The sequence below is a fragment of the Haliotis cracherodii genome, unplaced genomic scaffold (assembly GCF_022045235.1).
Source record: "Haliotis cracherodii isolate W230 unplaced genomic scaffold, xgHalCrac1.p SCAF_7, whole genome shotgun sequence".
Taxonomy (NCBI): domain Eukaryota; kingdom Metazoa; phylum Mollusca; class Gastropoda; order Lepetellida; family Haliotidae; genus Haliotis; species Haliotis cracherodii.
The window spans coordinates 4,559,161-4,696,314 of NW_027266330.1; the positions used below are offsets into that span (position 1 = coordinate 4,559,161).

The following is a 137,154-nucleotide window of genomic DNA, read 5'->3' on the forward strand; positions in this document are numbered from 1 at the left end:
GTGTGATTCTGGTATGAATACCATGTGTCGTCACTGCTTACTGAGGAGAAAAGTATGACATACTGCTAAATCTGACTTAAGATGTGAAATCATCACCCATGTAACAACATGCATATCCCTTCGAATTCTGTTATTAATCTTATCAGCATCATCATATGGCCATTACTATAAGAGTTTTTTTTATGATGCGGTAGCGATGCATCGAGGCATTAGCTTAAACATTAAACTTAAAACTACATCGCACATTTGTATGTAACTGCAGTAAATGATACCACCATATGATAGATCCGTGTCATCTGTCACATAAATCACAAACCGGTTAAAACCATTCCTTCGCAGTTTTTTGTACAATTTCTGAAGACAAGAAACCTAGAGCCTCATTAATAATCCGTCTCCATTTCACATTTTCAACGTTTGATTACTCATCTAATTTGTGGTCATCTGATTACAAAAAGGTGATATTTGTCATTTTCATATTTTTATTCGACATAACACATGTCTAAATGGAATTAATACCTAAGTTGGGATACATTCTCAACAAAACTGAGTGATCTATTTGAATTGCCTGTACTTTTGTCAAGGTGAAAAGGTTGAAGTCAACATTATCTACCCTTTCATATAACAAAACCATAAACAATCTGAGTTGAATTCTACTCTTACCTTCCAAAAGTTCTTCGCCTGCCCCATCTGAGAATAAAAAAATAAATGATATGTAGTTAAGAACGAATTCTGGTAATTAATAGCTTCATAAAATTTGTAATAATATTTTGTGTGAAAGGTGCATGCCACGCGTTATCATGTCAGTTTAAATACACTGTACAGTTGGACACTCAGACCTGTCATCTAAACATTTTACATTAACTGCCACTAAATGTGCAAGAACTGCATATTTGTCAACGTTGATACTATGTTATGATTTCTCATGGTCATGAACGTGTTTTTCTTTTGCATGCGTCATTTTGCATCCTATTCTGCAGATGTGTGTGTTGGAAAATCGGGATAAATATATGCATCCTAGTATGGGATACTGTTTAGCCGATAAATCAGTAACGTAAAATATGTGATCATAATGCTGTTCATGCATCAATACCTGTCGTAAGGTTAGGTCACTTAAAGACAAAATACAAAAGACGGTTACTTTCATATACGATAGGTATGCTAACATTCCTTGTAGTTTAAACAAATTGGCTGACTCCAATCAACTTTGGCTTGAACATGGATGCCCTGAAGAAGGATCAACTATGAACAATTGAGTGAAGTATTTCAATTATGTATAAATCGATGTGTCTGCCTAATGTAGGAGCATAATGACTTCAGAACCACACAACATCACTTATATCTCTTCTACTGAAGCTGAAGCGGTGCTATTTACACTCAATACAACGGTTATTACTGCTTACAAGCAGAAAGTTTGTTTATTTGCTTGTTGTTTAAAGCCACACGCAGCAATATTCCTACTATGTGACGGCGGTCTGTAAATAATCGAGTCTCGACCAGACAATCTAGTGATTGACATCATGAGTATCGATCTACACAATTCAGACACGTTGACATGCATCAACAAGGTCAGCTAGCCTGACCACCCGATCCCGCTCGTCGGCTCTTACGACAAGCATGGGTTGATGAAGATCTTTTCTGACCGTAAACTTCACGGGAGAAATGGGGGCACGGGTGATCCAATCGTCTAAGGCGCCACGATTCGCTGTGCAGAGTTGCGTCCCTTGGGCACGCCAGAAACCTTTTATTGTGGGTTCGAATCCCGGTTCGCCCCGATTATGTTTCTAGGTTTGTCAGCAGCATACCCGCGCTCGTGGGTTTCACCGAAGTGGTAAACGTCCAAGACCTGCATCACTTCGGGCTTTCCTCCTACAAAAAGCTGACTCGCCGCGATATAACTGGAATACTGTTAAAAACGGCGTTAAACCCAAATCACTCACTCACTCACGGGTGAAAAGCAGAAAGTTGGAAGAATGAGTTTGGATGATAAATAGATTCTCCCATCTTTCGCTTTCAAGCTGAAACTTTTCTGACGGGTGGATTAGTAGCCCACAGCAGTGACAGCCAGAACAACTGATTATACACAATGAATAGATGGGATGGTGGGTAACCACAGCTACTTGTCAGTGAATTATACCCTTACCGTTATTTAGGATTTGATTTTCCGGTCCTGAGAACAAAGAGAACATGTGTAATGTGGTGCTTATGCTACAGACTTGTAGTAAATATTTCTTTTAACAGGATCACGTAACATTACACAAATCAGACCTGCCGAGTAATAATCTGGACCAGGCAAACCAGTGCTTAAAGGCACGAGTAAAGCTCCTCCCCCTCTCACTACAGCCCAACTACAACGAGGCACAAAGGACTAAAAAACTTATGTCTCGTCGAACTTGCCCGGTCACCAAACATTCCGTATGCATGCTTAGGTTAATAATAAGAGAATGGATTACATACAACATAATTATCGCTTACGTTTGTAATGACGCCGATGATAAAATAGTCCATTGAATTACGTAATCGAAGACAAAAAACAGAACTGTGTACAGTACGGCGTATAATTTCCCATCATTGTGCATAAGTCTAATATACATGTAAACGGCAAATGAATATAACGAGCAGGAACTTTCTATGTTAGAAGATCTATTCTTAACTTCAGAGTGTTTATTATGTTACTAAGTTTAACTCTTGTCAAAGTGCTCATGTAGTTGGTTAAAGATTTGTGAATTAAATTACGTAATTTATTTCTGAGCTAATCACATTGCTGGAAAGTGACAATTGAAATTAATTAAAAGTTATATCACCCCATCATTCCAATTTGAGTAATTAATATATTTTCACTCACATTACACTTTAGAAAAGGTATTCAAAGTATGTTATACTTACTGTTTTTGCATCGACTGAAAATAAAGAAACAATTCATAAAACAAATTAAATACATGTATAAGAAATCACTACATGTCACTGCGATCAAGTCCATCTATTGTATCCAGACACATCTACATACGTCAGCTGTAATGTCCCATGAATATTTGAGAAATCTTATCACAACGTTTTTAACTTCCGTAAATGTCATCTGACTTTCCGCTGATTGTCTAAAGTATGAATTAAGATAGAGACAATTAGCTGTCCTGTTCGTTGCTGTTGTACTTCTACCTATTGCTACTACTGCATAGTTTCTTATGCATAGTTCAGTGACATTGGTTAAATGGACGTGTACTCAATAACGACGCTATGGCTTTTCTAGTGATGGTTTGGGGCATGTATTTTATGTTTATTGGATAAGTAAGCGCTGGAACAGTTTCAGGTACGACTTACATTTTCTCACTAAACACACATTGAGTGATATGTTGGTCGGTGTGTGCTTACCTTACACCTGTTATAATCATGATGATAATCCCCGCAATAACAATAGTAGTAGCAATGGCGACAGCTAACTTCCACAGTGGTGACATGTTGTCCTTCGCCTTTATTGCTTGTTCATCCCCTGGAATTACATATATATATATATATATATATATATATATATATATAATTAGTTTGACATGCCCGCGAATGTCACCGATGGCTATTACCAGGTAGAAAGGAGGATTTGTTTTTTTTACATTGATTAAAGCATAGAGCTGTATGTTTCTGAACTCAATTTCCCCACTGCCATGGTTATTTCAAGAGTAACACTTGATACAAATGCACTTTCTCGGTGCATTAGTAGTATCGAGGTATAAGGTAAACATGTGCATCTAGGTACATCTATTTTACCCAAAAATCCATCATGTTGTAAGGTACAACGAAAAGAAAAAGACATCACACAATGTTTTGTAACTACGTTTCAGAACCTACGGTGAAACTTTATGCAGTTTGCTTCTTGATTGTCGTATACGAATAGAACTGCTTCATCAAAAAGGAACTTCAATATTCTGCATTCGGATCTCCAGAACGTCATTGTATCTCTCTATATATACTCTATTGTATACTCTTTAGGAAAAGAAATGCAAAGCCAGATTTGTGTGAGGTAGGAAAATACATTTATACGAGGAACCATGCAAGGTAGTGAGCCAAAATGTTGTGGAGACACTTGGTGATTGTAGTCATCTCAGTTATCGGTACATAGAAAAGGTCCAAGGTGATGGTCAGCTACCGCGAATGTCCCCCGTTGGAATCGATAGCGGCCTGACATCTCCTTCCCATGGAAGAGACTAGTATGCAAATCACATCTTGGGGAATGGTAGCCCACTGGGCCTGCAAGGGTAAAGCAACTGCTGCAACGTCTGGGGTTGTGGTTGACGTCGGCGTAGCCGTCTATCCAATTCTTTCCACAGGTGCATTATCGGGTTCAAATCCGGGGATCTGGAGGGCCAGGGGAGAACATCAACGATGTTGTTGTGTAGACAGGCTCATGTGATCCGTGCTGTTTGCGATCGAGCGTTGTTCTACTGGAATATACCGTTCCGTTGGCTGCAATTGGGAGGACGTGTGGTAGGAGAATTTCATCGATGTATCGTTGAGCCGTTAGATGGCCTGGATATGGACCAAACCTGTCCTGTCAAGTTGAGAGATAGCCGAACTCATCATAAGCTACCCCCACCAAACATGTCAACTTCCTGTTTCCGGCGTAACGTTCTCCCCGACGTCTGCAAACCCATGCTCTTCCATCCCCTCGACCGAGGAGAAATGGTGATTCGTCGCTGAGCCAGACATCGCAGTTGAGGCCATACACTGTGTTGACGACACCAATGCAGTCGTTGTTGACGACACCAATGCAGTCGTTGTTGACGATATTGTCGACTCAATATGACGCGTTGAACAGGATGTCTTGCTCTTAAACGGTTTCGTACGGTTTGGTCGGAGTTTCTGCGCAGTCCGGGTATTTGGGATGCGGTTGAGGTGGCTGTGGTCGTCCTTTCACGCAGGTTGCACAGTCGGATATAGCGATCTTGGGCAGGGGTGGTTACTCTTGGTCGTAACGACCTTGGCCGATCACGTGTTGACCCATGCTGTTGAAACCGATCCCAAAGCCTTTTGATGATGCTGGGCGCTACATTGAAAACCCTGGCTACAACTGATCGGGATTCCCCTGCCAGCAAGCCTCATATCACGTTGTTTCTTTGCACTTCTGTTTATCTTGGCATGTTGTTGAACTCTCACTGGTCGATTGACGCAGATGCCAGGCTCAGTGAGTTCAGTGCTAAAGTTCAGTACCAAACCAGTTGCGCCTCCTACCCCCCGTTCCACACAAAATGTCAAAAAGGAGGTTTGCCACAGTGTACCAGTAGATCATGATGCAGTCACCCCAACTGCTTTGTTCCCACTCTTTCATGACAAAGCTCACTCTGTGGCAATGAACCGCCATTCCATGAATGTTGTCTAGGAAGCAGTCATCCGTCTGAATCCACACCTGGATGTGTCTTTCGACCAGCCATTGCCAAACAAATACAATGGAACTGGCCAGACACAAACGGGGAAGAGCACTTAGTGATAATCTTAGGTGGTCTTCCCATCGAAATGGCGGCCATGAAGACTGCAGGAGACTGTCTGCAGGGCAGTGGGTGGAGACAGGCCCTGGTGCAGGCTGAGATAGCAACCACTGGTATGGCTGACTCCTTTCTGCGAGCAGCACATGTGACAGCTGCCACTATGCTGCCACTATGCATAACCTGCAACATAACGCGCATGACACGTACACTGAACGAGCCACTGCCGAGGAACAAGACGCACTGGCGTTTGACACCTGGTGTGATGAGAGAGCGGGGAACTGTCCACAGTTTCAGTACTGGTCAATCACTCTCCAGATTGAGCTCTGCATCGTCATGTTTGTGCGATCACTTGCGAAACAAACTTCTCACTGAACCTTGATGCTTTGGCAGAGCTCTGCGTTTGGTTATTTGCTCCTGACCATACCCAGTATGCCCGTCGCCCCTTCTCAGCAATTGCAATAGACCATGCACATGAACAAAATAATGAGTGTATCAGGGGAGATGGTGGTGCCGTTGGCCTCACAGAAAACCCCACAGCACTTCGCCGATGTCGATCGTCATATTTTGCCATGTCTTATACTGTTACAGAATTATATTTAGAATTATATTTAACGATACTATATTATGTTCAATTAATGTAGTTCCAAATACATTTCAAATGATACTTCGTTCTGTGAAACGTTTTGACCATAAGAGAAAAAAACAGATGATGATCGAAAACTGAACGAGTATAGTGCTACAATGCTCACTACTAAATCGTACTGTATAGTAGTTATTAACTGCACAGCGATGACGATGTGTGTCGTAATTAGTAACAAGGCCTTTTTTATATATCTATTCCCGTTTGGATTCCGGTTTAGACTAGGTCCCCAATAATCCATGTTTGAACGAAGAGATGCCTAAGGGGCGATAAAATGAAGGTTGATTGTGTGTCACTGTACTCCTTACGAGGTTGTGGGACGTGGGTCATAATATGAATCCATTATTTTCAGACCGGAGTATGGTATTGGAACCAAATTACTTTAGGTGTTTCTTATTAATGGGTATTGTGTCACTTAATATCTGTAGTAGGCTGAGAAAGTTCTGATCTGACGTTATACATGTGGAAATTTAATTTACCGTGTTTCCTAAATTTGAGGGAATTATACAATATATATATATTTTACAATAAACTGTAAATTTATGTTTATTGAATATATTCACTTCCAAAAAATACTATAAATCAGGATTGCAACTCGTTTTTTTTTATTTTTCGAGTTTAAATTTAATAAATATTGTAAATAGTGGAATGTATAGGTAACTTTTGCTGTACAATATGCACTTAACAAAAACAGGTGCAAAGACGTCCGGGGCATGAGAAAAGTCAGTAACGATTACAGCATCCTCGAGCTGCTATCTTCTCATGGCAGCGACTGACCATAGGCGCCATCAAAGTCTGAATAACAGCCCAGGCGATGTTCTGCCACTCCTGCCCTAGCGCCACAAACAGTTCCTGAAGTGTCTGTGGCGGTGGTTGACGTTGACGGACACGACGATCCACCACGTCCCACAGATGTTCAATTGGGGACAAGACTGGCGAACTGACTTGCCAGGGTAGCAAAAAGTCTGTGCAAACACGTGCGACGTGGTGTCTGGCGTTGTCCTGCTTAAAGATGCCGCCATTCACGTTGATGAAGGGGACAACGTGGCGCTCCAGGATCTCATGTCGGTAGCGTAGACCATTCAGAGCACCATCCACTCTCACACAACAATGACGCTTCCCCTTCCAAAACGATCCACTTGCCAAACGCAATTTGCAGCGAAACGGTCCATCAGCACGTCTCAGCAGACGTGAACAGAACCCGTTTCCATCTTGCTTGAGGGCGTGTGACTCTCTGACGACAACACTGCAGACGTTCCCGCAGGTGATGCGGCGTCAGGATGTTACGCTGCACGGGTGTCTCGGCTAGAATACCGGCTGCTCCCGACAGTCGACGCAGTCCCGGTATTTGTGAGGCCTTTGACGTCGCTGTGATGAAACAGTCCCGAAGGTGCCTTACCCGGATGTAAGCGATCATGGCTAGGCGTTGTAACGCGAGGTCGTCCTGACCATGGCCTGTCACGAACCTTGCCGGTGGTGTTGTAACGTCTCCACAAGTTAGAGATGGTCAACCTGGTCACACCCATCACCTGCGCCACATGCTGTTGTGTTTCACCCACTTGCAGTCGGCCGATGGCGTTGTTGCGTTTAGCTTCTGATAGACTTGGCACATAACGGCCCGTTTTCTAATTTTCTGATATGTGTGTCAGCAGTAATTGTTCTAGCCTTTTAAACCTTGCCGAGACAGGAATAGTCACGGCAGTTCAGAAAATTGCATGTTGTACGTATATGGCATTGCAGCTGCGATTGGGCGAATTGCTCCGTCGCGACGCCACAATATTACGTTTCGGGCAATCTGCATGTTTACTCTTATACTTAATGAAACTTAATGATTACTTGAGAAATAACATATAAATTTCTACCATACATAAACGATCGGGCCCGGTGTCATCAAAATTGTACATGTATAGTTGTTTTATTTAAGAGTTGAGTTCTAGTTTTGACTTTACTATAATGGGAAACATTGTTGTTTTTGCTGCAGCAAGGGTGAAAATGAGACACAGCATGAAAACAGGAATGTTGGATCATTGAGGAATACACCATATAAACCCGGGGCTTTGAATTATGTTAACGTAAGTACAGTTGTTAAATTCCATGGTCCATTTACATGATGGTGGTTTTGTGGCTTTAAATGAATCCTAAGAATGTATAAATGCATTTTGTTCTATGCTCGCACCATCTTGTGTATTCAACGTGATTCCTGAGAATTCTTTATCTGGATTTTTCTTTAGGCATTACATATTATTTCGGTCACAGATACAAAACCAAATGCATTGTTTCAATTAACTCTATGAGGCCGCAATCATATCATTTTGGTGGCAGCCATTTTCATTTGTTACAACAGTCTGAAGCATAATTATTTTTGCAAAAGAACCTTCGACAAAATCCCACAACGTAAAATACAACGTTCCCACAACGTAAAAATACAATGTTCCCACAACATAAAAATACAACCTATTACGTTGTCGCAACATTGTGACGACGTGAATATGACGTATGAAAACGTTAGCACACAACCTTGTGACAACATGAATGGGCGACCACGGATAACGTTGTATGGATGTAATGTCTTAACGTTACCACAACGTGGTCGCAACGTTGTCACAACGTTGTCACAACGTTGTCACAACGTGAAATTGTTAGCTGAGTATGTACATTTAGGTACTTGACTATTGTATTTCACCTAAAGTTTCTCATGTTGTAAGGTATATATGTGCATCTGTGTACATTACTACTCTATTTTACAAAAAGTCGCTCATGTTGTAAGATACAGACGTTTCCCTTGGTATATGACCACTGTATTGTACACAAATATCCATATGACAAGCTCCTATTAGCGTCCCGCGTAGTTGTAAACTTTCACCTGACTTTCAGCAGATGTATTTTAAAAAATTGACTTATCACTTTTAGTTTTAGTACACAATCAGTAAACACGCTATTGTGTCACTGGAGTGTCTGGTCTAGTATCACTGGGTTGTCTGATCAAGACGCGATTGTTTACAGGCTGCCGTATGGTTTCACGCACTTTGAAGGCGGACTCACTGATTCTGACAACAGATTTAAAGAGTCGTGTATATCATTATGTCTTTACTGAAATGCCTGTAAAAGAGGAAAACATCCTTTTGTAGGTGAGGGGACATGAGGTCGCGTTCAATGATAATGAACTTACATGGTGATTTGCATGCACGTATTTGTGTGAGTGCGTGTCATGTAACTGTGGTGTAAAACAAATGATCACCAGCCTACACATACGGATGCTGCTACATTATTCGATCACTAACATTGGTTTGGATTTGTGTTTAGAAGTGTCATGGAAAACTATCTTCATATATAGGGGGTTGACAACAGTAAACTTAATGTTGTCAATTGTGGCTTCACATGCAATTAAGAACGCATGCGCCCATTTGCTAAGAGTAGGTAACTTAATTCATACCTTCACAAAAGTTCCCCTTTTTGCCATATTTACACCCTCGTGTACACGCTCCATCGTGGAGATTACAGACGTTCTGCAAACAATTGGTGCTGCATGCTTTGTTGCATTCATCACCATACCAGCCTACAGTGCATCCTTCTGAACACGATCCACTTTGTACGTGACAGTGAACAGTGTTCGTGTGATCAGAAATACGACAGTGCTCAGAGCAGTCTTTATCACATTCATCCCCAAATGTGCCCCAGGGACACCATGTGTTCCCACAGACGCTCGATACTGCAACATAGAAGCAGAAACAAACGAGATCAGCAAATATGACTTGTGTTCTTTTGAAATACATTGTCTTTAACATAATTATATTTGAAAAATTATTGCAGAAGAAACGTGTACATTTCACAGCGGAGACCAATACAGCTTTTAATAGGGGTCTGGTATGTTTTTGGTTGGTTGTGTTCGTTATTGGACTAATATTCTACTATAGATATTCTATTTCATGGGATCAATAAAAGGTCACTTTGGAGTATGTAGTACGTACGTCAGAGCTTGTTGTAGACTGTCACTGTCAGTCTAGACACGGATCAATTCGATACTGCAATAGTTTGGATGTACATGTTTTCGTTTTGTTCACTAGGATGGGTCGTAGCGAGGATATTCGTGAACGATCATGACCGATCATGCAGTCGATCTATCTTGCGTTTGTCAATGTATCCTGAGTTCAAGATTAAAGGGTCTAATCATCAGAAACAACGCTTCTGTATTCTTGCTAGGGAATTCCCAGGGATTTCCCCAGGAAAGTGGAAGTAGTCCGTCAGTGTTTACGTCTTTTAAAAAAACGTCTCGTGAAAAACGTATGAACGTCAAAAGTTTGTCATTCATACACTTATGAACGGCAATTTCGCAGTCATGTGACCGACCTCTCGTCCAATGGAAAAGCTATATATCGTGTACACTTCACATTAAAATATTGTTTGACATCGAACGAGAAAAAAATATACTCACTTTCTGTGGTACCAAATATTACGACAAATGTGTATAACAGGAACATCTCGGGCTATGTTTCGCGGTCCCTCCTCTCTTGACCTAGGAAGAAAAAACGCCGATACTGTTAACATTAAGCATCATACAGGCAGGAACCAAGATGGCAGTACACAAAGCCTCATGTGTGTAAAGGGTCATGACCGGTTGTTTATATATAGATATTGAGCCTGTATGGAGATGTATCACAATGTAGGTATTATGTCAGGCCTCATGAATAACCAACACCACTACCGACTGCAAGGTATAGAACCCATACAAAGCAGTTGCAACACGACCGAAGTGCCAGAGGCAGCAGTTATTGTACAGAGTGTGGAAAAGACTAAAATGAAGAGGAGATGGTGAACGGTGTTGACAAATCTGATTCCAGGAGATTTAAAGTCCTCACAAACAGTTTCATAGACAATTCATCATTTCAGTATAGAATGCATTTATCATATTTAATGGTTCAAAGACTTGCTCAGCAGCAACCATTATATATATATCGTACCAAATAAAGTTTCAAGGCATCAGGACAACATGTGAGAAAGTCCTTAGCAATAATGATACCTCAGCACAATTGGGTTTTTTCGAAGCAGTCAGCACACAGGTGAAGATAAATGACAAACATGTTAAAGTGAACATTTTCATACATCGTAAGATTGATTTAAGCAGAGGTAGATTGTTAATATATGTAATCCATATCACACCCCTTATTATTTCTTTAACGTATTGATGCTTTTACATATATCAGTATCACTGACTGGAATATGTAATCTTATTGTCGTACTGTACGCCTCAAAGCAAGCTGACGATACCACTACTCACTTTCGTCAATCTGTCAAATTACTTTCCTTCATGTGATATCTGTGTCCCTCCATATTGATAGTAACTGGATATAATGTCACCTTTATTTGGATTGACGTTCTGCTGAACATATGTGGTGGATCCATCTAAGAATAAGATTCTTGAATTTCCTGACCTCAGTGCATGCACAGAAAGCTACACTGTCGCCAGCCCTACCTGCATTATTTTACGTCCACTTCTACTCAGAAGCGGTCGTAAAATGTTCAACTATTGTCGAAACAAACGTGTATGGCAGTGTAAAAGTATTATCAGTTGAACTCCTGTTTCATTTCTGAAGCGTTACAGCCAAGGCTGCGATTGCTAGAGATCAGCGTATACTACCATAATACCATTAATCACAATGTTATATTTGCAAAGTAGGAATTCCTGTGCAGCAGTTTACGCATAGATATGCTGCACTGACCAGCTTCTTTCAGAAATACAAAGCTGATTGTGTGGTCATGCATGCTCCAATACCATATAGGAGTGGTTGTGTTCACTGTCGTCGTAAAAGCCGTTTCGTCAATACGTTTCAGACATTGTTCAGTTACAGACATTAGGATTGAAAACATATCCTTACAATTCCAACTTGGCTCTACTCCAAGTCCTTTGTTTGTATGACTTTTACTTACTGCTGATTGTTTTTCAGGTTCTTAACTGCGTTGTGCCTACATGCCAATGCGGCATCAATAGTACATATAATTAAGACATTTATTCCATTATTCTGTAGAGTTTAATGTACTTATAAGATTGCCCCCCCCCCCCCCCCCCCCCCCCTCCGTGTTCACCATCAGTAAGTTATGTCATGAGTTCATCTTACATCATTTAATGTTCCTGAGGGAAGATGTTTCCGAATAAATGTATCTTAAATAATGCGTTACCATGTAAACAATTGAGAATTCAAGAACAGAAGCTGCTCGTCATCACATCTTGGAGACGCAAATGGGGGTTAGGATGCTTTTAAGGGTCGTGATTTGAATGAATGGCAATATATGTATCTTACCACAGACGATATTGCGCGCAGACGCAAACGTACCGAATGATATCCATACAAAGACATAATTTGAAAAGCATAGTTTTATTTACAATCCATAGGAACATCAAGGCAACAATTCATGGAGGCACTTAAGCTTGGGATCCGAGTGATGTTATATTAGTAGTTGCCCATGTTTGTCATATTACTTTATTGAGAAGAGAATCGTTTTTACAGGCTGCCATGATATGGAATATTACTGACTGAGGCATAATTCATTTACTCATTTAATTCACTCATTATTCGTACGTATAGGAGATATACTTGATAATAGAACAAAATATTACTAAAAGAAGCCCTTATCTACAGTAAAAGTATATAGGCTTAACATACCAAGAAACTACATGCAACAGGAAGTTTATGTTATGAGTAAATGAACAAAATACATGTTTGTTTGTACAAAGTGTGTAAATGTGTAAGGGTATTCATCTTTTGCTTGACAGAAAATAGCAAATATATCTCACCCCAGTGCAGTATGTGATCGGGATATATTGTTCCTTGATATAGATCATTAAAAGCTCTATCACATTATAAATAACATAGGTCGGGTAAACATTTGGGCACAGGGAAGATCGTTAACATCGAACAAATCATACATGTGTAATGACGTAATATTAAGTTAGTTGTGATCTAAAGTTATCAAAAATACTTATTCAAAATAGGGATGGTTGCAATACACCCATATACAAATCTCAAAATGATTACATATATACACAATATGGCACAAAATGGTTATGCATACGTTTCATGTTCATCTTGATAAGTGACACATGTTTATACAAAATGAAACTGACATTATGAACAGTTTATATATTTTAAATTTCGTATTAACTTACCGAAATATCTTGGAAGATACACGATAGTCTCCAAACCCACATGCATATACTTAGAGCACAGCCACAGTCAAGCCTCAAAGGCGTTCGTTGCGCAATTATATCCCGATAATGTACACCGACCAACAAGCGCTTTACAACAGTGCAGCTAGCTCGAAATACATCGAGAACTACTCACACGCCTCGGCTTTCAGTTTGAATTGAAACTAACCAGTGCGACCCGTTCACTCTATACATTATATGCTCCTCGTGGAACTCGAGTATTTGACTGCATTTGACCCGAAGTTATTATACCATTCATATCCCGAAACGCAGATCTTACCTGCTCTTGCTGTACATAACACCCATGTCTGGAACAGCTTCTTACTGAAATGCATTAGCTAGTAACCTTCGTCTACTACAAGGTAATGTTTACACAAAACCCATGCAAACGTATTAACTTATTCAACAGTCAGAGGGCAGAGATATACCGTCAACTGTTGTGACCTGCTAAAAATATACAATATCGTCAATATTGTTATCGATACAAAAAGTTTTGTAACAGTTTACAGTAGCCGTGGGACATCAATATCATATCACTGATCTTTCCCGAGTAGAGTTGTGGTTGATTTTGTTTACATTATAAACTGATGAGGGTGTCTCAGTTGAGTTGAATTCAATGGGATACCTCTAAGGACATAAGGATGAAAGTTTGCCAACATCTTTAACGTGTAACTTTTATTGATTAAGTTGGATAAAAAATCATTGATTAAACAAGTATGGCTTTTCTTTGTTCATTTGGACACGGTGCATAGTAGGACAATTCTTTGGGGAAACCTCTATGGATACAAGGATAACATTTTGCATATATCATCAAGGAATAATATGTTGACTGAGTTTCAAACATAGTGTAGCGGCCATAAAATGTTCGAGTCCCGTGATGGGATTCGAACCACGGACCTTCTGATCAGAGGACGGACGCCTCGCCTACATGACCAAAGAGGTCCACGCCCTGTTACAATAGCATTGGTAATCAACAATTTACAGAGTTTTAGTCTTTGCCTTATGTTTGTGGACATGGTGCACTGTACCTCAACTGGGACTGACTTTCTCGGAAAAAGCAATGACGATTCGTTTCAAGAGCATTACTTAGAAACCGTTTCTTGTGAAACTTTAAATACACATCACCCATGGGCTGGAATAGCGGCTATGATGTTCTGAAATTGATTTTTTATGTTTATCCTTTGCATTTTGCAAGGATTGTAGGAGATGTGGCTTCATGCAAAATACAATGGCAGAGTGTAGTTGTCGGCGAAATGTGCTCAAAGAAAAGCAAGATATATTATTTTATAGATATTCACTCTCCAATATCGCAGTTAGCCTGCATACGAAATGGAGTGAGAATAGAAGTTCTAATTCAACTCTTTGTTTGACAAGGTGATCTCTCGTGACCCCGACCCTGGTTTGAATGTACACATTGCATTATACCTGTCTATTTGGAATAATAAATTCCTATCCAAAAAGACTCAAGTTAGTATTGTCACAAGCACATTGGTTGCTAATACGAAAGGAATAAACTTAGCCTACAGCTATGGCACACATAAATTCTACAATGAAATTGTTGGTGCAAACATCAATTTGAAGTTTGTTTAGGTGGATTGACTTGCCTTTGCGTGTGTTTGTGACAGGATCCACTTTGTTTGTGACTGGATAACCCTTTCACGAACGCCTGGTATCATCACTACTTGATAGTGATTCTTAAAAATATGCATATGATATAGTCAGAATTTCATGGACTCTTCTTGACTCTTCTTTTATGAGATATTTCTTGTGATTATGGAATTTTTGTTGCTTTCATTTCAACACTAAGCTGCAGTGACAACGCCAACGATTTTCAAATTCCAGCTAATGCATTAAGGAGCCTAAAGCAATCAACGGAATTTTTAATTATTGGTTGTGATGTCCTCTGCTGGTGGTATATATTTATGATATGCACTCTTCTGATCATCAGGAGGGATGTCCCTCACTAGGTGAGAGTAGGACAGGCTGTCTTCTGAAGTACCATCCGATGCAGCATCATGGTCAGTGTCACGGTCTTGTACTTCCCTGAGTTGTTCATCATTCGCTTCATCATTAAGCGGCTGGTCTTCCAGGTCCACAGTTTCATCTGTTATTTCCCAATACATGGACGCAGGCTGGTAGGCCTCCAAGAAGTGGTCTGCTTGATTTGTCCTATAATTAAAGAAGGTAATCAAACAAATATCAGTAAGCTACAAAGGATCAACATTTAGCTAGCTAAACTAGGTTATGTTAAGATTTGGCATACAGGTCGAAGTGAAATTATGGCGGGGCGTTTTATCGTATGCCCATAAACGTTTTCGCCTCTTAACATTTAGAGCTAGAGTTGTTTACAAAATGCTAAAACAGAAGCAACCCCTTCCTCCCGCGGCGATTTCCTGAAGGCTTTGAAGTCTTAAAATACGACCACTTACTTTACAAAGTAAACATTACTTCCAGACCTTGACCTTAATCAAAGTAAGTCCTCAATATCGCAACAATTATAATTTGTCCTCGGGATTTGTGTCAGTCGCATTAATGAATGCAAAGGATGTTACCTTTATCAAGCATATGATACATTTTACATTATTTCATTGTATTTCATTTCAAGAAAGGAATTTATTTAGAATATGTGTCATTAAACTTCGAAATATTGTTTTATATATTATAATATATTGTATTATTTGATATCGCACAGGATGTCGTAATGTAATATAATGTCAGTTATGTTATAAAGTTTAGGTAAACATTTGTTGTATATATGTAGCTGTAAGGGTCTAGAATGTCGATTTGCATGGTATCATGACGGTTATATAGATGATGAAAATGTAACATTTCAAGCTGTATATATCATATGCCGTATTGTTCACCAAGGCATATACTTCTCCAACTCGCCTGTGCCAATTTCCTCTCTCATGTACTACATCGCAGAGAGTGACTAAATGCAGAAACAAAGACGTGAGGTTTATAGTTTACATTGAATACAGTATTGTTTGTGTCTAAAAGCAATATTTATAAAAGAGAGTGTATGTGTTGACAGCCAATGACAAAACTCAGCATTTCCTTATTTATGGAACGTGCGGGAGAAAAACGCAAGTGCAAATTTGTAATTTATCAGTTGAACTGAAAACCATAACTGATGCGATTCTAGAGTCAGTATATTCAAGCATCACTGCCGTGTCACGATGTAAGCGCGAGCCCAAGGTTGTTGCAAAACTCCTACAACTGATGTCATCATTTGTATGTCATATATATTTGCGAATAAAACATTTGGTGATGAATAATAGATTAATATAAAACATGTGTTTATATGTTGTGTCGCTGTCGTCAACAATACGTGTGTAAAGTACTAGCATAAAATGAGGAAAAAAACGGTTCTGCGCACATGTTTTATATAGTCGCATGTTACAATGCACATATATTTGTACCTTCGATTTCGATATTAAGGGAAGGTACACAAGGAACACCATGTTTTGAGCCACTAATGCGCCACTAACACGATATACTGTACGCGCTGAACTTTTGCGTCAATATCGCGAACGTATTGCGACACTATTTCGCGATATAGGAGAACCCATGAACGGTATTGAAGCATAACGCATTTCTTTAGACAACTTAGGAAGATGAATCACAACAAGGAAATAACATCCTCTTATTTGCAAACTCTGATGAAATATAGCTTAATCTTAATTTAAAGGGCGTCTCTCGTTGTTATCATTTAGACGATTGATTACGTATCTACTAAATCACATATCTGTAGAACTATCAAGTACTTACCATCTTGTGGAGGAATATTTTCGAAGACACGTGAAGCTTGCAAACAGGACTCCCCCCAGACACAGCACTGTCAATACTCCTATTATGATGTTACTGCTATCAACCGCCGGCTGCTTACCCGCTGAAGAAAATAATAATCAAGTTGATTTTATATAACATTTTCGTATCTTTCAAATGCAGAAGGTTGTATTGAAATGTTTTAAGCTACTGTGTATTTAATTCTTTTTCTTTTTCCTATTTGTTAAACTGCGGCATGGTATCTCAGTGAGCTAGCACTATAAATCGGCATCAGTCCAGAATAGTACAAGCAGCCACACACACACACACACGTACATGCAGGTCGCTCTATAAGTGCAATAAATTTTGAACGCGACGTTAAACCCCATTTCACCTCACCTCATATTCTTATTGTTCTAAAGATATATAGGAGTGTACAGTAGACTGTCTAAAAGTGCATCTGAGTATTCCGACACCTTCTATTTACTGGCATTTATTTTCGGTCCACTGTACATGTATATCGGTCTGCACTCCAGTCAAATCTCTGTATGCATCCCAGATAGACTGACATGATGTCATCTGATATGCATCTCTTGAATGCATGCTGAGACATATGGATATTACATATCTATGGTAGATAATAATGAATAAGGGCTGTTGAGGAATGGATGAATTCTGAATATTGTATTTAACAATGAGGTTGACTTTCCTTTTGCTTAAACACCATTATTTTATGATACTGTTACTCAACATAAAACACAACGCTTGCTAGTTGTTTTGCCTAAAATTACTGTTTCACACATACACGTAAATTACCATATAATAATAGTTATCTTCAGAAAGGAAATTGATATTTATAATTTGATTGTTTACTTATTTTCAAATGAATATTGTCTCACCACATGTTATTTCTTTGAGACAGTAATCTATAGGACAGTCTCCTGAACAGGTAGATTTGCATCCAGGGTCAGTAATCTTACATCCTTTGGTGCAGGTTCCATTCTGCCGGTCACAAATACCATCGATGCATACCTCACACGAAGTGTTACAAATGTCACCATAATAACCATTGTCACACCCTTTTGCACAGGTTCCGCTCTCAGCGTGACAAACATGATCGATGCAGTTCTCATAGCATGAGCAGTCAGTCCCCGCATACCCTGGTGCACAACCATCGGCACACACTCCTGATTCAGTGCAGGAAAGATTTGCACACTTTGAGTTACATCGAGATGAGCAGTTAGTACCATACCATCCGACATTACAACCGTGGGTACCATCTCCTGTGTTGTTGTCACATTCGGGGGTGCAAGTGTTGGAGCCATTTCTGTCACATGCTGACTCAGTAGTTGCGTCAGCGTCAAGACGGCAGTTTTCACTGCACAATTTTTCACACCAGTGACCATACAATCCAGGATTACAGCCGTGGATACATTCTCCTGTCCTGTTGTTACATTCAGGGATGCAACTGATGGAGGTGTCTTTGTCACTTGCTGAGACAGTAATTGCATCAAAGTCAGGGCGACAGTTTTCACTGCACACCTTTTGACACCAATGACCATAAAATCCGGGGTTACAGCCATCTTCACATCCAGCCTTGCATGTTCCTTTACAATTCTCACATGACATCTCACAGTTGGGACCAGTGTATGGAGAGTGACACTGGGCACATGTTCCCGTGCTTCTATTACACGATTTACATTGTTCAGAGCAGTTCTTGCACTCAAGGCCATAGTGGGAGTCCACGCATCCAGAAACACAGACTGAACCTTGCTGGCAGTAGTTGTCGACACATCCTCCTTTACATTCTGTACACTGTCTCTGATGTTCACATGGTATGTTGCACCTTGTACCCTGGAATCCGGGAATACAGCCAAGGATGCATTCATCGAAGCCACTGTTTGTGAGTTTACATAAATTATGTTTGCATCCACTGCTGCATTTCGACGTGCATTCCTTGTTGAAATACCCAGGGTAACACTTTGATACACAGGCACCTGTTTTGCTACAGTCTTCACATTGCTGACCATGATTGCAGGGTGTTGCTGAAAACGAAATGTATTCAAATCAGGATAACATCTATAAGCTGGCAAAGCGATGACAGCAAATAGTAACTCTTTAGACCACTGGGCTGAAAGTATATTTGTTGAATGTGTTGATAAATTTGTCAAAGTGGGATATTCTGTCCATGCCTGTCACAAGGCAATAACATCATCTCCAGGTTACTGACTGAAGTACGTTCAGGTTGAATAACATCTATTAGGAGAATACTATATCTGCTTTATTTACAAAATATTGAACGTCAACGCCAGAGATTATCTGGCAAAACAGATATCACTGAGCATAAACAGGCAAGATAGAGGTGACAATTATATCAATGGATCGCTGTAAATCAGTGATGACACCACGTATTCGCTAAAAGGCTAGCACCCGAAAAAGTGTTTGTTGCCTAACGCCGCGCAGTAACACTCCTGCCATACGGCGGCGGCCTGTAAACAATCAGTGACACGATATTATACTGCTCCTTTGAAGCAGATACCTGAAGGATACAATGAATATTTGGCAAACTTACCTTGTATGAAAAGTAGAACGGATGCAAAACATAGGATCACCACAGAAGTCATGATATGTCTGAAAATTTAAAAGAATACATACCCATGTATAACTCACATCATAACAAACAGATTGTATCACAGAAGACATGTATACATTTTATCTACTCACTCGCGATGACAGATTAACATTTTCAAGGTTGGTGTATCAAGTTCATCGATATGGCCTCAGGACATTTAGTTGTGCGTGTTGCAGTCGCGGATTCAGACTTCATATTGACAGTTAACTTTAACGTCCCTATAATGGGGAAGTATGAAATGAATTTGTTCATGAATAAAATATGCTATGTCTAATGAAAACAGTTTTATGTTATTCATGTTGTCCAGCTGTACTTAATGACTATTCATATGACTATGTCTCATTATACGTATATCAGAATGTCTTACAACATTGATCATATAAAGATTACGAAACGTGTCTCCTTCAGATACTATTTATATTACTAGCTTAACACACGGGTTGTTCTAGAAACAGAATATCTGACGTGGACGAGAATAGTAATTTATTAACAACTCACGAATATTTTGCAAGTTGTCTAAGTTTAACATTGGAAAAAGGAGTAAGGATTGTGTATGAATCAAACGTTTGCACCTGATGATACATAGACTTTTGTCTCTATTGGGCGACCTGGCAATATATTGTACATATGTTTCCGACATCCCAGTGGTTGAAGGCAACAATGACGAGGTCACAGGTGGGCAAGTCGTCTGAGGCGCCGCAGTTCGCTCTGAAACGTATTATCGTGTGTCCGAATCCCATATGCGCTTTATCAGATAAGCTAGCTGAAAGAAAACCTGTCCCGATAGCATACACTATGCAATAAGTAAGTAAACATGGATCAATGGACGTAACTCTAGATCTTTAAACAAATAATTCACGGGACCAGTTCTCGAACTCAATCTTGACAAGTATCTTGTAGATAAGCGTGCAAACTTTCATTAGTGTAACAGCATTAGTTTCTGCAAGAACGTGTCCCCATTTTACGCAATATGCACTAAATTGAAAAGCACGGAGCAAGGGCTATAACTCTGTTAAAAATGAAATTACAACGCCAATTTTCGAACTCGGTGTGTAAAAATTTCCCCCTCTGACTAAACTTTTTTATGAGAAACATTGAGGGATAATAATTCGGTAACACAGATATTGTTCATAATCATCATATACATGATGTCAGCAGCTTTTTCGTTTTTAACACTTTTCTCATGATCAAATCATATCGTATCACTTTCACTAGTAATGGGGAGCAGTTGTTTCAGCGCACTTGCTGCATATGATGTACATGGAATGCAGTCGTAGACAACACCTGTTGTGAGTTGCTTAATGAGAGGCCGCTTGTATCTGATTTCAGTTTTTTTAACATGTGACGTGTCTATGATAAATATAGGGTAACTTAACACCAGAACTTTCTCAAAATATATGGAAAAAACATGAGGAAACATTATACCTAGTAACGGAAATTAAATTAATGAAGGAAAATATCCAATCGTAACTCTCCATTTCTGGGTCAGCTCCACTTTTTTCAGATTTCCCCCCACTTGATGTACCTACTTGCAATTTGAGTAGATGGAGGATTTGCATACATTCTCGTACCACTCTTTGTAAATACAAATAATGTACTATGGTAGATAGTTTATCAAGGTATCGTTTCATATCTAAACTTTGGTTAAAATAAAACAATTATCCTGTTATTTGTGCAAACATTCTGAAAATAATTCTGAAAATAGTAGACAGAACAGGAGTCTGAATGCCTTGTCTGTTTGTAAGTAAATTTACGAATGTTCGTTCTAAATTGCCCGGATCAACACATAACAGTCATATTCGACACACAAAACAAGTGTTATCTACAAAAGCGGATTCTTACAAAAGTTTGCATATTGGTTTGCTATGCGGATTCATACTGTTTGAAAACTCAGTGACCCGAACAAATACACAGTCAATCCTTAAATAATCCGAATCGTACAATGGACATTTCTTATGATATAGAAAGAGTTTCTTCACTTTTATTTACGGATTTCATTTTAAAGAAACAGTTTACCAATGCATGCAAGTTTCCTTTCTGACCTTGACCTCAAGGTAAATACATACGTAATCATGACTGATCTTTGATAACAGTTTGATTTATGGCAAACATGTCAGGTGTCTCACATGTTGTTGGCATAGTATAGCTAAAGTTATCCACTGTTACAGTAGATATCTTCAAAGCATTGGGTAAATCACAAGGTGGGTTTGATGTTAATGCTACAGCAGAGATATTGATTCAAATCCCGTTTATCATGGTGGGTCACAAAACTGAGATCTATAACGTGTTTAGTTTTTCTTATTGATATTAAACTGAAGGGCAAAAGAAAGGCCACCAAACAAGTGTCTTGTCTAAAGCAAAACAGACGCAAGATGTAGTAACTGTTGATGTTTTATTATAAAATAAGTTTTTGAAAATGACAAGATAAAAAAACATGTACTTAAAGTTCTGGAGACACGTTTATCATGTTGGGTGCACTGCCCAATATTCGATCACACCCGGAGAATCGACGTCGATCTCTTTTAAAGCCCCGTGCTATGCGGTATCGAATGTGACCCCCTCCAGCAGCGATGCATGCCCTAACACGACGTCAAACTGAGTACACGAGCTCCTGACATCCTGATGAGGGATCCTTCGCCATACTGTCGTTGCAGGAATGGCAATACCACATGTACAGGCCGCAAAACCTCATCAATGTGCCGACGTGCAGTGTGATTTCCGTCGATGTTGGCCAGATTTGTCTTCTGGTCCCCCAGACCATGACACTGCCACCTCCATAAGGCTCCACTTCTTGAACGCAACAACGTGCCGTCCGTCTACCTCGTCGTCGGAAGACTTGAAGAGCTGGAACCTACTCTCATCACTAAAGAGCACTCTTCGCCAATTTCTCTGGTGTCACTGCTGTAGAGTCCTGGCCCATGTTAGTCTGTGACGTCGGCGTAGAAACGTTAACGTCATGCCCTTGAAAGTTCAATAGGCACGGAGACCATACAGGCGGAGTCGTCTAGCAACGGCCCTTCTGCCATCTGGATGTCCAAGGCTGTTTGCAGATGATGACATCACAGTTAAGAATCTTGACATTCGGTGAAGCACCTTTAAATACCGGTCTTCCTGTTGCGTCGTGACCTTGGGTGTTCCACTCCTCGGCCTGTCTGCAGAACTGCCAGTTTGTCTCTGACGTGTGACAAGCCTGGCGATGGTGCAGTTATATATATATATATATATATGTGTGTGTGTGTGTGTGTGTGTGTGTGTGTGTGTGTGTGTGTGTGTGTGTGTGTGTGTGTATAGTAATAATTAAATAAGTGTATATATATATATATATATATATATATATATATATATATATATATATATATATATATATATATTGACCAACACATATTCATTATATGTATATGTCAAACATGTTTGTAAAGAGTGGTAACATTTATAACAATGAGAAGTGTCCTCATAATCTAGTGCCAATTCCCAATGTACATGTATCCCGTGCTCTTTCGATTGCTGTCATCACTGATTTGCAGTTGTCCATTCATATAGTTTGCACAGCTGTTTTGCCCGTTACGCCAAATACGTTGTCTGGTTCGTTAACAGGCTGATTTCGCATGGCAGGAGTACTGCAGTTTTATGCAGATTACATAAATAGCGGGAGCTCCGGTAGGGCAGGACATGCTTACCTTTATCGCGAACACCTGGTGTCATCACTGATTTTTCATGGTCCATTCATATAATTTCCACAGTTATTTGCCCTTTACGCCAAATGGAATCTGTTTCGGCGAATAATCAAGAATGCTAAATATATTCGTTCGGTTCTCCATCACCATGTTTTGTCATAATATATACTATACAGAATTATATTGAGCCTGATTTAGTTTTTGTCAAATGTTAAGTGTCGATTTCCAAATTGAAACAATTTGTTAACCCAGAAATCTATACGTAAAATGATTTAGTGTAAAACCAACAAATTGGTATACAATCAACAAATGTGTCATAAAATTCACTAGGTTTACAAATCAATACACATTACTGCACATCAGTAAACAATAGAATGGTAGAACAATATTCAATGACAATATATTATATGATGGCAGTGGGCAGTATCAAACATGAAAAAACAGTGGTGATAAGAAAACTCAGAGATAATAATTTATTCACCGAGCGGCGACAGATGTCAAGTTTCTACTACATTAAATCAGAACCGATTGTGACAGTGCGGTTTTCGTAGCCTCAGTGCAGATCGAAAGATATCTGCAAGCTGTGATTGGATGATATTGTGTACGATTTTTATGTCTTTTAAATGTACATCAATCCAGTAATTTAAACTGACAATATTTTTCAATACTTGGTACTGACGTTTTTAACAAGATGACTTTATGTGAGCACAGATATTTTCAAGTAGGTGACATTTGGTGCGGAACTGGGATTGGTGTGTTCAGCTTCCTGTACTCGGAAAAGGAGCTGGGTAACCTAGCTAAAATTTGTGTTTTTATTGCAGTTTTAAGGCCAGACTATATGCATTTATGTAAATGTAATGGTTGTTGAATGCCAAGTTATTTTAAAAATAAATATACCGTTACTATAGAAGTCTATGGGAAAACATTTGGTTGTGTGTAACCTCAAGCTTCCGAGGTTTGCCTAGGCAGGGAATCCGGGGTGTTAAGCGTAGCACAACAGACAGACGGTCTGTAGTTTCAGCAGTTTTTATAAGTACTTTTTATACGCTGGTACTACGAACGGTTATCAAAGGCGTTGCAGAGACTGTGAGAGAGGCTATGAGCTGTTTCAGGTGTGACCAGGTGTGACTAGAGCTCGTCCTAGTGTGTCGGCCTTCTCAGTGATGGGTTGGCTGTTTGCTCCTGACTGTTCTTAGACTGCTCTTCTGGACTGCTGTGTCAGTCTGGTCCTGTTCAGCGCCATGCTGTGCCTGTCTTCTGACTTCACTGATGGCTCGAATTATATAGGGGTTTCTTTGCTGATTAGCTGCGACCCTGCCCCAGCCTTTAAAAAGGTCATCCATCAGCCGGTGGCAAGTGCCAATTAGTAACTGTTCAATTTGTGTGATCCTCACTTCAATTGGGGGTCAAAACAAGCAACTAGCTTAATAAACCTTGACACTGTCAGTCGATACTTGTACCATTGATGATGTAGTTTAATCAGCTGGAAACTTTTGGTCAGCAACTGTCGATCTGTGACCATAATCAGGTCATAAAAACAAGAACTCCTAAAAACAGCCTCCGAGAGTTTCCTGATGCATGGATGGGGTCTCCTTCAATACCACCATGGGTCCGTAACTGTTCATTTCCTGTGATGATCACAACAAGCCCAGCTGCCTACACAACCTCTGGCTCCACTGGATAGTGTTAGATAAGTGATCTCCACACGAAAGCTGGTCATGATGTGATGACATGTGAGATGATGTATAAGAGATACGAGAGGCATGCTCTTGTCACCTTTTCTTACACACCTGTGGGTGAGAAACCCATTTGAGATAACTGGTATCAAACATATGTGTGAGATCAAATTCCAGGACCGTGATTGGCTACTCCATGGTGATGACCTGGGGTCAGATGATGACGGACTACTTTCCTGAGTGTAAGTCATTCATAAATAACTCGTGCTTCAGTCGAATGTTCACCTACGTCTGTATTGAACAGCAAGACCGTGTAATTAATAATAAAAATAAACAAACTCGTCTTCGTCTGCGAGTTTGTTTGTTATTATTATCAGTTACATTGTCTGTTGTTATGGCAACATTATCGTTTTTTTCAGAGTGTAACCCCCCTGGATGCCACAGCGACACATATATCCCTTCTCTTCAACCCTCACTTCGAAATCGAATAAAATTCACAATACATCACGCAGAATCTTCACAGTTTTGAATTCCCCCTTCTGTTTATCATTTACTGTCATTTTAGGCAATTCACAATTACTGAAAGTGACTGAAAGTTAGGTACATTGTAAATCTCGCCAAATCACAATTCATCGTTATATAAATATTTACTGTGTGTTTAGAAATCTAAATATCGGATATTAACTCGAATAATTAAAGTAGAAAAATAGCATATTAGTGATCACGGGTATCACATCACTAATGACAATTCTGAAACGTCGCTGATAAGCCTAGAATCGTTTAGAATGTTTTGGAAAATACGCATATACGAACGCCGTATTGTACGTTCCGCCATATTGGATTGTTTACAAAATGCCGGTTATGAGACGCCTATTCGATCAGGTATATTTCAAACTCAGCTGCTATACATGCATCCCTGAATTCCTCACACATTTTCGAAACAACGGATAAATGGTCTTTGTCACCAATGCAAATTATCTAGATGAAATCATGCGAAATAAATTAGGTATGGAAACGAAAACTGTGCTCGGAAAACTGTACTTGCTGAAATGTAAACAAAGCAAAATTCAGATTTTACACTGTGTAGCATTTTTAGAGGTACTTCCGACTAATTGTTGCATAAATTGGCTCCATCACGCGTTTGAGAATATTCATGGGAAGAGTATCGTTGCACTAATTATGGAATTACACATATATGCAATACAATGATGTGGTAAATTCAACAGAAGACGTAAAAGTTTCCGTCCTGTGTGACGCCAAGACTGACGCTAAATCACACACAACGATGACGGTAGTTGTCTGCATTTCTGACTAATTCTCTTTGATACATTGGAAAACATGGTAAACAAATAACAGTACGCAGATTGTCAGAATGTTTCTGATTACCTACGTGACACATTTATGTGTATACGATCCCTCATCAACGAAAACCTTCTCTGGAAATCCCGCGTACTGTTGTCAGTGAACACGCCATTTTATAAAAGTCGGTCACCGGTAGTGATGTCATACGGAAGTAAACATTGTTGTACATATTTGGTAATTACTTTGAGGTGTAAACTTTCAACTTGGCACCCAGCGTGTTCTTGGTTTTTGTCTAGTATGCATTTTCAACATCGCCTTGATAATCCACAGATATGACGGAAACCTTTTTTGTGTAGGGTCACATTATTTATGAGTAGTAAGCAGCACATAGGATGACGTCACTTATGACAGAGGTGTTACGTATTAATGCGCTACTGCAATCATGAGAATAGACAAAATTCATCGGTTCGATGCTAGAAAGGTGCGATTTTAGGATGTGTAAGAAACAGATTACTGCAGTCGTGCCTGTCAGATACCATTGATCTAACAACTCGTTGTTACAAAGCGTATCTAACTCGCTTTCGCTCGTTAGATACGTTTTGAAACAACTCGTTGTAAGATCAGTGGTATCTGACAGACTCGTTGTTACTCGTTGTAACTCGTTGTTACAAAGCGTATCTAACTCGCTTTCGCTCGTTAGATACGTTTTGAAACAACTCGTTGTAAGATCAGTGGTATCTGACAGACAATTGTGTAGTAATCTCTCTCTATATAGTCTATCTCTAAATTATCACAGAGCCATATCATCACAGAATATTCCACATGTTTCTATAATCTATTTCTCAGTACACGGTATTCCTGAAGTTTACCCATTAGACTAGCTAACATCTAAATATAGTAACTTCCTCAACACTGCTTACATTCATGACAACTAATCATTGTCCAAATACAATGCAATGAGCCTCTACCGAATCTCAACAGAAACAATTTAAAATAGTTACAATCATTGTTTAACAATACAATACACTGCCAAATAACACAAATAAAGTTCATATGAGACTGTGGTGGCGTCAGAGGGCTTTGTTTCGACGATGGCTCTTGCAAGCAACTGTGACGTCATTTTAATGTTTGCAAATGTGATGCGAAACGAAGATATTTTTAAACGTTATTTCTTTACTTATTAACAGCAGAATATTTGCACTTGTACACAGCAGATGTAATTCAAAATTAACGTATCATTTTAGTTTCAACGAAATCAATAAATGCCCTATCGCGTCACTGGATTGATGAGTCGATAGCCTGGTTTGTTTGCAGGCCGCCACTAATTATGCAGTTTGTGTGAGTGGCGGGTGTTACGGAGAGAACAGGACATGCTCGCCCTTTTCGACAACACCTCTTGTAATCACAGACTGATCCATTCATATTTATATTTTCATAGCTATTTTTCTTGTACGCCCAATGGAATCTGCATTGGTGGATAATCGAGACTGGTTATTTTCTGGCGTTGACATTTTAAATATCACTATAGGACTTACTTATCTGTAGGCTGAGCTATTTCCAACGTCATACATATGGATATTTACACAAGTATATATGTATGTACAGTACAGGACCTTGACTTAAATGTCTATTATCTCTTTCGAGAATTTGACAACGTTTTGCAGACGATGATGCCTTTAAGTCTGCTGTTGTGGCCAATCAGCGAAGTTGAATAAAAGAATGATAACAGTCTCGATGGACAAATGGACCAAACGCACTAAAAAGGGAAGACATCATTTTGAAAAATAAAAATTATTTTAACCTTGTTGTTTATCACTGTTGTATTTTTGACTTGCAGAAGTGTTTGAACGCACCTCGGATATACTCGGTTATGAAGTTATCATCTATAGTACAAGTAGAATGTGAAGTTATCATCTTGAACGTGACGCTAAACCATATGTAGCCTCACACCGCTTAATTAGACATGTCACTAAATGTTCCAAGTACTGAAATGAATTTGGTAAAGGCCCGCTTTGAACAATATTTAATTTATATCACAGAGTGTCTGCCTGTGGTCGGACATCCTAAGGCAACACAGAGCATCATTATGATAGACTTCAGGTAATTGAAAGGTAAATAAAAACGACAAAACTAAATCCATAGTGCGTCAGTTTGGAAATGTTCTCCACATGTCTCCCATTAAACTGTTTGAAAGCTTTACTGAGGCCTTGAATGTTGTAACCCTGATCACACAACTTTTTTATCCAAAGTAGTATGGTGCTCTTTGGGATATCCGATTGAACCTCAAACGTTGTGAACTATAGACACCAAAGATGCAGATGCTGAAATATTGCTCGACATAAAGGCAAAGTTGACTATTTGAAAGTTGAAATCATCACTCGAGTTATCCAGTCTGGTGGAGATGTTTTTGTTGCACAGATCTAAATATGAAAGATATGGTCTCTTTATTTTAAGTTCAGGTAGGTAAATACGTGGAAGGGAATTGGCTGTTTGTCCACTGTTGAACGATTTCAGATCATCGATACACCTGAAGCTCATGTTAAACTTAACTTGTTTTGATTGTGCCAATCTGAAACAGATCAGCAAGGATAGGAGCACAATTGGTGCCCATGGAAAGTCTACTTCTTGCCTAAATAATTTGCCCCAAATTTCCACGTAACTGAAGTGCATAAAAAAACAAAACACAAATGTTTATTGATAAAGATATTTATTAGATAATAGAACAGAATAAGTACTTAAGACCAGGAGAAATATTTTTGCATGTTATTATGTTTCAAAACAAGCGGACAAAATGTCTGATAGAACACCAGATTTTCGTGAGAGTCACTTTGTTTCAAACGGTTAAAACAACTCCATATCATTTTATTAGAAACGTGTCTGGGTGGTGAAAGAATATGTTCTGTGATCATTCGTGTTCAGCTATTTACAAATAGTGAACTACAAGCAGAATAATGTTTTACTGGAACCTTTACAGGCATAGGTGTATAAATAATACCAACTGATGTTTTGTGATGTTTTGAGCTCGACCTCACTTCACATGTACTCTTGCACGGAACACTCCATGACCTTGACTGGCACGCGAGAGTATAAAGAGGCAGGGTGTTAAGTTATGGCAACCACAGGCAAAGAAATTACATATTTGTAGAGCCGCATAATGCCAAAGTATTACTGCAAATCTGCAATATGTTCAATCTTAAAAAGTTAAAAAGATTCCTACCATACTTTCACTAAAAGAACTCTTCACAATTCTGTGAACTGATCCACTGTTGATTTGACTCGTGGTCATCATATTCAACAGCTAGATTATTGTAACGTGAGCCTCCACTAAAGATAGACTATCACTGGGCCTGTTTCGTTTTCACCTGGATCTAAATCCACAAGCTTGTAGTCACGTGCTTCCGGCTGTCCTGCTGGACATTCCACTTCATCATCAGTTTCTTCACTACAACAAAAATCATATATTTGTTCATCGACATTGGCAATAAAACACAGGGATAGTCATACACATCCACTGTCAAACTGAAGGTAAATATGTATTCAGTTTTCAATACGTCTGGTTTCGTAACAGTGTGGACCTTCTGATTTTGTATATAATTATAGAGATTTGTTTAATTAGTATATATGTAAAATAAGATGAGTCAAATATGACAGGTAGCATTCATGATTTTCCAGAACATTGTGAGATTCTTTGTAAACAATGCATGATGCTACTATGATGCCATCAAGGCAAAGCCTTTAATGAAAAGGCCATACGCCTGTGGTACACACACACACACACACAAACACACACACACACACACACACACACACACACACACACACACACACACATGATGCAGAGGATCGGAATACACCGTTGCCATTGGCTGCAATTGGGAGACACGTGGTAGGAGAATTCATTGATGAATCGTTGAGCTGTAAGATTGCCCTGGATATGGACCAAACCTGTCCTTCCATGATGAGTGATAGCCGCCCACATCATAACGCTGCCCCCACCAAACCTGTCCACTTCCTGTACGCAGTTTCTGGTGTAACGTTCTCCCCGACGTCTGTATACCCGTGCTCTTGCATCCCCTCGACGGAGGAGAAATCTTGATTTGTCGCTGAACCAGACATCTCTCCATCGCAGTTAAGGCCATACCCTGTGTTGACGACACCAATTCAGTCGCTGTTGACGATGTTGTCGACTCAATATAACGTGTCGAACAGGACTTCTTGCTCGTAGACCTGCTGTTCTTAAACGGTTTTGTACGGTCTGGTCGGAGATTTTCCGGAGCCTGGGTATTTGGAATGCGGTTGAGGTGGCTGTGGTCGTCCATTCACGTAGGTGTCGCAGTCGAATGTAGCGATCTTGGGCGGGGGTGGTTAACCCTGGTCGTCCCGACCTTGGCCGATCACGTGTTGACCAAAACTATCAAAACCGATCCCATAGCCTCGTGGTGATGCTTGGCGCTACATTTAAAACCCTGCCTACAGCTGATCGGGATTCCCCTGCCTGCAAGCACCCTATGACGTTGTTTCTATGCACTTCTATTAATCTTGGCATGTTGTTGAACTGCCATTGTTCGATTGGCACAGGTGCCAGGCAATCAAAAACCCTGTACTTTAATACCGTTCATAGTGCTTCTACACGTGCAGTACGTGCAGCTCCATGGCCTTTTTGTTAATACACTGGATGCGTTTTGCCGAATCGTACGTGTTTCTCGACTAATGTTTTGCATGTCCTTGTTGGGATCATTTTGATCCGGGAAATTTGTCACTGACGCTATAACACAATAAACCTTTTCATTGTGCACATCTTGGTCAGCTAATTTTGCTTTTATGGCCAAAACTATCCGTATCGCGTTTCTTTTCTTTTTGAAGAATATATATAAGCAAATATTCAATTGCTTAATTCCGTCAGTCCGGGTTGTAAACACCTGCAGAACTGTTTATTCACTCCGTGTGCTGCAGATTGAAATTAAACATAATGATAGCATCAACAGGGTTCATAAACTCCCCTGTAAATTGGACCGACTTTGAATTTAGACACAACTTCCTCTTAGGCGAGTGACTGTGTATATTCAAGAGTAAATTGACCAATTAAGAAACGACTCCGTACATAGCGAGATCCAAATATGATTACGTTTTGTGCGTGTATTCGTGAAAAGGACATTGGTTAATAAAACAAAACAAACTCAATAAAATTTTGACTGGGTATTCAGTTGGATTAGATATTACGCCACATAGAAGTGAGAATAGGCAAAGTATTAACAACCTCATGACAAAGGTGTATATGTTTCAAGATTGCAAACTAAAAGGGGGAATTGGGGCATATCAGCACCTAAACACAGTCAGTGTATGTGGTTCAATACATTTAATATAATGTTCTCTATTAGAGCTTAGGTGAAATGGGGTTTAACGTCGCGTCCAAGATTATTACACTTATATAGCGGCGTGCATGCACGTGTGTGTGTGTGTGTGTGTGTGTGTGTGTCTGCTTGTACTGATGCTTGTACATGCTGCAGTTAAACATGTATACCCTCTCAGAATTAATCAAAATGATCTGAAAACCATGATTGGGTCGAATCTAGAGTCAGTATATTCAGGCATCATGGCGTTGTAGTCGCGGGCCCTAAGATAGTTGGAAAAACCTACAACTGATTTGAGGGAAATCATCATTTGTGTCATATTTATTTGCGAATATAAACATGGTGTTATGAATAATGTTGGATTGATTAATATGAAACATGTGTTAATATGTTGTGTCACTGCTGTCTACCAATGTAACCAGCTTGTGTACACGTGTGTAAAGTATAACATCGGAAAGAAAAACTGTTTTGCACATGTCTGATAGAGTTGTTTGTGAGAATGAGAAAATGTGTCAATTCGATTCCGAAATTGAGAGAAGGAACACACGGTAGTTTTGTCCAAAGTGGCAATATTGCGTCTCTAATGCGCCACTAACGCGATATACAGAACGCGCTGTAGTTTCGCGGCAATATCGCGAACGTGTCGCGACACTATTTCGCGATACAGGAGAACCTATGAACGGTAGTGTAGTATAACGCATTTCTTTAGACAACTTAGGAAGATGAATCAAAACAAGGAAATAACATCCTCGTATTTGCAAACTCTGATGAGATATAGCTTAATCTTAGGTTAAAGGGCGTCTCTCGTTGTTATCATTTAGACGATTGATTACGTATCTGCTAATTGACATATCTGTAGAACTATCACGTACTTACGATCTTGTGGAGGAATATTTTCGAAGACACGTGAAGCTTGCAAACAGGACTCCCCCTAGACACAGCACCGTCAATACTCCTATTATGATGTTACTGCTATCAACCGCCGGCTGCTTACCCGCTGAAGAAAATAATAATAAAGTTGATTTTATATGACATTTTCGGTATTTATCTTTCAAATACAGAAGGTTGTATTAAAGTGTTTTAAGCTACTGTGTATTTAATTCTTGGTCATTTTCTTTTTTGTTAAACTGCGGCATGGTATCTCAGTGAGCTAGCACTATAAATCGGCATCAGTCCAGACAAGTACAAGCAGCCACACACACACACACACACGGACATGCCCGTCGCTATATAAGTGCAATAATCTTGGACGCGACGTTAAACACCATTTCACCTCACCTCATATTCTTATTGTTCTAAAGATATATAGGAGTGTACAGTAGACTGTCTAAAAGTGCATCTGAGTATTCCGACACCCTCTATATACCGGCATATATTTCCGGTCCACTGTACATGTATATCGGTCTGTGCTCCAGTCAAGTCTTTGTATGCATCCCAGATAGACTGACATGATGTCATCTGATATGCATCTCTTTAATGCATGCTGAGACATTTGGATATTACATATCTATGGTAGATAATAATGAATAAGGGTTGTTGAGGAATGAATGAATTCTGAGTATTGTATTGAGGAATGAGGTTGACTTTCCTTTTGCTAAAACACCATTATTTTATGATACTGTTACTCAACATAAAACACAACGCTTGCTAGTTGTTATGCCTCATTATTTTACATTGTCTTAAAATTACTGCATAATAATTTTAATAAAAAACAGTTCCAAACGGTCCTGAAATCAACTCACTCGTCAATTTGTTTCCAACATAAACGTAAATTACCATATTATTATAGTTATCTTCAGAAAGGAACATGTCAAATAATAAATTCAATGTTTACTTATTTTCAAATGAATATTGTCTCACCACATGTTATTTCTTTGAGACAGTAATCTATAGGACAGTCTCCTGAACAGGTAGATTTGCATCCAGGGTCAGTAATCTTACATCCTTTGGTGCAGGTTCCATTCTGCCGGTCACAAATACCATCGATGCATACCTCACAGGAAGTGTTACAAATGTCACCATAATAACCATTGTCACACCCTTTTGCACAGGTTCCGCTCTCATCGTGACAAACATGATCGATGCAGTTCTCATAGCATGAGCAGTCAGTCCCAGCATACCCTGGTGCACAACCATCTGCACACGCTCCTGATTCAGTGCAGGAAAGATTTGCACACTTTGAGTTACATCGCGATGAGCAGTTAGTACCATACCATCCGACATTACAACCCTGGGTACAATCTCCTGTGTTGTTGTCACATTCGGGGGTGCAAGTGTTGGAGCCATTTCTGTCACATGCTGACTCAGTAGTTGCGTCAGCGTCAAGACGGCAGTTTTCACTGCACACCTTTTCACACCAGTGACCATAAAATCCGGGGTTACAGCCATCTTCACATCCAGCCTTGCATGTTCCTTTACAATTCTCACATGGCATCTCACAGTTAGGACCAGTGTATGGAGAATAACACTGCTCACATATTCCCGTGCTTCTATTACATGATTTACATTGTTCAGAACAGTTCTTGCACTCAAGGCCATAGTAGGAGTCCACGCATCCAGAAACACAGACTGAACCCAGCTGGCAGTAGTTGCCGACACATCCTCCTTTACATTCTGTACACTGTATATGATGTTCACATGGTATGTTGCACCTTGTACCCTGGAATCCGGGAATACAGCCAAGGATGCATTCATCGAAGCCACTGTTTGTGAGTTTACATAAATTATGCTTGCATCCACTGCTGCATTTCGACGTGCATTCCTTGTTGAAATACCCAGGGTAACACTTTGATACACAGGCACCTGTTTTGCTACAGTCTTCACATTGCTGACCATGATTGCAGGGTGTTGCTGAAAACGAAATGTATTCAAATCAGGATAACATCTATAAGCTGGCAAAGCGATGACAGCAAATAGTAACTCTTTAAATTTTTCAAAGTAGTATATTCTGTCCATGCCTGTCACAAGGCAATGAAATCATCTCCAGGTTACCGATTGAAGTAATTTCAGGTTGAATAACATCTATTCGGAGAATACTATATCTGCTTTATTTACCAAATATTGAACGTCAACGCCAGCGATTATCTGGCAAAACAGATATCATTGAGCATAAACAGGCAAGATAGTGGTGACAATTATATCAATGGATCGCTGTAAATCAGTGATGACACCACGTATTCGCGAAAAGGCTAGCACCCGACACTCACACAATTTGCGCAAAAAAGTGTTTGTTGCCTAACGCCGCGCAGTAGCACTCCTGCCATACGGCGGCGGCCTGTTAACAATCAGTAACACGATATTATACTGCTCTTTTGAAGCAGATAATTGGATGAAACAATGAATATTTGGCAAACTTACCTTGTATGAAAAGGAGAACGGATGCAAAACATAGGATCACCACAGAAGTCATGATATGTCTGAAAATGGAAAATAATACATACCAATGTATAACTCCCATCATAACAAACAGATTGTATCACAGAAGATATGTATACATTTTATCTACTCACTCGCGATGACAGATGAACATTTTCAAGGTTGGTGTATCAAGTTCATCGATATGGCCTCAAGACATTTAGTTGTGCGTGTTGCAGTCGCGGATTCAGACTTCATATTGACAGTTAACTTTAACGTCCCTATAATGGGGAAGTATGAAATGAATTTGTTCATGAATAAAATATGCTATGTCTAATGAAAACAGTTTTATGTTATTCGTGTTGTCCAGCTGTACTTAATGACTATTCATATGACTATGTCTCATTTTACGTATATCAGAATGTCTTACAAAATTGATCATATATAGATTACGAAATGAGTCTCCGTCAGATACCATTTATATTACGAGTTTAACACACGAGTTGTTCTAGAAACAGAATATCTGACGTGGACGAGAATAGTAATTTATTAACAACTCACGTATATTTTGCAAGTTGTCTAAGTTTAACATTGGAAAAAGGAATAAGGATTGTGTATGAATCAAACATTTGCACCTGTCTCTATTGGGCGAGCTGGCAATACATTGTACATATGTTTCCGACAGGCGCCGCAGTTCGCACTGAAACTTATCATCGTGTGTCCGAATTTCAGATTCGCCTTCTGTGCTCGTTTGCTTTGACAAAGTTGAATACCTTAGACCTTCTTCTATCCTCCCACGTAAAGCTGACATGCTGTAATTTGATAGAAATACTATTCAAAGAGTTGATTTACCAAATTCACTCACACATCAATAATGGAGCACCAAAAGTTACATGACGACTCTGGCGATGAATGTGATGATGCGGAGACAAAATATTTCGATCGTTATTGATTTACTACGATATAAGTTTGATGGTTTGTATACTCTGTCGATTTAAAATATATGTTCAAACCCTGCACAAGATCAAAAGCTATTGCAATAATAACAATCAAGTAACACAATTCGAGTCATGATTTGAATGCATATTTTGTCAATGCATCTCTACGGTGTTTTCAAGAGAATTAGAAGTGTCTATTGAAAGTTGATAAACAGACTGAGTGCAAAGTAAATGTTGCGCGCAGTTGCGCAGTGCTACCGACGACCCATTCGCAAATGAACATCGAATGACCGCAATTAGTGCGTCCAGTGCTTGATATTATTACACAATGTATAATACATTCATTACACAGGGATGTCTTCAACGAGTGCTAAATAATGGCAATGAATGACTTGATTCGAGTTGTATCACTTGATCAGTGACTTACAGCACGTGTCCTTTATTCTTTCTTTATTCATTCATGAAAAATGACTTCTCTTTAGGCAGACGACACTTTTCAGATTGTTATTGATTTATGAGCATGCTCTTCCTCTTTTTTAAATCATGACTGAACGGAGTAATACCTCTTTTGACTGAATTACCGTAGTAATTTAATTGTGAAGAAGTAAAATCCTGGAGAACCACCTTTGTCATTACCTCGGTTATACATTATGTGATCAGTTTGTTAAAAATAGCTAGGATATGTAAATAAGGTAATCTTACTTTATTGAATGTTCAACGTGTCTCCGAGGTCCAAACTGAAGTTAAGGGTAAATTTTGTTTTTTCAATTAAATGCAATTTCGTTCAGCTTTAAATTGAACATATCGTGAGCACGTTGACCTACTGTTAACATAAATGTAACATATGAAAGCAGATTTTACTGACGTCAAGGAATACTATTTACAATGTTAGAGTTTATCAAACAGATAAACCTTATACAACGCTTTTCTTTTCATAACATATATTTGGGACAGTGCAATTATAAATCAATCAACTACATCGCCAATTTACTGAGGGCAAAATATGTTATGTTTTGAGACAGATCTTTCGCTCGTGATGGGAGTGTCCTTGCTGCCTGTGTAACACGCGCACATACATAAGAATATGCAGACACCAGCCACAGACGAACCAGCTCACGTTTATCAGAATGGATATCAGCATAGAGGTAGTTTGAGAACACAAAGGTGCGTCTTGGTGATATCAGAGGAAATATCATTTGTGACGTCATTCTATTTTTCATTACTTTTACATAAAAGCGATGAAAACCTTTTCATATTCATGAGAAATATCTGCCAAAAGCAGAGTCCTTTGTACGATTCCGACTATGTCACGAGTATGAGTTAATGAATCCCTATCAAAAAGTGATTATATCAGGGGTTCGCGAAAAGGAAAGCGTATTCTGCACCACCAGTGGCCTCCGTCACAAACACATGCAAAGGCAAGGTAATTGTCCACTTACAATTTCAAATTTGGAAATGTCCTCTGATGTGGATCAATATTATATTTCGATACAAAATCATGACAACAAGCCGTTTTCTTTCATTTCCGACATTACTTGACTTATTGTCTTGGCTTTGCTCTCCATATATACTCAACAGCAAAAGTCCCTGTGACACCAATATTTTAGTGTATTTTTCAAACAAGTAAAGTTTGGTTTTCAATACTGTAGTACATGTATGGAATCAAGTCACAAAAACGCAACTGCTACAGAAAAGCATGCATTCCATGCAAAAGTTGACTTTTATGCAAGTCCCATGCATTTCACTACCCAAGAATGGGTATAAAAACATGTGCGTTAACGGGATTCCATATGCATAGTTTAGCATCGTGCTGACAACACTCAGAAAAACTCAGAAAAACAACAAAACTACGCAATTATTCAACATTACGGAATGCCACGCCTGTCCGAAAACGAGCGTCTGCGAGCCATTGGTATGCTTGAAGCACGATCGAGTCAACGTGATGTTGCAAGTCAATTTAACGTCCACAGAAACACCATTTGGTGTTTATGGCAACGTTGGCAACAGACGAGTGCAGTCAGAGAACATCCTCGGAATGGCAGGCCACGCGTAACCAATAATCGACAAGACAACTGGATTCAGACAACACACCTACGAAATCGATTCCAGTCAGCAACAGTGACTGCAGGAAGCATCCCTGGCCTTCGACGAATATCTTCACAAACCGTACGTCGTTGCCTCGGGTGTGCAGGGATTGTCGCCAGAAGACCCGCCAGAGGTCCCATTTTGATAGGAAACCACCGTCAAACACGTCTCCAGTGGTGCAGACAGTGCTGGACGGTCACGCAGTGGGGACAAGTTCTATTCCCTGAAGAGTCTCGTTTTCACCTCAGCCACGGCGATGGACGGATTCGAGTGTACCGACGTCGAGGTGAACGTTACGTCAATCATTGTGTCATGGAAGAAGATCGGTTCGGGGGCGGCAGCGTTATGGTATAGGGGCAAGACAGAGGACCTGTTTGATAGTGGTAGAGGGAAATCTCAATGGACAGCGCTACCGCGACGAGATCATTGGCCCTGTTGTTCTACCGTTTTGCGTCGTCATAGCCCAGGCATTACATTCAACATAACAACTCCCGGCCACATATTGGTCGACTAGTTCATGATTCTCTTCAACAAAACAACGTGAATATCATCCCCTGGCCGGCTCGCTCCCTAGATCTCTCACCAATCGTGCACATGTGGGATGAGATGGATCGGCGCCTTCGACGTCAACCACGTGTTCCACAGACACTCCAGGAACATGCTCCAGCAGGTATGGACAGATATCCCACAGGACTTTGTGCGACGCCTGTTCCATTCCATAAGACGAAGATGTGTTGCTTGCATCGCAACCACAGGTGGACACACACGCTATTGATTTGTAAATTGACATTTTGGCATGTTCATGTTTTTTTATTAAATCACGCATTTTCCTAAGTCAGTATTGCAAATTAAACCATTTGAACACTTACAGGAGTCTTTTATCTGTTGCAAACCGAAATTGTGTCAGATGTGGTAAAAAACATAACTTTACATTAAATCTTAGTCAATGTCAGGAATTTTTGTTGTGCAGTATATATGACATATAATATATAATAGCAGTTCCACTCTGACACCTTTGTTATACGTTATTTAACATAAGTTAAGACAATTTGACTGTGGTAAACTCAACGAAATGTACTACATGTATATCATATTAATTCAAGACTTCTCATTCGAAACATCACATATTTCTATGCTAAATGTACAATTTCCTAAATAGCGTCATTTAAAGTTTTGCATTGTAAGACTGTGAAATCACCCAACAATCAATGACTACTTAAAATAGCCTGACTTACCAAATAACATACCTTTTCTGCCCAAAGGAGGAAATATTTTCATCCGTGTTAAGGACACCATACCTGGAAGACGCGGCAGTGGGCAAACAGTTTCCACTCGTCTCAGGAGCTTCGCACGAAGCCATCAGCTGAAAAGAGCATACCACTTCAGTGTCCCTTATGTTTGAATACAATTCAAAGTTATATTGCATGCGACTTCTTCGAATTGTTAGTTCCACAATTTGACAAAACGTTAAAATAATACGAACTGTCTCTACCGCGGTTGGATACAGGCTCTTGGTGAAACATCATTTGGCTTTCAGTCAATATGGACATAGATGGGTACAGACAATACTATTTGTACCAGGGGAAGGATAAGGAGCACAACTGTTTTTTTGGCTGTAATCTGTGAATAAAATCACTATTCCACTCCATGGGGCATATTAGAATGTTGTTTGCGCATATAGTAATATTGACAGTAGCGGGTGACCTCGCCTAGGTGAACACTACCAAACTGACTGCTATTCAGTATGTCACGTGATTACGTTGTCAATCGAGCGGAGACATACATAACTACTTTTGGGGGATTCCCCAATGTCTAAAAAACCCATTAAACATCATTTGGGAAAACTGAGAGCGACATCGGTTCAGGCTATGAATGATGCAGGCTTTGAAACCAGACAGATCATGTGTATGTCATGTCATCGAAATGAAGTGTCCATGCGAAGCTACAACACAGAATGCTCGACTTACCAAAAGAAATCACTGACCTTCACTTTGTCGTGTATTGCTTCGGGAATTCCAAACGCGCCGCCTCAAGCGGTAATCCCCGTCATCAGCAGCCGTAGTATGACTCATCACACACCCAAAGTTCACTGAACGTTAATATCAATCCATTTTGTTTTAGCATCAGCCGGGTCTGGTTTTCTTTCCAACGCTAACTTTACTGGGTGCAATTTTTATTTCAAGTGAATGACATTGCCGTAGCCGCCATTTTCTGCCGTTTGTAAAACCAAGGGATGTCACTCCAAATGGAATGTTTGGGACGGATGACGTCTAGGCATCACGACTCTCCGCGTTCATATAGTTCGCCTTAAATAATTAAAATTTGATGTTTAATGGATTGTCTTGTTATGATTTATGTTTCTGTCAATATATGGAATAAGTTGTATTTGTTGACGTTCATCAGCTGTTGAAGACATCATGGAATTTGCTCACGTGAGGCACTGTCTTCATCAGATGATGAACGTCAACAAATACAACTTTAATCCTTAAGTGAATATAAACTATATACAGGCGAGGCATTTGGGCCTCTTTGTGTCATCAGACAAAATGATTTAATGTGAAGTTATTACACACCAAAGGTCCCTTCTCTAGAAAAAAATGACTCACCCTTGATAAGAATCTCTCAGATAAGCTATCTGAGAGAAAACCTGTCCCGATAGCATACACTATGCAATAAGTGAATAAACATGGATCAAGGGACGTAACTCTTTAAACAAATAATTAACGGGACCAATTCTCGAACTCAATCTTGACAAGTATCTAGATAAGTAGATAAGCGTGCAAACTTTCATTAATGTAACTGTGGTAGTTTCTGCGAAAGCGTGTCTCCATTTTACGCAATATGCACTAAATTGAAAAGCACGGAGCAAGGGCCATAACTCTGTTAAAAATGAATTTACAACGCCAATTTTCGAACTCGGTGTGTAAAATGTCCCTTCTCTGACTAAAATATTTTTTGAGAAACATTGAGGGATAATAATTCGGTAACACATATATTGTTCATAATCATCAGATACATGATGTCAGCACCTTTTTCGTTTTTAACACTTTTCACATGATCAAATCGTATTGTATCACTTTCCCTAGTAATGGAGAGCAGTTGTTACAGCGCACTTGCTGCATATGTTGTACATGGAATGCAGTCACATTTCAGCTTTTTAACATGTGACGTGTCTATGATAAATATAGGGTAACTTAACACCAGAATTTGCTCTAAATATATGAAAAAAAAACATGAGGAAACATTATACCTAGTAACGGAAATTGAATTTATGAAGGAAAATATCCAATCGTAACTCTCCATTTCTGGGTCAGCTCCACTTTTTTCAGATTTTCCCCCACGTGATGTACCTACTTGCAATTTGAGTAGAGTATATAATGGAGGATTTGCATACATTCTTTGTATGCAAAGAAATACAAATAATGTACGATGGTAGATAGTTATGAAGGTATCGTTTCATTTCTAAACTTTGGTTAAAATAAAACAATTATCCTGTTATTTGTGCAAACATTCTGAAAATAATTCTGAAAATAGTAGACAGAACAGGAGTCTGAATGCCTTGTCTGTTTGTAAGTAAATTTACGAATGTTCGTTCTAAATTGCCCGGATCAACACATAACAGTCATATTCGACACACAAAACAAGTGTTATCTACAAAAGCGGATTCTTACAAAAGTTTGCATATTGGTTTGCTATGCGGATTCATACTGTTTGAAAACTCAGTGACCCGAACAAATACACAGTCAATCCTTAAATAATCCGAATCGTACAATGGACATTTCTTATGATATAGAAAGAGTTTCTTCACTTTTATTCTCTGATTTCATTTTAAAGAAACAGTTTACCAACGCATGCAAGTTTCCTTTCTGACCTTGACCTCAAGGTAAATACATACGTAATCATGACTGATCTTTGATAACAGTTTGATTTATGGCAAACATGTCAGGTGTCTCACATGTTGTTGGCATAGTATAGATAAAGTTGTCCACTGTTACAGTAGATATCTACAAAGCATTGGGTAAATCACCAGGTGGGCTTGATGTTAATACTACAGCAGAGATATTGATTGAAAGGCCCCTTTATCATGGTGGGTCGCAAAACTGAGATCTACATTCGTGTTTAGTTTTTCTTATTGATATTAAGCTAACGGGCAAAAGACACGCCACCAAACAATTGTCTTGTCTAAAGCAAAACAGACACAAAATGTAGTAACTGTTGATGCTTTGTTATAAAAAAAAAACAGTATTTAAAAATGACAAGATAAAAAAACCCATGTACTTAAAGTTCTGCAGACACGTTTATGATGCTGGGTGCACTGCCCAATATTCGATCACACCCGCAGAATCGACGTCGATCTCTTTTTAAGCCCCGTGCAATGCGGTATCGGATGTGACTCCCTCCCTAACACGACGTTAAACTGAGTACACGAGCTCCTGACATCCTGATGAGGGATCCTTCGCCATACTGTCGTTGCAGGTAAGGCAGTACCACAGGCCGCAAAACCTCATCAATGTGACGACGTGCAGTGAGATTTCCGTCGATGATGGTCATATTTGTCTTCTGGTCCCCCAGTCCATGACACTGCCACCTCCATAAGGCTCCACTTCTTGGACGTAACAACGTGCCGTCCGTTCGCCTCGTCGTCGGTAAATTCGAACCCGCCCATCAGACTTGAAGTGCGGGAACCTACTCTCGTCGCTGAAGAGCACTCTTCGCCAATTTCTCTGCTGCCACTGCTGTAGAGTCCTGGCCCATCTCAGTCTGTGACGTCGGTGTAGAAACGTTAACGTCATGCCCTTGAAAGGTCAATAGGCACGGAGACCATACAGGCGGAGTCGTCTAGCAACGGTCCTTCTGCCAACTGGATGTCCAAGGCTGTTTGCGGATGATGACATCACAGTTAGGAATCTTGACATTCGGTGAAGCACCTTTAAATACCGGTCTTCCTGTTGGGTCGTGACCTTGGGTCCACTCCTCGGCCTGTCTGCAGCACTGCCAGTTTGCCTGTGACGTGTGATAAGTCTGGCGATGGCAACGAGCTCCTGCGTCGCTCCCATTTGCAACATACCGATGGCTCTCCCTCTCTGCTCTGCGGTTAGTCGAGGCATGTTCGTTGCATAAAACGGTTTCATGTAAGACAGAACAACTCTGCTCATGTTTTATTACAGAATGTTATACGGGTACATTTTGTATTTTTTAGTGAATAAATTCACTTTTCTCGCAAATCACGTGAAGCACGTTCACATGTTAACAGGAATATATATATATATATATATATATATATATATATATATATATATATATATATATATATCCTGAACAGCATTGAAAACTCACCACCATGAAAATGGATGTATTTTTATCTGGGCTTAAGTCATATGAAAATATATAAGTGAATGAGTAATATACGACGTTCTGGACGAAGCATGAAGAAGAACAGCTCGACAAACACATTCCTAAATTTCTTGTGAGCGACATCGCCAAATCGCAACGAATTGCGTGCACATCATGGAAAACGTGTTTTGTTTCACGGGAAGCATGCAGAATAGGGCTATAAAAGACTGACACAAGAAATGCCAAGATTAACAGCAGAGGAACGTGAACGTGCCTTGGCCATGCTTCAAGTTGGTACGTCAAGTAGAGTCGTTGCACAACGGTTTCAATGTCATCATTCAACAGTCCTCAGGCTACTGAGCAGATACCAGCAGACAAGAACCACCAGAGATCGACCATGTCCGGGTCAACGTCGTGTAACTACACCACGTCAGGATCGCATAATTGTTCGTCGGCATCTTTGTGATCGTACACTTCCGGCTGGCTACCAGGACAGCAGCAACCGTACAAGGCCGACGGGGTTTGATCAGCGCTGACACCGTACGTCGACGTCTCCGCTCTGCAGGGCTACATGCTCGACGTCCATATGTTGGACCCATACTCACTGATCGACATCGAAATGAACGTATGTTGGGCCAAAAGGCATCGCCATTGGAGATTGTGGCAGTGGCATGGTGTGCTGTTTTCTGATGAGTCCCGCTTTCATTTATGGAATGCTGACGTTCGACTGCGAGTGTGACGTTGACATGGAGAACGTTACTACAATGTCTGCATTGTACAGACAGATCGATAGGGGGGGAAGGAGTGGGTGGGAGGGGGCATCAGTCATTTCCATCGAACAGAGCTCCATGTTTGTCGTGGAAGAGTTAATGCCTTTTACTACAGGAATAATATATTGGCAAATCCCATTCTTTCATCAGCACCAGGATATGTACACCTTCCAGCAAGATAATGCAAGAGCGCACACAGCACATGTTTCAACATAGTACCTAGCGAACAATAATGTGCCTCTGCTTCCATGGCAAGCCCTGTCACCCGATCTATCGCCAATTAAACATCTATGGGATTACCTGGGTCAACGCCTCTCACGTCGTCCGCAAGTACAGAACCTGAGAGAACTTGAAGATACACTACGTCAAGAGTGGAATGCCCCAGAACACTATTCGATCAATGAGAAGACGTTGCATGGCCTGTGTTGCTGCCAATGGCAGACATACTAGATATTGACTTTTCATTTTAACCCTATGTGCCTTCCTTACACTGATGACATAAATGTAATTACTGTGTGGTATTCCTGTTTCCTTTGTCGTCTTTCTTAATAATCCGTCTATGTCTGTTCTAATTAAAATCGGTCATTGCTCAAGTTGTTTTTGTAATATTTCAAGATTTATTGCTGGTGCGATTTCAATGCTGTTCAGTATATATATATATATATATATATATATATATATATATATATATATATATATATAATGTGTGTGTGTGTGTGTGTGTGTGTGTGTGTGTGTGTATCGACCAACACATATTCATTATCGATTGAATAGTGTTCAAACTAGAAATGTATATGTCAAACATATTTGTAAATAGCGGTAACATTTATTACATGAGAAGTGTCCTCATAATCTAGTGCCAATTCCCTATGTACATGTATCCCATGCTCTTTCGATTGCTGTCATCACTGATTTGCAGTAGTTCATATAATTTTCACAGCTGTTTTCCCCGTAACGCCAAATACGTTGTCTGGTTCGTTAAAAGGCTGACTTCGCACAAAAGATGAAAGTCCGACAATTGGTAGTCTGGATCACGTACTTTGGTGTTATCCCAAATATAACATGTGTTACATTTGACCACTTTCTAAAAGGCATTATGTATTCATAGCTTACGGCCATGGAAGCCATGCCAATTTACACTTGTCAGAGGGGTACCCAAAATACGTGATCTAGACTACCAGTTGTCGGACTTTCATTTTTGTGGAAGCCTCGGTGGCTGAGTGGGTTAGGTCGCTGACTTTGTATCCTGGCGATTAGGTGCCTCACTCTGGCAAGTGTAGGTTCGAATCCCGGACAGGACTCAACCCCCTAAAAGTACTAGAATCTGTAATTTACTAAGAAAGTGTTATCCCAAAAATAACATGTGTTACATTTGACCACTTTCTAAATGGCATTGTGTATTAATAAAATAAACTGCCAAGTAACACAAATAAAGTTCATATGAGACTATGGTAGGGTCAGAGGGCATTGTGTCGACGGTGACTCTTGCAAGCAACTGTGACGTGATTCTAATGTTTGCAAATGTGATGCTAAACGAAGATATTTTTAAACGTTATTTCTTTACTTATTTACAGCAGAATATTTACTCTTGTACACAGCATATGTAATTCAAAATTAACGTATCATTTTAGTTTCAACGAAATCAGTAAATGGCCTATCGCGTCAGTGGATTGATAAGTCACTCGACAGCCTGGTTTGTTTGAAGGCCGCCACTATTTATGCAATTTGTGTGAGTGGCGGGTGTTACGGAGAGAACAGGACATGCTTGCCCTTTTCAACAACACCTGTTGTCATCACTGACTGATCCATTCATATTTATATTTTCATAGCTATTTTTCTTGTGCGCCCAATGGAACCTGCATTTGCGGATAATCGAGACTGGTTATTTTCTGGCGTCGACATTTTATATATCAGTATAGGACTGACTTATCTGTAGGCTGAGCTATTTCCAACGTCATACATTTGGATATTTACACAAGTTTCTATATGTACAGTACTGTTAAAATATTGGTAAAATTGTATCTCCAATTGAATGTTGTCTCTTCAGTCGAATATATATATATTCAGTTTGTATTTCAGTGGATGAAGGCGAAACCAAAGAAAGAAGATTCGGGCATCAATAATTTCGAAAAGTGTACAAATAGTAAACTCGCCACAGAACTGTGTTTTGAAGGTTGTTTTGCACGTTTACATCACTTGACGTTTAGCTGAAGTAAATAATGTTGATTACCATGTCTTCATTCTTATTTTGCATCCTGCTGTACAAGCTTAAAGGGTAATTTGAGTAAGATATATTTAAGAATATTAAGTGCTCAACATTCACTTCCGCTTCTCCTTTTCATAAATATCTAACTGAAAGTAACCCGTCTCATATTCCCCTATTACCTAAAACCATTTTTTTTTAATTAATGATATGTCAGATTTACAAAATGCTATCCTCTTGTGATACAGTGTAGAACTAGTCCCTTATCATAAGATACATTGAGAATCTAGATGGTTTCAATGTTTCAATAATCCCGCCTAGAGGCCGGGTCTTGACTTAGATGTTTATTATCTCTTTCGAGAATTTGACAACGTTTTGCAGACGATGACGTCTTTAAGTCTGCTGTTGTGGACCGAAGTTCAATAAAAGAATGATAACAGTCTCGAAGGACAAATGGAACAAACGCATTAAAAAGGGAAGATATCATTTTGAAAAATAAAAATTAAATTAGTCTTCTTGTTTATCACTGTTGTATTTGACTTGCAGAAGCGTTTGAACGCACCTCGGACATACTCTATTATGAAGTTATCATCCATAGTACAAGTAGAATGTGAAGTTTGACTTGAATATCATCTTGAACGTGACGCTAAACCATATGTAGCCTCACACCGCTTAAATATACATGTCACTAAATGTTCCCAGTACTTAAATGAATTTGGTAAAGGCCCGCTTTGAACAATATTTAATTTACATCACAGAGTGTCAGCCTGTAGTCGAACATCCTAAGGCAACACAGAGCATCAGTATAATAGACTTCAGGTAATTGAAAGGTAAATAAAAACGATAAAACCAACTCCATAATGCGTCAATTTGGAAATGTTCTCCACATGTCTACCATAAAACTGTTTGAAAGCTTTATTGAGGCCTTGAATGTTGTAACCCTGATCACACAACCTTTTAGCAAAAGCCGTATGGTGCTCTTTGAGCTATTCGATTGAACCTCGAAAGTTGTGAACTATAGACACCAAAGGGTGTAGGTGCTGAAATATTGCTCGACATAAAGGCAAAGTTGACTATTTGAAAGTTGAAATCACCACTCTAGTTATCCAGTCTGGTGGAGATTTTGTTGTTGCATAGATCTAATATGAAAGAGATGGTCTCTTTATTTTTAGTTCAGGTAGGTAAATACGTGGAAGAGAATTGGCTGTTTGTCCATTATTGAACGATTTCAGATTATCGACACACCTGAGGCTCATGTTAAACTTAACTTTTTTGATTGTGCCAATCTGAAACAGATCAGCAAGGATAGGAGCACAATTGGTGCCTATGGAAAGTCTACTTCTTGCAAAAATAGTTTGTCCCAAATTTCCACGTAACTGAAGAGCATAAAAAAGAAACCACAAATGTTTATTGATAAAGATATTTATTAGATAATAGAACATAACAAGTACTTAAGACCAGGAGTAATATTTGTGCATTATGTTTCAAAACAAGCGGACAAACCCCAGATTTTCTTGAGAGTCAATTTGTTTCAAATGGTTAAAACAACTCCATATCATTTTATTAGAAAAGTGTCTGGGTGGTGGAAGAATATGTTCGTGATCATTCGTTTTCAGCTATTTACAAATAGTCAACTACAAGCAGAATGATGTTTTACTGGAACTTTAACAGGCATAGGTGTATAAATAATACCAACTCATGTTTTGTGATGTTTTGAGCTCACTTCACATGTCCTCTTGCACGGAACACTTCATGACCTCGACTGGCACGCGAGAGTATAAAGAGATAACCACAGGCAAAGAAGTTACATATTTGGAGAGCCCCATAATACCAAAGTATAACTGCAAATCTGCAAAATGTTTCTTTTTATGTTCAATCTTGACATGTTAAAAAGATTCCTACCAAACAATCACAAAAAGCACTCTTCACAATACTGTGAACTGACCACTGTTGATATGACTCCTGGTCATCATATTCAACAGCTAGATTATTGTAACGTGAGCCTCCACTAAAGATAGACTATCACTGGGCCTGTTTCGTTTTCACCTGGATCTAAATCCACAAGCTCGTAGTCGTGTACTTCCAGCTACCCTACTGGACATTCCACTTCATCATCAGTTTCTTCCCTACAACAAAAATCATATATTTGTTTATCGACATTGGCAATAAAACACAGTTATATTTATACACATCCACGGTCTAACTGAAGGTAAATATGTAATCAGTTTTCAATCCGTCTGGTTTTGTAATAGTGTGGACCTTCTGACTTCGTAGGTAATTATAGAGATTTGTTAATTGGCCTATATGTAAAATATGATGTGTCAAATATGACAAGTAGCATTCTTGTTTTTCTTGAACATTGTTTTTAGTAAACAATGCATGATGCTACTATGATGTCATCAAGGCAAAGCAAACACGTGCACGCTGTTGTTATGCCTATAATGAAAGTGACATCAGTGGTAGGTCCTGAGGAAAAAAATAGCACAGTACGCGTTCTGTTTCAGCATACAATATATTATTTATAATGCTCTCAATCAGGCCATAGGCCTGTGGCGCACGCACGCACGCACGCACGCACGCACGCACGCACGCGCGCGCAATTGGAATAAATACATCGTAAATAATATCACATCTATAATGCACCGTTGCCATTGGTTGCAATTGGGAGGACACCTGGTAGCAGAATTTCATTGATGTATCGTTGAGCCGTAAGATTGCCCTGATTATGGACCAAACCTGTCCTTCCATGATGAGAGATCACATCATAACGCTACCCCCACCAAACCTGTCCACTTCCTGTTCGCAGTTTCCGGCGTAACGCTCTCCCGGACGTCTGTATAACCGTGCTCTCGTATACGTTGCTGAACCAGACATCTCTCCGTCGCAGTCGTTGTTGACGATGTTGTCTCAATATAACGCGTCGAACAGGACGTCTTGATCGTAGAACTCTTAAACGGTTTAGTACGGTCTGGTCGGAGATTCTCCGCAGTCCGAGTATTTGGGATGAGGTTGAGGTGGCTGTGGTCGTCCTATCACGAAGGTGGCTCAGTCGAGTGTAGCGATCTTGGGCGGGGGTGGTTAATCCTGGTCGTCCCGACCTTGGCCGATCACGTGTTGACCCATGCTGGTGAAACCGATTGCATAGCCTTGTGATGGTGCTTGGCGTTACATTGAAAATCCTGGCAACAGCTGATCGGGATTCCCCTGTCTTCAAGCAGCCTGTGAAGTTGTTTCCTTGCACTTCTGTTAATGTTGGCATGTTGTTAAACTGTCACTGTTCGATTGACGGAGATGCCAGGAAATCAAAAACCCTGCACTTTAAAACCGTTCATAGTGCTGCTGCACGGGTAGTACGTGCAGCTCCATGGCCCGTTTGTTAATACACTGGGTGCGTTTTTCCGAATCGTACGTGTTTCCCGACTAATGTTTTGCATGTCCTTGTTGTGATCATTTTGATCCGGGAAATTTGTCACCGACACTATAACACATTAAATCTCTTCATTGTGCATATCTTGGCCAGCTAATTTTGCTTTCATGGCCAAAAATATCCGTATCGCGTTTCCTTTTTTTAAAGAGAATATATAAGCAAATATTTAATTGCATAATTCCGTCAGTCTGGGTTATAAACACCTGCATAACTGTTTATTCACTCCAGGTGCTGCAGTTTGAAGGCGAGTGACTGTGTAAGTTCAAGAGTAAATTGACCAAATAAGAAACGACTCCGTACATAGCGAGATCCAAATATGAACACGTCATGGGCGTGTATTCGTGAAAAAGACATTGGTTAATAAAACAAACCAAACTCAATAAAATATTGACTGGGTATTCAGTTGGATTATATATTACGCCACATAGAAGTGAGAATATGCAAAGTATTAACAATCTCATGACAAAGGTGTATATTTTTCCAGATTGCAAACTAAAAGGGGGATTCGGGGCATATCCGCAGCTAAACAAAGCCAGTGTACGTGGAAAAATACATTTAATATAATGTTCTCTATTAGAGCTGAGGTGAAATGGGGTTTAACGTCGCGTCCAAGATTATTACACTTATATAGCGGCGTGCATGCACGTGTGTGTGTGTGTGTGTGTGTGTGTGTGTGTGTGTGTGTGTGTGTGTGTGTGGCTGCTTGTACATGTTTCAGTTAAACATGTTTACCCACTCAGAATTAATCAAAATGAAAATGAAAACCATGATTGGGTAAAGTATAACATTAGAAAGAAAAACAAAACTGTTTTGCACACGTCTGATATTTTTTTTTGTGAGAATGAGAAAATGTGTCAATTCGATTCCGAAATTGAGAGAAGGAACACTAGGTAGTGTTTTTTCCAAATTGCGCCACTAACGCGATATACAGTACGCGCTGTACTTTCGCGGCAATATCGCGAACGTATTGCGGCACCATTTCGCGATACAGGATAGAGAACTTAAGAACGGTAGTGTAGTATAACGCATTTCTTTAGACAGCTTAGGAAGATGAATCACAACAAGGAAATAACATCCTCTTATTTGCAAACTCTGATGAAATATAGCTTAATCTTAATTTAAAGGGCGCCTCTCGTTGTTATCATTTAGACGATTGATTACGTATCTACTAAATCACATATCTGTAGAACTATCAAGTACTTACCATCTTGAGGAGGAATATTTTCGAGGACACATGAAGCTTGCAAACAGGACTCCCCCCAGACACAGCACTGTCAATACTCCTATTATGATGTTACTGCTATCAACCGCCGGCTGCTTACCCGCTGAAGAAAATAATAATAAAGTTGATCTTATATGACATTTTCGGTATTTATCTTTCACATGCAGAAGGTTGTATTAAAATGTTTTAAGCTACCGTGTATCTAATTCTTTCTCAATTTCTTATTTGTTAAACCGCGGCATGGTATCTCAGTGATCAAGCACTATAAATCGGCATCAGCCCAGACTAGTAAAAGCAGCCACACACACACACACACGTACATGCCCGTCGCTATATAAGTGCAATAATCTTGGACGCGACGTTAAACCCCATTTCACCTCACCTTATATTCTTACTGTTCTAAAGATATATAGGAGTGTACAGTAGACTGTCTAAAATGCATCTGAGTATTCCGACACCCTCTATATACCGGCATATATTTCCGGTCCACTGTACATGTATATCGGTCTGTGCTCCAGTCAAGTCTCTGTATGCATCCCAGATAGACTGGCATGATGTCATCTGATATGCATCTCTTTATTGGTAGACTATGTGACTATGGTAGATTTTAACAGCTAGTGGATAATAATTGATAAGGGCTGTTGAGGAATGGATGAATTCTGAATATTGTATTGAGGAATGAGGTTGACTTTCCTTTTGCTTAAACACCATTATTTTATGATACTGTTACTCAACATAAAACACAAAGTTTGCTTGTTGTTTTGCCTCATTATTTTACATTGTCTTAAAATTACTGCATAATAATTTTAATAAAAAACAGTTCCAAGCGGTCCTGAAATCAACCCACTCGTCAATTTGTTTCCAACATAAACGTAATTACCATATAATAATAGTTATCTTCAGAAAGGAACATGGAGAATAATAAATTCATTGTTTACTTATTTTCAAATGAATATTGTCTTACCACATGTTATTTCTTTGAGACAGTAGTCTATAGGACAGTCTCCTGAACAGGTAGATTTGCATCCATGGTCAGTAATCTTACATCCTTTGGTGCAGGTTCCATTCTGCCGGTCACAAATACCATCGATGCATATCTCACAGGAAGTGTTACAAATGTCACCATAATAACCATTGTCACACCCTTTTGCACAGGTTCCGCTCTCAGCGTGACAAACATGATCGATGCAGTTCTCATGACATGAGCAGTCAGTCCCAGCATACCCTGGTGCACAACCATCTGCACACACTCCTGATTCAGTGCAGGAAAGATTTGCACACTTTGAGTTACATCGAGATGAGCAGTTAGTACCATACCATCCGACATTACAACCGTGGATACAATCTCCTGTGTTGTTGTCACATTCGGGGGTGCAAGTGTTGGGGGCATTTCTGTCACATGCTGACTCAGTAGTTGCGTCAGCGTCAAGACGGCAGTTTTCACTGCACACCTTTTGACACCAATGACCATACAATCCAGGATAACAGCCGTGGATACATTCTCCTGTCCTGTTGTCACATTCAGGGATGCAATTGATTGAGGTGTCTGTGTCACATGCCGAGGCAGTAATTGCATCAACGTCAGGGCGACATCTTTCACTGCATCCCTTTTGACACCAATTACCATAAAATCCGGGGTTACAGCCTCCTTCGCATCCAGCCTTACGAGTACATGTTCCTTTACAATTCTCACATGGCATCTCACAGTTGGGACCAGTGTATGGAGAATAACACTGCTCACATATTCCCGTGCTTCTATTACACGATTTACATTGTTCAGAACAGTTCTTGCAGTCAAGGCCATAGTAGGAGTCCACGCATCCAGAAACACAGACTGAACCCAGCTGGCAGTAGTTGCCGACACATCCTCCTTTACATTCTGTACACTGTCTATGATGTTCACATGGTATGTTGCACCTTGTACCCTGGAATCCAAGAATACACCCAAGGGTGCATTCACCGAAGCCACTGTGTGTGAGTTTACATAAATTATGTTTGCATCCACTGCTGCATTTCGACGTGCATTCCTTGTTGAAATACCCAGGGTAACACTTTGATACACAGGCACCTGTTTTGCTACAGTCTTCACATTGCTGACCATGATTGCAGGGTGTTGCTGAAAACGAAATGTATTCAAATCAGGATAACATCTATAAGCTGGCAAAGCGATGACAGCAAATAGTAACTCTTTAGACCACTGGGCTGAAAGTATATTTGTTAAATGTGTTGATAAATTTGTCAAAGTAGGAAGTTCTGTCCATGCCTATCACAAGGCAATGAAATCATCTCCAGGTTACCGATTGAAGTAAGTTCAGGTTGAATAACATCTATTCGGAGAATACTATATCTGCTTTATTTACCAAATATTGAACGTCAACGCCAGCGATTATCTGGCAAAACAGATATCATTGAGCATAAACAGGCAAGATAGTGGTGACAATTATATCAATGGATCGCTGTAAATCAGTGATGACACCACGTATTCGCGAAAAGGCTAGCACACGACACTCACACAATCTGCGCAAAAAAGTGTTTGTTGCCTAACGCCGCGCAGTAGCACTCCTGCCATACGGCGGCGGCCTGTTAACAATCAGTAACACGATATTATACTGCTCTTTTGAAGCAGATAATTGGATGAAACAATGAATATTTGGCAAACTTACCTTGTATGAAAAGGAGAACGGATGCAAAACATAGGATCACCACAGAAGTCATGATATGTCTGAAAATGGAAAAGAATACATACCAATGTATAACTCCCATCATAACAAACAGATTGTATCACAGAAGATATGTATACATTTTATCTACTCACTCGCGATGACAGATGAACATTTTCAAGGTTGGTGTATCAAGTTCATCGATATGGCCTCAAGACATTTAGTTGTGCGTGTTGCAGTCGCGGATTCAGACTTCATATTGACAGTTAACTTTAACGTCCCTATAATGGGGAAGTATGAAATGAATCTGTTCATGAATAAAATATGCTATGTCTAATGAAAACAGTTTTATGTTATTCGTGTTGTCCAGCTGTACTTAATGACTATTCATATGACTATGTCTCATTTTACGTATATCAGAATGTCTTACAAAATTGATCATATATACATGTAGATTACGAAATGAGTCTCCTACAGATACCATTTATATTACCAGTTTAACACACGAGTTGTTCTAGAAACAGAATATCTGACGTGGACGAGAATAGTAATTTATTAACAACTCACGTATATTTTGCAAGTTGTCTAAGTTTAACATTGGAAAAAGGAATAAGGATTGTGTATGAATCAAACATTTGCACCTGATGATACATAGACTTTTGTCTCTATTGGGCGAGCTGGCAATACATTGTACATATGTTTCCGACAGGCGCCGCAGTTCGCACTGAAACTTATCATCGTGTGTCCGAATTTCAGATTCGCCTTCTGTGCTCGTTTGCTTTGACAAAGTTGAATACCTTAGACCTTCTTCTATCCTCCCACGTAAAGCTGACATGCCGTAATATGATAGAAATACTATTCAAAGAGTTGATTTACCAAATTCACTCACACATCAATAATGGAGCACCAAAAGTTACATGACGACTCTGGCGATGAATGTGATGATGCGGAGACAAAATATTTCGATCGTTATTGATTTACTACGATATAAGTTTGATGGTTTGTATACTCTGTCGATTTAAAATATATGTTCAAACCCTGCACAAGATCAAAAGCTATTGCAATAATAACAATCAAGTAACACAATTCGAGTCATGATTTGAATGCATATTTTGTCAATGCATCTCTACGGTGTTTTCAAGAGAATTAGAAGTGTCTATTGAAAGTTGATAAACAGACTGAGTGCAAAGTAAATGTTGCGCGCAGTTGCGCAGTGCTACCGACGACCCATTCGCAAATGAACATCGAATGACCGCAATTAGTGCGTCCAGTGCTTGATATTATTACACAATGTATAATACATTCATTACACAGGGATGTCTTCAACGAGTGCTAAATAATGGCAATGAATGACTTGATTCGAGTTGTATCACTTGATCAGTGACTTACAGCACGTGTCCTTTATTCTTTCTTTATTCATTCATGAACAAATGACTTCTCTTTAGGCAGACGACACTTTTCAGATTGTTATTGATTTATGAGCATGCTCTTCCTCTTTTTTAAATCATGACTGAACGGAGTAATACCTCTTTTGACTGAATTACCGTAGTAATTAAATTGTGAAGAAGTAAAATCCTGGAGAACCACCTTGGTCATTACCTCGGTTATACATTATGTGATCAGTTTGTTAAAAATAGCTAGGATATGTAAATAAGGTAATCTTACTTTATTGAATGTTCAACGTGTCTCCAAGGTCCAAACTGAAGTTAAGGGTAAATTTTGTTTTTTCAATGAAATGCAATTTCGTTCAGCTTTAAATTGAACATATCGTTAGCACGTTGACCTACTGTTAACATAAATGTAACATATGAAAGCAGATTTTACTCACGTCAAGGAATACTATTTACAATGTTAGAGTTTATCAAACAGATAAACCTTATACAACGTTTTTCTTTTCATAACATATATTTGGGACAGTGCAATTATAAATCAATCAACTACATCGCCAATTTACTGAGGGCAAAATATGTTATGTTTTGAGACAGATCTTTCGCTCGTGATGGGAGTGTCCTTGCTGTCTGTGTAATACGCGCACATACATAAGAATATGCAGACACCAGCCACAGACGAACCAGCTCACGTTTATCAGAATGGATATCAGCATAGAGGTAGTTTGAGAACACAAAGGTGCGTCTTGGTGATATCAGAGGAAATATCATTTGTGACGTCATTCTATTTTTCATTACTTTTACATAAAAGCGATGAAAACCTTTTCATATTCATGAGAGATAACTGCCAAAAGCAGAGTCGATTGTACGATTCCGACTATGTCATGAGTATGAGTTAATGAATCCCTATCAAAAAGTGATTATATCAGGGGTTCGCGAAAAGGAAAGCGTATTCTGCACCACCAGTGGCCTCCGTCACAAACACATGCAAAGGCAAGGTAATTGTTCACTTACAATTTCAATTTTGGAAATGTCCTCTGATGTGGATCAATATTATATTTCGATACAAAATCACGACAACAAGCCGTTTTCTTTCATTTCCGACATTACTTGACTTATTGTCTTGGCTTTGCTCTCGATATATACTCAACAACAAAAGTCCCTGTGACACCAATGTTTTAGTGTATTTTTCAAACAAGTAAAGTTTGGTTTTCAATACTGTAGTACATGTATGGAATCAAGTCACAAAAACGCAACTGCTACAGAAAAGCATGCATTCCATGCAAATTATTCAACATTACGGAATGCCACGCCTGTCCGAAAATGAGCGTCTGCGAGCCATTGGTATGCTTGAAGCACGATCGAGTCAACGTGATGTTGCAAGTCAATTTAACGTCCACAGAAACACCATTTGGTGTTTATGGCAACGTTGGCAACAGACGATAGCAGTCAGAGAACATCCTCGGAATGGCAGGCCACGCGTAACCAATAATCGACAAGACAACTGGATTCGGACAACACACCTACGAAATCGATTCCAGTCAGCAACAGTGACTGCAGGAAGCATCCCTGGCCTTCGACGAATATCTCCACAAACCGTACGTCGTTGCCTCAGATGTGCAGGGATTGTCGCCAGAAGACCCGCCAGAGGTCCCATTTTGATAGGAAACAACCGTCAAACACGTCTCCAGTGGTGCAGACAGTGCTGGACGGTCACTCAGTGGGGACAAGTTCTATTCCCTGAAGAGTCTCGTTTTCACCTCAGCCACGGCGATGGACGGATTCGAGTGTACCGACGTCGAGGTGAACGTTACGTCAATCATTGTGTCATAGAAGAAGATCGGTTCGGGGGCGGCAGCGTTATGGTATAGGGGCAAGACAGGGGACCTGTTTGATAGTGGTAGAGGGAAATCTCAATGGACAGCGCTAACGCTACGAGATCATTGGCCATGTTGTTCTACCGTTTTGCGTCGTCATAGCCCAGGCATTACATTCAACATAACAACTCCCGGCCACATATTGGTCGACTAGTTCATGATTCTCTTCAACAAAACAACGTGAATATCATCCCCTGGCAGGCTCGCTCCCTAGATCTCTCACCAATCGTGCACATGTGGGATGAGATGGATCGGCGCCTTCGACGTCAACCACGTGTTCCACAGACACTCCAGGAACATGCTCCAGCAGGTATGGACAGATATCCCACAGGACTTTGTGCGACGCCTGTTCCATTCCATGAGACGAAGATGTGTTGCTTGCATCGCAACCACAGGTGGACACACACGCTATTGATTTGTAAATTGACATTTTGGCATGTTCATGTTTTTTTATTAAATCACGCATTTTCTTAAGTCAGTATTGCAAATTAAACCATTTGAACACTTACAGGAGTCTTTTATCTGTTGCAAACCGAAATTGTGTCAGATTTGGTAAAAAACATAACTTTGCATTAAATCTTAGTCAATGGCAGGAACTTTTGTTGTTCAGTATATATGACATATAATATATAATAGCAGTTCCACTCTGATACCTTTGTTATACGTTATTTAACATAAGTTAAGACAATTTGACTGTGGTAAACTCAACGAAATGTACTACATGTATATCATATTAATTCAAGACTTCACATTCGAAACATCACATATTTCTATGCTAAATGTACAATTTCCTAAATAGCGTCATTTAAAGGTTTTGCATTGTAAGACTGTGAAATCACCCAACAATCAATGACTACTTAAAATAGCCTGACTTACCAAATAACATACCTTTTCTGCCCAAAGGAGGAAATATTTTCATCCGTTTTAAGGACACCATACCTGGAAGACGCGACAGTGGGCAAACAGTTTCCACTCGTCTCAGGAGCTTCGCAAGAAGCCATCAGCTGAAAAGAGCATACCACTTCAGTGTCACTTATGTTTGAATACAATTCACAGTTCCACAATTTGACAAAACGTTAAAATAATACAAACTGTCTCTACCGCGGTTGGATACAGGCTCTTGGTGAAACATCATTTGGCTTTCAGTCAATATGCACATGGATGGGTACAGACAATACTAGTTGTAGCAGGGGAAGGATAAGGAGCACAACTGTTTTTTTGGCTGTAATCTGCGAATAAAATCACTATTCCTCTCCATGGGGCATATTAGAATGTTGTTTGCGCATATAGTAATATTGACAGTAGCGGGTGACCTCGCTTAGGTGAACACTACCAAACTGACTGCTATTCAGTATGTCACGTGATTACGTTGTCAATCGAGCGGAGACATACAGAACTACTTTCGGGGGATTCCCCAATGTCTAAAAAAAACATTAAACATCATTTGGGAAAACTGAGAGCGACATCGGTTCAGGCTATGAATGATGCAGGCTTTGAAGCCAGACAGATCATGTGTATGTCATGTCATCGAAATGAAGTGTCCATGCGAAGCTACAACACAGAATGCTCGACTTACCAAAAGAAATCACTGAGCTCCACTTTGTCGTGTATTGCTTCGGGAATTCCAAACGCGCCGCCTCAAGCGGTAATCCCCGTCATCAGCAGCCGTAGTATGACTCATCACACACCCAAAGTTCACTGAACGTTAATATCAATCCATTTTGTTTTAGCATCAGCCGGGTCTGGTTTTCTTTCCAACGCTAACTTTACTGGGTGCAATTTTTATTTCAAGTGAATGACATTGCCGTAGCCGCCATTTTCTGCCGTTTGTAAAACCAAGGGATGGCACTCCAAATGGAATGTTTGGGACGGATGACGTCTAGGCATCACGACTCTACGCGTTCATATAGTTCGCCTTAAATAATTAAAATTTGATGTTTAATGTATTGTCTTGTTATGATTTATGCTCTCTCAATATATGGAATAAGTTGTATTTGTTGACGTTCATCAGCTGTTGAAGACATCATGGAATTTGCTCACGTGAGGCACTGTCTTCATCAACAAATACAACTTCAATGCTTAAGTGAATATAAACTATATACAGGCGAGGCATTTGGGCCTCTTTGTGTCATCAGACAAAATTATTTAATGTGAAGTTATTACACACCAAAGGTCCCTTCTCTAGAAAAAATGACTCACCCTTGATAAGAATCTCTCAGATAAGCTATCTGAGAGAAAACCTGTCCCGATAGCCTACACTATGCAATAAGTGAATAAACATGGATCAAGGGACGTAACTCTTTAAACAAATAATAAACGGGACCAATTCTCGAACTCAATCTTGACAAGTATCTAGATAAGTAGATAAGCGTGCAAACCTTTCATTAATGTAACTGTGGTAGTTTCTGCGAAAGCGTGTCTCCATTTTACGCAATATGCACTAAATTGAAAAGCACGGAGCAAGGGCCATAACTCTGTTAAAAATGAATTTACAACGCCAATTTTCGAACTCGGTGTGTAAAATGTCCCTTCTCTAACTAAAATATTTTTGGAGAAACATTGAGGGATAATAATTCGGTAACACATATATTGTTCATAATCATCATATACATGATGTCAGCACCTTTTTCGTTTTTAACACTTTTCACCTGATCAAATCGTATGGTATCACTTTCCCTAGTAATGGAGAGCAGTTGTTACAGCGCACTTGCTACATATGTTGTACATGGAATGCAGTCACAGACAACACCTGTTGTGAGCCGCTTAATGAGAGGCCGCTTGATTTCAGCTTTTTAACATGTGACGTGTCTATGATAAATATAAAGTAACTTAACACCAGAATTTGCTCTAAATATATGGAAAAAAAACATGAGGACACATTATACCTAGTAACGGAAATTAAATTTATGAAGGAAAATATCCAATCGTAACTCTCCATTTCTGGGTCAGCTCCACTTTTTTCAGATTTTCCCCCACGTGATGTACCTACTTGCAATTTGAGTAGAGTATATAATGGAGGATTTGCATACATTCTTTGTATGCAAAGAAATACAAATAATGTACTATGGTAGATAGTTATCAAGGTATCGTTTTATTTCTAAACTTTGGTTAAAATAAAACAATTGTCCTGTTATTTGTGCAAACATTCTGAAAATAATTCTGAAAATAGTAGACAGAACAGGAGTCTGAATGCCTTGTCTGTTTGTAAGTATATTTACGAATGTTCGTTCTAAATTGCCCGGATCAACACATAACAGTCATATTCGACAAACAAAACAAGTGTTATCTACAAAAGCGGATTCTTACAAAAGTTTGCATATTGGTTTTCTATGCGGATTTAACTCAGTGACCCGAACAAATACACAGTCAATCCTTAAATAATCCGAATCGTACATGGACATTTCTTATGATATGGAAAGAGTTTCTTCGCTTTTATTTACTGATTTCATTTTAAAGAAACAGTTTACCAACGCATGCAAGTTTCCTTTCTGACCTTGACCTCAAGGTAAATACATACGTAATCATGACTGATCTTTGATAACAGTTTGATTTAAGGCAAACATGTCAGGTGTCTCACATGTTGTTGGCATAGTATAGCTAAAGTTGTCCACTGTTACAGTAGATATCTACAAAGCGTTGGGTAAATCGCCAGGTGGGCTTGATGTTAATACTACAGCAGAGATATTGATTGAAAGGCCCCTTTATCATGGTGGGTCGCAAAACTGAGATCTACATTCGTGTTTAGTTTTTCTTATTGATATTAAACTAACGGGCAAAAGACACGCCACCAAACAATTGTCTTGTCTAAAGCAAAACAAACACAAAATGTAGTATCTGTTGATGTTTTGTTATAAAAAAACCCCAGTATTTAAAAATGACAAGATAAAAAAAACCATGTACTTAAAGTTATGCAGACACGTTTATGATGCTGGGTGCACTGCCCAATATTCGATCACACCCGCAGAATCGACGTCGATGTCTTTTAAAGCCCCGTGCTATGCGGTATCGGATGTGACTCCCTCCAGCAGCGATGCACGCCCTAACACGACGTCAAACTGAGTACACGAGCTCCTGACATCCTGATGAGGGATCCTTCGCCATACTGTCGTTGCGGGAAAGGCAGTACCACAGGCCGCAAAACCTCATCAATGTGACGACGTGCAGTGAGATTTCCGTCGATGATGGCCAGATTTGTCTTCTGGTCCCCCAGACCATGACACTGCCACCTCCATAAGGCTCCACTTCTTGGACGTAACAACGTGCCCATCAGACTTGAAGAGCTGGAACCTACTCTCGTCGCTGAAGAGCACTCTTCGCCAATTTCTCTGCTGCCACTGCTGTAGAGTCCTCGTCCAGCTCAGTCTGTGACGTCGGGGTAGAAACGTTAACGTCATGCCCTTGAAAGGTCAATAGGCACGGAGACCATACAGGCGGAGTCGTCTAGCAACGGTCCTTCTGCCAACTTGATGTCCAAGGCTGTTTGCGGATGATGACATCACAGTTAGGAATCTTGACATTCGGTGAAGCACCTTTAAAAACCGGTCTTCCTGTTGGGTCGTGACCTTGGGTGTTCCACTCCTCGGCCTGTCTGCAGCACTGCCAGTTTGCCTGTGACGTGTGATAAGTCTGGCGATGGTGCACTTGAAGCAGCCAATGATCCTGGCAACGTGCTCCTGCGTCCATCCCATTTGCAACATACCGATGGCTCTCACTCTCTGCTCTGCGGTTAGTCGAGGCATGTTCGTTGTATAAAACGATTTCATGTGAGATAGTACAACTCTGCTCATGTTTTATACCACATTGTCATACGGGTACATTTTGTATTTTTTAGTGATTAAATTCACTTTTCTCGCAAATCACCTTAAGCACGTGCACATGTTAACAGGAATATATATATATATTTAACAGTATTGAAAACTCACCACCATGAAAATGGATGTATTTTTATCTGGGCTTAAGTCATATGAAAATATATAAGTGAATGAGTAATATACGACGTTCTGGACGAAGCATGAAGAACAGCTCGACAAACACATTCCTAAATTTCTTGTGAGCGACATCGCCAAAACGCAACAAATTGCGTGCACATCATGGAAAACGTGTTTTGTTTCACGGGAAGCATGCAGAATAGGGCTATAAAAGACTGACACAAGAAATGCCAAGATTAACAGCGGAGGAACGTGAACGTGCCTTGGCCATGCTTCAAGTTGGTACGTCAAGTAGAGTCGTTGCACAACGGTTTCAATGTCATCATTCAACAGTCCTCAGGCTACTGAGCAGATACCAGCAGACAAGAACCACCAGAGATCGACCATGTCCGGGTCAACGTCGTGTAACTACACCACGTCAGGATCGCATAATTGTTCGTCGGCATCTTTGTGATCGTACACTTCCGGCTGGCTACCAGGACAGCAGCAACCGTACAAGGCCGACGGGGTTTGATCAGCGCTGACACCGTACGTCGACGTCTCCGCTCTGCAGGGCTACATGCTCGACGTCCATATGCTGGACCCATACTCACTGATCGACATCGAAATGAACGTATGTTGGTCCCGCTTTCATTTATGGAATGCTGACGTTCGACTGCGAGTGTGACGTCGAAATGGAGAACGTAAATACAATGTCTGCATTGTACAGACAGATCGATAGGGGGGAAGGAGTGGGTGGGAGGGGGCATCAGTCATTTCCACCGAACAGAGCTCCATGTTTGTCGTGGAAGAGTTAATGCCTTTTACTACAGGAATAATATATTGGCAAATCCCATTCTTTCATCAGCACCAGGATATGTACACCTTCCAGCAAGATAATGCAAGAGCGCACACAGCACGTGTTTCAACATAGTACCTAGCGAACAATAATGTGCCTCTGCTTCCATGGCAAGCCCTGTCACCCGATCTATCGCCAATTAAACATCTATGGGATTACCTGGGTCAACGCCTCTCAAGTCGTCCGCAAGTACAGAACCTGAGAGAACTTGAAGATACACTACGTCAAGAGTGGAATGCCCCAGAACACTATTCGCAGACTTATTCGATCAATGAGAAGACGTTGCATGGCCTGTGTTGCTGCCAATGGCAGACATACTAGATATTGACTTTTCATTTTAACCCTATGTGCCTTCCTTACACTGATGACATAAATGTAATTACTGTGTGGTATTCCTGTTTCCTTTGTCGTCTTTCTTAATAATCCGTCTCTGTCTGTTCTAATTAAAATCGGTCATTGCTCAAGTTGTTTTTGTAATATTTCAAGATTTATTGCTGGTGCGATTTCAATGCTGTTCAGTATATATATATATAATGTGTGTGTGTGTGTGTGTGTGTGTGTGTGTGTGTGTGTGTGTGTGTGTGTGTGTGTATCGACCAACACATATTCATTATCGATTGAATAGTGTTCAAACTAGAAATGTATATGTCAAACATATTTGTAAATAGCGGTAACATTTATTACATGAGAAGTGTCCTCATAATCTAGTGCCAATTCCCAATGTACATGTATCCCATGCTCTTTCGATTGCTGTCATCACTGATTTGCAGTAGTTCATATAATTTTCACAGCTGTTTTCCCTGTAACGCCAAATATGTTGTCTGGTTCGTTAAAAGGCTGACTTCGCACAAAAGATGAAAGTCCGACAATTGGTAGTCTGGATCACGTACTTTGGTGTTATCCCAAATATAACATGTGTTACATTTGACCACTTTCTAAAAGGCATTATGTATTCATAGCTTACGGCCATGGGAGCCATGCCAATTTACACTTGTCAGAGGGGTACCCAAAATACGTGATCTAGACTACCAGTTGTCGGACTTTCATTTTTGTGGAAGCCTCGGTGGCTGAGTGGGTTAGGTCGCTGACTTTGTATCCTGGCGATTAGGTGCCTCACTCTGGCAAGTGTAGGTTCGAATCCCGGACAGGACTCAACCCCCTAAAAGTACTAGAATCTGTAATTTACTAAAAAAGTGTTATCCCAAAAATAACATGTGTTACATTTGACCACTTTCTAAATGGCATTGTGTATTAATAAAATAAACTGCCAAGTAACACAAATAAAGTTCATATGAGACTAAGGTAGGGTCAGAGGGCATTGTGTCGACGGTGGCTCTTGCAAGCAACTGTGACGTGATTCTAATGTTTGCAAATGTGATGCTAAACGAAGATATTTTTAAACGTTATCTCTTTACTTATTTACAGCAGAATATTTACTCTTGTACACATGTAATTCAAAATTAACGTATCATTTTAATTTCAACGAAATCAGTAAATGGCCTATCGCGTCAGTGGATTCAGCCTGGTTTGTTTGAAGGCCGCCACTATTTATGCAATTTGTGTGAGTGGCTGGTGTTACGGAGAGAACAGGACATGCTTACCCTTTTCAACAACACCTGTTGTCATCACTGACTGATCCATTCATATTTATATTTTCATAGCTATTTTTCTTGTGCGCCCAATGGAATCTGCATTTGCGGATAATCGAGACTGGTTATTTTCTGGCGTCGACATTTTATATATCAGTATAGGACTGACTTATCTGTAGGCTGAGCTATTTCCAACGTCATACATTTGGATATTTACACAAGTTTCTATATGTACAGTACTGTTAAAATATTGGTAAAATTGTATCTCCAATTGAATGTTGTCTCTTCAGTCGAATATATATATATTCAGTTTGTATTTCAGTGGATGAAGGCGAAACCAAAGAAAGAAGATTCAGGCATCAATAATTTCGAAAAGTGTACAAATAGTAAACTTGCCACAGAACTGTGTCTTGAAGGTTGTTTTGCACGTTTACATCACTTGACGTTTAGCTGAAGTAAATAATGTTGATTACCATGTCTTCATTCTTATTTTGCATCCTGCTGTACAAGCTTAAAAGGGTAATTTGAGTAAGATATATTAAAGAATACTAAGTGCTCAACATTCACTTCCGCTTCTCCTTTTCATAAATATCTAACTGAAAGTAGCCCGTCTCATATTCCCCTATTACCTAAAACCATTTTTTTTTAATTAATGATATGTCAGATTTACAAAATGCTATCCTCTTGTGATACAGTGTAGAACTAGTCCCTTATCATAAGATACATTGATAATCTAGATGGTTTCAATGTTTCAATAATCCCGCCTAGAGGCCGGATCTTGACTTAGATGTTTATTATCTCTTTCGAGAATTTGACAACGTTTTGCAGACGATGACGACTTTAAGTCTGCTGTTGTGGACCGAAGTTCAATAAAAGAATGATAACAGTCTCGAAGGACAAATGGAACAAACGCATTAAAAAGGGAAGACATCATTTTGAAAAATAAAAATTAATTTAGTCTTCTTGTTTATCACTGTTGTATTTGACTTGCAGAAGCGTTTGAACGCACCTCGGACATACTCTATTATGAAGTTATCATCCATAGTACAAGTAGAATGTGAAGTTTGACTTGAATATCATCTTGAACGTGACGCTAAACCATATGTAGCCTCACACCGCTTAAATATACATGTCACTAAATGTTCCCAGTACTTAAATGAATTTGGTAAAGGCCCGCTTTGAACAATATTTAATTTACATCACAGAGTGTCAGCCTGTAGTCGAACATCCTAAGGCAACACAGAGCATCAGTATAATAGACTTCAGGTAATTGAAAGGTAAATAAAAACGACAAAACCAACTCCATAATGCGTCAATTTGGAAATGTTCTCCACATGTCTACCATAAAACTGTTTGAACACTTTATTGAGGCCTTGAATGTTGTAACCCTGAGCACACAACTTTTTAGCAAAAGCCGTATGGTGCTCTTTGAGCTATTCGATTGAACCTCGAAAGTTGTGAACTATAGACACCAAAGGGTGTAGGTGCTGAAATATTGCTCGACATAAAGGCAAAGTTGACTATTTGAAAGTTGAAATCACCACTCTAGTTATCCAGTCTGGTGGAGATTTTGTTGTTGCATAGATCTAATATGAAAGAGATGGTCTCTTTATTTTTAGTTCAGGTAGGTAAATACGTGGAAGAGAATTGTCTGTTTGTCCATTATTGAACGATTTCAGATTATCGACACACCTGAGGCTCATGTTAAACTTAACTTGTTTTGATTGTGCCAATCTGAAACAGATCAGCAAGGATAGGAGCACAATTGGTGCCTATGGAAAGTCTACTTCTTGCAAAAATAATTTGTCCCAAATTTCCACGTAACTGAAGAGCATAAAAAAGAAACCACAAATGTTTATTGATAAAGATATTTATTAGATAATAGAACAGAACAAGTACTTAAGACCAGGAGTAATATTTGTGCATTATGTTTCAAAACAAGCGGACAAACCCCAGATTTTCTTGAGAGTCACTTTGTTTCAAATGGTTAAAACAACTCCATATCATTTTATTAGAAAAGTGTCTGGGTGGTGGAAGAATGTTCGTGATCATTCGTTTTCAGCTATTTACAAATAGTCAACTACAAGGAGAATGATGTTTTACTGGAACTTTAACAGGCATAGGTGTATAAATAATACCAACTCATGTTTTGTGATGTTTTGAGCTCACTTCACATGTCCTCTTGCACGGAACACTTCATGACCTCGACTGGCACGCGAGAGTATAAAGAGATAACCACAGGCAAAGAAGTTACATATTTGGAGAGCCCCATAATACCAAAGTATAACTGCAAATCTGCAAAATGTTTCTCTTTATGTTCAATCTTGACATGTTAAAAAGATTCCTACCAAACAATCACAAAAAGCACTCTTCACAATACTGTGAACTGACCACTGTTGATATGACTCCTGGTCATCATATTCAACAGCTAGATTATTGTAACGTGAGCCTCCACTAAAGATAGACTATCACTGGGCCTGTTTCGTTTTCACCTGGATCTAAATCCACAAGCTCGTAGTCGTGTACTTCCAGCTACCCTACTGGACATTCCACTTCATCATCAGTTTCTTCCCTACAACAAAAATCATATATTTGTTTATCGACATTGGCAATAAAACACAGTGATATTTATACACATCCACGGTCTAACTGAAGGTAAATATGTAATCAGTTTTCAATCCGTCTGGTTTTGTAATAGTGTGGACCTTCTGACTTTGTAGGTAATTATAGAGATTTGTTAATTGGCCTATATGTAAAATATGATGTGTCAAATATGACAAGTAGCATTCTTGTTTTTCTTGAACATTGTTTTTAGTAAACAATGCATGATGCTACTATGATGTCATCAAGGCAAAGCAAACACGTGCACGCTGTTGTTATGCCTATAATGAAAGTGACATCAGTGGTAGGTCCTGAGGAAAAAAATAATAAAACAATAGCACAGTACGCGTTCTGTTTCAGCATACAATATATTATTTATAATGCTCTCAATCAGGCCATAGGCCTGTGGCACACGCACGCACGCACGCACGCACGCACGCGCGCGCAATTGGAATAAATACATCGTAAATAATATCACATCTATAATGCACCGTTGCCATTGGTTGCAATTGGGAGGACACCTGGTAGCAGAATTTCATTGATGTATCGTTGAGCCGTAAGATTGCCCTGATTATGGACCAAACCTGTCCTTCCATGATGAGAGATCACATCATAACGCTACCCCCACCAAACCTGTCCACTTCCTGTTCGCAGTTTCCGGCGTAACGCTCTCCCGGACGTCTGTATAACCGTGCTCTTGTATCCCCTCGACGTAGGAGAAAATATACGTCGCTGAACCAGACATCTCTCCGTCGCAGTCGTTGTTGACGATGTTGTCTCAATATAACGCGTCGAACAGGATGTCTTGATCGTAGAACTCTTAAACGGTTTTGTACGGTCTGGTCGGAGATTCTCCGCAGTCCGAGTATTTGGGATGAGGTTGAGGTGGCTGTGGTCGTCCTATCACGAAGGCGGCTCAGTCGAGTGTAGCGATCTTGGGCGGGGGTGGTTAATCCTGGTCGTCCCGACCTTGGCCGATCAAGTGTTGACCCATGCTGGTGAAACCGATTGCATGGTGCTTGGCGCTACATTGAAAATCCTGGCAACAGCTGATCGGGATTCCCCTGTCTTCAAGCAGCCTGTGAAGTTGTTTCCTTGCACTTCTGTTAATGTTGGCATGTTGTTAAACTGTCACTGTTCGATTGACGGAGATGCCAGGAAATCAAAAACCCTGCACTTTAAAACCGTTCACAGTGCTGCTGCACGTGTAGTACGTGCAGCTCCATGGCCCGTTTGTTAATACACTGGGTGCGTTTTTCCGAATCGTACGTGTTTCCCGACTAATGTTTTGCATGTCCTTGTTGTGATCATTTTGATCCGGGAAATTTGTCACTGACACTATAACACATTAAATCTCTTCATTGTGCATATCTTGGCCAGCTAATTTTGCTTTCATGGCCAAAAATATCCGTATCGAGTTTCCTTTTTTTTAAAGAGAATATATAAGCAAATATTTAATTGCATAATTCCGTCAGTCTGGGTTATAAACACCTGCATAACTGTTTATTCACTCCAGGTGCTGCAGTTTGAAGGCGAGTGACTGTGTAAGTTCAAGAGTAAATTGACCAAATAAGAAACGACTCCGTACATAGCGAGATCCAAATATGAACACGTCATGGGCGTGTATTCGTGAAAAAGACATTGGTTAATAAAACAAACCAAACTCAATAAAATATTGACTGGGTATTCAGTTGGATTAGATATTACGCCACATAGAAGTGAGAATATGCAAAGTATTAACAATCTCATGACAAAGGTGTATATTTTTCCAGATTGCAAACTAAAAGGGGGATTCGGGGCATATCCGCAGCTAAACAAAGCCAGTGTACGTGGAAAAATACATTTAATATAATGTTCTCTATTAGAGCTGAGGTGAAATGGGGTTTAACGTCGCGTCCAAGATTATTACACTTATATAGCGGCGTGCATGCACGTGTGTGTGTGTGTGTGTGTGTGTGTGTGTGTGTGTGCGTGTGTGTGTGTGTGTGTGTGTGGCTGCTTGTACATGCTTCAGTTAAACATGTTTACCCACTCAGAATTAATCAAAATGAAAATGAAAATCATGATTTGGTCGAATCTAGAGTCAGTATATTCAGGCATCACTGCCGTGCTACGTTGTAGTCGCGGGCCCCAAGATAGTTGCAAAACCTTACAACTGATTTGAGGGAAATCAGCATTTGTGTGTCATATTTATTTCCGAATATAAACATGGTGTTAGGAATAATTCCGTATTGATTGATATAAAACACGTGTTAATAAATATGTTGTGTCACTGCTTGCTATCAATGTTACCAGCTTGTGTACACGAGTGTAAAGTATAACATTAGAAAGAAAAACAAAACTGTTTTGCACACGTCTGATATTGTTTTTTGTGAGAATGAGAAAATGTGTAAATTCGATTCCGAAATTGAGAGAAGGAACACTAGGTAGTGTTTTTTCCAAATTGCGCCACTAACGCGATATACAGTACGCGCTGTACTTTCGCGGCAATATCGCGAACGTATCGCGACACCATTTCGCGATACAGGATAGAGAACTTAAGAACGGTAGTGTAGTATAACGCATTTCTTTAGACAGCTTAGGAAGATGAATCACAACAAGGAAATAACATCCTCTTATTTGCAAACTCTGATGAAATATAGCTTAATCTTAATTTAAAGGGCGTCTCTCGTTGTTATCATTTAGACGATTGATTACGTATCTACTAAATCACATATCTGTAGAACTATCAAGTACTTACCATCTTGAGGAGGAATATTTTCGAGGACACATGAAGCTTGCAAACAGGACTCCCCCCAGACACAGCACTGTCAATACTCCTATTATGATGTTACTGCTATCAACCGCCGGCTGCTTACCCGCTGAAGAAAATAATAATAAAGTTGATCTTATATGACATTTTCGGTATTTATCTTTCACATGCAGAAGGTTGTATTAAAATGTTTTAAGCTACTGTGTATCTAATTCTTTCTCAATTTCTTATTTGTTAAACCGCGGCATGGTATCTCAGTGATCAAGCACTATAAATCGGCATCAGCCCAGACTAGTAAAAGCAGCCACACACACACACACACACGTACATGCCCGTCGCTATATAAGTGCAATAATCTTGGACGCGACGTTAAACCCCATTTCACCTCACCTTATATTCTTACTGTTCTAAAGATATATAGGAGTGTACAGTAGACTGTCTAAAATGCATCTGAGTATTCCGACACCCTCTATATACCGGCATATATTTCCGGTCCACTGTACATGTATATCGGTCTGTGCTCCAGTCAAGTCTCTGTATGCATCCCAGATAGACTGGCATGATGTCATCTGATATGCATCTCTTTATTGGTAGACTATGTGACTATAGTAGATTTTAACAGCTAGTGGATAATAATTGATAAGGGCTGTTGAGGAATGGATGAATTCTGAATATTGTATTGAGGAATGAGGTTGACTTTCCTTTTGCTTAAACACCATTATTTTATGATACTGTTACTCAACATAAAACACAAAGTTTGCTTGTTGTTTTGCCTCATTATTTTACATTGTCTTAAAATTACTGCATAATAATTTTAATAAAAAACAGTTCCAAGCGGTCCTGAAATCAACCCACTCGTCAATTTGTTTCCAACATAAACGTAATTACCATATAATAATAGTTATCTTCAGAAAGGAACATGGAGAATAATAAATTCATTGTTTACTTATTTTCAAATGAATATTGTCTTACCACATGTTATTTCTTTGAGACAGTAGTCTATAGGACAGTCTCCTGAACAGGTAGATTTGCATCCATGGTCAGTAATCTTACATCCTTTGGTGCAGGTTCCATTCTGCCGGTCACAAATACCATCGATGCATATCTCACAGGAAGTGTTACAAATGTCACCATAATAACCATTGTCACACCCTTTTGCACAGGTTCCGCTCTCAGCGTGACAAACATGATCGATGCAGTTCTCATGACATGAGCAGTCAGTCCCAGCATACCCTGGTGCACAACCATCTGCACACACTCCTGATTCAGTGCAGGAAAGATTTGCACACTTTGAGTTACATCGAGATGAGCAGTTAGTACCATACCATCCGACATTACAACCGTGGATACAATCTCCGGTGTTGTTGTCACATTCGGGGGTGCAAGTGTTGGGGGCATTTCTGTCACATGCTGACTCAGTAGTTGCGTCAGCGTCAAGACGGCAGTTTTCACTGCACACCTTTTGACACCAATGACCATACAATCCAGGATAACAGCCGTGGATACATTCTCCTGTCCTGTTGTCACATTCAGGGATGCAATTGATTGAGGTGTCTGTGTCACATGCCGAGGCAGTAATTGCATCAACGTCAGGGCGACATCTTTCACTGCATCCCTTTTGACACCAATTACCATAAAATCCGGGGTTACAGCCTCCTTCGCATCCAGCCTTACGAGTACATGTTCCTTTACAATTCTCACATGGCATCTCACAGTTGGGACCAGTGTATGGAGAATAACACTGCTCACATATTCCCGTGCTTCTATTACACGATTTACATTGTTCAGAACAGTTCTTGCAGTCAAGGCCATAGTAGGAGTCCACGCATCCAGAAACACAGACTGAACCCAGCTGGCAGTAGTTGCCGACACATCCTCCTTTACATTCTGTACACTGTCTATGATGTTCACATGGTATGTTGCACCTTGTACCCTGGAATCCAAGAATACACCCAAGGGTGCATTCACCGAAGCCACTGTGTGTGAGTTTACATAAATTATGTTTGCATCCACTGCTGCATTTCGACGTGCATTCCTTGTTGAAATACCCAGGGTAACACTTTGATACACAGGCACCTGTTTTGCTACAGTCTTCACATTGCTGACCATGATTGCAGGGTGTTGCTGAAAACGAAATGTATTCAAATCAGGATAACATCTATAAGCTGGCAAAGCGATGACAGCAAATAGTAACTCTTTAGACCACTGGGCTGAAAGTATATTTGTTAAATGTGTTGATAAATTTGTCAAAGTAGGAAGTTCTGTCCATGCCTGTCACAAGGCAATGAAATCATCTCCAGGTTACCGATTGAAGTAAGTTCAGGTTGAATAACATCTATTCGGAGAATACTATATCTGCTTTATTTACCAAATATTGAACGTCAACGCCAGCGATTATCTGGCAAAACAGATATCATTGAGCATAAACAGGCAAGATAGTGGTGACAATTATATCAATGGATCGCTGTAAATCAGTGATGACACCACGTATTCGCGAAAAGGCTAGCACCCGACACTCACACAATCTGCGCAAAAAAGTGTTTGTTGCCTAACGCCGCGCAGTAGCACTCCTGTCATACGGCGGCGGCCTGTTAACAATCAGTAACACGATATTATACTGCTCTTTTGAAGCAGATAATTGGATGAAACAATGAATATTTGGCAAACTTACCTTGTATGAAAAGGAGAACGGATGCAAAACATAGGATCACCACAGAAGTCATGATATGTCTGAAAATGGAAAAGAATACATACCAATGTATAACTCCCATCATAACAAACAGATTGTATCACAGAAGATATGTATACATTTTATCTACTCACTCGCGATGACAGATGAACATTTTCAAGGTTGGTGTATCAAGTTCATCGATATGGCCTCAAGACATTTAGTTGTGCGTGTTGCAGTCGCGGATTCAGACTTCATATTGACAGTTAACTTTAACGTCCCTATAATGGGGAAGTATGAAATGAATCTGTTCATGAATAAAATATGCTATGTCTAATGAAAACAGTTTTATGTTATTCGTGTTGTCCAGCTGTACTTAATGACTATTCATATGACTATGTCTCATTTTACGTATATCAGAATGTCTTACAAAATTGATCATATATACATGTAGATTACGAAATGAGTCTCCTACAGATACCATTTATATTACGAGTTTAACACACGAGTTGTTCTAGAAACAGAATATCTGACGTGGACGAGAATAGTAATTTATTAACAACTCACGTATATTTTGCAAGTTGTCTAAGTTTAACATTGGAAAAAGGAATAAGGATTGTGTATGAATCAAACATTTGCACCTGATGATACATAGACTTTTGTCTCTATTGGGCGAGCTGGCAATACATTGTACATATGTTTCCGACAGGCGCCGCAGTTCGCACTGAAACTTATCATCGTGTGTCCGAATTTCAGATTCGCCTTCTGTGCTCGTTTGCTTTGACAAAGTTGAATACCTTAGACCTTCTTCTATCCTCCCACGTAAAGCTGACATGCCGTAATTTGATAGAAATACTATTCAAAGAGTTGATTTACCAAATTCACTCACACATCAATAATGGAGCACCAAAAGTTACATGACGACTCTGGCGATGAATGTGATGATGCGGAGACAAAATATTTTGATCGTTATTGATTTACTACGATATAAGTTTGATGGTTTGTATACTCTGTCGATTTAAAATATATGTTCAAACCCTGCACAAGATCAAAAGCTATTGCAATAATAACAATCAAGTAACACAATTCGAGTCATGATTTGAATGCATATTTTGTCAATGCATCTCTACGGTGTTTTCAAGAGAATTAGAAGTGTCTATTGAAAGTTGATAAACAGACTGAGTGCAAAGTAAATGTTGCGCGCAGTTGCGCAGTGCTACCGACGACCCATTCGCAAATGAACATCGAATGACCGCAATTAGTGCGTCCAGTGCTTGATATTATTACACAATGTATAATACATTCATTACACAGGGATGTCTTCAACGAGTGCTAAATAATGGCAATGAATGACTTGATTCGAGTTGTATCACTTGATCAGTGACTTACAGCACGTGTCCTTTATTCTTTCTTTATTCATTCATGAACAAATGACTTCTCTTTAGGCAGACGACACTTTTCAGATTGTTATTGATTTATGAGCATGCTCTTCCTCTTTTTTAAATCATGACTGAACGGAGTAATACCTCTTTTGACTGAATTACCGTAGTAATTAAATTGTGAAGAAGTAAAATCCTGGAGAACCACCTTCGTCATTACCTCGGTTATACATTATGTGATCAGTTTGTTAAAAATGGCTAGGATATGTAAATAAGGTAATCTTACTTTATTGAATGTTCAACGTGTCTCCGAGGTCCAAACTGAAGTTAAGGGTAAATTTTGTTTTTTCAATGAAATGCAATTTCGTTCAGCTTTAAATTGAACATATCGTGAGCACGTTGACCTACTGTTAACATAAATGTAACATATGAAAGCAGATTTTACTCACGTCAAGGAATACTATTTACAATGTTAGAGTTTATCAAACAGATAAACCTTATACAACGTTTTTCTTTTCATAACATATATTTGGGACAGTGCAATTATAAATCAATCAACTACATCGCCAATTTACTGAGGGCAAAATATGTTATGTTTTGAGACAGATCTTTCGCTCGTGATGGGAGTGTCCTTGCTGTCTGTGTAATACGCGCACATACATAAGAATATGCAGACACCAGCCACAGACGAACCAGCTCACGTTTATCAGAATGGATATCAGCATAGAGGTAGTTTGAGAACACAAAGGTGCGTCTTGGTGATATCAGAGGAAATATCATTTGTGACGTCATTCTATTTTTCATTACTTTTACATAAAAGCGATGAAAACCTTTTCATATTCATGAGAGATAACTGCCAAAAGCAGAGTCGATTGTACGATTCCGACTATGTCATGAGTATGAGTTAATGAATCCCTATCAAAAAGTGATTATATCAGGGGTTCGCGAAAAGGAAAGCGTATTCTGCACCACCAGTGGCCTCCGTCACAAACACATGCAAAGGCAAGGTAATTGTTCACTTACAATTTCAATTTTGGAAATGTCCTCTGATGTGGATCAATATTATATTTCGATACAAAATCACGACAACAAGCCGTTTTCTTTCATTTCCGACATTACTTGACTTATTGTCTTGGCTTTGCTCTCGATATATACTCAACAACAAAAGTCCCTGTGACACCAATGTTTTAGTGTATTTTTCAAACAAGTAAAGTTTGGTTTTCAATACTGTAGTACATGTATGGAATCAAGTCACAAAAACGCAACTGCTACAGAAAAGCATGCATTCCATGCAAATTATTCAACATTACGGAATGCCACGCCTGTCCGAAAATGAGCGTCTGCGAGCCATTGGTATGCTTGAAGCACGATCGAGTCAACGTGATGTTGCAAGTCAATTTAACGTCCACAGAAACACCATTTGGTGTTTATGGCAACGTTGGCAACAGACGAGTGCAGTCAGAGAACATCCTCGGAATGGCAGGCCACGCGTAACCAATAATCGACAAGACAACTGGACTCGGACAACACACCTACGAAATCGATTCCAGTCAGCAACAGTGACTGCAGGAAGCATCCCTGGCCTTCGACGAATATCTCCACAAACCGTACGTCGTTGCCTCAGATGTGCAGGGATTGTCGCCAGAAGACCCGCCAGAGGTCCCATTTTGATAGGAAACCACCGTCAAACACGTCTCCAGTGGTGCAGACAGTGCTGGACGGTCACTCAGTGGGGACAAGTTCTATTCCCTGAAGAGTCTCGTTTTCACCTCAGCCACGGCGATGGACGGATTCGAGTGTACCGACGTCGAGGTGAACGTTACGTCAATCATTGTGTCATAGAAGAAGATCGGTTCGGGGGCGGCAGCGTTATGGTATAGGGGCAAGACAGGGGACCTGTTTGATAGTGGTAGAGGGAAATCTCAATGGACAGCGCTAACGCTACGAGATCATTGGCCATGTTGTTCTACCGTTTTGCGTCGTCATAGCCCAGGCATTACATTCAACATAACAACTCCCGGCCACATATTGGTCGACTAGTTCATGATTCTCTTCAACAAAACAACGTGAATATCATCCCCTGGCAGGCTCGCTCCCTAGATCTCTCACCAATCGTGCACATGTGGGATGAGATGGATCGGCGCCTTCGACGTCAACCACGTGTTCCACAGACACTCCAGGAACATGCTCCAGCAGGTATGGACAGATATCCCACAGGACTTTGTGCGACGCCTGTTCCATTCCATGAGACGAAGATGTGTTGCTTGCATCGCAACCACAGGTGGACACACACGCTATTGATTTGTAAATTGACATTTTGGCATGTTCATGTTTTTTTATTAAATCACGCATTTTCTTAAGTCAGTATTGCAAATTAAACCATTTGAACACTTACAGGAGTCTTTTATCTGTTGCAAACCGAAATTGTGTCAGATTTGGTAAAAAACATAACTTTGCATTAAATCTTAGTCAATGGCAGGAACTTTTGTTGTTCAGTATATATGACATATAATATATAATAGCAGTTCCACTCTGATACCTTTGTTATACGTTATTTAACATAAGTTAAGACAATTTGACTGTGGTAAACTCAACGGAATGTACTACATGTATATCATATTAATTCAAGACTTCACATTCGAAACATCACATATTTCTATGCTAAATGTACAATTTCCTAAATAGCGTCATTTAAAGGTTTTGCATTGTAAGACTGTGAAATCACCCAACAATCAATGACTACTTAAAATAGCCTGACTTACCAAATAACATACCTTTTCTGCCCAAAGGAGGAAATATTTTCATCCGTTTTAAGGACACCATACCTGGAAGACGCGACAGTGGGCAAACAGTTTCCACTCGTCTCAGGAGCTTCGCAAGAAGCCATCAGCTGAAAAGAGCATACCACTTCAGTGTCACTTATGTTTGAATACAATTCACAGTTCCACAATTTGACAAAACGTTAAAATAATACAAACTGTCTCTACCGCGGTTGGATACAGGCTCTTGGTGAAACATCATTTGGCTTTCAGTCAATATGCACATGGATGGGTACAGACAATACTAGTTGTACCAGGGGAAGGATAAGGAGCACAACTGTTTTTTTGGCTTTAATCTGCGAATAAAATCACTATTCCTCTCCATGGGGCATATTAGAATGTTCTTTGCGCATATAGTAATATTGACAGTAGCGGGTGACCTCGCCTAGGTGAACACTACCAAACTGACTGCTATTCAGTATGTCACGTGATTACGTTGTCAATCGAGCGGAGACATACAGAACTACTTTCGGGGGATTCCCCAATGTCTAAAAAAAACATTAAACATCATTTGGGAAAACTGAGAGCGACATCGGTTCAGGCTATGAATGATGCAGGCTTTGAAGCCAGACAGATCATGTGTATGTCATGTCATCGAAATGAAGTGTCCATGCGAAGCTACAACACAGAATGCTCGACTTACCAAAAGAAATCACTGAGCTCCACTTTGTCGTGTATTGCTTCGGGAATTCCAAACGCGCCGCCTCAAGCGGTAATCCCCGTCATCAGCAGCCGTAGTATGACTCATCACACACCCAAAGTTCACTGAACGTTAATATCAATCCATTTTGTTTTAGCATCAGCCGGGTCTGGTTTTCTTTCCAACGCTAACTTTACTGGGTGCAATTTTTATTTCAAGTGAATGACATTGCCGTAACCGCCATTTTCTGCCGTTTGTAAAACCAAGGGATGGCACTCCAAATGGAATGTTTGGGACGGATGACGTCTAGGCATCACGACTCTACGCGTTCATATAGTTCGCCTTAAATAATTAAAATTTGATGTTTAATGTATTTTCTTGTTATGATTTATGCTCTCTCAATATATGGAATAAGTTGTATTTGTTGACGTTCATCAGCTGTTGAAGACATCATGGAATTTGCTCACGTGAGGCACTGTCTTCATCAACAAATACAACTTCAATGCTTAAGTGAATATAAACTATATACAGGCGAGGCATTTGGGCCTCTTTGTGTCATCAGACAAAATGATTTAATGTGAAGTTATTACACACCAAAGGTCCCTTCTCTAGAAAAAATGACTCACCCTTGATAAGAATCTCTCAGATAAGCTATCTGAGAGAAAACCTGTCCCGATAGCCTACACTATGCAATAAGTGAATAAACATGGATCAAGGGACGTAACTCTTTAAACAAATAATAAACGGGACCAATTCTCGAACTCAATCTTGACAAGTATCTAGATAAGTAGATAAGCGTGCAAACCTTTCATTAATGTAACTGTGGTAGTTTCTGCGAAAGCGTGTCTCCATTTTACGCAATATGCACTAAATTGAAAAGCACGGAGCAAGGGCCATAACTCTGTTTAAAATGAATTTACAACGCCAATTTTCGAACTCGGTGTGTAAAATGTCCCTTCTCTAACTAAAATATTTTTGGAGAAACATTGAGGGATAATAATTCGGTAACACATATATTGTTCATAATCATCATATACATGATGTCAGCACCTTTTTCGTTTTTAACACTTTTCACCTGATCAAATCGTATGGTATCACTTTCCCTAGTAATGGAGAGCAGTTGTTACAGCGCACTTGCTGCATATGTTGTACATGGAATGCAGTCACAGACAACACCTGTTGTGAGCCGCTTAATGAGAGGCCGCTTGATTTCAGCTTTTTAACATGTGACGTGTCTATGATAAATATAAGGTAACTTAACACCAGAATTTGCTCTAAATATATGGAAAAAAAACATGAGGACACATTATACCTAGTAACGGAAATTAAATTTATGAAGGAAAATATCCAATCGTAACTCTCCATTTCTGGGTCAGCTCCACTTTTTTCAGATTTTCCCCCACGTGATGTACCTACTTGCAATTTGAGTAGAGTATATAATGGAGGATTTGCATACATTCTTTGTATGCAAAGAAATACAAATAATGTACTATGGTAGATAGTTATCAAGGTATCGTTTTATTTCTAAACTTTGGTTAAAATAAAACAATTGTCCTGTTATTTGTGCAAACATTCTGAAAATAATTCTGAAAATAGTAGACAGAACAGGAGTCTGAATGCCTTGTCTGTTTGTAAGTAAATTTACGAATGTTCGTTCTAAATTGCCCGGATCAACACATAACAGTCATATTCGACAAACAAAACAAGTGTTATCTACAAAAGCGGATTCTTACAAAAGTTTGCATATTGGTTTGCTATGCGGATTTAACTCAGTGACCCGAACAAATACACAGTCAATCCTTAAATAATCGTACATGGACATTTCTTATGATATGGAAAGAGTTTCTTCGCTTTTATTTACTGATTTCATTTTAAAGAAACAGTTTACCAACGCATGCAAGTTTCCTTTCTGACCTTGACCTCAAGGTAAATACATACGTAATCATGACTGATCTTTGATAACAGTTTGATTTAAGGCAAACATGTCAGGTGTCTCACATGTTGTTGGCATAGTATAGCTAAAGTTGTCCATTGTTACAGTAGATATCTACAAAGCATTGGGTAAATCGCCAGGTGGGCTTGATGTTAATACTACAGCAGAGATATTGATTGAAAGGCCCCTTTATCATGGTGGGTCGCAAAACTGAGATCTACATTCGTGTTTAGTTTTTCTTATTGATATTAAACTAACGGGCAAAAGACACGCCACCAAACAATTGTCTTGTCTAAAGCAAAACAAACACAAAATGTAGTATCTGTTGATGTTGTGTTATAAAAAAAACCCAATATTTAAAAATGACAAGATAAAAAAAACCATGTACTTAAAGTTATGCAGACACGTTTATGATGCTGGGTGCACTGCCCAATATTCGATCACACCCGCAGAATCGACGTCGATGTCTTTTAAAGCCCCGTGCTATGCGGTATCGGATGTGACTCCCTCCAGCAGCGATGCACGCCCTAACACGACGTCAAACTGAGTACACGAGCTCCTGACATCCTGATGAGGGATCCTTCGCCATACTGTCGTTGCGGGAAAGGCAGTACCACAGGCCGCAAAACCTCATCAATGTGACGACGTGCAGTGAGATTTCCGTCGATGATGGCCAGATTTGTCTTCTGGTCCCTCAGACCATGACACTGCCACCTCCATAAGGCTCCACTTCTTGGACGTAACAACGTGCCCATCAGACTTGAAGAGCTGGAACCTACTCTCGTCGCTGAAGAGCACTCTTCGCCAATTTCTCTGCTGCCACTGCTGTAGAGTCCTCGTCCAGCTCAGTCTGTGACGTCGGGGTAGAAACGTTAACGTCATGCCCTTGAAAGGTCAATAGGCACGGAGACCATACAGGCGGAGTCGTCTAGCAACGGTCCTTCTGCCAACTTGATGTCCAAGGCTGTTTGCGGATGATGACATCACAGTTAGGAATCTTGACATTCGGTGAAGCACCTTTAAAAACCGGTCTTCCTGTTGGGTCGTGACCTTGGGTGTTCCACTCCTCGGCCTGTCTGCAGCACTGCCAGTTTGCCTGTGACGTGTGATAAGTCTGGCGATGGTGCACTTGAAGCAGCCAATGATCCTGCCAACGTGCTCCTGCGTCCGTCCCATTTGCAACATACCGATGGCTCTCACTCTCTGCTCTGCGGTTAGTCGAGGCATGTTCGTTGTATAAAACGATTTCATGTGAGATAGTACAACTCTGCTCATGTTTTATACCACATTGTCATACGGGTACATTTTGTATTTTTTAGTGATTAAATTCACTTTTCTCGCAAATCACCTTAAGCACGTGCACATGTTAACAGGAATATATATATATATTTAACAGTATTGAAAACTCACCACCATGAAAATGGATGTATTTTTATCTGGGCTTAAGTCATATGAAAATATATAAGTGAATGAGTAATATACGACGTTCTGGACGAAGCATGAAGAACAGCTCGACAAACACATTCCTAAATTTCTTGTGAGCGACATCGCCAAAACGCAACAAATTGCGTGCACATCATGGAAAACGTGTTTTGTTTCACGGGAAGCATGCAGAATAGGGCTATAAAAGACTGACACAAGAAATGCCAAGATTAACAGCGGAGGAACGTGAACGTGCCTTGGCCATGCTTCAAGTTGGTACGTCAAGTAGAGTCGTTGCACAACGGTTTCAATGTCATCATTCAACAGTCCTCAGGCTACTGAGCAGATACCAGCAGACAAGAACCACCAGAGATCGACCATGTCCGGGTCAACGTCGTGTAACTACACCACGTCAGGATCGCATAATTGTTCGTCGGCATCTTTGTGATCGTACACTTCCGGCTACCAGGACAGCAGCAACCGTACAAGGCCGACGGGGTTTGATCAGCGCTGACACCGTACGTCGACGTCTCCGCTCTGCAGGGCTACATGCTCGACGTCCATATGCTGGACCCATACTCACTGATCGACATCGAAATGAACGTATGTTGGTCCCGCTTTCATTTATGGAATGCTGACGTTCGACTGCGAGTGTGACGTCGACATGGAGAACGTAAATACAATGTCTGCATTGTACAGACAGATCGATAGGGGGGGAAGGAGTGGGTGGGAGGGGGCATCAGTCATTTCCACCGAACAGAGCTCCATGTTTGTCGTGGAAGAGTTAATGCCTTTTACTACAGGAATAATATATTGGCAAATCCCATTCTTTCATCAGCACCAGGATATGTACACCTTCCAGCAAGATAATGCAAGAGCGCACACAGCACGTGTTTCAACATAGTACCTAGCGAACAATAATGTGCCTCTGCTTCCATGGCAAGCCCTGTCACCCGATCTATCGCCAATTAAACATCTATGGGATTACCTGGGTCAACGCCTCTCAAGTCGTCCGCAAGTACAGAACCTGAGAGAACTTGAAGATACACTACGTCAAGAGTGGAATGCCCCAGAACACTATTCGCAGACTTATTCGATCAATGAGAAGACGTTGCATGGCCTGTGTTGCTGCCAATGGCAGACATACTAGATATTGACTTTTCATTTTAACCCTATGTGCCTTCCTTACACTGATGACATAAATGTAATTACTGTGTGGTATTCCTGTTTCCTTTGTCGTCTTTCTTAATAATCCGTCTATGTCTGTTCTAATTAAAATCGGTCATTGCTCAAGTTGTTTTTGTAATATTTCAAGATTTATTGCTGGTGCGATTTCAATGCTGTTCAGTATATATATATATAATGTGTGTGTGTGTGTGTGTGTGTGTGTGTGTGTGTGTGTGTGTGTGTGTGTGTGTGTGTGTGTGTGTGTGTATCGACCAACACATATTCATTATCGATTGAATAGTGTTCAAACTAGAAATGTATATGTCAAACATATTTGTAAATAGCGGTAACATATATTACATGAGAAGTGTCCTCATAATCTAGTGCCAATTCCCAATGTACATGTATCCCATGCTCTTTCGATTGCTGTCATCACTGATTTGCAGTAGTTCATATAATTTTCACAGCTGTTTTCCCTGTAACGCCAAATATGTTGTCTGGTTCGTTAAAAGGCTGACTTCGCACAAAAGATGAAAGTCCGACAATTGGTAGTCTGGATCACGTACTTTGGTGTTATCCCAAATATAACATGTGTTACATTTGACCACTTTCTAAAAGGCATTATGTATTCATAGCTTACGGCCATGGGAGCCATGCCAATTTACACTTGTCAGAGGGGTACCCAAAATACGTGATCTAGACTACCAGTTGTCGGACTTTCATTTTTGTGGAAGCCTCGGTGGCTGAGTGGGTTAGGTCGCTGACTTTGTATCCTGGCGATTAGGTGCCTCACTCTGGCAAGTGTAGTTTCGAATCCCGGACAGGACTAAACCCCCTAAAAGTACTAGAATCTGTAATTTACTAAGAAAGTGTTATCCCAAAAATAACATGTGTTACATTTGACCACTTTCTAAATGGCATTGTGTATTAATAAAATAAACTGCCAAGTAACACAAATAAAGTTCATATGAGACTAAGGTAGGGTCAGAGGGCATTGTGTCGACGGTGGCTCTTGCAAGCAACTGTGACGTGATTCTAATGTTTGCAAATGTGATGCTAAACGAAGATATTTTTAAACGTTATCTCTTTACTTATTTACAGCAGAATATTTACTCTTGTACACATGTAATTCAAAATTAACGTATCATTTTAATTTCAACGAAATCAGTAAATGGCCTATCGCGTCAGTGGATTCAGCCTGGTTTGTTTGAAGGCCGCCACTATTTATGCAATTTGTCTGAGTGGCGGGTGTTACGGAGAGAACAGGACATGCTTGCCCTTTTCAACAACACCTGTTGTCATCACTGACTGATCCATTCATATTTATATTTTCATAGCTATTTTTCTTGTGCGCCCAATGGAATCTGCATTGGCGGATAATCGAGACTGGTTATTTTCTGGCGTCGACATTTTATATATCAGTATAGGACTGACTTATCTGTAGGCTGAGCTATTTCCAACGTCATACATTTGGAAATTTACACAAGTTTCTATATGTACAGTACTGTTAAAATATTGGTAAAATTGTATCTCCAATTGAATGTTGTCTCTTCAGTCGAATATATATATATTCAGTTTGTATTTCAGTGGATGAAGGCGAAACCAAAGAAAGAAGATTCAGGCATCAATAATTTCGAAAAGTGTACAAATAGTAAACTTGCCACAGAACTGTGTCTTGAAGGTTGTTTTGCACGTTTACATCACTTGACGTTTAGCTGAAGTAAATAATGTTGATTACCATGTCTTCATTCTTAAAAGCTTAAAAGGGTAATTTGAGTAAGATATATTAAAGAATACTAAGTGCTCAACATTCACTTCCGCTTCTCCTTTTCATAAATATCTAACTGAAAGTAGCCCGTCTCATATTCCCCTATTACCTAAAACCATTTTTTTTTAATTAATGATATGTCAGATTTACAAAATGCTATCCTCTTGTGATACAGTGTAGAACTAGTCCCTTATCATAAGATACATTGATAATCTAGATGGTTTCAATGTTTCAATAATCCCGCCTAGAGGCCGGATCTTGACTTAGATGTTTATTATCTCTTTCGAGAATTTGACAACGTTTTGCAGACGATGACGACTTTAAGTCTGCTGTTGTGGACCGAAGTTCAATAAAAGAATGATAACAGTCTCGAAGGACAAATGGAACAAACGCATTAAAAAGGGAAGACATCATTTTGAAAAATAAAAATTAATTTAGTCTTCTTGTTTATCACTGTTGTATTTGACTTGCAGAAGCGTTTGAACGCACCTCGGACATACTCTATTATGAAGTTATCATCCATAGTACAAGTAGAATGTGAAGTTTGACTTGAATATCATCTTGAACGTGACGCTAAACCATATGTAGCCTCACACCGCTTAAATATACATGTCACTAAATGTTCCCAGTACTTAAATGAATTTGGTAAAGGCCCGCTTTGAACAATATTTAATTTACATCACAGAGTGTCAGCCTGTAGTCGAACATCCTAAGGCAACACAGAGCATCAGTATAATAGACTTCAGGTAATTGAAAGGTAAATAAAAACGACAAAACCAACTCCATAATGCGTCAATTTGGAAATGTTCTCCACATGTCTACCATAAAACTGTTTGAACACTTTATTGAGGCCTTGAATGTTGTAACCCTGAGCACACAACTTTTTAGCAAAAGCCGTATGGTGCTCTTTGAGCTATTCGATTGAACCTCGAAAGTTGTGAACTATAGACACCAAAGGGTGTAGGTGCTGAAATATTGCTCGACATAAAGGCAAAGTTGACTATTTGAAAGTTGAAATCACCACTCTAGTTATCCAGTCTGGTGGAGATTTTGTTGTTGCATAGATCTAATATGAAAGAGATGGTCTCTTTATTTTTAGTTCAGGTAGGTAAATACGTGGAAGAGAATTGTCTGTTTGTCCATTATTGAACGATTTCAGATTATCGACACACCTGAGGCTCATGTTAAACTTAACTTGTTTTGATTGTGCCAATCTGAAACAGATCAGCAAGGATAGGAGCACAATTGGTGCCTATGGAAAGTCTACTTCTTGCAAAAATAATTTGTCCCAAATTTCCACGTAACTGAAGAGCATAAAAAAGAAACCACAAATGTTTATTGATAAAGATATTTATTAGATAATAGAACAGAACAAGTACTTAAGACCAGGAGTAATATTTGTGCATTATGTTTCAAAACAAGCGGACAAACCCCAGATTTTCTTGAGAGTCACTTTGTTTCAAATGGTTAAAACAACTCCATATCATTTTATTAGAAAAGTGTCTGGGTGGTGGAAGAATGTTCGTGATCATTCGTTTTCAGCTATTTACAAATAGTCAACTACAAGGAGAATGATGTTTTACTGGAACTTTAACAGGCATAGGTGTATAAATAATACCAACTCATGTTTTGTGATGTTTTGAGCTCACTTCACATGTCCTCTTGCACGGAACACTTCATGACCTCGACTGGCACGCGAGAGTATAAAGAGATAACCACAGGCAAAGAAGTTACATATTTGGAGAGCCCCATAATACCAAAGTATAACTGCAAATCTGCAAAATGTTTCTCTTTATGTTCAATCTTGACATGTTAAAAAGATTCCTACCAAACAATCACAAAAAGCACTCTTCACAATACTGTGAACTGACCACTGTTGATATGACTCCTGGTCATCATATTCAACAGCTAGATTATTGTAACGTGAGCCTCCACTAAAGATAGACTATCACTGGGCCTGTTTCGTTTTCACCTGGATCTAAATCCACAAGCTCGTAGTCGTGTACTTCCAGCTACCCTACTGGACATTCCACTTCATCATCAGTTTCTTCCCTACAACAAAAATCATATATTTGTTTATCGACATTGGCAATAAAACACAGTGATATTTATACACATCCACGGTCTAACTGAAGGTAAATATGTAATCAGTTTTCAATCCGTCTGGTTTTGTAATAGTGTGGACCTTCTGACTTTGTAGGTAATTATAGAGATTTGTTAATTGGCCTATATGTAAAATATGATGTGTCAAATATGACAAGTAGCATTCTTGTTTTTCTTGAACATTGTTTTTAGTAAACAATGCATGATGCTACTATGATGTCATCAAGGCAAAGCAAACACGTGCACGCTGTTGTTATGCCTATAATGAAAGTGACATCAGTGGTAGGTCCTGAGGAAAAAAATAATAAAACAATAGCACAGTACGCGTTCTGTTTCAGCATACAATATATTATTTATAATGCTCTCAATCAGGCCATAGGCCTGTGGCACACGCACGCACGCACGCACGCACGCACGCGCGCGCAATTGGAATAAATACATCGTAAATAATATCACATCTATAATGCACCGTTGCCATTGGTTGCAATTGGGAGGACACCTGGTAGCAGAATTTCATTGATGTATCGTTGAGCCGTAAGATTGCCCTGATTATGGACCAAACCTGTCCTTCCATGATGAGAGATCACATCATAACGCTACCCCCACCAAACCTGTCCACTTCCTGTTCGCAGTTTCCGGCGTAACGCTCTCCCGGACGTCTGTATAACCGTGCTCTTGTATCCCCTCGACGTAGGAGAAAATATACGTCGCTGAACCAGACATCTCTCCGTCGCAGTCGTTGTTGACGATGTTGTCTCAATATAACGCGTCGAACAGGATGTCTTGATCGTAGAACTCTTAAACGGTTTTGTACGGTCTGGTCGGAGATTCTCCGCAGTCCGAGTATTTGGGATGAGGTTGAGGTGGCTGTGGTCGTCCTATCACGAAGGCGGCTCAGTCGAGTGTAGCGATCTTGGGCGGGGGTGGTTAATCCTGGTCGTCCCGACCTTGGCCGATCAAGTGTTGACCCATGCTGGTGAAACCGATTGCATAGCCTTGTGATGGTGCTTGGCGCTACATTGAAAATCCTGGCAACAGCTGATCGGGATTCCCCTGTCTTCAAGCAGCCTGTGAAGTTGTTTCCTTGCACTTCTGTTAATGTTGGCATGTTGTTAAACTGTCACTGTTCGATTGACGCAGATGCCAGGAAATCAAAAACCCTGCACTTTAAAACCGTTCACAGTGCTGCTGCACGTGTAGTACGTGCAGCTCCGTGGCCCGTTTGTTAATACACTGGGTGCGTTTTTCCGAATCGTACGTGTTTCCCGACTAATGTTTTGCATGTCCTTGTTGTGATCATTTTGATCCGGGAAATTTGTCACTGACACTATAACACATTAAATCTCTTCATTGTGCATATCTTGGCCAGCTAATTTTGCTTTCATGGCCAAAAATATCCGTATCGAGTTTCCTTTTTTTAAAGAGAATATATAAGCAAATATTTAATTGCATAATTCCGTCAGTCTGGGTTATAAACACCTGCATAACTGTTTATTCACTCCAGGTGCTGCAGTTTGAAGGCGAGTGACTGTGTAAGTTCAAGAGTAAATTGACCAAATAAGAAACGACTCCGTACATAGCGAGATCCAAATATGAACACGTCATGGGCGTGTATTCGTGAAAAAGACATTGGTTAATAAAACAAACCAAACTCAATAAAATATTGACTGGGTATTCAGTTGGATTAGATATTACGCCACATAGAAGTGAGAATATGCAAAGTATTAACAATCTCATGACAAAGGTGTATATTTTTCCAGATTGCAAACTAAAAGGGGGATTCGGGGCATATCCGCAGCTAAACAAAGCCAGTGTACGTGGAAAAATACATTTAATATAATGTTCTCTATTAGAGCTGAGGTGAAATGGGGTTTAACGTCGCGTCCAAGATTATTACACTTATATAGCGGCGTGCATGCACGTGTGTGTGTGTGTGTGTGTGTGTGTGTGCGTGTGTGCGTGTGCGTGTGTGTGTGTGTGTGTGGCTGCTTGTACATGTTTCAGTTAAACATGTTTACCCACTCAGAATTAATCAAAATGAAAATGAAAATCATGATTTGGTCGAATCTAGAGTCAGTATATTCAGGCATCACTGCCGTGCTACGTTGTAGTCGCGGGCCCCAAGATAGTTGCAAAACCTTACAACTGATTTGAGGGAAATCAGCATTTGTGTGTCATATTTATTTCCGAATATAAACATGGTGTTAGGAATAATTCCGTATTGATTGATATAAAACACGTGTTAATAAATATGTTGTGTCACTGCTTGCTATCAATGTTACCAGCTTGTGTACACGAGTGTAAAGTATAACATTAGAAAGAAAAACAAAACTGTTTTGCACACGTCTGATATTGTTTTTTGTGAGAATGAGAAAATGTGTAAATTCGATTCCGAAATTGAGAGAAGGAACACTAGGTAGTGTTTTTTTCCAAATTGCGCCACTAACGCGATATACAGTACGCGCTGTACTTTCGCGGCAATATCGCGAACGTATTGCGGCACCATTTCGCGATACAGGATAGAGAACTTAAGAACGGTAGTGTAGTATAACGCATTTCTTTAGACAGCTTAGGAAGATGAATCACAACAAGGAAATAACATCCTCTTATTTGCAAACTCTGATGAAATATAGCTTAATCTTAATTTAAAGGGCGTCTCTCGTTGTTATCATTTAGACGATTGATTACGTATCTACGAAATCACATATCTGTAGAACTATCAAGTACTTACGATCTTGAGGAGGAATATTTTCGAGGACACATGAAGCTTGCAAACAGGACTCCCCCCAGACACAGCACTGTCAATACTCCTATTATGATGTTACTGCTATCAACCGCCGGCTGCTTACCCGCTGAAGAAAATAATAATAAAGTTGATCTTATATGACATTTTCGGTATTTATCTTTCAAATGCAGAAGGTTGTATTAAAATGTTTTAAGCTACTGTGTATCTAATTCTTTCTCAATTTCTTATTTGTTAAACCGCGGCATGGTATCTCAGTGATCAAGCACTATAAATCGGCATCAGCCCAGACTAGTAAAAGCAGCCACACACACACACACACGTACATGCCCGTCGCTATATAAGTGCAATAATCTTGGACGCGACGTTAAACCCCATTTCACCTCACCTCATATTCTTACTGTTCTAAAGATATATAGGAGTGTACAGTAGACTGTCTAAAATGCATCTGAGTATTCCGACACCCTCTATATACCGGCATATATTTCCGGTCCACTGTACATGTATATCGGTCTGTGCTCCAGTCAAGTCTCTGTATGCATCCCAGATAGACTGGCATGATGTCATCTGATATGCATCCCTTTATTGGTAGACTATGACTATGGTAGATTTTAACAGCTAGTGGATAATAATTGATAAGGGCTGTTGAGGAATGGATGAATTCTGAATATTGTATTGAGGAATGAGGTTGACTTTCCTTTTGCTTAAACACCATTATTTTATGATACTGTTACTCAACATAAAACACAAAGTTTCCTTGTTGTTTTGCCTCATTATTTTACATTGTCTTAAAATTACTGCATAATAATTTTAATAAAAAACAGTTCCAAGCGGTCCTGAAATCAACCCACTCGTCAATTTGTTTCCAACATAAACGTAATTACCATATAATAATAGTTATCTTCAGAAAGGAACATGGAGAATAATAAATTCATTGTTTACTTATTTTCAAATGAATATTGTCTTACCACATGTTATTTCTTTGAGACAGTAATCTATAGGACAGTCTCCTGAACAGGTAGATTTGCACCCATGGTCAGTAATCTTACATCCTTTGGTGCAGGTTCCATTCTGCCGGTCACAAATACCATCGATGCATACCTCACACGAAGTGTTACAAATGTCACCATAATAACCATTGTCACACCCTTTTGCACAGGTTCCGCTCTCAGCGTGACAAACATGATCGATGCAGTTCTCATAGCATGAGCAGTTAGTCCCAGCATACCCTGGTGCACAACCATCTGCACACACTCCTGATTCAGTGCAGGAAAGATTTGTACACTTTGAGTTAGTTAGTACCATACCATCCGACATTACAACCGTGGATACAATCTCCTGTGTTGTTGTCACATTCGGGGGTGCAAGTGTTGGAGCCATTTCTGTCACATGCTGACTCAGTAGTTGCGTCAGTGTCAAGACGGCAGTTTTCACTGCACACCTTGTCACACCAGTGACCATAAAATCCGGGGTTACAGCCATCTTCACATCCAGCCTTGCATGTTCCTTTACAATTCTCACATGACATCTCACAGTTGGGACCAGTGTACGGAGAATGACACTGGGCACATATTCCCGTGCTTCTATTACACGATTTACATTGTTCAGAGCAGTTCTTGCAGTCAAGGCCATAGTAGGAGTCCACGCATCCAGAAACACAGACTGACCCAATCTGGCAGTAGCTGTCGACACATCCTCGTTTACATTCTGTACACTGTCTATGATGTCCACATGGTATGTTGCACCTTGTACCCTGGAATCCGGGAATACAGCCAAGGATGCATTCAACGAAGCCTTTGTTTGTGAGATTACATAAATTATGTTTGCATCGACTGCTGCATTCAGACATGCATTCCTTGTCGAAATACCCAGGGAAACACTTTGATAAGCAGGCGCCTGTTTTGCTACAGTCTAAACACTGCTGGCCATGATTGCAGGGTATTGCTGAAAATAATAAGCGTTCAAATCGAGTAGCTGTCAAAGCAAATAGTGGTACTTGAGACGACTGGGCTCCAAAAAATGAAAGTGTATTTGTCAAATTTGTTGATAGATTTATCAAAGTAGGACATTCGGTCCATGTATGTTCTGTGGTTATGAAATCATCCCCAGGCTACTAATAGAAAATAAGTCCAGTTTGAATATAATATATTCGGAGAAATAATATTCTGCTTTATTTAGAAATATAGAACGTCAACGCCAGAGAATAACCAGTCTCGATTATCTGACTCTGGGCATAAACGGGCAGGATAGTGGTGAAAATTATATGAGTGGATGGTTGGAAGTCAGGGATATCACCGACAAGGGTACACATATCCAGCTCTTCCATTAGCACCCTCCACAATTTGCATAAAAAAGCAAGTGTTTGTTGCCTGACGAGTAGGGAGCACTCCATACACCATACGACGGCGGCATAAAAACAATCAGACAATTCAGGGGCACGATAGCATGCTCTTCTTTTGAAGCAGATACCTGGATGAAACTGGCAAACTTACCTCTTATGAAAAGTAGGATGCATTACATAGAATCGCCAAATAAGTCACGATATGTCTGAAAAAGGAAAAGAATACATACCCATGAATAACTGCCATCATAACAAACATATTGTATCACAGAAAACAAGTATACAATTAATGTACTTACTCGTGATGACAGATGAACATTTTCAATGTTGATGTGTGAACCTATTCGATAAGACCTCAGGACATTTAGTTGTGCGTGTTGCAGTCACGGATTCAGACTTCATATTGACAGTTAACTTTTAACTTCCTTATTAAAGGGAGGTATTGCATGAATCTGCTTATGAATAGAATGACTTCTGTTCAATGAAAACAGATATATGTTATTCATGTTGTTCAACTGTACTTAATGACTATTCATATGACTATGTCTAGTTATGTCTTCGAAATGAGTTAATTTCAAAATGGTTTCATAAGTTTGGGAACAGACGAGTTGTACTTGAAACAATATATTCGATTTGTACTTGCTAAGTAATTAATGTATTGTATGTGTAAAGTTGGTACATTGTCTAAGTTGACAGTTGGAAAAAGGATCACCAAGGAAGACATCATATGTCTGATAAACGGAAAGGAATATATACCCATGTGTCATCACAACAAACATATAACATTTATCAAAACAAGTATATCATCTTACTCGTAAGGAGAGACTTACCCGTGGTGTATCCAGCAAACTGATAGGGCCTCAGGATATGTACATGTGCGAACGGTAGTCGCGGATTCATAATTGTATAGACGAATTCAGGGGAAATGTTGTCCAGTGCGCTAAAAGCCTTAGAATTTTAGTTATATGTGTAGTATATTCACTTCATAACTTTGATCATATAAACTAGGCCACCACACCATTCTCGTTAGTTTCAGCACTATATCCAGACCAGTGGGTTGTCAGAACAACACCCACACTCGAAGCTGATCTGCAGCAATTACGTTCACGTAGGCGGTCAACACCAATCCCGTACTCGTGGGTGGTCAACACCATACCCGTAGTCGTGGGTGGTCAACACCATACCCGTACTCGTGGTTGGTCAACACAATACCCGTTCACGTAGGCGGTCAACAACAATCCCGTACTCGTGGGTGGTCAACACCATATCAGTACTCATGGGTGGTCAACACCATATCAGTACTCAGGGGTGGTCAACACCATACCTGTACTCGCCGGTTGTCAACACCATACCCGTACTTATTGGTGGTCAACACTACCCACTTCTCGTGGGTGGTCAACACCAACCCGTACTTATGAGTGGTCAAAACCAATCCCGAACTCGTGGGTGGTCAACACCATATCCGTACTTGTGGGTGGTTAACACCATACCCGTACTCTTTGGTGGTTAACACCATACCCGTTCTCATGGGTAGGAAGTACCTATCCCGTACTCAAGGGTGGTAAGCATTAATCCCGTACTCATTGGTGGTCAACACCAATCCTGTACTCATTGGTGGTCAACACCAAACCAGTACTCTTGGGTGTCGGCACTAAACCCGTACTCGTGGCTGGTCAACACAATACCCATAATATTGGGTGGTTAACACCATACCCGTACTCCCGGATGGTCAACACCATACGATTACACATGGGTGGTCAACACCATACCAGTACTCACTGGTGGTGAGCATCAATCCTGTACCCATTGGTGGTCAACACCATACCAGTAATCTTGGGTGTCAGCACTAAACCCGTAGTCGTGGCTGGTCAATACCATACCATTGCTCGTGGGTGGTCAACACCATACCACTACTCGTGGGTGGTCAACACCATCCCCGTAGCCATGGGTGGTTAACACCAATCCCGTACTCATGGGTGGTCAGAACCACACCCGCAGTCGTGGGTAGTCAACAGCATACCCGTAATCATGGTTGGTCAGCACCATACCAGTACTCACGGGTGGTCACCACCATACCAGTACACATTGGTGGTCAACACAAATCCCGTACTTATGGGTGGTCAGCACCAAACCTTTACTCATTGGAGATCGACACAATACCAGTACTCTTGGGTGTCGCCACCAAACCCGTACTCTTGGGTGGTCAGCACCATACCAGTACTCATGTGTGGTCAGTTCCATACCCTTCCTTGTGGGTTGTCAGCACAATACCCGTACTCAAGGGTGGTCGGCACTAATCCCGCATTGGTTGGTGGTCAACACTATACCCGTACTCATGGGTGGTCAGCACCAAACCTTTACTCATTGGAGATCGACACAATACCAGTACTCTTGGGTGTCGCCACCAAACCCGTACTCTTGGGTGGTCAGCACCATACCAGTACTCATGTGTGGTCAGTTCCATACCCTTCCTTGTGGGTTGTCAGCACAATACCCGTACTCAAGGGTGGTCGGCACCAATCCCGTATACGTGGGTGGTCCGCACCATACCCGTATTCATTGGTCGTAAGCACCGATACACGTACTCGTGGGAGGTAAGCACCAATACCCAAAATAGTGGGTGGTCAAAACCATACCAGTACTCATTGGTGGTCAACACCATGGCTGTACTCATTGGTGGTCAACACAAAACCAGAACTCTTGGATGGTCAACACCATACCCGTACTCATGGGTGGTCAACACTATACCCGTATTCCTGGGTGGTCAACACTACACCCGTACTCCTTGGTGGTCAACACTATATCCGTACTCTCTGGAGGTCAGGCCCAATCCTGTACTCATTGGAGGTCAACACTATACCAGTACTCTTGGGTGGTAAACACCATACCCGTACACATGAGTGGTCAACACCAATCCCGTTCTCGTGGGTGGTCAACACCATACCAGCACTCATGGGTGATCGACGCTAATCCCGTACTCGTGGGTAGTCAAAACGATACAGGTACTCATGGGTGGTCAGCACCAAACCCGTACACATGGGTGGTCAACACCATACCAGTACTCATGGGTTGTCAACACTAATCCTGTACTCGTGGGTGGTCAACACAATACCCGTACTCATGGGTGGTCAACACCAATCCTGTACTCGTTGGTTATCAACACTATACCCGTACTCGTGGTTGGTCAACACCATACCCGTACTCATGGGTGGTCAACACCAATCATGTTCTCTTGGGTGGTCGCCGGTTGTCAACACCATACCCGTACTTATTGGTGGTCAACACTTCCCACTTCTCGTGGGTGGTCAACACCAACCCGTACTTATGAGTGGTCAAAACCAATCCCGAACTCGTGGGTGGTCAACACCATATCCGTACTTGTGGGTGGTTAACACCATACCCGTACTCTTCGGTGGTTAACACCATACCCGTTCTCATGGGTGGAAATTACCTATCCCGTACTCAAGGGTGGTAAGCATTAATCCCGTACTCATTGGTGGTCAACACCAAACCAGTACTCTTGGGTGTCGACACTAAACCCGTACTCATGGCTGGTCAACACAATACCCATAATATTTGGTGGTTAACACCATACCTGTACTTCTGGGTGGTCAACACCATACGAGTACTCATGGGTGGTCAACACCATACCAGTACTCACGGGTGGTCAGCACCAATCCTGTACCCACTGGTTGTCGACACAATACCAGTACTTTTGGGTGTCGCCACAAAACCCGTACTCTTGGGTGGTCGGCACCAATCCCGTATACGTGGGTGGTCCGCACCATACCCACATTCATTGGTCGTAAGCACCGATACACGTACTCGTGGGAGGTAAGCACCAATACCCAAAATAGTGGGTGGTCAACACCATACCAGTACTCATTGGTGGTCAACACCATGGCTGTACTCATTGGTGGTCAACACAAAACCAGAACTCTGGGATGATCAACACCATACCCGTACTCATGGGTGGTCAACACTATACCCGTATTCCTGGGTGGTCAACACTACACCCGTACTCCTTGGTGGTCAACACTATATCCGTACTCTTGGGAGGTCAGGCCCAATCCTGTACTCATTGGAGGTCAACACTATACCAGTACTCTTGGGTGGTAAACACCATACCCGTACACATGAGTGATCGACGCTAATCCCGTACTCGTGGGTAGTCAAAACGATACCGGTACTCATGGCTGGTCAACACCATACCCGTACTCATGGGTGGTCAGCACCAAACCCGTACACATGGGTGGTCAACACCATACCAGTACTCATGGGTTGTCAACACTAATCCTGTACTCGTGGTTGGTCAACACCATACCCGTACTCAGGGGTGGTCAACACCAATCCTGTTCTCTTGGGTGGTCAACATCATACCCGTACTCAGGGGTGGTCAACACCAATCATGTTCTCTTGGGTGGTCAACATCAATCCCATTCCCTTGGGTGGTCAGCACAATACCTGTACTTAAGGGAGGTCAACACCATACAAGTACTCGTAGGTGGTCAACTCGTGGGTGGGCAACACCATACCCGTACTCATGGGTGGTCAACACTTATCCCGTACTCGTGGGTAGTCAACACCATACCCGTACTCATGGGTGGTCAACACAAAACCCGTAATCATTGGTGGTCAGAATCATACCCGTAATAATGGGTGATCAACACCATACTCGGACTCATAGGTGATCGACGCTAATCCTGTACTCGTGGATAGTCAAAACGATACCCGTACTCATGGATGGTTAACACCATACCCGTACTCATAGGTGGTCAACACCATACCAGTACTCATGGGTGGTCAATACCATAACCGTACTTATGTGTGGTCAGCATCAATCTAGTACTCGTTGGTTATCAACACCATACCAGTACTCGTGGTTGGTCAACACCATACCCGTACTCATGGGTGGTCAACACCAATCATGTTCTCTTGGGTGGTCAACATCAATCCCATTCTCTTGGGTGGTCAGCACAATACCCGTACTTACGGGAGGTCAACACCATACAAGTACTCGTAGGTGGTCAACACGAATCCCGTCCTCGTGGGTGGTCAACACCATACCCGTACTCATGGGTGGTCAACACTTATCCCGTACTCGTGGGTAGTCAACACCATACCCGTACTCATGGGTGGTCAACACCAAACCCGTAATCATTGGTGGTCAGAATCATACCCGTAATAATGGGTGATCAACACCATACTCATACACCTTGACTCATGGGTGGTCAACACGAATCCCGTTCTCGTGGGTTGTCAACATCATACCCGTACTCATGGGTGGTCAACACCACACCCGTACAAGAGGGTGGTCAACACCATACCCGTACTTATGAGTGGTAAACACTAATCCCGTTCTCTTGTGTGGTAAACACCATCCCGTTCTTATTTGGGGTCCACACGAATCCCGTACCCGTGGGTAGTCAACACCATACCCGTTCTCATGGGTGGTCAGCACCATACCCGTACTCATGGGTAGTCACTACCAATCCCGTACTCGTGGGTGGTGAACATTACTCCCGTACTCGTGGGTGGCAACACCATTCCCGTAACCATGGGAGGTCATCACCATACCCTTACTCATGGGTGGTCAACATCACTCCCGTACTCGTGGGTGGTCAGCACCATACCCGTATTCATGTGTGGTCAACACCATACCCGTACTCGTGGGTGGTCAACACCATACCAGTAGTCAGGGGTGGTCAGCACCAGAACCGTACTCGTGGGTATTTAAAATCATCCCCGGAGTCGTTGGTGGTCAGGGCCATACCCGTACTCATGGGTTGTGAGTAGTATTCCCGTGCTCATGGTTTGTCAGCACCATACGCGAACTCGTGGCTTGTCAACATGATGCCCGTACTCGTTGGTGGTCAAACATACCATAGCCGTACTCGTAGGTGATCAACACTGCACCCGTGCTCAGTGTATGCATGTCCTGCTCTTCTGGTAGCACCAGCCACTCACACAATTTTCATAAAAAGTAAGTGTTTGTTTGCTGCCTGACGCCGCATAAATCAATACTCATGCCATACAATCGCAGCCTGTAAACATTTGGGTCTGGACCAGACAAGGTGCCAGTGAGTTAGGAGGTGTGAAAACTCTCTGTTAAGGTCATAGTATGGAATGGCATGGCGCATCATCTTGACAAGCAACTTTTCATATCTTATAAATTCCTATGAAATTTCTGGAATAATTTGATCGGATCTTTGATGTTGAATGCTTAATTGAAGGTAAGCAAAATGTGTCTTGCCATGATATTTAAATGCTATTTACATGCTCGTAAGTATTTAAACAGCTGGGACAAGCAGACTCTATAATCTGGGCTGATGATATATTGCTCGATACGATGGGGAAAGTCATGCTGGGGAAATCGAAATCACACCTCTTGTGATACATACAGTGGATGACATCATTCTAAGTTTCCATGCCACTCAATATATGAATATTGAAAAACAGAAGAAACGATTTGCGTTTTTGCAATTGTATATTGATTTTGTTGAGGCTCGCCTGGTTCAAACCTACTGCACATTCACGATGAAGATATTTTTTTTTGAAAAGTACGACATGTTTTGTAACAAATGTTGTATTTGGGGTAACGCGTTCTTACTAAAGTACATATTCTAGTACTTTTTGGGGTTGAGTCGAATCCACACTGCCAGAGTAAGGCACATATTAACCAGCACACAAAGTCAGCGATCTAACCTACTCAGCAATGGAGGCTCCCACAAAATGAAAGTCCGACAACTGGTAGATCACGTGCTTTGTGTTCTCCTCTGACAAGTCGAAATCGGAACGGTTCCCATTGCTGAAAGCTATGAACACAAAAAGCCATTTCGAAAGTGGTCAAATGTAACAAATGTTATATTTGGGATAACACTTTGTTGGTAAAGTACAGATTCTATATACATTTTCCCGGATGGGAGTCAGCCCTAAAAGTACACGATGCTGTACGTACTTATCTGACAAAGTGTTATCTCAAATATAACATGTGTTACTATAGAAATCAGCTGAAATGCATTGGTGACATTTTATTGTCAAAACGAACCTGAGATGGATAGTTTGTGAGACCCCCCATTGAGTGGGAAATATCATCTATCATTCATCTCACGTACAACGGCTATGGCAAAATTCAATGTACACAAGGAAATAGATTGCATGGTTTATTTCAAGCGTCTGGGTGGACCGAACATTATACCTCGTTTGGCAACTACATTATGCAGATGATAGAGTCGTTTTGAATAACCTACAGAAAACACACTTTCGACTTCATTTATTTTTTTATGTTTATTCATGGTCCAGTATATTATATTTCCCGATTAACAGGAAGATGTCTCATAACTAAGATTTTTTTCAAACTACGTATCACCCATATTGGCGAGATATGTTTGCACGTACCATACAGTTTACAAGGCCACAGGGTCGCCAAAGGATTTAAAACACACGACTGCATGAACTGCCCACCCGAGTTTCATCCTTACCTTCCTGTTTAGTTTACACTTACAAATTCATATATAGAGTGCAAAGTAAATCAACACAACCGTAAATGTTTAACTTTCCATTCGTATCAGACTCAAATATCTGAGTTTGACTTTTCTTGCAAAGCTTGATGAACGAATGCATGTTTAACACATCACATTGCGGATCCATACTGTTTCTTTCAATGTTGGCTCGCTTGAGATCGCTGTTTGAAAATGAGGCTGGTTGTCCAGCATGCGATCGCTGTGTGAAAGTGAGTCTGGTTGTCCAACGTTGGTATATATATACTCAACGCAACTATTGAAGGGTCACCGATTTGCATGCAAGTTGAAGCCCTCCTGTTCAAAACTAGACATGAAAATACACGATACACGATACAGGGGCAGGTTCGCTCTGACTAACGTTGTCTCCAATTTAAGACTTTTGTTCATGGCTACAACAATGCATCATTATGAACCTGATGAGGAGTAGCAGGTCAAGGTCGACGGGTTGGCTCCGAAACAGGGGTGGTTACACAACATACATTCATCATGACGGTGACAACATTTCAAGTCTTCCAGATTGTTGTAATAATCCTCTGAACATGGCGTATTAAACGTACTGTAGTCTTCCCATGTTTGTGTCGCATGTATTACGCATTTAAACATATGCATTTTTCTCAGAACATGTCAAGTTTATATGAATGAAATTATCTCATATATATGTGTATTATTTTTGTTCCAGAAAACGGTTTTGTAAGATCACGGATCTTGTCTGTTAGCGAGGATATTCTATTTCTATTTCAAATGATCTTGAAGCTTTGCGCATAGTTTGAGTCTAATACATGTATACAGTTCCCTTTCAATCCCCAAAAAGTTAAATTTGCTGAACATCTGCGATCATATCCCCAATATTTCTGCTGGACTAGGAGGACACGGATTATTATCTATGTTTACTTAACCATGAATAACTGAGAAATTAATCCAGGGTGATGTCGTCTCGCTTGGATTCCAAAGATGCATACATCATACAACAGACACGTCATACCGCCTGGAGATATTGCAGACTGTTTCGGAACTTAGATACATTGAAGTACAGGGCAGCTCAAAATAGTCATTTATATCTTGAGTATTTACTCTTGCACATTCACAGTCTCTCTATCCATGCACGTTTGGAGTTTCCCTACATCGTTCGTTGTGGAAAGTCACCAAAAGAGACAGTATGGAAGTGTTCAAAGAAATTCACAACGACACTATTCATAAAATATACAAAAGATGTTCGTTGTCAATACAGCATAGCATAATGTAAGGAATCTACAAAAAGACAGTCAAAGAATTGTTTAAATGGCTCATGTGTGGCTATTACTACTCCCTTACTAGAGTCATGTTTGGGCGTTTCCGACATGGGAGATTGATTTCAGATTCCTGAAGTACGGGGTGATATTTCAACCCGTCCACCTTGTGTGTGGCAACACTTTCTGCAACCGAGGTTATTTTAACTGACCGATGTCAAAACATAAACGTCCTATATTATGGCTATATCTGTTGACATGATCAACATTTCTTAAGGATATTATAATCATCAACTATTTTAAAAATAACTGACTTCCGAAACGTGAGTGTAGTGAGTTCACTTTCCCCGTTCCTGGTGTATGTTAGTGATGGAGACGGACGGACGGAAATTTGTAAAACTATTTTGCAATGTAAATTAAACTTTCTCTTTCGATCTCTTATTATTCATATTCATTTGTTGTTTATTTGACTGATTTAATAAGTAGTTGCTCCCCTTTCAACGAATGTGTCACACGACCTTTAAATGTAACAGAAGCGGCTGTCGTCTCTTCACTGTTACATCTGTGGTGCACGGGAAAAGGAAAAATAAATTCCGATGACCTTGTGGTCCATGGCCTACGACATCAAATAAACATAAGGTGTTAAGGCCAGAGAATGATAACTCCCGATTAAATGGCGAAACAGTTTCCTTTGGGCATAAACGGCAAAATAGTGATGTAAATTATGGGACTGGATCAACAAAACTCAGCGGTGCCCCAAAAAGGTTTCACGATATTTTGATATTTAATGAATACAATAGTGTCACGGATAGTTACAACGATGATGACAATAATAACATTATGTATAGTGATAATGTTCGTCTTTGCAATGCTATTCGTAATAATAAAACGATATGAATAACAGTAATATCTATATGAGCAGTAGTGTTATTTGTATTTTAAGTATTTACTGTAGTAGTAGGAGTAGGAATAATTTTCATAAAGCCTATGGCAAAATGTTTCCTCATTGACTCATATTCAAGACAGTTTCACTCTGCAGGAAAATGTACCAGGCTACACAGCTCACCATAGTGCGGGGAACATCTATCACCTTATGCAGTCGTAGCCGCGGCGTGTTTATTATTCACCCCATGCCCTACTTAAACGCTGCAATGTAAATTAGTCGTGCGATTTAAATAAGGAAATAGACATCGATGATCGTTGATCACAGAGACTCGCGCCCTTGTCGACAGTGATGACACGATGACAGCTTTGTTGGCATAACGTACAACAGATAGCAGGGCATAGTGATTGACGAGACGACTGCGTATCTATTACTCATATGTAGACTGACGAAAAATCATTCACAAATGTCGATTCAATAGTCAAGGCCTATACACTTATTACCACAGTGTGTGTGTCATGTTGGTTTTGTTTAACAACTGACATTCTGCTTGTATTTCTGAGTGGGAGCAGGACAATGACTTCTGATACTTTTGTAACATCTGCTTGAAACAGACACGAATGTTGTTGCAATAATGTGCTTATGATTCCTACAATCAGTCCAATATGTACCATATTAGAACTATTTTGAGAAACTGACACAGTTAATATGACATCATCCGCTGCTACTGTTGATGTCAGCCAGGGGCCAGGGCAATCTGTGTATCTAACTGTTTGACCACAGATGACTCTCACTGACGGTGGCATGGTGTGTATATACACTCTTGAAAAAGGAAACGCACAGGTAATTTTTTTTGTAAATTTATTGTACCTAATAAAGTCGATGTATTTAATTTAATATCATAGATACAAATATGACATTTTTGAGCTCGATAGTCACATGTTGTCGTTGTACAGTGGCATTGAAAACCTTGTCATGTCATGGGCTCGATTCACCACGTGAGTACAATGTGTGAAGACACAGTTTTGGTGTCCCTCGCCAGGGCATTGCAGTGATATTGGTATGCTTGGTATAGTATCGCACTGGCTAAACAATCATGCCTACAATATCCAATTAAGTATCTCATTGTCTTGTGGCGCCTGTGAGGGGACACACATGACCCCTATATTAACAGTGGGAAGGTTTAACAAATGGCATATTAAATCTAAAAGACACCCAAACTATCTCAATCAAATAGCTTTTGGTGCAGGTAAACTAAAACTGCCGTATCAAGTTAATATGATGTGGTGGACCATTGCACCATAACATAAAGTTTGAATGATAATATTTCAATTTATATGAATTAGTGGTTGTAGCAGTAGCAGCAGCAGCAGCAGTAGTAGTAGTAGTAGTAGTAGTAGTAGTAGTGGTGGTAGTAGTAGTAGACGTAGTAGTAGTAGTAGTAGTAGTAGTAGTAGTAGTAGTAGTGGTAGTAGTAGTAGTAGTAGTAGTAATAGTAGTAGTAGAGTAGTAGTTGGATTGGGTGTAGTAGTAGGTGGTGGTGGGACAAATAACAGTCATTGTAGTATCCAAAGTCATAAGAAATTGCCCATTGTTAGATTCCATGTATTTCCCAGTGTAAGAAAATGAAAATAATAATAATGATAACACGGGGACATAATTATCAGCAACACTGTCAGTTTTGTAAGAAAATACTTTCAATATTATTTTGGCATATTTGACACATGTGTTAAGTAATAAAGTGTGTATATCAATATTCAATTTCCCTTTTTCTAGAAATATACGCGCTCTGGCGTTGTCAAACAATGTGATTCTAAGCATCAATTTAAGCTCGTGGCAGAACGTTTCCTTATTAATACATATTCAATGTGGTTTCGCTCTTCAGGAAGATATACAACTCAGAGTTGACTACAGGGAAACATATATCAACCCCATTGTGCAATTCTATTTATGGCTACGGTTTCCACATATACCATGATGTAATGACTGATGTTTGTGGATTACTTATGAACCATATATGCGAGGGGTATAAAGCATGTAAAGGCTAATAGTTTATAAAAGTGACAAAAGTAAAAACCAGATCTTAGCCTATCAGTGACGGTCTGACCGAGCGTTATTTGTCATCTAAAAGCTTGGATGATTAATGTTGTCACTGTGAATTAATCCGTCAAAACTAAAGGAAACTTCACCGTGGGCGTATGTGACACACATTGAAATATAGATGTATTTTCAAACAGGAAATCTATTTCGCTGACATTGTTTCATTAAATTATCGTATAGATGTTTTGGGTTGCAAAATATTAAAAAGACAAAGCAGAAATACCGCTAATTTACCCATAACATTGCAGGTGGAGAACATATATCTGTATGAAGTTACTGTCCACAGTTCATGTAAAAAACCGAATAGATTACAATGTCTGGAGGTATCTAAGGGCAATGGTGATATTGTCAGTACTTAAGCCAAACCAACATGCAACACACTGATAACTTATATCATGTGAGTGTGTAAAGAAAGACAAGTTCTGTGGATGAACAACTTCTTTATTACAATTAGTGCGACGTTTCGGTGTAGATCCAAACACCTTTATCAAGCAAGTGATGGATAGCGTTGAACAACATAAGTATATATACTTATTCTATCATGAATTATGAAATTACTCGATTCTAATTGGTCCATCAGAGGCGATTAAATCATAATAAACCCCCTCTGAATGAAACAGCTGGTTTAACGGCCGCATCACCGCGGAAACTAATATTCATGGAATAGTACTTATTCCTTGTCATTGTCGGTAGGCGTATTTTTAATAATTCTATCTACAATTGCAGGCTACAAAAGGCACGGATGCGGTTACTACAATATTTAAAGGATGTCCGGCAATACATTTCTTGCAGAAAACATGATAGAAATCTACAAAGAGAATGTATTTACGTTTTGGAGACAACTGAGAGCTTGGAATTTGGCGTTTTGCTATATACGACTGTGATCTTTGCGTCACATTGAGCGATATGGCGTTATAATGGTGAGATGTGGTGTGACGGAAAGCCTTGCAACCTTGCTTAGTTTTCTCTGGGGATGCCTACGTCATATTAGCTTACAAAGATGCTTTCAATGTATATTAACTGTTCAAAAGAAGTATTACGGTGTAAACAATCTGCTTGAGTATATACAGCGCCATATTTTGTTTACAGGCTGCTGTCGGTGATTCCGTAATTCAGATCGACAACCCCCTCAAAACACTGGACTAAACCCATGCCGCTTCATTCAATATATTCCTTAACACCAAAGAGTTCGCCTTTAGTCATTGGAGAATGGATATAAACATACTGTGTTTTCAATGTAGAGCTAGGTTACCTGTAGATTTAACCCCGCTAAATTGAATTTGGAACCGAACGCGCAGCCTGAGGTTTCAAATGTTAAATTTAGCGCGGTTGTAGAGCTAAGTCACCTGTAGATTTAACCGCGCTAAATTTAACATTTGAAACCTCAGGCTGCGCGTTCGGTTCCAAATTCAATTTAGCGGGGTTAAATCTACAGGTAATCTACGCTGCAATTCGCTGCGCATTTTTGAGTCCCGTGGGCACGTCAGAAATCTATGATCCTTGGTTCAATCCCGGTTGACACAAATCATGTTTCTAGGTTTGTCAGCACCAACTCCGTGCTCATGGTTTTCATCAAAGTTGTAAACGCCTGAGACCTGCACAACATCGGGCTTCCCTCCCACATTAAGCAGACCACCATGATATAAATAGAATACTGTTCAATTCCCTCATTTACTCAAAACGATTCGTTTATATTTATATATTCACAATGAAGACATGATGGTTCCAAGCCACGGAAAGGTACAACATGTATACGTTGATAGAAGGACGGCATGTCCTATTTAACAGCCGTATGGTTTGTAAGGACGTCACTAAAGGAAGAAACTTTTTGAGTGCCCTGCGTTGAATCCGATTATTATTCAGTTATTCAACTTTCTATTTCGAACATTATATTCGCATAACATTCAATATTTGCTAAGCTTTATGAGCAGTTGTGATTCTAAAACATCCCATGACGTGTTCTTCATGTTTTCTTTAATTGTTTGTCCAACTTAACATCACTGTGTGAAACTGAGTCTGGTTGTCGAACGCAGTACACGTGCTCGTGATTTTTGAACGTCTGAGAGCTGCATCATTTATACTCAAGAAAATATTGAAGGGCCACCCATGAGCATATAAGTTGAAACCACCTTGTTCAAAACTACCCCCCAGTCGTCCAAAAGCACATGGCACAAAAGTTGTCTCAAATTGTGGCGTGACTGATGTGGCGTGACACCGGTTCGTGTTCACAGTAACGTAAGACAAATGTATCTTGTCTTCTGTTAGTGAGAATATTCTCCTTCTATTTCATGATACTAATTTCAGGGTTGAAGTAGAATACATGCATATAGTTTCCTATAAAATACTACAGTAAAAATCTTCTGAACATATGCGAATATATTCCTCGCATAGCTACCTGGTTGAGGACACTTATGACTCGTTTGTGTACCTGTACCTGTACCTGTTGTGTTTGTACTCTAGTCACACCCAACTGGTATTGCGCTTTGCTATTAAATCTTGTTCCGTTAGCCATGAATAAGACATGTTTACAACTCGTAGATTGTATCAGGGTCATTTAGGTTCATCACTAACTGTTGCACATGTACATATCCCAGCACACGCACATCGGATGTGCCCCTACAGGACAGTCATAAAGAGAGAGAGTATCGTAGTATACAAAGAAGTTGACAACGACTTCGTGTTGGTACAATTCATGAAACACATAAAATATGTTTGTTAGCAATACAGCATGATATAATGGGTGCCATGTAGTTTACACATAAAGTATGTCTTTGTAACAGACAGCAGAAACATTCAATAGAGTGTGCAAAGAATGTCTCGATCACAATCATTGAAATATCCCTGATGACTCATGCGTATATGACTACTACAACTACTACAACTATTCTACTACTACTGATCCACACAAGCTTATTTGATTCTACTTGAGGAACAGAGTTAAGATACCTGACCAAATATAGGCAGAGAGAAATATGTCAGCCCTTCACCTACCATGTATATAGAAACCGAGGTAGTTTTTCAACTCACTGACATCATACACCTTTTGTATTGTATGATCAACATTTCCTAAGAATATTATAATCGTCATCTTGTTTCATTTGCAACGAAATCCTGTGCTTACTTTCCACATCCCTAGTGTGTTATTGATATTAATACAGACGGATATATTTTGATGATCAGGGTTGAAACTATTTTGTTATTTAAATTATACTTTCTCTTTCGACCTCTTATTATTCGGTTTGACTTTTTTTGTACATTTGACAACATTCAGTCAGATAGTTTTTTCGCTTCTGATGAATGTGTGTCAAACAACTTTAAAATGTAGAAAAGCATGAATAACTGGCTGTAGCCTCTTCGCTGTTACACACGTGGTGCACGAAAATAGAACCTTTGATGATGCATACACACATACACACACTGTGGTCAGTGACAAAACCACATCAGTGTGATTGTATATAGAAGTAGTTATGACCTCGACCTGTGTTTCTACATTTACCATCATCATGACGTGTCATTATGATCAATACATGTTTCTATCCTTGCCTTAAAGTTACGTGCATAATGTTTCCTCATTGGCGCATATTCAAGACAGTTTCACTCTTCGGTAAATATACCAGACACAGTGAGCAAAAGTGTGGGGAATACGTTGTTGTATCTACCCAATTATGCATCGGTGAACTAGTCGTTTGGATTTAATTATCTCACTAGAGTTATATATTGGGTAAAGAAATAGATAATTCAGCATAGTGACCTTTGCTATGTACTGCTGTATTGATAGCATTTCTTCATTAAACGACCTCTGTGTCGTGGTGGCTTACTTTGAAACAAAATACGACAAAACCCTTCCCATCAGCATAAAAAGTCCAATGTATGGGTGCGACTAGATAACAAGCATTTGAATCACACTATCATATGTTGTGATGGCTACTGGCTTACATGGAGAGACTTTATTGACATGTTGACAAGCTTGCGAACATAACGTGATAACAGTGTGTGTGTGTGAGAGAGAGAGAGAGAGAGAGAGAGGGGGGGGGGGGAGAGAGAGAGAGAGAGAGAGAGAGAGAGAGAGAGAGAGAGAGAGAGAGAGAGAGAGAGAGAGAGAGAGATACGGGTTATGTTAAACTAGTGCCATTTTGTTTATATATCAAAGTTTGAATTCTGAAATGTCTTCCACATCAGCATGAAACAAACACGAATGCTTTTAGTAGTGGTAGTGATAGTAGTTGTAAAACTAATAGTAGTAGCAATTGTAGAGTGTTAGTGTTAGTAGTAGTAACAGTAGCAGTAGTGGTAAAAGTTGTAGTAGAAGTAGTAGTAGGTAGTGGTTGTGATGGTAGTGTTGGTAGTAGTGGTAGTAGTAGTAGTAGTAGTAGCAGTAGTAGTTGTAGTAGTAGTAGTAGTAGTAGCAGTAGTAGCAGTAGTGGTGGTGGTGGTGTAGGTGGTAGTAGTAGTAGGAGTAGTAGTAGTAGTAGTAGTAGTAGTAGTAGTGGTAGGAGTAGTAGTAGTAGTAGTAGTAGTAGTAGCAATATAGAAGTAGAACTGGGGGTGGTGTTGAGGAGGAGTAGAAAACAGTAATAGAGTTTATATGTTAAAACTGACAGTAGTAATGTAAACGTTTCCTCGTCAACACAATCTCAAAACAGTTTCACTCCTCGGGGGGATATGCCATCTGAATCTAAAATCGTTTGTGTTGGGAGTAGCTACTCCAGTGTGCAGTTGTAACTTTTATACGTGAGTATTTCAAAACGGCCCCCCGACCCTGAACTGAGTGTATGGTGTTTTTCTTCTCATGGGCCAATTGTTAAAAAATATTTACAGTTTCTCATCCACTCCGCCCTTGACTCTAGCGTTGTCTAAAGGCCATTCCGTCAGAGTAACTCAAAGCTTCTGTACATAATTTAAAAGAGTTTGCACTGACTATTAAAGAGGAGAAGATATCATAAAGACATTCAAACACACTGGTGGTTGTGGTTGCCCAGATGTTTGGGCTACGAGTGTAAGAATGTATAAGTGTTTACTTGAAGAGGCTTTATATTCTGTCATGTGCCTGCAATAGACAGCGTGTGAGCAGCTGTGTGAACAACACGTGCACCTGACAGCATGTCAAATGTCAGAACAAGCAGTGATACACCTTTAGTCTCATATATATATTTAGACGTACAAATGGAAAGTATAACATAGTGCTTGCGTCATATTGAAAGAAATGGCAACACAATGTTACAGTGTGTGTATTGTATGTCTATGTGTCAACACAACACATGTACCCATGTGTAACACCTGGCTGTGTGTTATATGCAGTGACAGGAACACAACTAGGTTTGAAGCAACCCTTGCATGTCTGTTTATGCGTAGCGTCCACCTGTTGTACTTAGTTGTTTGAAAACTTATATATGAACATGCACGTGCAAATTGCGAATCACGACCTTAAAGTCGAGATGTTTTCATGAATACCTACAGTAAAATGCATTATTCAATTCAAGAATATATTTATGTTATTAAACTGTAAATGAATCACAGTTACTTCGTCCTTTAGTATACTTTGAAACTTTCTCCGGTCAACCATTTAAAAACAATATTGTTATCATTCTATCAAACAAACAAGTGAACTGAACCATTAGGGTTATTTAAACATAATCTTTTGGGAATCAATATCACTATTATGACTAAGTTAACAGCCAATCACACATCGCAGTTTCCCTTCCAGTAGGTGAGTGAGTGAGGGAGGGTGGGCGGGAGCTGGCAGCTAAACATTGTGTGTAGACTTGTACATTTGACAGTGTGAAAATTTAAATTTCAGCATATGTTTTCCTTATGGTGAATGTGTGTCACATAAGCTAGCATGATAGCACAAACTGGTGTGATGTTCAGTAACATTCCCATTCCCGGGCAGTCACTTTGGAACACGGAAAAAGAACCTGAGACATAAAATTCATATGACCTTGTAGTCTCATAGTGGTATCAAAATTGGGAAATAGAACCTGCGACATGGATTTATATGACTTTGTGGTTATGTAACAACATCAAAGTTAGTTTTGAACATATACTTCCGCCTTTTATGACTGTAGTAGTATTATGTAGTAGAAGCAAGGTAGTGATGATGATGATGTCTTGTAGTAAATGTACGTATGACACTAATACTCAAGTATTTGTCGAAATATACTGTCTTCAACGATGACATCAGTGATTATTTTTTTCTAAACATGCATTTAAGCTCGTTTGCAAAATATTTCCTCATAAATACATATTCAAGAAGGTGCAACTATAAATACTGTTATGCAATGTTTTATTCATGGAATGTTCTCTGTGCATGAACGTCCTCGGTCAACCCCTTTGTGACGTAATCACAGTGACCTCTGACATTGAGACCTGTGGTAATAGTGTTTCTTCAGGAAGTCCAGAGTGGCGATCGGTAATATATCCATCAATATATCTACAAGTCGTCTCCAGCGACGGTTCGACCTCCTCCGTGGTCTAGTGGTGAAGCGTCCTCCCGGAGTGCTGAAGGTTAAGGGTTCGATCCCCGGCCGCGCCATACCAAAACATTTTAACATATGGTACTTGTTGTTACCCTGGCTGGCATTCGGCATTGAGGGGCTAAAACAAGGACTGGTCGGCTCGGAGTCATGTAAAACGGCGGCATGGTATCTCAGTGGGCTAGCACTATAAATCAGCCTTACTCCGGACTGGTACAAGCAGCCACACACACACACGTGCATGCACGTCGCTATATTAGTACAATACTCGTGAAGGCGACGTTAAACACCATTTCACCTCAACTCCAGCGACGGTTCGATCAAGAGCGCCGTCATAGAAACATCTTGCTCGGACATATTCGGATTCCTTGAGATTGTACTGGTTGACCTGATGACCTGGAGAGGTGAAGTTAGTGGATGTTGTTTAAAGCCGCAACTACCAATCCGCCAGCCATATGACCTCGGCCTGTAAACATTGAGTCTGGACCAGACAAACCAGTAACTGAAACAATACTCAACGATTCACCCCTTCACAAAGCCCGACCAACAATCCAATTCTGTCGCCTGTTTTGATTGCATCTTAATCATTAAATCACACCGTGCTTCTGACAAGATGGATATCGTCGTATCAGTATCAAATACAGCCACTTTGATTATAACCCCCATACCTGATTATCTACAGGGCACGGTGATAAAGTAAATTATTGCAGGGTCAAACAATATTCGTTACAAAAAATGTTGTTGATTTTCCTGTATCATCAATAAGTCGATAAACATGCGCTCTTATTGCTATTTTATAGATTGTTTTTTATTTTATATTACGTTTGTACGTGTGTAGGTCACCTGATAAATCAAAATTGTAATCCAAATTATTTTATAATAGCAAAAAAGCAAGCAATGCTTCATATCACCACGACGCTCACTTCGGTGAACTATGCTTATGGGGGTTGCCCGAAGGTTTATCATTTATGTACATATTAATATATTTTTTTAAATGAGGTTGAAAATATGTTTTTGCAGTCAGCAATAATCCAGCCATATCTCAGCAGACAGCAATATTCGAGCTGTATCACAGCAGTCAGCAATGCTTCAGTTATATCACAGCAGTCAGCAATACTTCAGTTATATCACAGAAGTCAGCAATATTACAGCTGTATCACATCAGTCAGCAATACTTCAGCTACATCACAGCTGTCAGCATTACTTCAGCTTTATCACAGCAGTCAGCAATGCTGCAGCTATATCACAGCTGTCGGCAATACTTCAGCTATATCACAGCAGTCAGCAATACTTCAGCTATATCACAGCTGTCAGCAATACTTCAGCTACATCACAGCTGTCAGCATTACTTCAGCTATATCACAGCAGTCAGCAATATTTCAGCTGCATCACAGCTCTCAGCATTACTTCAGCTATATCACAGCTGTCAGCATTACTTCAGCTATATCACAGCTGTCAGCATTACTTGAGCTACATCACAGCAGTCAGCAATACTTCAGCTACATCACAGCTGTCAGCATTACTTCAGCTGCATCACAGCTGTCAGCATTACTTCAGATACATCACAGCAGTCAGCAATACTTCAGCTACATCACAGCTGTCAGCATTACTTCAGCTATATCACAGCAGTCAGCAATATTTCAGCTACATCACAGCTGTCAGCATTACTTCAGCTATATCACAGCTGTCAGCATTACTTCAGCTACATCACAGTTGTCAGCATTACTTCAGCTACATCACAGTTGTCAGCATTACTTCAGCTATATCACAGCAGTCAGCAATACTTCAGCTATATCACAGCAGTCAGCAATACTTCAGCTACATCACAGCTGTCAGCATTACTTCAGCTATATCACGGCTGTCAGCATACTTCAGCTATATCACGGCTGTCAGCATTACTTCAGCTACATCACAGCTGTCAGCAAGTATGGACTATGTACTATGTAGTCCAGTCAAGGTTAATTGATCTGAAACAAATTGCAAAATAATTATTTTTTAAGACTATAAAATGCGATCTAGTTGAACAAATGTACACAAACAAAATACGGAAAAACACTGAAAGGGATTTGTAATGTACGTTTCAAAATATGTTCCACACAATGACATGCATATACACTCATGACCACACTGTCAAATCACACACATGCACATATCTTATCATTACTCACATGACGTTTCACACATGCCTATAGTACCACGTGCCACACATGCCTATAGTATCACGTGCCACACATGCCTATAGTATCACGTGCCACACTTGCCTATAGTATCACGTGCCACACATGCCTATAGTATCACGTGCCACACATGCCTATAGTATCACGTGCCACACATGCCTATAGTATCACGTTTCCCACATGCCTATAGTATCACGTTTCACACATGCCTATAGTATCACGTTTCACACTTGCCTAAACTATCACGTTTCACACATGCCTATGGTATCACGTTTCACACTTGCCTATAGTATCACGTTTCACACATGCCTATAGTATCACGTTTCACACTTGCCTAAACTATCACGTTTCACACATGCCTATAGTATCACGTTTCACACTTGCCTATAGTATCACGTTTCACACATGCCTATAGTATCACGTTTCACACTTGCCTAAACTATCACGTTTCACACATGCCTATAGTATCACGTTCCATACTTGCCTATAATATCACGTTTGATACCTGTTCATATCATATCATCACACATATACATAGATACTCAAGCTACATAAATGATTCACATATACACACATGCATAGGGCATCACCTTGACTTCTATTTAAATGTTAAGAGTATCAGTGTTAAGAGTATCAGTGATATTCACAGCCGTTGTCCTGTACGATGTTCGATGCACGGATGACAGTATTGTAACTACTGTTCTGAAAACTGATGTACCGGATGAGCAAGTTAAAACAAATAGAACAATGAAAACTATTTATATAATTTAAGCACACCAGTCGCTGCCGCGAAATGTACAGTTTAACCCTCTTTTAGAATAATAAAACGACAGTTTAAGCGTTTTATTGTTTCAAATGTAAATCTTTTCTTGAATGTCAAACATGCGTCGTTATTTCAGGAAAGAGAAAATGAATAATAAAAAAAATAATTGCATCGCTGATACAAAGACGCCATAGTTTAAATAAAGTGAGGTACACATTCATGTATCATCAACCTAATTTAGATGTTCAGTAAAGCATGGAGAGCAGATAGTTATCAATGAGTTTCCTCCCCATTTGCTTGATTAGTTGTCGACCATATTTTGTTAGTGGCCAAGTAAGAAGGATATGTGAGTGATACTGAGATAGAAGCATTACAAACCAACCTTTCAGCAATTTTAAACTAATATGTGCATAAAGGAGTAGTCTCCCTTTCACCTTCAACGGTGAACAACATTACACCTCCCACAAAGTGGTAGTGTTGATATGACTGAACGAACTGTGACTGGGGGTAACCTGCAGTAGTATAGGTAATGGGGATTCTGCCGCGACCCTACTGGAGCCAGATTTATATACGTGTACCTATACTGCTACTACAGATGGAATTTTTTATGTGTATACGATAATGAGATTCAATGATCGTCATGAGATTAAGTTAAATTGGCTCCAGCTCACAACTACCTGGAGCCAATCATTGACACCATAGAGGGAATTGTTAGTACAAAAACGATGATGAGACTAAACTAAATTGTAAAGAAAATATTCTCTATCATTTTACTCATACGCATACCATTATTTTTAACAAAGTGATATTCAACACTTTTACTAAGTTTTTCGTTCATTTTACTAGGAGACCAGGCTATATACTCTTCTTGGTTATTGGAAAGAAACAATTGATGACCGTATTTGGTTGGTTTGACATCACTGATATAATATATACACTCCGTTTGACTCCAAATGAGAACGATGAATTGCAAAATAACTCGAAATCCAGAAAAGTGTATGAAACATCAATACGGTACTTGACCATGAATACCCTGTACCCAACAAAATCTAAATTGTGTTTATTTTAAGACCCATGACGGATGAAGCTCTTTAAGAAACTATCATGTAATTTTGTATAGAAATGTGTACATGACACGTAGGGGGACAAACCGTGGAAGGAACAGCGCAAGCACGATCTGCACGTGCTACACAGTGACCGTTTTATTCAATGACAAGATGCGCTACTCAGCAGATGTTAAACAGTTGATGTTGAATGTGTATGATTTCTTTAGAAATGAAGCAGAAAGAGCAAAGCCTTTTTATGCAATTAATATATTCTTGAAACGAGCTTCGAAAGCTCTTGGTTTGTCCCCTCAGAAACTTAAAAATGTTCTTAGTCGACGAGATACAAATAGTCAGGCCAAGGAGGTAGGGAACATGTCAAAACCACGCAAGGTTGATAAATTAGCCAGTTTCAGAGGGATCAAGTCAGACGTGCAATTGTTAAACTGCACTCAGAAAATATGTGCCTGTCCCTAAGAATTTTGAAGAAACACCTTGAAACTGACCATGATTTACGTGTTACAAAGTACAAACTATGGCAGCTGTTGCATACATTTGGTTACAAATACAATAAGATAACTGGAGAAAATAGGGCTGTGTTGTGTGAACGGTCTGACATTGTTCGTCTCCGAAATTATTACCTTCGTACCATCAAGCAGAAACGTGAAGAAGGATATGAGCCCGTCTTCTTAGACGAGACATGGGTAAATGCGTCACACACAGCCAGCAGTCAGTGGGTACCCAGTGGTGACTGTAAGGAGTATGGTAGAAAGTTACCAATGGGAAAGGGTGAAAGACTCATAGTTCTCCATGCTGGTACTGCTAGTCAGGGTTTTCTCTCAGACTGTGACCTCGTCTTTAAAGCCAAGGCCAAAGACAACAGGGACTACCACACAGAAATGAACGGCAATGTATTTCTGGAGTGGGTGAAAGATAAATTAGTCCTTGCTTTGCCTGCCAAGTCTCTCTACTATGGACAATGCACCGTATCATAGTGTGCAGGATCCAGAAAGCAAGACTCCAACCTCTAATAACCGTAAAGGAGACATGGTTACTTGGCTGCAACGGAGGAACATTACCTTTCCTTCTCGAGCGACGAAACCACAGCTCTATGAAATCATCAAAACTATGAAACCTGACCCCGTGTATAAAGTTGACAGTTACATCAAGGGTCAGGGTCACGCTGTCTTACGACTACCACTTTATCACTGCGACCTGAATCCAATCGAGTTGGTATGGGGCATCGTCAAGGGTGACGTTGGACGATCGAACACAACGTTCAAATGACGAGACGTTGAACAACTTGTAAAGGAATCCCTTGGTCGGGTAACAGTAGAAACATGGAGGCGTTGTGTGGCCACAGTCGTTGACGAGATAGAGCCACGTTATTGGTCACGAGATGGACTACGGCCAGCAACAGTCCAACCTATACTAGTGGCAGTCGGTTCAGGCACCAGCAGTACCGACGACGAGATCTATGGCATGAGCGAGTCAGATTGCGACTGAAATTATCATGAGACGGCCCCTCTAACGCTCTGTCATTTCCCCTCCCACAGAACGTGCAGTGCATGCGTGCTTGCACTGTGCCTTCCACGGTTTGTCCCCCCTACGTGTCATGTACACATTTCTATACGAAATTACATGATAGTTTCTTAAAGAACTTCATCCGTCATGGGTCTTAAAATAAACAAAATTCAGATTTTGTTGGGTACAGGGTATTCATGGTCGGGTACAGGGTATTCATGGTCAAGTACCGTATTGATGTTTCATACACTTTTCTGGATTTCGAGATATTTTGCAATTCGTCGTTCTCATGGAGTCAAACGGACTGTAACTACTATGGGGTTTTGAATACTGTAAGTTTGTTGCATGGTTTATTCAAGAATGGTTTACTGAAGACCAATAGTGTCATGTGGGTACACTGTTAGTGCCTCATTACACTCAGATAGACTTTGATGCCTGACTTGTATTAAGTATGACAAAATATTCCTGACTTGAGATAAATGAGATACAAGATGTCTGAATTGAGTTAAGTGTGACACAATTTTCCTGACGTGAGTTATGCCATCAACGTGCCCTGCTAGTATGGCCCTACACACCATATGTTGATAGTGATGTCCGTCATGTTCATTTTATCAGTTCCCCATATCTTTTTTCGATATCATATATATTTGCACACTTTGCGTAAATCCGCCTTTTACTCAAGTCGTACCCAATTGATACTCTGCCAATGTATGCCGCACACAGTCATATCCGTGTAAGTATATTGCTTCTCTTTCAATGTACTGCATACAGTCCTACCCTAGTGGTTCTATTACTACATTGTTTATGTCATGCAGACAGTCCTACCCTAGTTAGTGTTTCGCTTCTCTGTTAATGTACTGCAGACCGTACGTTCCTTGACGCCTTGACGGTCCAGTTTCTTGACGTCATTAACTGCATTAAACTCTTTCAGAAAATCATCCTTAGTGTCCCTGAACATTGCTCGGAGGGTTTCAGTTACATCCGTAAAGGTCACCAGAAATTACTGTAGCACCAACACTGTTTGGAAGGGGGTGTCCAGCAATCTCACCACATGAGGAATAATATCTGTATATGCTTAATTTACAATGACGCAAAACATGTTGATCCATATCTGCAACCACTGAAACATGTAGCAACAATTTAAAAAAAGTGTTATATTATTTATTGGTGACAACAAAAGATAAATATTAGATATGCTAAATACTTAATACGATCACTGTTGGTGTGCTTTAAGTTGAAATCAAAGATAACTCCAGATTTCAACACACCTGAAATGAAACACCACACAACACACAGTGAACAAACATATACTCTTCAAAAAAAGAAACTTGACACTGACTTTCAAAATGTAATATAATGCGATTGTTTCAAAATAGGACACAGAAACCATAATTGAAACACTGTTTGAAGATCAATGTACACAATGTTCAAAACATTAATCGTGTCACCTAGACAGACACACGTACACGATACAGTTAATGTTACAGGGGTACAGAAAATGTCAGTATCGGTTGTGCCCACCACGTGCATCAATCATCGCTTGACACCGACGACCCATAGATGCAATCAAGTTGTCAATAACACGCTTTTGGATGTGCTGCCATTCATGCTGAAGTGCATCAAGAAGCGCCGGAAGTGTTTGGGGCGGTGGATTCCTTCTGCAAACGCGTCGATCCAACTCGTCCCACAGATGCTCAATCGGGGACAAATCTGGTGACAGGGGTGGCCGAGGTAATGTCTGGATGTTGTTGTGCTGTAAGAAGACCTGACAAACAAGTGCAATATGCGGTCGAGCGTTGTCCTACTGGAACTGTCCGCCATGAACGTTGACGTGAGGAAGAACGTAGGATCAAGTCTCTGGAACGCACACCTGTCAATGCACTTGCAACATGCACGAGAGGCGTCCTACCACCGTGATGAATTCCGGCCCATACCATGACACTCCCGCCGCCAAATGGGACAACCTGCTGCACACAGCTGGGGGCGTAACGTTCACCCCGACATCTGTAGACACGTGCGCGCCCATCGGCACGTGTGAGTAGGAAACGGGACTCGTCAGTAAACAGTACATTTCTCCACCTTGCACATGCCCATCTAATCCTCTGTTGGCACCAAAGCAGATGACGTGGGGTCAATACATGACGTCGAACAGGCCTTCGTGCAAAAAGTCCAGCCTCCCTCAGTCTGTTGCGTACCGTTTGATCTGATATTCTGCGTACCCCAGGGATCTGTGTGGTTGTAGACATGGCTGTGGTAGTGCGGTCTCGGAGGTGTCGGAGCCGGATGTATCAATCTTTTGCTTGGGTTGTCACCCTTGGTCTTCCTGACCTTGGTCTGTCGTCAACTCTGTTGGTGTTGTTGTATCGGGTCCAGAGTGCGGAGATTGTCTGTCTGGATACGCCAAATTGCCTGGGCACTTCTTGCTGAGTTGCTCCAGCTTGTAATCTCCCAATGGCGTTGTTCCGTTGAGCTGCATTCAGTTTTGGCATTCTGTCACCGCCTCTACTGCCGTTATAAGGACTGTATGTACAGCCGTTGATGCGGATGTTTATACCCATTCAGCAGGGGGGCCTGCATGCCTAAATGCAGGATCCTGTGCTGCACGTTTTTTACAGGCGGTTGCGTTTGGATGAAACTGTAAACTTGATCCCCAAACGCTACGTTTATGTGCTTTGCATGTGTTTTCGCGAATTATAGACACATCATCTTTCTGTTTGACTTATTTGGTTCTCATTTAATGTAATTATTTTAGATATTTGGCAAAAAGTGGTTTTACATCCGTCAAGTTTCTTTTTTTGAAGAGTATATAAAGATGTAAATTCGACTGAACATTCGGGTATTTCAGCAAGCGGTCTCTACACAAGCCCTAATTACACTGTGTAACAAAGATCTGTTCGTGAACACAAAAGAGTTTAGCAATAAGTTGTCAACCATTCTCGAGGGGTATAAGATGTAATGTATCCTTTGTGAGAATCAAGCTGTCTTGCCTGTATTTGCCTGCTCCTTTATACGTAAGAAAGTACAAAAATAACAAACAAATAAATAATACACATGAACTGAATTAACAAACTAAAACTCTAAAGTGTCACACTGTGACAAAGCCACAAACACGTGCAATTGTTGACTATAGCAATAATTACACATATGTAATAGACCCAAATGTAAGACAAGTCATGCATTAAATATACATGCACGTGCGATCGACACTTACACACAGTTGTGTTCAGGCCAGTAAACAAACAATGACACAAAAGTACATATTCATCAGGACAAAGATCAAGCGATCCACTGGTGTCTTATCAGCTCCTTCACTGTTGAGATATTCAAAGACATCATAGTGCCCTTTCTGTGCTGCTTACATCAATTGTGTCAATGCGTACAACCCTCGGACGTTGACATTCATTCCACAATAATTTATGATCTGTTTAACGCAGTCCCTTCAGCACTGGCCTTATGTAGTGGCCTCATGTAGTGTCAGCAGTTGACGTTTTACGGGAACTTGTGTCAACATAAAGATGATGTAGGCTATCATTATTGCGTATTTTGAATGTTTCAGATAGACAGTTCATGTGATATTAAACTTCGTTACAAAAGAAAGCAACACATGGTCTTAAGGTAAGCTGGTTCCGATACAATTTGTAATAACCACTACCTGAACAAAATAATGTAATCATAATCTGTAATGTGAACCAAGGATCTCTAAATATCGTCACTGTAAAAGGCCGCAACTGGAAACCAACGCTCTATCTCGATCACATAGCGTAAGTAACAGTTTTACCATCAACAAAGAAACAGCAACAATAGTTTCCTTTGAGCCCTTAATAGAGTAGTCATGATGTGGTTTGTTATTCATCTGCGATTATGTATTACCTTCCATGTTGCATCAGCGTTGCCTGGGGAGAAAAGTATGACATAGAATTAAATCGGATTTAAGATATACAATCAACATCACTGTAAACACTGACTTATTCTATCGGCTTCAGTCTTAAATCATATCTGCAGCATCACTCTACAGATCTCTTCTGTTCGCCTCATAAATATTTGGTTACTTGTTTAATTGTGTGGTCACCTCAAGGTCATATTATTGTGAATGTTAACAATGCTGAGAAATTATTATGCAACATAACACTTGTCTTGGTGTGCTGAGACCGATCTGTCATGAAACTAATAGCTCCTTTAGGATGGACTTCTCAACGATGAGTGCTGTTATCGCATTGCTCATACTCTTGTCAATTTGTCGTTCCGGTATGGCACAATAGGCGATTTGATCTCGTCTGTGAAAGGGCTGGTAGGTGGCTTCTTTCTTTGTCTTTTGTTTTAACATTATAGCGTATAAAAGACATTCGTCAAAAGGAAACAAACAACTGTTTGTGAAATGCAACATGGTTTTATGTTGTAAATAAGTAACAGCAGCTTAATGTTTGGTTTGCCGTAGTACTGTACCCCTTTCAAACACTACATGTAATGGCCTGGTCTACTTTTTTTATTGGAAGTAGTTGTCAGAAACGCAAAATTTGAAATTTGGAAGGAGGCAGACGTGTCAGTTTTCACATTTTATGCATGATTGAAATTTCAAGTGTCTTTGAATGATACGTGACTGACTGTCGAATCTGAACCCTGCATAATCTTATAATAGTACTTTTTTTCTGATCTGCCTGCGAGTCAGTCTTATAACTCATCAAGGACTATTGATTTTGATTTTTAAGTTGGAAAGATGAAAACCATAATTTAAAAAAATAAATTTTATCTTTGTCTCCAATGTGTAAAATAATATGCATACATCTGAAATACATAGATTATTATGAAATATGCATTACAACGAGACTTACTGTAAATCATTACACTATACATGTTTATGTTAGTCTGCAACAATCATTATAGAGAGCCACGTTGTCTGTAGACTGGTTAACTTGCCCCTGAGCACTTGCGCTTCTCGCCTACAGCTGCTTGGAAGCAAAGGGCAGGGTACCAGTCCAGTTCTATCCGGACTATTTCATAATACAGCATTTCACTGCAGTGATACGTTGACTAATTTCAGTAAAGTGGGTCTGTCTGCATATGTTATGAGGGAAACGTTGACCAAGTTTCCTTGTAGCGAGATATTAGCACTTTTTGACCCCATGAGGACCCGAGGTAAAATGTGTCTCCAGCACCCCAGTGCTGGTAGATGGCTACACCTTTTTGTGTAATTTGCTGGAGAAAAATATCCCTTAATCCTCGGTCTTTGCAACTTTTAGATCCGCTGCAGCATAAAACTGTCTTTGTTGACACCCGATGGGTAGGTAGAAGGGGTGCTGAATCACTTTTTCTTTTCAACATGTCTTCCCAACTCCCTGGTAAGATGACATAAAGAAACTGACGAGACTATGACCCCAATTCGTTCCGACAAATGGCTACATTTCTTGGTTTTTAAACAAAAGAAGAAAGAAACAATTAAACTGAATCCATTTGCAATCCTCAAATGTTTCATTGGTATCTTCGGAGAGGTTGCAAATGTCACAAAGTTCAGAGACCACAATATGTCAACCTGTTCAAATTAAAAGAGTTCCTCAATATCGAGCCTGATGTCGGAGTGCACAAGACACTGAATACATGTAAGGGTATTGTACTTGACGGATGGGTTCACACATGATCCATCCATTATAATTAACTAGCTGTGTTTTGAGCGCCATGGTCAGCAATTGTTTAATCTGGTATTTTGAGACCAATAGCCTCCTGAGTGACATCAACTGTAGTTTCCGAATAAAACAGATGTACCACTGACTATTTCGTGCGTTTAAATTCTTTTATCAAATTACCTTGTCAACAAACAACATACTGTATCAATCCCTTATGACCTAGAGAAGACATAAGATAAACGAAGAACCATGGTATTTTAAAATAATTTATGAATTTAGATTAAGGTGCAGATCACATCACTTCATACCTCGGTTTTCAAACAACAGACAATTTAAAGTACAAATGGGCTCTACCTTGTCTAATCATGTCTGGTCACACTATTCAGCTTCAAACTTGATATTCTCACTAAAGTTGTGAACGCCTGTATTGATGGGTCACTTGTGGATGTGGTAAGATATGCATACAATAGAAATACAGCTATGTATAGTTCTGTCTTAACAAAATCAAAAACGGCCAAACGAAATTGGCTTCAAAATTTCTAAATGCAAACCAAACAATATTCATTTTTGTAGTGAATATAAACCTCACAACGATCCAGATTTAGATTATACTGTCAATCCAAATTTCTGGGCCTCATATTCGACTGTCATCGGGTGGGGAGTGGGGAGGGGATCAACCTTCCTTCCTTCTCTTATAGACTTGATTATTTACAGACCGCCGTCAAATAGCTGGAATATTGCTGAGTGCGGCGTTAAACAAACCACTCAAAAATATCCTATGGACAGTTTGTATGTTGAAGCCTACGAATCTCCCCTCTAACAATGTCGCCTTTAACTGCAAAATATCAGTAAATTGCCTTCAAATCAGTCAAACCAAGCCTACAATTGTATTTTCAACCCTCTGTTTGAAAACCTGTTTCGAAATATCACTTTACCGACTTCTTTCTTCTCCCTGGCAGATGGTGAAGCCAGAGGTGGACCTTACCCTCACTCAGCTAAAAAAGTCCGAAAAAAATCCTTTGCTATATCAACAAGAATACAACCAATTACGAACAATATATAATTCTGATAGATCCATTTTTAGACACGGGTCCAAGGAAGGCTGTACAGTTGAATGTTCCTCCATCATTGGATCCAAAACTGTCTCCTCAAGAATAATAGTTTAGTGTTGAGGCCTACACTATGTTAACAGCATTAACCTGTATTAAACAACAAAATCAATTTAAACACTGTCTCAATCTGGTGCCTTCAACCATTTAAAACTGTTTTGTCTTATCACAAAGACATTTTAGAACTATCCATTGATCTACTGGCCAAAATGACATTGTCTTTTGCTGGTTCCCAATTCATAAAGGCATAATATGTAACTAAAAATAACCAATGCGACGGCTAAAACTGCTTTTGACAAACCGTTATCTTCACTCCTTATCCCGTACAGTGATTTCAATCCAACCATCCAGAGTTATACTCGGGATCCAATACAAAAGAGATTGGACTCCCCTGTGAGAGGATGAACCTTCTAAGTGTATGCCCTGAGATAAAAGGTTCGCCTTAAAGCATATAAGGCTTGACAATGTTGACTACAATTGCAGGGATTCATATTACCAAACAGTCAATCTGAAAGATATTTTTCCCCGTGTAAGCGACCATCTCATTCTCAGCTACTTGAAAGGAGTGATCTGTATCATACATTTTAATTATGAATGTGAATAACAAATTGCTTATTCTAATTTGGTGTGATGCTCTTATCAACAAAGGTCATTGAATGAGCTGCCCAGGAGTTTAAGCACCATGAAGTTATTGTCTCCCTGGGTTAAATTCCTATCATAATCATTGTAACTATTATCAACCAGTGTTTTTAGCCAACTCACTGCTGAGCATATTTTAGATATTTGCTAGTTTTGTGCACAACCTCCAGAAGCAGAAGTGATGACGTAAATCCACCTTGGGTTTCATGCAGGTCCCCATGATCCCTAGTCAGGTGGCCTAGCTTTGGTTCTTGGTGGCTTATAAACACGTGTTTTGAACAGGTGTAACTGATATTATGATAAAATACATTTGATATATATAACTTTGTATTCATGACTCAATTGTATATATATCAACTTGTCCCCCTCTCTATATAGCGGAAATTATGCAAATGCGAATATCTGCATGTCTCCATGTGCAGATCTACTTTGAGTTGTGAAAACATATTACTAGATTTGTTTTCATAGTATGTTTGTTTTCTCCTTGTATGACAAAAATATTTAAAACTGAACTGTGCCATGTTCTCATTTCTTATTATGAACGTACCACATTTGTTACAATTTGTTTCATCTTCTGGGTTACGCATGTGGGATTTATGACAGTATCGGTCAGTATTGGTCAATGCATTACATGGCAGATATGCTCAAAAGGAAATCACCCAACTGACAATCATGTTAGCGCTCAGGATAAAATCAATGGGCACTACCAGCATACGAGTAGTAATACTCACATTATTCCATCAGTGGTCACTACGCGACCACCCCAATACAGGCGGTAAGGACATAGAAACTATGCCATTAAAGAAAAGACCGAAGCAATGCAGAAAATGTATGCTCTATGTACATGAGAAAAAAACATCATGTAACCAGCCATTCAAGTGCAAAATCAGCTCCCTAGTGTCTTGCATAGAAAACTGCAACACTTGGTATACACAGAAGGCCACTTATCCTTGGCACTCAAAGAGCTTGCTAATCATCAAACGCATAAGCAAAACACCTACTCAACAGTCTGAATAAAAATTCAACTCACCGTGGTCGAAAAAAAACTAATGACCACAAATCATTCTTCTGAGCGAACAATCCATATAAAGCACTGATCCACCTGCTCACTGACACAAAACAACTGTAAAACGAAAGGGAAACAAGACCCAACCCCAAAAAACTCAACCTCATGCTTTCTACTCACACTTAGGCACACAACCAACATATCAATCAGGCCAAGAAATCATCCGCTCATGGTACACAAAAGGCTCAGATCACCATCAAAGTTGTAGATTTCATTGCCATGGCATTTATCCAAATTACAAGCATGGAAATGAGTGTCAAAGCAAAAGCCTCCTGCATACTCACACTGGCTTCCAAATCATGAAATACAAAGGAACAAATACAAAATTCCAAAATAGGGTATGCCCTAAACCTTAATGAGCGCTCCTCTTAACAATCATGGACTTTTATTAGAGTGGAGCGCAAATAGCCATTAGAGCCACGGCAATGAGCTAAATGCACTCGACAAAAAGCATAAAGGCGACAGAGCCGCATGTCATTTTGAGACAGGGGACTAAACTCGGCGGCGAAAGAGCCAAATTCATACTACCTGCGTACACCCAATATAAAAAAGACAGAAAAAGGTAACCAGGGAGGACGACTTATCACCTTATCCACGGCAGCTGGACCTCCAATATTACCGAAACAAACGTTCGAAACTTTGAACCCCAAATAATCCTGTAAGGAAGAGAATTTATGGATATCAACTTCATGGCAGGATCTCCCAAACGTTGTGTTCCTTATAATTAAAAAAAGTCGACATCCATAAATTCTCTTCCTTATGTGTATCACTTTTAAATGCCTTTCAAAGACCCAAGTAATGTCCTTAAAACTGGCAAATGACAATGAATTACGCATAGCTAACGTCTACCACAGGGCTGTCCATGAAACGAACATGGAAGCGCGAGACCAGCTCAAATAGTAGGCAAACATGGAACAATCCTTGGTGACTCTAATGCCTAATGTCCTTTATCGGAAAACAGGAATGATTAATTAAATACAGCAATGTCCTAGAGAAATGGGTAGAAGACAATAATCTCATAACTCTAAACAACATCCATCCCACAGGTAATGACGATTTGATTCAGTTGACCTCAAAACTGCCACCAAGAACCTCGCCTCACATTGCCAGAGGCAAGTACCTGATGCCACATGGAAAGCGACCACCTATCCATATTCATCAAGGTAGGTAGACCACCGCAATTGGAGGAACAGTCCAATCCTCTACCCACATGGTACTATGCAAAGGCTTATTGACCCAAATTAAGGTCATTTAAATCCCCCCAAATTGCCTCGGATAATCCTTAGCTTTGTTGCCAAATTCTCACCTCTGCAATTATTGTCGCAGCTGAAAAGTCAAGTCCCAAAAGAGCCCACAAAACATATAGAATATGTTTACAACAGATGTCTTAAATATCTGAACGTATTGCAGGCAGTTTAAGACACATCTGTGGGTACCTCTAGGGACACTCAGCTGGACCTCTACAAATTACTTATCAGATTAATGAAAGAAGATGGCTGTGATGCCTTACACGCTGCAGACAAAAGTACTGTTTTGAGTCTCCTCAACACAAAGGCCTAAGGCTATCCACAGGTGCAGCAACAACACTGTTATTTATGGGATCCATGTCATACCCATAGCTCAAAAGCACATTCGGTTCGCCTGCCTGACGGCCAATCAGTATTCATTGCTGAATTTGACACGATAAATCATGCACTCAAACTCATACTGGAACTGCCGGAAGCAAGGCATTCATTCTCTCAGACTCGATACGTGCACTCACTATAAGCGATCCGCGGCAGAAACTCGAACTCTATACCAAATGCAATCAATAATATTCTGTAAGAATAAACAAAGCTATCAGACCAAAAGAAACAGTTGGAGCTGTGTTGGATCCCGTCTCACATACATATTCATGGAAATGAAAAAGCTGTCCCACTAGCTCAAGCTCAAGTTAGCACAAGGCAAAGCCAAGATACAGCCTATTCACTTCAGCAAATGAGAGATCAAAATCAAAGACTCCATAGCCAACACATGACAAACCCAATAAGACGCAAGTAAGATCGGCAGATAGCTATATTAAATTCAACCAACAATCCACAAAAAAAACTCGTACTCATAGTCAGACTCTTGAGCGATTTGATCTTGGGGAGTGCCTTGATACTCCTACACTGTACACATAAACATATTACTATGATCTTCCAGTAATAAATGAGCATTCGTATCACAGCGTTCTAAACAACTAAATATCAACTTTTCTTTCAGATTGTCTAACGAATGAATTCATATTGAGAAAAAATGTGCTTCTGCATATTGTTATGCAGTTTTTATGCATATTATTATGCTGTTTCCACAAGTTCAGTGTTATTTATGGAACAGACAAAACCACATTTACAAACTACCCATTACTCTGATCTCTCTGGAAATTATTTTTGATATGTATTTTATAATTACTGATTATATTTCTGGGCATGTTAATATAAAATGTCAATGCCAGAGAATAATGAGACGAAGCAGATTTCTTGTCAGTAGCATATGAATGGATCTCAGGTGATTGCAAAAAGCGTAGGTATGCCATTCTCTACCGGCAGAACCCGCCACTCTTACGATTTGCTTTAACAAGAATTTGTTTAAAAACGTGTAAATATAGTTTTAGGTTCAACTTCAGCTCAATACACTCAAAATGAAGATGCTTACCGTATATACCCAACCAGTAAGTTGGTTAGAAACAAAATTAGTAGCAACACACCGATAGTGATAATACCAGCAATAGTTGTGCTCGACAGTACTGGTGTGGTCTCCGGTCTTGCTTCGTTTTCTGAAATTATATATAGTTTGCCATGCGAGGAATATATCACCGATTTCAGTGTTTAATTATTTGTTTTATTGATAAAGAATGCAGCTGTTTGTTTCGATAATATTACGTCAGCTGCATTTCACTGTTTCCCAGTATACTTCAAGAGTTACCATGCTTACTGATACATATTTTAAAGTTCTTGGCCGATGCAATGTTCATGTCTGTACAACACTACTCTATGTACACACGGTTCAACATGCTGTAACGTACAGACGTGAATCTAGGTATATGACTACTGTATTGTACCAAAAAACATCCACCATGCTGGATACAAAGGTACAAATGTCCATCTAGGTACATTCCTAATCTATTGTACGCAAAGCCCACTATGTTGTAAGGTAAAGATTTGCATCTAGGAACGTGATTAGTTTTACACAGTTCCACGTGATAACGGTAAGAGATCTTGGAACATCACTTCTGTATCACATAAAGTCCCCCATGTTGTACGGTACAGACGTGCAACTGGGTACATTACTACGTTAGTGCACACATTAAATTTCTTAACTAGATATTGTATTGACAGATATCCTTGTTAGGTGATGATGTTTGAAATGGAGTTTGAGGTTGCTTTCCAAATGCACTTACATAGTGATGTACATGCACATGAGTGTGTGTAAGTGTGCGTGTGTGTGTGTGTGTGTGTGTGTGCGTGCTTGGGTGTGTGACATATTGCAGTTTAGTTCACTCTTCAACATGCCCAAAAAGGCCACCAGACTACACGACTGATGTTGCTCACACTGGATTGAACTTATGTAGAAGTGTCTTAGGTAAATGTCATCTATCAATTTACTATTTTCATTCGTCTCCTCACATGCAACTTGAGAACACATACGCACATTTGCTGTGTGTAACTAAATTACATTTGTAATGTCATACCTTCACAAAAATATCCCCTTTTGCCATCCTTACATCCAAATGTACACGTTCCATCTTCTTGAATACAGACGTTCTGCATACAGTTCTTGCTGCATACCTTGTTGCATTCATCACCATACCAGCCTGCAAAGCATCCTTCTGAACACAGGCCACTTTCTATGTGACAGTGAACAATGTTTGTGTTAGGACGAGGACGACAGTGAGCACTGCATTTTCTGTCACATGCGTCTCCATATGTACCCCAGGAACACCAGGTGTTACCACATACGCTCGATACTGCAACAGAGGAACAGAAACAATCTAGAGCAGCAGACAAACTTTAATTTCTTATCATGGAAAGCGTGTTGTTGCTGTTATTGTATTGAGATGCATGATTGTCTGTGAAATGTACTTGCGGAAGTAACATGTTCATTGACTACAATCCAAATAGTTGATTCTGTATGTAGATGTGCACATATTGTGTCAGTAAAGGACAATGACGCGTATAATAGTGCTTAGTATGTGGTTTGCTTGGTTTTCCTTGTGTGTTTTTTTGCACTAATTTAACTAGCAGGCAAAAATTGGATTTGACCAAAAGATAATAAACGCTATAAAGACACTGCAATTATGACATCCGTATCCCCATCGAATAACTGTTTATTGTTTCTTTCATATTTAACCAACATCCCATATGGGTGCATACCTCTTTTTTCAAGCGGTTTAATTGTAAATGGACTGTCTAGAAATATTAGCTTTATGTGCAATAAATGAGAGGTAAATGAAAGATAATTAATAATTGACAATGAATGAAACATTATACTCACTTAACATGGTCACAAGTGTGCATAAAGTGAACATTCCAGAACCTGAGTATCAATCTTTCCTCACTTGACCTGGAAATAAATAAATCTTGCAAGATATCCAAGTAACGATAACTTTAATTTATTTGTTAGTATGATACCTGTGGATTGTTCGTTAAAGTGTTCCCACAACTCGTTCAGCATAGGAAGCTTTAGTTTCATTCTGGGTCACATAGTAGGTAATACACTTACTATGTAAATACGTTTTCGCTTTCTTATTCTCGAATGTCCTTAATATCTTAGAAAGTGTTGCCTGAGAGAATATCCAATTCAAGGCTTAAATGATAGACTCACGCTTTTAATTTTTCAACGAGTCGAACCCACAGATACCTTGTAAACTGGTGTTGATATCTATGAGTAGGTATCTTATTCCTTCATTTTCAGAAGCTACATTTGAGAGATGAGCCAAATGGGGAAGGCTACCGGTAAAGTGACCACGTGGTCGATATTAAGTTAGAGCGGATTCATTATCTACACTGTCATCCCACTAAAATGAAATAAAATGAGCTAAATAGCTTTAAAACTGACCGCGTAGTGCCTTGTCAAAGAATGGTATTAATAAAATTTGAGTAATTTGTTTAAGTGAGAAAACGTATGCTGACATTGTTAGTTTCCGTTTGTAATAAAACATTAATTGTTATAAGCAAAGGTACATCCTTGCTATATCGAAAAAAATTATAACATTGATTACACAACGCGCAAGTCGAAGTGTTGCCTTTGTACCTTAGACGTCTGTTTGTATCAAACATAATCAATACCCAATATTAAACCATTATACTCGCAGTTTTGTTTGTTGGTTTGTTGTTTTACGCCGCACTCAGCAATATTCCAGCTATGTGACCGCGGCCTTAACAAAGTGTGGCTGGGCCAGACAATCCAGTTACTGACATCATGAGCATCGGTCAACGCAACTGACCACCCGATCCCGTCAGTCGCTTCTTGCGACAATCATACTCGCAGTTGTACAATGGACTGTACAACTTGATTTTTTAATAATTACATGAATGAGTTGTCAATAAAATTTATGCATTTAATAGGAGTATGTAATTAAAGGACAAACACTGTATCATGTTTTGTTATCGAGCTGACGTCAAGAACCTGGATTCCCATTATTCATGGTCAGTCTGGAATAACATCAAAACTCTCATCCTCAATATTGTAATAGTAAACATAGAAGCAGATACTTTCTTGATGTTTCTTTTTTATCGTTTGAGAGATAGACAACTTTGAAATAATTATCATGAAAAAAAGAAATTCGCATCACAAACATGTATCATTGACCGAAGCCGCCGGTATCTGGTATTAAAATTGGCACTCGTGAAGAGCAACCTCCCCGTGGTGAGTGCTGGGTAACGCTAATAGCTCTTCCCCTGTGTGGAACCGGGGCAGAATGAGACCTCACCACCCCATTGCTGGTCGTAAAAGGCGACCGAACTGGGCAACCTGTTTGCCGTGGGTTGCGCCCCTGTGTCGGCGGAGGACGGGATTCTGGAAGTTGAGGGCACTGGTTCCAGGAACAGTGTTTCCTTTGCCCAACACACTACTTTGACCGTTACTTCGCCTAGACGGGTGGTAGAAGGGGCCCGATTCTATCAATCAGCTGGTCACGCCATGCCCTGTGCATGGTATATATCCATTTTGAATATAACCTTATATTCCACCTAATAATTATGGAAAACATCACATTTTGATTACAATAGAAATCTGCCTAGAGTCCTAGAAGGCGATGGCTCATGGGCCAATCTGGCATTACGGACCTCCGCCGGGTTCTATTTGTCAGCAGATAACTGTCTAGGGCAGAACCAGCCTGACTTTTAACCCTGTTTGACAATAAAAGCTACCTGTGTCCTTATTGCGTGAGCATAACACCCTTGTAGCCCTGGTGTTTGTAGTCGGTTTCCACTACATCACTGTCCTTATTGACACTCCATGGTGGTTGGAGAACAGGGGTGTCGAATAACTTTCTTTCATTATGGCTACCCCACACTTATCCGGTTCTCGCACAAAAAGTAATCGCAGGCATATTGATTCAGATCCTGCAGTATCTTCAGATGAGGATTCTGTACCACATGTTGATTCTTGGCCACGTTTTCTGGTTATTGAAGGTGTTGATGGTGAACCCCTCAAAATCAACCCCTTTGTAGTATCAAAATCTATTGGAGGAATATGTGGAACTGTAAAAAATGTTACTCGTCTCCGGTCCGGTTCATTACTTGTGGAATGTGCACGGAGACAACAATCTCAATATCTGCTCCAGGCACATCATTTCGCTGATACTGAGATTGGTGTCTCAGTTCACAAAACTCTGAATTCCTGTAGAGGTATTGTTCGCGACTATGCGAAATGCCTTTCAGATATGTCTGAAGATGAAATTGCTGCAGAGCTTAAAAATCAAGACGTTACATCTGTCAAAAGATTCTCTAGGAAGGATGGTGATACATTCATTAAAACGAATACCTACCTTTTTACGTTTGCACTGACAAAGCTCCCTTCTTCCATCAAAGCCGGGTATTTCAACATTGGGGTGGATGTACACATCCCCAATCCACTCCGATGTTTTAAATGTCAACAGTTCGGACATGGACCAAAATCCTGTCGCAACAAACAAGTTTGCTCCCGCTGTAGTAGAAACCATGATGGCACTGAGTGCACAGAAACCATCAAGTGTGCAAACTGCAGTGTCACGTGAACACATGTCCTTTTCAAAATCATGCCCCTCTTTTGTCAGACAAACTAAGATTCTTAAAATCAAGTACAGCAATGACAGTTCATTTGCTGATGCAAGTAAATTACTAGAGAAGGAGTCATCCCCTTCCCCTTCTACTCTATCTTACTCTGCAGCAGTTTCCTCTTCAACTCTCATAGTAGATCATGGGTGCTAAACGGCAATTAACTGGGTCTCCGATGTGCAGACCATTTTATACAAAATTAAAAAATTTACAAAATTGATGCTGCCGTCACCCATACTTCCTCTACATCAGGTTCACAAACTGAGCTTTCAGCAGAACCTGACACTGTACCTGACCCTGAAACTCCCCCGAACCTGTGGCTGTATTGAAACAAAATGTAACTGTTACCAGAAAAGCAAATAAACAACAAAAGAAAAAGGAGTCTAAGGCCCTTAAACACATTGAGGTGCCTTCTACATTGACAACACCACTGGAGGTTCATAACTCTTTTGAACCTCTAGATACTCCATCGCTGCCATTACAGCAGGACCTTCCCCACGCTCCCGTTCTCCAATTGAGCCTCCATGAGTTGCTCCCCCAATTTAATCAAATGGAATTGTAGAGGACTTCGGAACAATTTCAATGATCTTCAGCTATTAATGCAGGATTTCAAACCATCTGCATTTTGCCTACAAGAAAACTTTCCTTAAACCAACAGATAATTTTGATTTACGACAGTATGATTCTTACCATTGCTTTTCTCCTCCGGGAGCGATATCAAACCTGTAATTAGATGTTACATACGAGATTTGATGCAAAAGAAGTGGGACACCCAGGTAGGTATAAATAAATTACATGACATTAAGCCAAATATCGATTACACCTACTTGGGTTGTCAGTCCAGAATTGAAGAGGTCGTATTAAGACCATGTCGTATTGGCCATTCTCGTTACACAAATGAATATATGTTGAAAGGTGAGGATCCTCCGTTCTGCATCCCTTGTGATGAAAAAATCACGGTCAAGCATGTCCTGCTTGACTGTGTTAATTTTTCTATCACAAGGGATAACTATTTCAAGGTTAAATCTATGCAGGATCTTTTTAATACTATTAGTTGTCATTTAATTATTGGCTTTTTAAAGGAAATACATTTTGGTTTTTTGGTTTTAACATTAGTAGAATAAATTGATATCTATGAATGTTTGTGGCTGTATCCTCGAAGGGGGTTAATGAAGTGTAAATTTTTTGTCCCCCTGAGAGGGTATCGTAAGTCCACAATATTCAAAGTATGTTATTCCTACTATAGTTTTAGTCGTAGCATATGTGTACTTTTAATTTGGCTAAATTTCCCAATAACCGCGAACAGCTGAAAGGCTGATGTAAATCCGGCTGAGGTCCATGCAGGTAGCAAAAGTACTGTAAGTCCCCATGGACCCCAGTATGGTGATCTACCCTCAGTTGTTGGAGATCAATAGCCTGATTTTATAATGTATTGTTATGTATCGTAGTATCCATTTTATGATTCAATACTAGTTTTAACTATTTCTCTGTGATATGTCTAGTTATTTTACTGCCCGTCGTTGGCAGGTTTTTATATGTTTCAAAGTATTTATAATCTTTAATCTTGATAGTCACGATATGGCTGAAATATTGCCAATGTGACTTAAAACTTAACTCACTCACTCACTGGTATTAAAATTGTGTTATTTTCAATGTTTATTAACGAGACGATTTCTATACAACAAAATTGTTATTTTGTTTGTATAGACAAGGATCCCGAAGACAAAATACATCTTTTAATTCAAAGGGAACAGTTGGTCGTAATCCGCACGTGATATTTAGGTGATCGTTTATCATAAAAAAAAAATTGTCATTATTTTGGACAATAATTGAGTCAATACATTCCCTCTTCTTATCGCATTGCCGTTAATATATGGCATTGTTCATGTTTAAAAGTTGCGTCTCATGAACTTCAATAGAAAGCTTGGTAAGAGCATATGTGAGGCAGTAAGAAACAGATCGCGATGAGGAATGATGAAAGGTGCCCGATGAAGCAAAAGTAAAATTTTACTTTTAGTGAGGGATCTGTAGTGTCCATGTGCTGACTTAATGCTGCATACAAGTGCGTCCGACGCCGTGGTACCTTTGTGATACCTCTAAACAATTTCAATTTTAAAGGCTTTAATGGACAGGTTTTGTAATTATTTCAGCCCATACGTAAAAAAACCTATTTTTTCACACATATTAAAAAGCATTCAGTTTTCACATACCCTTTTAATTTAGCTGATTCTCCCTAAACGGTGATCAACCATGTGGTCCCTTTAGCGGTAGCATTAAAACCAACAATCGGTCAAACCTACATGTGCTTGGGTTGTCAGTCATGACATGACGAGGTTGTTTTACGACGATGCCTTTTTGTCCTCAGTCGGTTTACCCACGAATATCTGCTTAAGATAGACGAGGACGAACCTCCTAAGTTTACCCCCTGTGATGAAAGGTTCACCAAGCATATGTTGCTTGACTGTGTGGATTTTGCAATTATAAGGGATTCACATTGTCAAAGCGTAATTCTGAGAGTTCTCTGTTGCGGTCAGCGGGCATCTTATTATCATCGATTTGATAGAAATTGGTCTGTATAATAAATTTTAAATGTGGATAATTAAATGCTTGTTTTTACATTTGGTGTGATGCTATTATCAACTGACATTATTGAAGGCTCTGTCCAGGGGTTAAAGTATCATACAATCATTGTCCAACTTTGTGACACGTAATCCTATCATAATCGATATAACTATCATCAACCAGTGTTTTTAAGCCAACGCATTGCTGAGTGTTTTTTAATATTGTCTGGTATTGTGCACAACCAAGAGTGGCTAAAGTGATGACGTAAATCCTGCTGGCATTCATAACTATAGAGCAGGGACTGGGCTATTATCATTCACAAACCCGAGCTTGTATGTGTACATAAAATCGCAGGTATATTGGACTGCCTTCCTCACAGTATGTGCCAAACTCGCTAGGTGACAGCGATACATTGATTATATAATGTCTGTTTGTTATGGTCTGGCCCAGACTCGATTATTTACAGACCGCTGAGTGCGGCGTCAAATAAGAAACAAACAAACAAACAAAAGTTTCAAGTTACTGCTACATAGATCGGGTATTCATTGAAGAGTGAATATGGCTTTACGCCGCTTTTAGCAATATTCCAGCAGTATCACGGTTGGGGACACCAGAAATGAGCTTTACACATTGTAGCCATGTGGAGATTCGAACAAGGGTCTTCGGCGCGACAAGCGAACGCTTTGATAATAGGCTACCCCACCGCCTCTATCCATGTAGGATAAAATCACAGGCAAGATCGTTATTAAACATGGAAGATGACATATAACGTTAGGTGTGAAATAAAGTTGTCGTTTGAATAGGACGTGAATACCATATGCATATATAAATATGTGATTATATAACACGGCACAAAATAGTTATTCCTCTTTCTCTACAAAGTCATTTCTCATTTCTACGTTGATGACTGAACCATGTTTATACAAAATGACACTGAAATTATTATCAGTTCGCATATATTTACTTACCGAAATATCTGGGACGATACGTGTTGGCTCCCAAACAGACACTCCCCGTGAGTCTGTTACAATCCCTTTAGAAATACTTAAACGAAAGACTACACAATAGTACCCACACACGGTACGTGACAAGAATTAAGTGTTGAGTTTGAATGGATATTGAACACGCGAGAGAAGTATTTTGTAAAGATAGAAACAAACAGGTGTGGTTACATACATATAGATACAAAGAAGGTGAAGAAAAACATATTCATGAGTAAATTGAATAGATAACGCAAAGAACACCTTTTCACTTTCAACTCAAACAGACAGCCCACACCCGTGAGTCAATCTCGGGGTATTTGCAGCGCAGCCAGCCACCTTGCTGTATAACGTATATTGGTTACACTACATTCTGACCTTCCAAGTGCAGAACTGGTGACTGTCATGTTTAGCATTGATTTTCAAAGACAGCAATTTCAAATGAGGGCATTTTGTAACATTATTGCTGCCAAATGTTTCAAATGTATTAGGTCAGTAAGGACTGGATCTTATATTTTTCACTAAAATCAAAATATTGTTAGAATAAAGCAAGGTTGGCTTCACGTAAACTACAACGGCTGCATGTTGTGATCGGCGTGGGATGCTGACTAAATGTGTTCAAAGAAAAGGAATAGATATACCTATTATTTGAACACATGTATTATGACTATATTGCCCCAAAACAGCAAACGTATCACTCTAAAATGTAACCACCATGATGTTGAACAAAAGTGAGAGCAGAAATACACTACACCACCACAATCACCCCTCTTTGTTTGTCAATATGATCTCTGCTGATCTTCACCTTCGGTGCATGCGGAGGCAGGAAACGGTCACGCTCACTATTTGATAGTGATTCACAAACAAATGCTGATGATATATACTGCACAACAAAAGTTCCTGTGACATTGAATAAGATTTAATGCAAAGTTATGTTTTTTACCAAATCTGAAACAATTTCGGTTTGCAACAGATAAAAGACTATTGTAAGTGTTCAAATGGTTTAATTTGCCATACTGACTTCAGAAAATGCGTGATGTCATAAAAAAAACATGAACAATGTCAATTTACAAATCAGTAGCGTGTGTGTCCACCTCTGGTTGTGATGCAAGCAACACATCTTCGTCTCATGGAATGGAACAGGCGTCGCACAAAGTCCTGTTGGATATCTGTCCATATTTGCTGGAGCATGTTTCGTAGTTCCTGGAGTGTCTGTGGAACACGTGGTTGACGTCGAAGGCGCCGATCCATCTCATCCCACATGTGCTCGATTGGTGAGAGATCAGGGGAGCGAACCGGTCAGGGGATGACATTCACGTTGTTTTGTTGAAGAGAATTGTTTTGTTGAGCAATATGAGGCCGGGCGTTGTCATGTTGCAAGATAATGCCTTGGCCATGACGACGCAAAAACGGTAGAACAACAGGGCCGATGATCTCGTTGCGGTAGCGCTGTCCATTGAGATTTCCCTCTACCACTATCAAACGGGTCCTCTGTCTTGGGGTAATCCCACCCGATACCATAACGTTGCCGCCTCCGAACCGACCTTCTTCCGTGACACAATGATTAACGTAACGTTCACCTCGACGTCGGTACACTCGAATCCGTCCATCGCTGTGGCTGAGGTGAAAACGAGACTCGTCAGTGAATAGAACTTGTCCCCATTGCATGGCCGTCCAGCGTAGACGCTGTCTGCACCACTGCGCTTGACGGTGACAATCCCTGCACCTCTGAGGCGACAACGTACGGTGTGTGAAGATATTCGTCGAAAGCCAGGGATGATTTCGTTGGTGTGTTGTTCGAATCCAGTTGTCGATTATTGGTTACGCGTGGCCTGCCTCTTCGAGTAAGGTCTCTGACTGCATTCGTCTGTTTCAAACGTTGCCATAAACACCAAATGGTGTTTCAGTGGACGTTAAATTGTCTTGCAACATCACGTTGAGTCGATCCTGCTTCAAGCATACCAATGGCTCGCAGACGCTCATTTTCGGACAGGCGTGGCATTTCGTAATGTTGAATAATTGCGTAATTTTGTTGTTTTTTGAGTGGTTGTTGTCAGCACGATGCTAAACAATGCATATGGAATCCCGTTAACGCACATGTTTTTTATACCCATTCCTGGGTTTTGAAATGCATGGGGCTTGCATAAAAGTCAACTTTTGCATGGAATGCATGCTTTTCTGTAGAAGTTGCGTTTTGCGACTTGATTCCATACATGTACTACAATATTGAAAACCAAACTTTACTTGTTTGAAAAATACACTAAAATATTGGTGTCACAGGAACTTTGTATAGTCGGAATCCTTTAAGGGACTCTGCGCTTAGTAGAGTTTTCTTATGATTATGGAAAGGGTTATTGCTGGGTTATTCAACACCAAGTTGGTAAAACAGAATGCAGTGCCGACAGTGTCATCGTTCAAATTCCAACTAATTCATTACGAAACCTACGGCGGAAGTTTATTTAGTGGTTTGGTTGTGATGTCCGCTGCTGATGGCATATATTTATGATACAAAGTTTTCTGATCATCAACACAGGTGTCCCTCACTAGGTAAGAGTAAGCCAGACGTCTTCAGAAGAACCATCCGATACAGCATCATGGTCAGTGTCACGGTCTTTTACTTTCCTGACCTGTTCATCATTCGCCTCAGTACCAAGTTGTTGGCCTTCTTGCTTCACATCTGCATCTATTATTTCTCAGTACATGGATGATGCAGGCCGGTACGCCATCCAAGTAGTGGTCTGCTTGATTTGTCCTTTATTGAAATAAGGTAAAATAATAGTAAAATAAAGCGTTTGGTATAAATGCAATTGGCTTCGCTTGTGGAAGTATTTCTAAATAAAAATTGTTAATGCAAGAGAAAAAACAACCTATATTTTCTGCCGAAACGGATTCCGCTTGGCGTATCGGGCAAATTATATGAATTGACCACTGAAAATCACTGGTGTTCGCGTAAAGGGTGAGCATGTCCTGCCCTCCAGTAACATCAGGGAAACTACTACCGTACTGTCTCCGAAGAGTATTGGCAAGTCATTGGTAATCGTAGCGACTTCGCTCAGGTAACCTTGCATAAAACAAGTGCTGTTCCTTCCAGAGCGCATTCCAGCATATCTGCACACTGCTGGTCATTCCATTGAGACTGTCTAGCGACATTCCTGAACTGAGCATCGAAGGCAGCATAATCCCCCTTTCCACTGAACTTTGGCAAGTGCAAGGAGATCCGCGCCACAGGAGTAGCTCTGGAATCAGGTCGTCTGACATCCATGGCGTTAACCCGCTCGACTAAGCTCAAAACTGTGTTTAAGAGCTGTGCCATTAGTTAACCATGTTAGTCTCATTCTGACCATTCTGCTGGTCATTCCAACCATAAGGTCTATAGAACACATTGTCATACAAAGATGGTGAGTAGTGCCTGTTCGAGTCCAGTGACTGAGCATTGCCCTGAACACTTTGCTGCCGGCCATGACCATGCAAGTCTCCTTCACTGAAGGACTTACTCGTATCAACAACCCTGGCGCTATTTTCTC

The 137,154-nt window shown here is 40.0% G+C and overlaps 3 protein-coding genes, 1 long non-coding RNA gene and 1 pseudogene across 4 annotated transcripts; all 5 read right to left on the reverse strand.

The window, feature by feature from the left end:
* Nucleotides 1-15,192: 15,192 nt before the first annotated feature.
* On the reverse strand, nt 15,193-19,704 carry LOC139447984 (cell death abnormality protein 1-like). The gene is made up of 5 exons (XM_071229484.1): nt 19,653-19,704; nt 18,571-19,125; nt 17,980-18,417; nt 17,084-17,204; nt 15,193-15,481 (listed from the first exon to the last, which is right to left on the reverse strand). Exons 1-5 carry the CDS (start codon nt 19,702-19,704, stop codon nt 15,193-15,195), a joined length of 1,455 nt encoding a protein of 484 aa, XP_071085585.1.
* Nucleotides 19,705-29,688: 9,984 nt separating this feature from the next.
* LOC139447986 (multiple epidermal growth factor-like domains protein 6) lies at nt 29,689-53,884 on the reverse strand. The gene is made up of 12 exons (XM_071229485.1): nt 53,864-53,884; nt 53,712-53,770; nt 52,604-53,164; nt 52,013-52,450; nt 51,031-51,151; nt 48,495-48,525; nt 47,645-47,685; nt 42,955-43,181; nt 35,073-35,165; nt 33,576-34,565; nt 32,592-32,712; nt 29,689-29,806 (listed from the first exon to the last, which is right to left on the reverse strand). Exons 1-12 carry the CDS (start codon nt 53,881-53,883, stop codon nt 29,689-29,691), a joined length of 2,820 nt encoding a protein of 939 aa, XP_071085586.1. The 5' UTR covers nt 53,884.
* Nucleotides 53,885-61,379: 7,495 nt separating this feature from the next.
* Nucleotides 61,380-61,712, reverse strand: LOC139447987 (uncharacterized). Its single transcript, XM_071229486.1, has one exon. It carries the CDS (start codon nt 61,710-61,712, stop codon nt 61,380-61,382), a length of 333 nt encoding a protein of 110 aa, XP_071085587.1.
* A 5,148-nt stretch (nt 61,713-66,860) lies between these two features.
* On the reverse strand, nt 66,861-90,911 carry LOC139447988 (multiple epidermal growth factor-like domains protein 10; annotated as a pseudogene).
* Nucleotides 90,912-118,244: 27,333 nt separating this feature from the next.
* On the reverse strand, nt 118,245-133,677 carry LOC139448467 (uncharacterized). The gene is made up of 5 exons (XR_011652088.1): nt 133,619-133,677; nt 127,324-127,392; nt 126,521-126,796; nt 125,485-125,605; nt 118,245-118,269 (listed from the first exon to the last, which is right to left on the reverse strand). It is a non-coding gene; the product is annotated as an uncharacterized lncRNA (long non-coding RNA).
* Nucleotides 133,678-137,154: the final 3,477 nt, after the last annotated feature.

Coding starts and splice junctions, on each gene's coding strand:
- LOC139447984 (XM_071229484.1), bottom strand. CDS start 19,704: ATGACTTCTGTGGTGATCCTATGTTTTGCATCCGTTCTACTTTTCATA. Junction 19,126..19,652: donor CGTTCTACTTTTCATACAAG/GTAAGTTTGCCA, acceptor TTTCGTTTTCAG/CAACACCCTGCAATCATGGT. Junction 17,205..17,979: donor TCTCAAAGAAATAACATGTG/GTGAGACAATAT, acceptor TATTTTCTTCAG/CGGGTAAGCAGCCGGCGGTT.
- LOC139447986 (XM_071229485.1), bottom strand. CDS start 53,883: ATGTTCATCTGTCATCGCGA. Junction 34,566..35,072: donor CGTTCTCCTTTTCATACAAG/GTAAGTTTGCCA, acceptor TTTCGTTTTCAG/CAACACCCTGCAATCATGGT. Junction 29,807..32,591: donor AAATATTCCTCCACAAGATC/GTAAGTACGTGA, acceptor TTTTTGTTGTAG/TGAAGAAACTGATGATGAAG.
- LOC139447987 (XM_071229486.1), bottom strand. CDS start 61,712: ATGCCTCGACTAACCGCAGAGCAGAGAGTGAGAGCCATCGGTATGTTG.